Source organism: Phyllostomus discolor, chromosome 14, assembly GCF_004126475.2.
Source record: "Phyllostomus discolor isolate MPI-MPIP mPhyDis1 chromosome 14, mPhyDis1.pri.v3, whole genome shotgun sequence".
NCBI lineage: Eukaryota > Metazoa > Chordata > Mammalia > Chiroptera > Phyllostomidae > Phyllostomus > Phyllostomus discolor.
The window spans coordinates 22,426,104-22,570,282 of NC_040916.2; the positions used below are offsets into that span (position 1 = coordinate 22,426,104).

At 48.3% G+C, this 144,179-nt stretch overlaps 2 protein-coding genes across 11 annotated transcripts; both read right to left on the reverse strand.

Annotated features, from left to right (window-relative positions):
- Window positions 1-21,961: 21,961 nt before the first annotated feature.
- Window positions 21,962-29,464, reverse strand: FASLG (Fas ligand). The gene is made up of 4 exons (XM_028530928.2): window positions 28,773-29,464; window positions 28,149-28,194; window positions 24,222-24,278; window positions 21,962-23,267 (listed from the first exon to the last, which is right to left on the reverse strand). The coding sequence occupies exons 1-4, from the start codon at window positions 29,124-29,126 to the stop codon at window positions 22,873-22,875; spliced, it is 852 nt and encodes a 283-aa protein (XP_028386729.1). The 5' UTR covers window positions 29,127-29,464; the 3' UTR covers window positions 21,962-22,872.
- A 24,522-nt stretch (window positions 29,465-53,986) lies between these two features.
- Window positions 53,987-114,977, reverse strand: SUCO (SUN domain containing ossification factor). Of its 10 annotated transcripts, none has more exons than XM_036015538.1 (24): window positions 114,769-114,977; window positions 98,455-98,563; window positions 96,702-96,812; window positions 94,584-94,738; window positions 92,886-93,023; window positions 92,511-92,661; window positions 91,367-91,490; window positions 90,549-90,685; window positions 89,481-89,548; window positions 84,215-84,322; window positions 82,536-82,641; window positions 80,625-80,645; window positions 80,359-80,414; window positions 79,797-79,888; window positions 78,927-78,992; window positions 74,092-74,160; window positions 73,245-73,335; window positions 69,442-70,602; window positions 66,812-66,899; window positions 63,767-63,871; window positions 62,083-62,237; window positions 61,143-61,234; window positions 56,925-56,977; window positions 53,987-55,956 (listed from the first exon to the last, which is right to left on the reverse strand). In XM_036015538.1, the coding sequence occupies exons 1-24, from the start codon at window positions 114,828-114,830 to the stop codon at window positions 55,513-55,515; spliced, it is 3,762 nt and encodes a 1,253-aa protein (XP_035871431.1). In that variant the 5' UTR covers window positions 114,831-114,977; the 3' UTR covers window positions 53,987-55,512. The 10 variants fall into 10 exon arrangements, with proteins under 10 accessions (XP_035871431.1, XP_035871430.1, XP_035871427.1 ...); XM_036015537.1 differs by having other exon boundaries at window positions 73,245-73,338; window positions 92,511-92,664; XM_036015534.1 differs by having other exon boundaries at window positions 56,925-56,980; window positions 73,245-73,338; window positions 92,511-92,664.
- Window positions 114,978-144,179: the final 29,202 nt, after the last annotated feature.

Genomic DNA, 144,179 nt, shown 5'->3' on the forward strand with positions numbered 1-144,179 from the left:
TTGGAATCGCTCCAAGGTGTGGGTTGCAGAGGTAAAAGGAAAGGAAATCTGGTCTAACCAATTTTATGTATCTCTTGGAGAAAGGCTCACGGGAAGACCAGCTGCTAGAGAACAAGAATATCAAAAATGAATGTGTTTCCCCAATCTCTCACGCATCTTAACACCAGCAGCTACATTTTATCTTTTAATCAGGGCACGAGATAGAGATTAAATAAAGCCATTTTCACTGTTGTCACAGAGTTATTCAATAAATCCTTGAAAGTTAAGAAAGCAAAGAAAATCACATAGAAGACTGAAAAATGTTTTTACAATATAAAATCAACCTTGTCTCTTGGCACCCAAAGCTGGTGGATCTCCCTTCATTCACACGCGCACGCGCGTGCACACACACACACACACACACACACTTCACTGGAGCACTCAGTCGGTCCTGGGTCGGCTTTCACCAAGCCCCTGACAAAGACAAACGACGATGGGTTAGTCTGCCCGTGTTCAGTCCCCTGAGTCACTGGCCATTCACCGGGAGCCCTTAGACTCCCAAGGACCCCAGACAGAGCAGATGGGGGGTCCATGAACTTGGGTGGGAAAAAAGGCATCTTGATTTTCATTAATTTCAAACTGGTATTCAACATATTCTACTTTTATGAGCGTAGAAAACAAACCACAGCAATATGAGCGGTATCTGGGACTGCTAATAGAAATCATAGACACTTTTCCTATCACATTACAGTTGTGCAAATATATTTAAATAGTGTTTACTTGCATTCATCACCATTTTAAACTGTGGCCCGGCAGATATGTATCTTGTTATTTAATGTGTTAATATATGTTAATACATCACAATTTTTCACATACACGTCAATATAATTGATTTCCTTATAATCCTATGTATCTGGTATGCATATAAAATACTATTTTAAAAAGAGGTCTATAACATAAGAAAATTAAGAGCTGCAGCAATAAACACTCGATATTCTAATTCTGTGTCAAGTAATAATCTTTACACAAAATATGTTAACTTAGGTCTCATACGAATGCCATCAATGAACGCAACCTCACACGGTGCCCTTGGATCTTGAATGGGCATGCATGTAAGAGACACGTACCTGCAAGACACCTCTGCAGACACGCCTAGTTCTTTCCTCATGATCTTTTATAAGGAAATTCACATTCAAATTCAAAACCATACCCCAAGTGAATTTTTGTGACTCCCTGTATCAAACGACAAGAACTATGTCTCCTTGTTTTCTAGTTGCTGTTGTTGCTTTGTTACGTGTGCTGGGAAGATCGGAGCTCAATGTAGTATCTGACTTTCCCGACAATATCGTCCCCGTTTGGGTATAAAATTGTCTCCCTCCCTTAAAGTAGGTTGTTATACTGTTGTAGCTGTTCATGCTACAGGTTTTTTTTTATCATAAGTTGACATAAAGCATTTTTTGAAGTAGGAAGGGTGAGACTTTTGAACAAACTACTGACAGTTTGACAAGTACCCTAAGTCCCTCCGTCCTGACATTGCCCACGTTCTCGCCCACCCTAGAGGAAGGAGGATCCCCGGCAGGGTCTTCACTCCCCCCAGCTCACTGCTAGAATGGCGACCAGCCCTAATCAGCTGCTAGAAAAGGAGGGCCACCTGTACCGGATGTCACAAATTGTTAGGGGGGCCCAAGCAGGCCATGCCCACCACAGAAAGATTCCGCCCATCTTCATAGAAATATTCTGCCCTCACAACACTCTGGTGATTCAGTTCTCCCGAGCACCAGTGAGCAGTTATGCAAATATTCACGAACTGCCGAAGGACTTTGCCTTTTAAGGTGTTATGAAACCATCATCCAATTTTTTAAATCAATGTAATTATCACCCACCCACTACACTATTCCTCCCTCCGCTCCCCGCCCCCCAATCAAGGTTCACTTACCCAATGGAACCTCTTAGAGACTTCCAAGGCTTCCAGAAAGTCAAGCAAGGTCCTGAGAGACTACTGTGAGCCTACATGGATTACTTCAAGTCAGGAATGGGACTCCTGAGGCGTGACTCCGAGTAAGGCACCCATGTCTCCACCCACTATATTTTGATTTGGGCCTGACTCACTGCGGGTGAGAGGAAGTAATGAGTTTTCTTAGTGAATTCCTGATAATGAATAAGGAGAACTGAGTGGTCAGTGTAACTTCATTTCTGCCCTTGACCTTCTGAAGACACAGGCATATTCCACCCAACAATGTCCCAACAGGTGCTTAAATGACTGAGCCACTCAGTACAAAGGGCTCTGACATCTTGGGAGGAAAAACCAACCACAACCCAACCAAGGGCTCCACTTATAGTAGCAAAGGGTAGGAATGGCCTTCTGCTTACAGAGAAGTGGTCAGCTGAAGAAGGAGGAGGAGGAAAAAAAAGGCAGAAATAGAATCAAAATTTCCAATCTGAGGCTTGATTTCAAAGTTGACCTTGCATATTGATGGGGAAGCTAGCATGAGGCGAGGCCGGGGGGGAGGCAGGGGTCAAACCATATGGGTTAGGAAGGCCACGGTCAAGAGTTTGGATTTTACCTTTAGAGCAACAGAAAAATAGTAAGAATTTAATCCAGGGAATGGTATGATCTCATTTACGGGTTGTAAAGCTCACTCTGACTGCTGAAGTTAAAGTGAGCTATGTAAGCCAATTTCACTCTTAAAAGCTGTCAGCCTCTTTCAGATGGAATTCAGCTTTTCAGTAGTGTAAAGCAGTATCATATCAAATCCTGAGGACTTTAGTCACAAGGGTTAAAAAAAAAAGGATAGCTCTCTCCTAAATGAAACAGGTTTGTCTTTTTCTGATCATTTCACTTCATTCTTTAACCTAAAGAGAAAATGACTCAAACGCTCTTGATTACCACCCTTGCTGGTGTGGCTCAGTGGACTGAGTGCTGGCCTGTGAACCAGAGGGCGGCCAGTTCAATTCCCAGTCAGGGCGCATGCCTGGGTTGCAGGCCAGGTCCCCAGTGTGGGGCGTGTGAGAGGCAATCACCCATGGATGTTTCTCTCCCTGTCTTTCCCCCTCCCTAAAAACAAGTAAATAATTAAATAAAAACCTAAAACACTCTTGACTACAGCTTGTCTATTAGCAAAAATGCAGCCTCTTCTCAGCAGAGACACACAAAAATCAAGGATAAGGAATTAAGTCGCCCCGATCGGCCAGTGCCAGTCCCATCCGTGGGGCCACGGAGCGCCCGCGTGTACGGGTGTGGGAAAAAAGCCAGGTACAACTTCAAAGCCAGGCTCCTCTCTCAGGCGCTCTTCAGCTCTCTCAGAGACAAGTGCCTAGGTCAGCAGAAAAGGAAAAAGCGATTTTCTCATCTCTCCTCCCCCACACCTCATCCCCCAACCTCGTCAAGACAGCTGGGCCCGCAAAGTGACCGCCCATCAGAGGGGCCCCTCGGAGCCCTCGGAGACGGGGTTACTTCTTGCACCGGGGACTCTGCAGACCTAATGGTGCACCCCTGGGAACAATGAGTAAGATCCCACCCCCGTGGGGTTGCCCGAATAAACAAAAAGTAAAAGCTGACAAACAGAGGTAAGCATGGAGGCTCCGGCACCTCCTATCTGCAGTGGAAATCAACACTCAGCAAACGTGAGGCGGAGAGAGACAGCAGACTGGGCGAGATCAAACGCCTGAACACCAGCTGTGGGGCCGGCTGGGGCCGTCAGCTGGAACAGGTGTCTTCTCCTGCCGCTCAGGAGAGCAGGGATGCCCCCCACGGTGACCTCCGCCCTCGCCTCCCACGCGGAGAGATGCTCTGCTTGAGCACAAACAGATTTCCCCAACGCCTTTGAAGCGCTGGGTTGTTTTTAAGAAACGACAGAAGAAACACAGGTGAAGCAGATCATTCTGCAACCAGGTCATTCCTCCTCCATCTCCTTTCCTGGAGCCTCCTTCCGCCCACCCTCTCAGGCCGGAGGGTCCCCAGACTCGGCCGTCGGTCCTCCGTCCTGCTCTGTCTACACTCACTGGCCCAGTCTCATGACCCTAAGCACCTCCTGCATACCGTGCACCCCCTCACTCCCCTCCAGTCTCCGCCCAAATGTCTCCTTTTCAGGGGGACTTCATCTGATCACCCTATTTCGTAGCACAACCCCCTTCCACCTCACACTCCTACCTGGCTCTGCGTCTCCTTTGGCGTCGGCCCTTATCCCCTCGTGCCGCACGGCAAACCTGCACATTCCACTTGTTACTTCTCTCTCTGTGAGGCTAGGGGTCTTCTTTGTTTGTTCACCAACATATCTCAAGGGCCTAGAATGCTGCTTTCACATATTGAATGAATGAATGAATGAATGAATAAATGAATTCAGAAACCCACTCAATCCCAGAGCGACAGGGAGCAGTCCACCGCATGTGACCCTACGTAAGAAAAACAAATCCAAAGGGACTTGACTGTCGGTCAAAGTAAGATTTCCAGCCGCAGGGTCCCATTCCCCTCCCCTGCCACAGAAGTCACCCATCGCTCTTTCCATGGGGTAACTGTAGAGAAAAGGCTTTGCCCTGTGCAGAAACATGACAAGGTCTGTGGATTCTACTCACGAGAGGACGGAGAAGGAACGAGAGGGCGAGGCTATGGAGTCTCAGCCCCTGTCCCAGGCAAGGACAGAGTCTCTTCCCTCAGTGACGACTCTGCCAGGAGCCGAGGAAATGTTGGTAAGCGAGGCAATGAAGGACCCTGAGCTCCTGGATGCCGAGTCCCTGTGTGACCGCACACCCCCATCCTCGGCCTTTGCCGAGGTCTGTGCCAGGTGGCTGGCTGCTAGAGCTTATTCCCCGCAGGGGGACAGAAGAAAACGCCAGGGGTCCGCATCACATGCACTGCTTAGAACCTCGCTTCTCCGAGCGCAGCCCCCCACAAGCAACATCGGCCCCCCACGGGAGCTTGTTCAAAATGCAGACTCTCAGGCCCTGCCCCTGAATCAGAAACCACATTTTAATAAGACCCCCAGGTAACTCTCTTGTGCACAGGAATATTTGGCACGCGCTGCCCGGAACTCTCCACTGAATGCAAGCCCGTCTGTGTCCGGTGCATTGTGGGCGAGAGAAAATGAGAAGAGTGGAAAAGGGAGAATAAAACTCATTCTTCCTTTTGCTAATGAATAAGGAATACCAGTCGATGCCAGGAGTGATAACAGGAATAATTTTAGTAGAAGATTCTAAAGTGATGTCCATGATCATTTAAAAATTCACAGGACATAAGGCTGATAGGAAATCGATGATAACAATTCGCTAATACTTTACATAATCATACATGTTCCGAAGGCGTGTTTACGAGAAGTAAGCAGATGGGCTTAGGTGTTAGGTTCTTAAGTCAGACTTCCTGATTTCTGAGCTGCCGCTGTATCGTTCATTGTTTCCTGGGCCGTCATGGCCCTGCTTAGGTTTCACTTTCCTATTCTGTAAAACAGGAATAACAGTAGTACTTACCTCTCAAGTTTATTATCAGAACTAAATGAGGAAACATTTATAAAGAAATAAGCATATGACACACAAACTTTCTGTTACAAATAATTTCTATATTCTGTTTCTATCATTTTCTAGTGTTCTCACTACAAAAAAATTAAATTTAAAAATAATTTTAAAAGAAAGAAGCATATTGCCAAGCATAAGACTCAATAAATACTAGCTTTTATTATCATTATTATCTCAATCAACATTTAAGTTATTTATCATCAAGTATTTTTTTTGTGATCCTCATCTGAGGACGTTTTTATTGATTTTAAAGATAGAGATAGGGAGAGAGAAAGAGAGATCAGGAGAGAGAAACATCAATCAGTTGCCCCCCCGTATGCATCCCAGTTCAGGATTAAACCCGCACCTAGGTATGTGCCCTGACCGGGGATCAAACCCACAACCTTTTGCTGCACAGGATGATGCCCCAACCAACTGAGCCGCCTGGCCAGGGAGATCAACCAGTACTTTAATAACAGGAGATAATACTGGGCAAACCCAAGGTGAAGAGCAGGAGTCTATTGAGATAAGCTGCTCGAACGAAACCTATCTGTGGATGGGACCTTTGCCTGGCAACCTGGAGAATGACAGACAGCCAGGGACAGGACAAGAGACAGCCAAGTGCAGGAAGCCAAGGGCAGGTCAAGTCCGCTGCAGATCACGCAGAGTTTCCGAGTGCAGAACAGGAGCTGGACTTTAGTTATCATTTGAAGAAAGGTCCCCAGTCCCTTTAGACCGGGAGCGAGTGAAACCCGAGGGTTCATTGCAGCAGCCCTGGGAATGGTCTGGGAAAGGGCCCCGAGACCCTGGAGATGAGTCAGGGGTGTTGGCCTCTGAAGAAGGGTCCATCTAATGGCCTGACTCTAGACTTAATGCCAACATGGGAATGTTCCCCTCCTCTCCTGCCGCCTCTCCTTCTGCCACACAAGCGCCACCTCCTCACTGACCAGCCCCCAGGGCCCAGGCCCAGGTCTGCTCCCTTGTGGAACTTGTGACGACATCCATCCCCTGCGTTCGTGGCTCCTTCATCTGTGCTGTCAGAGTACCTGGCACACGCCTGTGGCATTGAGCCCCCACCTCATGCCACTGTGATGAGCTGTATTCCTTTCTACGCTTATTTAAGGCTAACAACCCTGCCCTGTCATCTTGGCAACCTTACCACCTCTCACAACACCGGCATGTCGGCATATGGTACGTACTCGGAACATCTTGTTTTGAATGAAAGAGCTAATGTATGTTTGCCATTTCTTTCCTTAAAGCGAAAAAAAAACCCCAAAAGTGCCATATTCATATTCAGTGACATAGTCCTTTGTTTCAATGACAAACTAAAGACCCTGAGACTAGAGGCTTTCTGGAGGAAAATTATCTCCTTTTTTTTTGGTGATAGTCCCTGCCAGAGGAAAAAAAATCACAATTTGAAATGCATCTAATAGGTGGACATGCATTTTACGCACTCTCTACAGTTTTACTTTCCTTTTAAACTGCAGCCCAGGACCGTGACCGTGGAAACACAACAGGAACCGATGCGACACCCGAGCTTGGCACCTTGCTTAGGCCCTCCTCCCCGCATCCCCTGCGGTGCCTGTCATCTCGCAGGAGGGCAGGCTGATGCGCAGGGAGAGAGCCCGGCACACGATGAGTCAGTGATCGAACGAGCGTTTCCCGTGAGCGGCCACTCTGGAGGGACCCCGGGGCAGCCACGCTCACCCGCGAGGCCCCCTCACCCCCAGCTCTTCCCTCAGCCCGTCAGCCTTGGCCCGTGTCCCTGGCCAACCCGGGAGAGCCAGCCGCCCCACCCCAGGCCCCTCACTGGGACAAGACGAGCTACGCTGGTCCCTCCTTATTATTTTTTCCTTGCATTTGAAATCCTGCTCTTTGACACAAATATAGAGCCTCAAGCTGACAATGAACCCAAGGGTCGCCCAATCCTACCCACTAAGGCACCTTCCAAAGTACAGTGAACCCTTAAACAACGTTGGGTTTAGGGGCGCTGAGCCCCTGCTCAGTCAAAAGTCTGCCTGTAACTATTGTCTCCCCCAAACTGACCTACTGCTGACCCAGAAGCCTTACCAACGACATGGACAGGCGATTAGCACCTGTTCTGTATGTTATACATATTATATACTGTATTTATACAATCAATATAGTGAAGCTAGAAAAGAAAAATGGTGTTAAGAAAATTGTAAGGAAAATAAATACATTTACCACACTATGCTGTATTTATGGAGACTGTAAGTTTATGACGTTAGATCCAAAACATTATAAATGTTCTATATATTACTAACACTAGACATCAAAAAGCAAAAAGACAGTGTGAAAAGGAAATCTATATTTATTTATAGGTATAACGATTCATGTATTGACCATGAAAAAGCAGCCCTGGGCTGGTGTGGCTCAGTAGGTTGAATGTTGGCCTGCAAACCAAATGGTCATCGGTTCAATTCCCAGTCTGGGCACATGCCTGGGTTGCAGGCCAGGTCCCTGGTTGGAGGCAACCGGTCAATGTATCTCTCACAAATCTGTCACACACTGATGTTTCTCTCCTTGTCTTTCTCTCTCCCTTCCCATCCCTCTAAAAATGAATAAATAAAATCTTTTAAATAAAATAAAAATAAAAATGGACTTACTAAAAAAAAGAAACAGCAGCAATATGATAGCTTTAACGGACCTTCGTATGATCAATGCGACTGTTTCATGTTATCAAGGAAATCCCCGTGCACAGGAAGGGTTAGATTAGAACTCGTGTCCGCCCAAGCTGCTCTCAGCCCCGACGAGGCCCTTGCTTATGGAGGGGCCTGAAAGTAGGGCCTCACCAGGGAGCATCCAGGTTTGAGGAGCCAGAACCCTACAGCACTGGGGTAGCTTCTTTTAAGGGAAAAAAATTACAAAACTGCAGAAATCAAATTGGCTACGAAAGTGCACATTGCCTTGTAATGAGAAGTCTCAACAAACCACACTTTCAAGGAGCTGGTAAGCATGGCAAAATCCCGGAGCCAGAGATAGGGGAGACCTGAGGTCTGTTTCACCCACACACGGCAACTCTGACTCGAATCCTGCAGCTTTTTCTCCCCTGTTTCCTGCCTGCATCGTTCAAAAGGTTGCCTGTCTTCCCCTCCCCCATTTCCTCGCGGTCCGGAATCTCGGGTGCTCAGTTCCAGCTCAAACCCGTCCTCTGAGACCAACTTCTCAAATGTCCCCAGTGGCTTTGGGTCACCAGATCAGATGGCTTCTTGCTCAGCCTCCGCGCCCCTGGTCTCTCGTCAGCCAGACACTCGAAACCACAACTCCTTCTCAGAACTGCATCCACCCTGGCAGGCGAGAGTCTACCCCCCTGCGAGCGCTCGCCTTTCCCTTTCACTGGTTTTACTTTCTCTTCCATCTGCCAGATTGGGTAGGACCCCCACACTCGACCCTTAGCCCTTGGTCTTGTCCGCTGCTTCCCCAACACGTCCTGAAGTTGCAAACCTCCGAGGCACACCCAGATCTGTGACCCCGGCCCTGACGTGCAGGCCTAAACGGGTTCCCCACACTGATACTGAAATCCACTGTTTCTAACATGCAGTGGGTCACCTCCGCCCAGCACACGTTCGCCACCCGAACCTTCCCCCTGTGGGACCCAGGTGGCTGAGTATCCAATGCTAATTCCAGCAAAGGCAATGACGGCCTCATCTGTCTTTTCTGCAGGAAACAATCTCATGCGGGCTGCTCCTCCCGAGAACAGGAAGTGGCTGTGAAGGGCTGCCTGTGAGAAAGAGCGTCTACAACCCACTTGGGGAGGTTCGGTTTGAAGGCGATTCTGCATCGGCCTCCACCGAGACTCGGAGCAGAGAGGCTCCAGGCGCCACAGAACGAAAGCGTTTCTGTGGTCGGCGGTGGCACTGCGACTCTGGCAGCGCACAGGAACCGGGGCGCTTGCAAGGAAGGCGCATACTGTGTTACCGCCACAACGATAAAATAAACAAGAGAACAACACCTTCGTACTGGGGAGTTAGGACGCAAGGGCACAAACAGGGTGAACCCTCTTCTTCACACCTCAAGGAATTAGATGATGCCCCTGCACAGGGCCCGGGTGGCAGAGCTAGTGGGGGCAGGCTCGAGGGGAAGGGGAGAGAGGAGGGAGTGCGGGAGAGGAGGAGGGGGGAGAACACTGACATAAAACTGGAACCTCTGACCTCGGTGGAATTAAACGGACTTTTCAGGGCCCTAAAGGAGAACAGAAATAAAAATAAAATGCCATCCGCTGAAGATCCAGGAAAGCTGGGTAGAAATGGACTAACCAATCTCTAAGGCTGACATACAGAATGGTCTCTAATGGAACTTGACCCTGAAGTCTGAAAGAGATGTTTTGTTGTAGAGGCAGAACCCGGCCAAGCAAAGAAGCTGGAATGGGGAAAAAAAATCAAGAGAAGAAAAATCCATTTCCTTTCCAAGTCAAAACGCCAAGACCTACCCTGGGAGAGAAAGTGTTACATTCAGAAAGAAAAACACAGATTGGCAATGATCTTGTCCACAGAATCCAGAGTTCATGGGCATGTTACAGCTCTAAGCGAGGACACAGGATTCTTACTGTAACGTGTGACCTCATCTATGCCTTCAAGTGGACACCACCATCTCGGAACAAAGAAATAAATACCTTCACTACGCAGAACAGCACGCACCCAAATGACAAACGGTCAGTACGGTCACATCACCTATGGTCCTGCTCTATGGTGTTCGTTTCCCCTTTGGGGGCCCTCCCCGTTTTGAGACCTGCACACTCAAACCCCTCCTGTGTATTTTCACGCGTGTGTTGCTCACCAGTTTTGTTTCCACACAGATGCCGCACAGCAAACTACCAGACGTCCTGCACTAAAAGGCACTGATGTTCTTGCCCGTGACCCTGCAGGTGGACGGCAGTTCAGCCGACCGACCCTGGGCTCGGCCAGCACCTCTGGTCCCAGCTGTGGGTTGGGCTCGGGCCTGTCCCACGTGCTTTTCCCCAGGCCGAAGGGACTCCGTGTTTCCGTGGCAGGTACTGGAATCCCCTTCCCTGGGCGGAAACACCCAGGCCCGTCACACGACCACATTCACCCCCATGGGTCGGCCGAAGCCAGCACCCAGCCAGCACCGAAGGTGCAGGGAAGCGTGGATTTCTCACAGACACTGAGAAAGGGGAGGCGAGTACATGCTGAATGACAATGTCACTGGTGCCACTTCTCAAACTCGGGACACCCCAGCCTCTCCTCCTCCTCATCGCGTTCATCTATTGAATGACTGGCCGCACCCTCCACCAGCCGGACAACCGGGAGTCACCCTGCCTTCCGCCTCCTCTCGGGAGCCATTGACAACCCAGTCAAGCCTGGAGGTCTTACTCGTACTGGTGCTTCACCCCACACCTGGTGCCCGGTCGAATCTGAATGAAGGAGCGACGGTCACCATCTTGTACGTAACTGAGTCCACATTTCATAACAGAGCGATGACACAAACCCAGACCCAAAACTCAGGAGTGTACAAAACACAGCTGCATTTTACTACCATTCATCTTAACTGTTGCCTTGTGTTCTCATTCCACTGCTGGAGGGAACTTAATTTTAACTCAACTCACGGCTTTCCCAGTCCCTTCAGAAGTTCTTTCCCCTGCCCTCCCCCTGGGTACATCCGGGTGTCTCAGGTGAGAAAGTGTCCCCAAGGCGCAGGGAGGGGGAGGGGAAACACCTGGCCCCAGGCTTCGCTTGGCCCCTTTGGCATCAGCTCAGCCACCATGGGGACCATCAGGTTTACGGTGGCAGAGCTGGACGGGACACATGTTCTTCACCCTGCCCGTAGGTCCCCCAGGTGGGCTCTCCCCTCTCTCAGCCACTTCCATTCGGTTCTTGGGCATCCAGAGCACGTGGAGTCGGTTCCCGTGTCTTATGGGGCAGAAGGAAGTCCTGCGGGGTCTTTCCGCTTCCCCATCACACACATCCCTCCCTCCTCCCCTTGTCCCCCCTGTGCGGGGTAGAGGGAACACCCACAAAACCGTCGCCATCCCTGGCTCTGCTGGGACTGTACGCACAGCCACCTTCTGCCTCCTGATCCCCAAATCCATACAGGGCTCTCAGCCTATGCCCTTCCCACCTCCAGACTGGGCCTGCCCCAGGGCGTGGCAAAGGTCCCTTCTGGGGAGCACGTCTCAGCACTTGGCGTCCCCGTGCACATCACGTTCTCCACCCAGGATGCCTTGCTTCTGCAGAGGTCGGAGGGCTATCTAGTCCTGTGTAAGCAAAACTGCCCCTCACTGACCTGTTCTTCCAGACCTGGCGTATTTGTCTTTACCCTGATGCGAGCCTTTAGGGACTTGGGCGTGGGCTCTTACATCCAGAGCGCAGGTTCTTATAACTCAAAATGAGGTTTTAAAACTCAACAGCTGGTCCTGGCTGGCATAGCTCAGTGGATTGAGCTCGGGCTGCAAACCAAAATGTCGCAGGTTCGATTCCCAGTCAGGGTACATGCCTGGGTTGCAGGCCATGACCCCCAGCAACTGCACATTAATGCCTCTCTCTCTCTCTCTTTCTCCCTCCCTTCCCTCTCTAAAAATGAATAAATAAAATCTTAAAAAAAACCTCAACAGCCAAGAATCTGATTCTTTTCCCCAGTCAACAATTATTTATGGAGCGCTGCTGCGGACCAGCTGCTTCAGGTCCCAGGGACACCCAGGTTCTGGGGAGGATAAGTTCTTCCTTCAAAGAGCTTATGCTGGTGGAATCTTATATTTCTGAGTGTTGCTGAAATTCCCCCTTCCTGAAGCAGTAAACACAGAGATGCCTAGCTTGTGCTATGGCCGGATGGGTCCCAGGTGACAGAAAGGGGCGTGGGCCCATCAGGGAATGTGTAACTAAATGTCACCTTCCCACCGCAGGCAAAACCCTCCATGAGAAGCCCACTCCTGGACCATCTCTTGACTGTCCCCACAAAAAGATTCCATATGGTGAGTCGTGTTCCCTCATCCCTTTGTGCCTTTATTCTTTTTTTCCCAAGCAACTTTTTAATTTGCTCCAAATGGACCTCCCCATCAAGCCTTGTCTGACCAGTAAGACTGAGTGAGGGACCCCTTGTGGCTGTGGCCAGAGCATTTCGTGTCCACGCCTTCCTTCCACAACGCAGGTGCCACGGGATTGGCTGCGCGCCAGGTGTTACCGCCTCATCATTAACCAGTGATCTCCGTGACGACAAGGACAGTCCCCTTTGTCTCTCCATCTCCACGCCTAGCACCCAGTAGATGCCCAAAGACTGTCAGTTGACTGATCATGTGATCATTTTAAATGAACATATTTTCCATATTAAAAATTATTTAGTGTAGGTTAAAATTAGAAAGAGTGTCATTGGCAAGGTTTGAGAAATGTAGGGAGGGAAGGTGTCTATTAAAGCAAGTAAAACTCTGAGAAAATCAGACATGGACTCCTTCGTAGGCCCAAGGAGCCACCTGGATGGCATCAACAGGGAAAGCAAGTAACCCGTAATGACCTCTGCCCTCTGCCCTCCAATCCCACTGGTATAGAGACATCAGTGGGATCGGGCAGGGGAGTGAGTAGCAGGAGAGGCGTTAGATAAGTTGACTATAAAGTCTGCATGACGAGCAAATATACAAAAATGGGCAACACGGTGAAGAAGGAAGTAATGAGAGACACAGTCATTGAAACCGAGTCGCTAGTCCAGCAGGCAGACAGAGGGAAGGAACAGGAGAGAGCTCAGGACCACACCCACGCATGGAGGGAGGTCTAGTCCAAGTGCCTGTCCTTTCGGATGGATGAGAAAGTAGGAGAGCACGTTGCTTGGGTCAGGGGCCATCTATGGTTTAAAACGTTACGTTTCCTGCCTACCTCACACTGTATAAAAGTAGCTTTGAATGTACAGCATGGAGCGGAAGCACAGTGACAATTTGATGTTAGAAGAAAATGGGGAAGAACAGAATTGTAACAGGGTGAGGTAAGTCCAAGTGTGACAAGAAGCTATAGAGGAAACAACAGATTTGCTTTAAAAAAAAAGGAAACACTTCTGGGTGGAACAAGTTAATAAACAGATGACACAATGGGAAGAAAGACTTCAACACACGTAACAGACGGCTACATTCACACCCCATGAAAAGCAGCGATAAACCAGCAATTCAAAGAACGGAGCTTAATTTTTTTTAATTAATTATATTAAGTAATCTAATACAATGAGATTAAGAAGAAATATAAATGCCAATACATAACACTGAAATGAAAGAGTCTCGACTTCAACATTATTTTTAAAATGCAAAACACAACGAGAAGCCACTTTCTGCCTGCCGGTGTTGTAAAATGTTTTACAAACGGTAATATAAGCAGCGCAGCGCTCACAGCACCGAGGAAAGGCACTCTCCGTGTGTGAGGGAGTGTCAGCTGGCACAACTGCTTAGAGAACAGCTGGGCAGAACCCACTGAAAGTCGTAACTGACAGCTAATGCCTCTCCTTTCTAATTCTGCCGTTCCCTCCCAGAGAAATAGTAGCAGAAATGCACATCCAGACATATAGACAGTCATTACAGCTGAACTTGGGCACAGAGTAAATGTCCCTCAGTAGGGGCACGGCTGAGGATGAGCTGCTGGCACGGGCACAGCGCCATTCAAAAGAAAGAGGCAGGTCTGGGTGTGTGGCGTCAGAGCTGCCCCTGTGGTTTTCTGTCCCATTCGTTAGTTATTTCGCACACTTTCCCTAAGTACCAGAACCAAAGCAGCCATGGATCTAAGTGGAAAAACACACACAAAGAAAAAAGAAAAGTCCAGGAAAGAATGGCAGTCGGAGCTGCAAAGGAAACAAAGTAGAAAACAGGCCGAAATCCTTGATGCGTCCCTCTGCCGTGCACCCCACACCCAATCAGCGGACGTGACATTAATTCTACGGGCAAACACAGAGCAGACTTTCCCTCTTCCGCCCAAGTCCCTTTCCGCCGTGTTCTCGGCGGCTCCCCTTTGTGCAGACAGTAAAGTCTCGCCCCTCCCCCCGTTCGGAAAGCCCTACCTGATCGGGCCTCCGTGGACCTCTGCGGCCTCGCGCTGGCCCTCAGCCTCCAGCCACGTGGTGCCTGTCCTGGTTGACCCACAGCAGCGCCCTTGCCTGGTGACTCCGAACACTGAACACCGAGGCAGGCAGGGGTCCCCCCACCCAAAGAGGAAAGTTTTTGGAAAGGTAGGGGGACACACTAAGTCCTCGCTGACTGGCCTCGGCAGGTTCTGCCGCTTGAAACGGTGTCTAAGGAGGCCGACTGTACCGCAGGTTAATAGAGACGAACACGAGGTAAGTTGTCACGGCCCCTCCTCCACGTTATAAGGAAACGACCTTGAACGGGAGGACATAACTCGAGCACCTGCTGCACTTGGCGGCGTGACAGACGGATCTGGAAGGCCACGCGGGAGAGCCTCGCGCAAGCGCCCCCGCGAGCACCGGCCGGAACAGCTGAGACTTAATTTCGCGGAACGGGGAAGAGCGACACTTACCCTCTGGCCAATGAACACCTCGCCAGGAGTCGCTCCCCGTCCTCCAGCCAATGAGCTCCCGGCGGGGGTCTGGCTGGGCTGCCCCTCTTTGCAGCCGGCGCACACAAGTCCAGTCGGCCCTAGATCCCTCCGCTGTCGCCCCGTACGCAAGCGATTCCTCTGCTCCTCCCGAATGCACTCCGTTTCTTGTCCTCTCGAGCTTGCCTCAGTGTACCTCTTTATTTAGGTCGGCCGCTGTCACAGTGACGAGGGCGCCTACTGGTACTTCAGTACTATTGCTCTGTGCATGACAGGCCCACACAATAATGCACTGTTTGATCCAAAATACCATCAGCCAGCCCCTGAAATGCGGTGGCCTCTGTCCGCCGTGCTTCCCAGCCTCACCTTTGCATCCCAGACTCCAGTCATTTGAAATGGCACCTCCTCCAAAAGGCCTTCCCTCTAATGAGTTATGTAGTCTTTATCTGAGCACACTGCTTTAGCACACTGAGCACAAGTCTCTGCACCCAGTGTGTAGCGTTATCTGATAATGTATGTGTTTATTTGCTTGTTTGTTTATTTTCTCCGCCACCAGGACCACCCTCGTCCCCAACGAGGATGTAAGTTTGAAGGGAACAAGGAGATTACCAGTCTTGTTCATTACTCTACCCACCCCACCCCCAACACTGCTGCCACCTTGTAGGTAGTTAATAGATGTTTGTTGAATGAATGATGAATACTGACAGTATGAAGGGCCCCTAGAAGCCTGCTTTGGGTAAAAGTCCTCGAGTCAGGAAAGCCGGGTCTTGAGCCCCAGCTCTGCTTCCCTGTGACCTCAGGAAAGTGATTCAACCTCTCTGAACCTAAATCAGTTTTTTTTTTCACTTACAAAACGGAGTTAGGAACAACTGATTTTTGGAGTTGTGAGAATTAGGGAATGTGGGGTGCTTGGCATAATCATTACAAAAAGGGGGTCGATCAGTTACAACCATTGTTACTGTTCATCGACTTCGGGGCTTGGCTTAAGGCAGTAGGAAGTCCCACGATAAGGGCCCTGTTATTTTTTAATAAAAAGTGGATATTCTTGCCGGCCTTCTGAGCCCTAAATGATGACAATAAAGGCTCAGCTCTAGCACAGAAGCCACACCCCGTATTCACCTTTTTTTCAAAAGCCCACCTGACGCCTGGCCACACACCCCCCCACTGTGCTCCCACTCCCTTCCCGGAACAGAACAGTGTCGTCAGGTCCTTCCGCAAAGTTAGGAAGCGCCAGTTAGCCATTCTAGTCAACACCATCGCCAAACCCAGAGTTGCTACCGGAAGTTTAAACCATCTCGGTCCCTAGCACAGTGTTTTTCCTTCCCTTGGCCCCCCTTCCAGACCCCTGCAGAAGCCTTCAGAGTTTCTTAGAAGCCAGAACACAACCCACCAACGATGCAAAGAGGATGCTGAGGTTTGAGATGCCTTCTCTTGCAGCTCAAAGTTTAGAGTTCTGTTTAACACCTTTGAGTCTCTTTCTCACCCTCTGAGTCAAGGCTGTTTTCTCTTCTCGGTGGGGCAGAGAGATAAAATGAAGTCATGTTACCAGAACCCCCAGTTTCTGTAACCTCTAGTCTTCTACCTCTGTTACAAAGGTCTAGAGTCTCAGTTCATTTATTTAAGGTCAGAGACCTTTGTAGCTTCCTCAATCTTTCACCTACCTTCTCTTGCAATCAGGAGTAGCTTCTAGAACCTTCTCTTTCCAGAAAATGTGTACCAAGTTCCGTCCCACAGACTGCAAGTGGTGTTAGGGTGAAGTGTCTGAGAAAACTGAGACCTAAAGCAGGTAAACTAAAAGATCTTTGCCCGGAGAAAGAGTTGAGACACCAGTCAATGTCCATTCGACTCTCCGGACTCCTCTGCCAAGGTGCCTGTCTTGCATATGGCGTCATACGCGTGTGGACACTTTTGGAGTTCGATACCAGCAAGGGCGTCTCTTACTAACTCACATTGTCTTTGAAGTGGTTCACCCACAGAGAGCCAGGGCCACGACAGAAGAACCAAGTTCTGTCCCTTCTGCGATGAAGCCGGAAAGGGGGAATTCCCTCAGCACGCTCACACTCACGTAAGGAGAGATTGTCCTGAAACAGCCCGGAGTGAAGTGGGGCGTTTTGTCTCCATGTAAGGAGCTAAATTGTGATAGCTCCCCAGCCAAGTGTTTAAACATCACCCTGTCTAATTACATTTCAGGATAAAAAAAAAAAAACAGGCACCAAAATGACATCATACCAGGCTGGGAATATAATGAGCATAGAATATATTCAGTATAGTCCTGTAACATTTGTAGAATATCTGACACATGCCAACTTATTTTATGTGTACTACTTCATGTATTTAAAAAAAAAAAAAAAAAAAAAAAACAATAAAAGAGCCCTGGCTGGGTAGCTCGGTTGGTTAGAGCATCATCCTAATATGCCAAGGTCCTGGGTTTGATCCCCAGTGCGGGCACATGTAAGAAGCAACTGATGAAAGAATAAATAGGTGAAGCAGCAAAATGTTCTTTTCTCTCTCTCTCTCTCTCTCTCTCTCTCTCTAAAGTATATATACATACATATATATAGAGAGAGAGAGAGAGACAATAAGAGGCTTGTGAGAAATGTTTTAAAGGCTATGAAAATGTAATCTTATTCTTTTATTTTTATTCCTCAGGAAGAGATTTACCTGTTGCTCTTAGGACTTTGCACTCACAACTTCCCTACCTGCTGCGCTCTGAGTAGTGTCCCCTCACCGCTGAGCGAACCATCACCCCTCCTCCGCCCTCTCTGCAGCCTCACCTCGCTTAATGGTTCTTCATAGCCCTTTCTACCATGTAACTTACTAGGTGTTTTTGCTCCTTCTTCGTCATCTATTCACCATCTGTCCACTAAAATATAACACCATAGGGGACTTTATTTTCAATATATTCACAGTGCCCGGAGCAGTTTCTGGTCCAAGACAAACACTGTGAATGAATGAATGAATGAATGAATGAGCTTTTGCACCCTCTCAAGCAGCAGGAGTTGAGGTGACACATCGACACAGCTAACGGTGGCAAATATGAATGATAGCCACATCTAATACTCAACTTGAGGTGTAACTGTGTGTCGGAAGGTCATCTCTCTCCGTTCCCTGGAAACCCTCAGCGACAGTTGGCTACCCCCAGCACCTTGCGGCAGTGGTAGCCGAGGGAAAGGGAGGTCTCCCACCCTGGGCGTGGCAGGAGCCCGGGAGAACAGTCGCTGCCGGACGTAGGTGAGAGCCTGAAGCTACAGTGTGCACGTCCCCAGGAATGAGGGGAACTCCCCGAGAACGCGGAGAGAGCACTGGACTGCCCACAGGACGTGAGGCTGCGGTCCCTGTCGTTCTGCTGAGCAGGACACTCGCATAGCTGTCCGCATTTCCAAGGCTGGTTGCTTTCTCGAGGAATCCCAAAGGCCCCCAGCTATCATCAGTAGTTAACGTTATTTCAGAACAAGATTCATTCCTGAGTCTGAAGACCCGAGGAAAGGGATCTCGATTCTATTTCCCCAGGAGCACCTCATTTGGCCTCCGGAGGACCCCAGACCCTGGGAAAGAAAGGAGCAAAAAGCAGAGAGTAAAAATGTATCTCTACAACATCAAAACGTAACCAAGCGCCTGTGAAAAATGTCCTTTAAGATGTGGTGACACGCTTTCTTAGGTAAGGACCACACTTAATCCCCTAAGGGAATCTTTTTTATTATTATTTTTCAAAGTAAGCTATTTTTGTGGTTTTTTAATTTTATTTTCCAACTACAGTTGACACGCAGCGTTCTTTTCCCACCAGTGTCGGCTACACGGCACAGCGGTTAGACCGTAACTGGCTTCGAGGGGTGGGGCTTCTCCAATTCCCCCCTTTTCACCAGCTCTCATCTCTGATGAGTCACCCCCACAGTGACGGTCCCCACAGCAGCTCTTTTCCTGTCAAGCTGTGGTAAGTCAGAATCTACTTCAGAGAGTACAAAGTCACCCATCTGGGGGGCTTTTAAAAAAACCACGGTTTTGCATGGTTTTAGTTGCCTGAAAAAAAAGAAAACCTCAAACTACTAAACCAGAGCTAACTTTTTTTTTTAAGTTGTTCTACTTTGGGTTGAGCATTTTATAAAGGAGCAATGGCGGATTCCACCTTGAACGATCACATTCAGAAGTTCCGGGTTTCTGGCACTCCTTACCTTTCTTGGATCCTGACTCAGGGGGATGCTAAGGAAGTGAATGGCTAATCTCTCTCCCCTAGGACCACGGTGAGCTGCAAACCTGTCTTCGGGAAATTTCAAAGGCAGCTCAGATTTAGAGGGATGAGAGTGGCAAGGGCAGTACCATGAGCTGATGGCTCATAACCCCGGGGGTCATCTCAGCATGTGGTACCACTTCCTCTTTGCTGGGCTACCGTGATCTAAAATGGACAGTAGACAAAAAAAAAAAAAGTCCAGCAAACTTCTTGATGATTGCTGCCAAAAGAGGAAGAGAAGGGTGAGGAGGATTTGACCTTGAGGGCCAGGAAACACACCAGCAGCCCAATAGGATGATGACCTCTCTGGCTTTTCCCACGAGGCACCTGGCCAGGAACTCGACAGAAGAGTTTTAAGGAAGCGGGTGACATAGCCCAACCTGGACCTTTGGCTTTGTTCATCGATTCATTCAACAACACTTATGGAGCCCCCTCTACACAACAGTTTTGGCACCAGGGGCCTGGCAGTTCTTGTCACCAGTCTGCTGACCCACTCCTGGGAGTGCCAGGGACCGAACTGATTTTTCTTGGTTTTCAATGCTATGAATCAGGATGCGTAATTTTTTTCCATCTGTAGCCTCAGACTTCCATTGGAAAATCTAGTCAAAGCTAGACAAACATGCACACACATTCAGGAAGCAACACTATTGTAGATTCATTACTCTCGAAACATACCCACATAGGCACAACTGGAAGACATTTGCCTTATAATTATGGTTATTCCACCCACAAACATTTACTGAGCACCTAGTATACGATGTGGATTTGGGGCAAACAAGGCAGAAAAAGGTCTTGCATGGGGAACTTTCATCCTAGCAGAGAATAAAAAACATACTTTTAAAGTAGTTAAATAAGTAACATAGGCACATTCCCAGCTAAGGAAATGAACGGAGCCTGTGTGTGTGGAGACAACCCTCTGAGATGTTTGTCTCCAACGGGAAAACAAGAAAAGCAGCTCTTACTGGGAGAAGAAGGATGGTACAGAAAGGTTTGAGTTTTTCATGTGTGTTTGACTTGTCTTTTAGGGACAGGGGATGTGTTCCTTGAACATATGCACATCTACCGGAAGTGATTTCACACACAGGGATAGTCTGAGGACCCAGAAGAGAGAAGAAAAGTCTTAAACAGGCCAAGGAAGGGAGACAAGGCAGGTCTAGCTCACAAACAGAGAGGTGGCCCTCTTCCTCCACGGTATCAGATGGAAAAGAGGGCCAGTCAAATGCAGAGGACTGGGTTCTGGGCGTGGGAGGGAGGTTCCATGCTGGGGGCGGGGGTTGGTTTGCAGGAGGAAAAGGTGGGATGTAGTTGTCTCAAACAATGGAAAGCATGCTTACCAGGGAACTGCAGAAAGAGTACCGGGCCGTGTTCAGTGCCCCACTTGAGATCTCTGGCCTCTCATGTAAAGCAGTGGTTCTCAGCCAGGGGTGACTTTGCCTCCTCACCCCAGCCCACGGACATCTGGCAAGGTCTGGAGACAGTGTTGGTTGTCAGCACGGGGGAGGGGAGAATGCCACCAGCATCCGGTAGGTAGAGGGCAGGGATGCTGCTCAGCATCCTGTAACATCCAGACAGAGCAGCGTCACAATGAAGAATTATCCAGCTCAGCACGTGATGGGGTATCTATGGACAGACCCTCCCTGGGAAGCTACCAAGGAGGCAGCGACCCTCTCTCTTTGTGGGTAGAAATGGGGCCACCGGACAGGGTGGTTAAAGGACTTCTCTTCAGCCTTCCTTTGGTGTAGCTTTGGGATTTTGTGCAGCCCACATGTGTTACATGTTCACATCAAACGACCGAAACAAATTAGTGATGGACCAACAGGGGATGGGCTGACGTAAGCAGATGACTGACTGAAAATGAAAGGAAACCAGACAGTCTGTGTGACTTTTCCCGGGCACACCCAGCTGCTAGGATGCCAGTGCAGAGAAAATGGGGTTTTGCAAGAGGAATACAGTGAAGGAAGCAGACGGAGTATTGAGGGTTGAGGGTCTCTCCAAGGTAGTGATGGCAATGACAGATGATGGAACCTAAGGCGGACAGAGAGAGGAGGGAGGCTAAAGAAGGAGCTGACGGACATGTAAGAAAGTGATAGAGTTCATTAATTAGAGATATCATTATGGCTATAAACTGTTGGAGCTACTGAGCTGGAATGACAGGAGAGGATGCTGGGAAAACAAGATGTCCGAAACCAAATTCCAACAGAGGTACGGTAATGTTGAACAACGACCAAGTCGGGGGGAAGGCCGCGGTGATGAGCGGCTGAAGACAGGAAAAGTCCCTGTGAGTGATCGAGGTGAGAATTCCAGAAGCCAGGTGTTTGGATGGATCCGCCGGAGCAGCGGCTTCTATGGACAATGAAGCCCCCTCACAGAGCAGCTCACAAATAAGGGCAGGTGCCACTTTCTGACCTGCACAGCGATTGCCTAGTTAGTAAATGGAGGAGTGGAGATTCAAATTCAGGTTTCTTGGTCCAAAGTCTGTGCCTTCTCCACTGTGCTAGGACCCTGCCCCCAGGAAAAGACAAGTGGGTGGTCTTCAGTCTAGGGAACGCTGGGCGGGCCCATTAGCATGGGCTGTAGTATCGGCGATGGAAACTTCGGATAATGGGGGTGGAGAGGGAGGAGAAGACGAGGGGACCAGAGCCTGGAAAAGCCCTTCTCACCCCAGCGAATTATCCGGAAAGTGGCCTGGAATCGTAGTGAGCAAAGAAGCCAGGGAAGAAAGGAATGATAAGAAAGAAAACCAAAAGCTTTGTGATTTCCAAAAAGCACATCCATAATGTTATCTATGTACTAAAATAGATCTTTATTATATATATATTCTTTTCATTAAAAATACACAAAAAAATGTATGTATATAAATATTGATTATGTTATAGAAAAATAGCATCACTAGCTGACAAAGATTAGAGGACTCTTGGGGTTGGTTGCCAAGAAGCATTCAAAACCTACACCAAAGGTACCCCATATTCTCTTAACACATCCTTCCTGATATCCATGCTCTCTCTACTTAGGTAGCTCTCCCAGTCTCTCTCTCTCTCTCTCTCTCTCTCTCTCTCACACACACACACACACACACACACACGCACACACACACCTGCACACACACACACACACCCCTACAATTGCTCAGGAAATGTACATGCTCTATAGGGAATGGACTGAGACCCCCAGAGATCGCCCTAGCTTCTCTGTCCGCATCACCTGGTGGCCCAGGCTACGGCTTCGGAAGTAAAGGTGCTGCCGTCGGGAAGTGGGCCTTTCGGCGTCTCGAGCTCATCACGCAAGCCGAGGCCCCCTGTGCACCCCTTACCCACTCGTCTCACACCGTGTACCTGGAACACAGCCCAGCCTCCCCTGAGGTAGACAGTAGACCCACCCAAGAGGCGAGTTAAAAGGTGTCCTTGGCAATGTGTGCAAACATTCTCGGCCGCTGAAGCTGAGTGTAGAACGCTCTGGTGGCTGCCCTTCCCTCCTCCGCATCTTGACACGCAGCCCAGAGTGTTACGCTCGTCCATTATCTCCCTCAGCCTGTCTGGCCCATGGACCTGCTGGGCCCTGTGGTCCCAAGGCCCTCTTGGTTTATGTCTTCTCACTTGACCTCAAGTGGCCTTAAGAAGACCTTCCTTCAAGACAACATTCTCAGTGCCTGTAACAAGGAACCGTAACGGAGAGAATCTCAAAGTGCTTTTCTTAGAGCTTATATAAGCCAAAAAATGTCTTAGATTCCTCAAAATTGACCAGAGAGATCTCAGACACATTGACGTACAACTGGTCGGCGCTGGTGAGGTTGAAGACGGCGCCCAGGTAGCTGCTGCGGGCCCACATCTGGCCAGCGGTGCAGTAGTCCATCATCCTCTCCTCCATGAGCACCAGGTCCTGCGGGTACTTCGAGTGCCTCATGCAGACCTTGTGGTTCAGGGGCTGCCTCTTGCAGGACTGGCCCCGGAAGTACACTTTGGAATACACGAAGTACAGGCCGGTGTCATTGATCATGAGGCTGCCCTTCTTGTACTTCAGCCCGGAGACCAGCGCGATCCCGTAGGTGTCTTCCCACTCCAGGGGGACGGATCTCGAGTTGGGCTTGCCTGGAACCAAATCGGAGAGGAGCCTTTAGCCAGGAACATGCATGCATCCCACACACTAAGCTTCCGAGGTGAAACGGTGGGCGCTCCCTCCCTCGAGCGAAAGTTTTTGTTTTGTTTTGTTTTGTTTTGTTTTTCCCAAAATGGCACAGCCCTCCTGGAACTGGCTGAGGGGTCAGACTCACCCATCACTAAATTCCTTCAACACCTTTATCAAATGGCCTGCTTCAATTTTATCATCCACGCCCTTGGGACACACCATGGGGCCATAGTAAATGCCCCTAATCCATTGCCGTGAGACATGGGTGAGGCGAGTTTAGGTCCCTGGAGCAAAGGTTCTGGGATCTTCAGAACCAGCACCCAAACGGTTAGGCATCGGGTCCTCCCATGAGGCGAGAAGCCAAATCCAAGGAAGTCTACGGTTCCAAAGTCGGCAAGGACCTCCGGGATCACCTGGCCCAGCACCTCCCCTGCATCCCTCGCTTGGGGCTGACGTCCCCCTTCCCCGGGCCCCTTAAGCAGAGAACGCTCTCCTGTGCTGAAGTGGTGACTTGGGCACCCCTCTCCCTATTGGCGTGTGAGCTCCTCGGGAACTCAGGAAGGCGGGAACTGCGTGTGATCTATCTCCATGACCCCAGGTATGGCGCACACCCAGGCGTGCTCTATAAATGTCTGTCGGTCCAAACTGGATCGTTCCATAGCCTCCGCCTCAGTGATCCCAGGGACGGCGGCACACTGCTGCCTGGGATGCTTAGTCGCTTCCCAGATGTGCGTGCATGACCCACGGGGAAGGCCCCTCCCACGCCGCTATCGATCACTTCCCTCCACGGCACCGCACGCAGAGAGCCCACTGGTGCCAGACTGGGCCTCCCCTCCCATCACCTGCGCCCCCAGAACACAGCAGTGGAAACCAGCAGTGGCTCTGCTCCCTGCAACCCACACCTTACGGATACAGACCTGTCAAATGGGCCGCTTTCCTCGGCTCCCTTTTCTCAGAGGGCAGACTGGGGTGTCCTGTATCACAGAGAGAGAGAGGAGACAAGTAGACATGAGATACCGACAATTCTTTTGGTGGAACGCTAAACACAATATTTAAATAAAAGAAAAATTTTTAAAGGCATAAATGGCAATAGTCTTAACATATACGAATCATGCAAGTCCACACTGTGGAATTCGCAGCCTCTGTGTTTTAGACACAGAGAGGTTAAAAAAAAAAAAAAAAAGCAAATTCAGATAGACGGGGGCATGCATACATTGTAATGTTACAGTAAAACCACATTCATTAGTAATTGCATTGATTAATCCCGAGCTGTCATATCAGTGACTGCATTTAGAATGTGCCACAGCCCTCTCGGGCAGAGACTACCGTCCCGCCTCATGGGACGGCTTGTCTAGGAAGAGTCAGTGTGGGGTCACTACTCGGGAGCCCTGACTCTTTCCACTCTGGCCTCACTGTCCCCAGGACTCAGCGGGCCACAGGCCAAAGAGGACAGCAGACCCACCTCCTGGCTGCTAGGTCTTCCCCCAGGGACGTTCTCCAACCTGCCCCAAACTAGTTCTACTGCCTTGAAAGAGTCCACTGAACGTGGAATTGTGTCCGTTTCCCCCAGCACGTCCCCAGCTCCCCGGCTTCGGTGCCTCTGCTCATGCTGTTCCTTCTGCCCAGAATGCCCTTCCAGACAGCTCTCTGGGGCCAGTTCCTATCAACCCTATAAACACCCTCAGAAAGACCTGTTTCTTTGGGGAGGGACCTTGATACCCCCCCAAGCCTTTTTAATCAGATGTGACTTCCCTCCTCTGAAACCCAGCGTCTCTCTGCCTTCACCTCTCTGGTCAGCTTGGACTCGCCTTTTCTGCAAAAACTGTGTCACTGGCCTAACTGTCTCAAGTCAGTGGTAAACTCCTTCCTGCCGCTTCAACCCACCAGGGCGTTTAGTTCGGTTTTTAATACAGGGCATGCGACCAGTAAATGTTCTCCAGATTAAACTGAAGGAGTTAAAACGGACAGTGGTTCTCAAGACAGATGCTCCTTTCTCTGACTTCAACTATTGAACCAAATAGACCTACCACTTAGCTAATGAAACGCACGAAGGCTCATTCAAGAAAGATTCTTAGAAAGGTGTGTCGGAATGCCCCGGTCCGCTGAGGACGTTACCTGAGCTACCTGAGCCTGTGTCGCCCCTGTAGCCGCCCAAGATCACACCCCCCCCCCATGAATGCGGCGTTAGCGAACAGGAAAGGCAGGGCTGAGGCTCGCCTGCATTCCTGCGCCACCAGCCGCCCGTGCGGCACCCCTGGCAGCGAGCCACGCTCTGGCAGGAAGCGGTGCACGCCTCTGTGTCCCTCAGAGAGCCTGGGATGGCTCAGTTCTCAGGGAGGGCCCTCGATCAACGTGTCCACTGGGTCAGTACTGGAGTGAAGAGACTACAAGCACACCCTGCCCTTTGGTGATGCCCCGGGATTTTGGCACAGGCCAGTGCAGGGCCGAATTGCTTTTCCTACCTCTCACCCCGCCACAGACACACACACACACACACACACACACACACACACCACCTCCTGGAGGGGACTTCCCAAACCGCTCTGTCTTAGGTGGCACCTAGTGCATGCACTTTGAAATGCTGCGGTCTGTTCGCCTGCTTTCGTTTAGCTTCTCCAGCTTGCTTAAAGCTCAGGGCGGGGAGGCCCCCTGTCTCTCTTGTTCTCAGGGGTCACCCCCAACCCATCCCCCAGCCTGGCACCTAGGAAGCACCCCAAGAACACTTGGGAATGAATGAAAGATCTAATGAGCTAACTGTGGGAAAACGGAAAGGGAAAAAGAAGTACAGGCGAATGCTTAAACAGTATCTCCCAGAGAGAATCACTGGGACCGTGTTAAAGTGTCAATGCTTCTGGGCCTCTGCTGAGAACAGCAAGATAGAAGGATACGCATGTATGTGTAGAGTCAATATTAAACTAACGTGTCTTTTTACCTAACACTACAGAGTGCACAATCTCCATGGCATTAGACGTCCTTCTAATATATGGTTTTTCAGTTGTTGCTTATTATGCTCCACCTGAATACACCATGGTGTATCCAACCAATCTCTTATTAAGAGGCATTTAAGTTTCTTCGGAATTGCTTATTATAGTAGCCTTATAAAGAAGTGGCGAGCATCCTTATACATACATTTTCAAGCACACCTCTGATTATTTTGTGAAGATAAATTCTTTGTGATAAGATTGCAAGGTAAATGAACAGTTTTAACCCCTTGATGTGTTTCCAAACTGCTCTTCAGGAAAAGTATACTAATTTTCAGGCTCCCTGGCTGTCAGCGGGTGTTTAAGCAGGTCCTTTTCGCTCACCTTTTTGCCAATCTGGGTTTTTTTTAATCTTTACTAAACGGATGGATGCAAATGGGTCTCCTTCACTTCAATGTTCACCTCTTATCTTATTAGTAAGGTTGCTGACTTGATTTCCGTGCGATAACTCACCACTTTCGGGTCCCCCTGGGTTGATCTGGAGAAGATCATGGCTTTGCGGGGCTGGTAGACCTGACTCATCTGTTCTTAACTTTTCGTCACCAACATGACTCCAGAGAGTGGGCGAACGATGAGTAATTAGGTCCCTGGCTCACCAGCCCCATTCCACTGATTTTCCAACCTATTTTAGTCTGGAAATCTTCCAGAGGCTTTAGTTTTTGAGCAAATATTTCTACTTGGCTTGTGTACATCTGGACTTTCTGACACTCAGGGACCCAGACCCAGAACCGGGAGCCGGAGCAGCCTCAGGCTGGCGCCAACCTGCAAGGGCAGCAGGGCGACTTGGGCCCCCCGAGTGGGCACAGCCTGAGGAACAGGCTGCCCTCGCTGGGCGGCCAGTGCTACCGCCTGCCTTCTCCCCAGCTTCTAGGGAGACTTGCCCACTGCCTGTGCGGAGCCCTCTCGCCTGTCGTCTCTCTTGCTCACTCCGCAGCCCTCACAGAGAGGGGGCGTTGCCCGACTTCCCCAGGCATCAGTCCCTGCCCTAGGAAGCCCCACGGGGCCACCTCAGTGGTCTTGGGCATGTCACTTCATCTGCCTGGGGTTTCGTCCCTCCTACATAGAGTGCGATGACTGGACCTGATGGGGCCTGAGCTCCCTTCCTGCTCACACCAAATCTCAAGTTCAATGCACCCTAGCTCAACAAGAGCCAGCGTGTCCAAAATCTAGCCGTTTGCAGTTTCCAAAATTCTGTCCTGAAATGTCATGAGGCCAGTGTTCAACGTTCTCCTCTTCCTCCTGCCCTGTGTCTCATGCAAAGGATTTCCCTTCGTGGCTGAAGGTAGCACTGTGGGGCAAGCTGGCCTGCCTTTTGAACGGTGGCTGAAGTCTTCCCGCCGGCTTTCCAATGACTGCCAAAGACCATCCTAGTGTGGACTCTGGAGTTCCCACTTCTGAAAAGCTAAAACATTGCCTAGAAAATATGTTTTAAATGAAGCTTGACTCTTGAGCGACCCCTTAGAGAACTGAGAGAGGAGAAAAGCTTTCCTAGAAACACCTCTCTGTGCCCCCACCTCCCCGCTCTTCCGGGGACTCACAGCCACCTCCCTGTGTAGGGGACCCCGGAGGCCAGCTGCTGCTCAGGGGACAAAGGGCCAGGGTTGTAGAGGTGTGTGCCTCTTCCCAAAGTCAAGTGGAAATTATGCTGAATCGTGCGCAGTACTCAGATACACTGACTTTGAACAATTAAATTTACTTCCTAGCTGAGGCAGCTCAAGAAGGCCCAGAGATGCAGAATCAGCCAGGATCGCTATTGCAGAGAAATATGTCCAAGAACAGACGCCATTCAGGCCATTCCAGCAACACGGTCCAGCTCTGAGGACCATCTTTGGAAACTCAATGTACACACATAAAAGGACTCACCTATTTGCTTCTCCAAAGATGACTCTACATGCCTTTGGCTGGAAGACTGGCAACAAGAAAAAAAAAAGTTGTATAACAAATTTAAAGTTTTCTAAGCAAAGGAGGTAATCTTGTCAAGTGAACCAAGTGCTGGAAAGGAATCTCGATCCCTCGCTAGTTCTCCCATTTCCGACTGTGGCCAAACATCTGAGTCTCCTCACGCCTCGGTTTTGTGATTTGGAATACTTCCGATAGTTTTAAGCCTTCTCTAAAAATAAGTTAGTTTGGCCACTTGCACAGATTCACTTCTCAGCGAGACCCAAGCTCCTTTCTTCCTTGAGTCACAAGGGAAGTGGCTCACCAGGCTGCCTTGCCAGCCTGGGGAGGAAGAATGTAGCTGCCAGCCGGACTCTGGCCCGGAGCCCTTCCACAGTAGGAAATCTCCCTTGAACTAATGTGAGCCTGCAGGTCTCTGTCTATAGACAGAGTGACTAAACCATCCACTTCTAGGACAGGAATAATGGATCGAAAGCCCTGTGCAAGCAAGACCATGGTCCCTGGGGACCGGGGTAGACTGACACCCGCCACCGCACAGAGCTGCCTGACCCCCAGCACTGGGGACACGGCGGCCACAGGGCAGCTTACCTCTCTGAGTTCGACCAGCTCCTTCTGCAGGTGGAACAGCTGAAACATCCCCAGCCCCACGGCTACCAAGGCCACCAGAATCATGAAAAACATCACCAGGAGACACCGGCCCGGGTTGTGGTCCCTTCTCTTCTTCAGAGGTGGCAGCGGCAGGGGAGGCAGCAGTTGTGATGGTGGTGGTGGTGGTGGTGGTGGTGTTGGTGGTGGCGGCGGTGGTGGCGGCCTCCTTTGACCAGGCCTTCCAGGCACTGAGGGGGGACAGGGGAGGACCGTCCCTGGAGGGGCCCAGGGCGAGGGGGCCCCGCTGTCCACCCAGTAGATCTGGGGGTACGGGTAGTTCAGGGTCTGCTGCATGGCAGCCAGAGACTCGGGCCGCCCCCGGCACAGGGGGCTGGCTCCTCAACCCCGTGGAGCCCCAGACGGCACGAGAAGACCCACTGCTCGCGAGGAGGGCAGCTGGCTCCTTCTTTATACCGTTTCCATGGCCGAGGGAAACACCTCGCTTTCGTTCTCTCTTTCTGTTTCTCAGAGAGACGCCCACACGCTGTGCATCTGAAGCTGAGAAGCCTCAAGAAGCTCGGCACAAACCCGGGAAGTTTCCACCCACAATTTTCTGATGAAAGCCTTCGAAGCCTCGGCAGCCGGCGTGCGCCCTGATGGCTGGCAGGGAGGCCCCGTGCTCAGGCCCCGCCTCGCAGGTCGGTTCCGGGGGCAGTCCCGTGGCTTCGGCCACCGCCCAGCTCCTGGGGGGGCAGTGGCCCTGGGGCACACTCCTGCACTTGTGGCTGGAAGCGTCACTTCCACATCGCTTTTTTTCTTTTTCTTTTTCTTTTTTCTTTTTGCATGAAGGAGCTACCCCTGCTATCATCCCCTCCCCCGACAAAGCACTACGTACCCGGACCTGGCAAAACCCCATCACACAGAGGTGCAACACCTGCCCCCCAGCCTCCAGCGATGAGATTGGAGGGTGCACACCGGTGGCCTGTGGGCCGCGTGGAACCAACAGACCTCTTTTCTTTGTACCTCCCATTTGTCCTTTTCATCGGTGGTCCCTTATTAAAACTGGGATATTTCACATTAAAATATACGTGTTGCTCTTCTGTTTTTGAACATTAGAACATTGGACGCGCTCGAGGCCAACTCTGCAAATGCAGGCAGCGGACCTGGGCAGCAGCTGCCCCCACAGACCAGACGGGTGCTCCGGGCTGCCTGTCTGCACGCCCCCCTCCGCCCCCCACCCCCACCCCGGGCATGGCCAAGGCCGGCCTGGTCCCCGGAGACACCTCCGTTTGCGGCCCCAGTTACAGCTGCCAAGTGAAATGCAGGGCGCCCAGTCACACTTGAATTTCAGGTCAACAATAAATAATTTTTAGGATAACCAGGTCCCAAATATTACATCGACTATACTGAAAAAAGTTATTCGTTGTTTATGTGAAGTTCAGATTTGACTGTCATCCTATTTGCTTGCGTGTTTGTTTGCTACTAAAGACGGCAACGCTCCCTGGACCAGCCCCACCCTTCCCTCTGGCCTCGGACACCACGGACGTGCCAGCAGCTTCCTCCTGCTCCGCGCTAGACCCAGCCGTCCGTCCGTCCTTCCCGTAAACCGCGCGAACCTCCCCAAAGCCGTCCTTCCCGTCTGAGCAGGGCGCAGTCCTTTCCCAGCGTCACTGGTTTCCGCATCACGCTTCTGCGTTTCCATGACTACCCTCCTGCTTCTCCGCCCGTACCAGCCCAACCCCAAACCTGTGTCCCCACCACACTGCATCCACCCCGCCCCCTCCCAGCACAACCTGCTTCCCCTGAGTCACTCTTCCTGGTGACAGCTTCGACCCCCCTCTCCTGCTCTCCCCCAACATGTGACGAGTCAGCCGAGACTGCTGGTTTCGCCTGAGACGGGCTTCCCACACCAGGCCCTCCCCACCCCCATCCTTCCTGGCACCCTCGCCTCGGGTCAGACCTGCAGCGCCTCGCTCCGCAAACACCGCAGCGGCCCCCTCACTGGTCTCCCTCAGTGGTCTCTCCGCCACCAGCTGCTCCCAAGCCCACGTGTCCCTGCAGAATGCTGGTGTTTCAGAAACAGACTTAGTGTTCATGCTTCCTCGACCCTGCCCCCCATCTGTTGGGGGGTTGGATCCCAGGAGTCGTCCAGTCCTTTCACGGGAGACACGTGGTTCTTCCCCGTGACAGGCCAACCGCTGGCTGTCCCCTGCTGCCTGCTTCCCTGACCCTTCCGCCCACAGCCCGCCCTCCACTCAGGAAACAGGGACACGGCCGAGACCAGCAAGATCGCACGATGTTCTCGCTCTACTTGAGAGCGGGGCGGAGTTCATGTACTTTTGAATTCACACATGGCTTTATTCGCAGTTAAGAAAAGTGGTAAGTTTAAAGTTACTAAGGAATAGTCAGGAAATGTAATTTTAAGAATTCCACCATAGGTGAAAGACAAATACCATATGATCTCACCTTTAACAGGAACCTAAACAACAAAACAAAGAAACAAGCAGAATATAACCAAAGACACTGAAATAGAGGACAGGCTGACAGTGACCAGAGAGGAGAGGGGAGGGAATTTCAGGGGACATTGGGAAGGGTTCACGGGAACAAACTTAAAGGACACATGGACAAAAACTAGGGGGAGGGTGGTAACGGGAGGGAAGTGGGGAGGGTTGGGTGGATGGGCTGGATTGAGAGTAAAAGGGAGAAAACTGTACTTGAACAATGATTAAAATTTTAAAAAAAAGAATTCCACCATAGGCACAACAACAACAACAAAAAACCCTTCAAGTTTCATCAAACAACTGTAATAAAAATTATGCAGAATCATATTTTTAAAACAATAAAAAAGTTTCCCGTACACAGCAAAGATGCAACTGCATGGGAAACAATCCCATCATCCTGGGTGGAGAGGACACTGCAAGGGCACGGGATGTGATGGCCAGGGGAGAGGTGCGGCCCTGGAGTGAGATGGCCGGGGTTCAAACCCCGGCTCCTCCACTTCTTAGCTACACGACCAGTCGCTTTCCCTCCTAGGATCCCAGTCTTCTCATCCATAAAAATGTGCGTGATTACAACGGTCCCGGTTTCAGGAGGCGTGGTGAGAACTGAACACGAGAGAGCGTTCGAGACCACTCACGATAGCCCTGAACGAAGCAGGCTCTGAGCGAACACAGACATTGTGGTTGTGACCGCACTGAATCTGCCCACCCAGGCTGCGTGGGTCGTCCACTGGCCTCCCTCCAGTCAGGACGAAAGAAGGTGGAGCCGGAGGGGGCGTGCAGAGAAGCGTACGGGTCAGCGCCCGATGTCCAGCGTCCTCAGAGTCCACCGCTGGACTGATGGACTTGACCGGTGGGTGCACCACGTTGTTTCAGGCTAAGACACCCACCCTGGGCTTTTCTGCCCCAAACACCCACAGAAGCTTCCAGAATTCTTCAGTAACAACTATGCTGTATTTTCACCTCTCTGTCGGCCCCGCTGCTTCTTTTCATTCATTCTGTGATTTATCTAGAATCCTAATATCGGCCCCCGACCCAGCCAGGGCCCTCCAATCACAGGGCGACTCAGAACCTAAACTCCGGGGTCCCTCTGTGATATTGCCACCAAACATCTCAGGGCGGCAAAGTTGAGGGAACAGAAACACCCCCGCCAGCGGTAGCAGGGCCCATCACAGTCTGGGGTGCTGTCAGAGCCTTGTTAGTTAGCAGAGACCACCTTTCCAAGTGGACTTCAGCTCTGTGGTTCCTGAAGACAAATAGGTATTTGGCTTCGAGAAAGGCCAGGATCCATAAGTCAAAGAGCCCGAGGGCTGGCAGCTCCCAAGGCGGGAAAGACCCTCTTGGACTGAGGAGCAGCTCCCACGTCCCCCCACACCTCCTGCCTGCATCCCCCCCCCCCCCCCCCCTGCTGGATGCCCAGCAAGGATTCAGAGCCGGCGATTTCCTCCAGGAGAAGGGGTGGGGCTGCCCGTCATAGGAAGTTGCCAGGGTGCGGGGGAACCTGGGGAGCCAGCCTCAGGGGATGACCGCATCAGGGAACTTTCCTCAGGCAAAGCCGTTAGAACTGTGTACGTACCTCCCTCACCGGGTGACGATGCAAATGACCTCTCTCATCCATGGTCCCCCCCCCCCCCCCCCCCCCCCCCCCGGCAGTGCCATTCCCCTCGGAAACTGTCCTGCTCCCCAGCAGCGGGGAGGGAGGGGGACACGAGGAACCAGCCACTGGTGACCTGCAGAGGGGGGTAAGACACTCCCAGCCGGAGTCTGCTTGCTCAGAAGCATTGGCCCACATTTTTAATCCCCCCGGGCGCCTCCAGGCTGCAGTCTGAGCTGCCGAATCTACAGACCCCAACACCAACCCCCCCCCCCCCGCCCCCCCCCCGTCCTATCCCCCGCCTTCCTCTCTGCTGGGCGCTCTCCAGCTCCCTAGCCTTCCCCAAGCAGTCTGCTGAGGACGTCTCATCTTATCTGTCCGCCTCCTTCTCTCGGGCTTCCTGTGCGCTTGCGCATCCCGCCCTGTGCTCGCCGGACACTCACATGCTCCCCTTTGCGTGTGTCTCCCGTCCACGTGCCCCGTCCACGCTTAATAGGGTTTCCTTGGTGCCGGTTCGCGGGATCTCCTTGTGCTTCCTGCGGCAGAGGCCAGCCCGTCGTGACGCGGAGCCACGTCAGCGTCTCCCCCCCCGCCCCCCGCGCTGTCTCCCCGCCCCCCGAGCTGCCTCCCCCCGCGCTGTCTCCCCCCCACGCTGCCGCGGGTTCCACGCGCAGGCTGTAACCCTCTGGGGCTCTCCTCTGTGAAGAAGGGGCCCATCTCGGGCTTTCTCCATGGATGGCCCCGTGTCCCAACACAAGCCATCCACCCCCCAGGGGATGACGGCGGGGTGCTGGCCACGTGTCAACTTTTCAGGTCCAGCAGAGTCCCGGCTAGGCTCTTATTTCCGTCCCATTGACTTAGCTCTGTATTCCGGCGCTGGGGTCACGCCGTGCCCACAACGATGGCTTTGTGGGAGGTCTCGAGAGGGAGCCACGGCGAAGGCCTCCTGCCGCCTTCTCCTTTTCCACAGCTGACTTGGCTGCTTGAGTATGCTTAACCTCCCATGAACGTTTTAGGGGAAAAAATATTATCATATTCCTAAAATGTTGTTCCCTGTAACTGCCCAGTCTGGGGGGAGTGCTACCTTCACAATGTTCTTTTTCCCTGACAACCCTTTTTCACGTCTTCTTCGTGACCCTCAAAAGTTTTCTTCAAGACGGTCTCATACATTCTTTCTTAGGTGAATTACTTGGCACGTTGTGATTTTGTCGTGATTATACAGGACGTCCTGTTTTCTGTGGTGTTTCTAGTTTCTGGGGGGGGGGGGCAGCTTCCCAGATGACTCCAGCGACCCCCCCACCCGCCCACCTCCTGGGATTCAGGCCCTTTTATCATCCCCTCCCCCGAGCCCGCGCTGGGCTCACTTCTGACTACCAGGCGGCAGAAGTGACGGGGGAGCGCTTCTGAGATTGAGTCATAAAAAGACTGCCGCTTCCAGAGCACGCAGGAGGCCGGCTTCTCGCACTGTCCTCACCTGGTGGGGAGAGAGAGAGGAAGCGAGCTCTCTCGTGAGTCTTACAAGGACACGAACCCCACTCATAGGGACTTCACCTTCGTGACTTTATCGAATCCTAATTATTTCCCGAAGGCCCCACCTCCTGATACCATCACACTGGGATATACAGTTTTGATGTGTGAACCTGGGAAGGACACACACATTCAGGCCCTTATAACCAGTGAAGCAAGCCCAGGTCCCTGGCTCACAGAAATGATAAGATAATAAATATATGTTATCTTAAACCATTACATTTTGGACTCATTTGTAAGGCAGGAACAGATAGCTAATACAGAAGACTACTACAGATTGAGATAAATGCTCTTTATTTTGTAATAATCTACAATCTTGCAAACACGTGAAATTCTCTTTTTACTTCAGATAGTGCGTATGTGGATTTCTGTCTTTTTAATATAGACATATATATTATCAATGGGAGAAAACGACAATTTTTTGATCTCCCCTTCCAACCCTCATCCGTCCTTCTCTTTCTGTCCTTAGTGTATTGTCCCAAACCTCAAAAACTGTACATAAGCGTAACTGTCACTGTGGGCACCTGAAGTGTCTCCTGACAAGCGTGATGCTTTTCCTCAGGGTTTGGTCTTTATTCATCCCTTCCGTCACCAGAGGGGTTTCCTCGGGTGTCATCGGGACCTCATCAGCAAACAGGTGCGACACCCGACTCCGGGCAGCTTGAGGAGGGCTGACAGAGAGGAACCGTTTACGAGCATGTAGGTAGGGCGTAGGGGAACTCAGAAGGGCCATCCATGCTCTTGAACTAGAAGGAACAGGGTTGCCGTGCCCTGCAGACAAGGGAATAGATGAGTTACTGGAACCTGAGAAGGAGATTGTGTGGTGAAGGCGCAGACAGGAACTGTGGCTTCTGGCCAAGAATTGCAGCGAGCCCAAGCTGAGCCCAAGGAACCTGGAGAATCGATACCGCGTGTCACGCCACCGTCTTTCCTCTCGTTGGAGCTCCTTGTGGCCCAAGTTCAAGTAGAAGCCAGAGGGCAAGGGGGCCTTGGTAATAACCCTCGCAGGGCAAACTGTCAGGAGGGAGAGTCTAGCTAGCACCTTAATTCTGATTTGTGATGGATTTTTATGTTCCCTTCTGTCCTCTTATCCAAGCGGTAGTTTAGTGGGACATGTTTCCAAATCAGACATTCTTTTTTTCTCCAAAAACTTCTGCAGTGATTCATCTTTGTCTTCTCACATCCAGAAGCATCACAGAGCCATCTGTGGTCCCTCCAGCTCCTACTTCTTTTTAGTCGTTTTGCTTTTTCCTCCCCCGGGTGAGGGGCAGAGCCAGGAGTCACTCACACCTGATTCTGACAGATGCCGGTCACAGGCTCCGCTGTTTCTCTGTTCCCACGTCACAAGATCTGATTGGCTCAGGAGAATCTGCAAGATGTTGAAGGGTTGTTTTTGCTTTTTTATTGTAATCTCACTCGAGCAGGCTGATAGCCACCACCTGCTTTGTGCTTCGATTGGATCTCTTGTCTCCAGGGCAAGGGCGACTCGGATGTCCTTTTGTAGTAGGAAAGGGTGAGTGGGGGGTGAGCTATTTCACACCAGGTGAAATCAGGGAGTGAAGAGGGCGGTGGCAATGGGGTCAAAATGACCCTGCAGCCCACCACCCCACCACAGGATGACCTTTGATCCCAAGAGACTCCCCTTCTCCCCTGTCCCTTGTGTATCTCCCAGAGGCTGGTCAGGAAACAGGAGCCACTCTAAGCACGCAGAGTAAGGAAAGGTGTAATACAGGGACTGGAGGCAGGGAGGCCGCTTCTGGGAAGCCTTGCAATGCAAAGCTCTGCAACAACCCACCCTTTTAGCTTCCCGCAGCACAGAAGTGGGGGACCCTCAGGAGGACACGCCCCTGCCTCTGCTGTCTCCCACGTGACTTTCAGTAGTGGCCGTGGACAGTGGCTTCTGCTCTTCCACCTTCCGACCTCGTGCGATTTCTTCTCTGTTGGCAGAGCCCAGTCGAGGTCCCCCCCCCGCCCCCCGCAAGGGAACACAGGGAGTGTGATGTACAGGCTCCCGGGGAAAGGGATGGGGCCGGGCAGTCACAGACTGTGACATCGGTGGCGTGCTGTATCTGTCGTATTCACCGGGTAAATCCCAACCAACACGTGGCGACTGGATTAATGGCATCAGGAGGGTCCCAGGTCGGGGGCAGGACTCTTTGGTGGGAACGAAGGATTCTGCGGCCACCCCAGTCCGGGATGCAACGGGCCCCGCCCCCTGACTCTGCAGGTGCTCGGGTCTGCTGCTGACCGACGCGGCAGTGTTCTGGAAGCCTGACCACGTTCGGATGCAGACAGAAACCTGACCGTGCTGGTCGGCTGCCCCAGGCAGCCCTGCTGTGGCCCGCCATCGCCCTTGGAATGCACCCTGAGCTCTCTGCCATGACCTCTAACCCCGGGCGTTGTCTGGGCTCTCCCTCGCTCCCCACCTCCTCTCGTGGCCCCCTGTGCAATGTCTCACCACACCGTGGCCGCGCCGGCCATTCAGGCCATCTCGTGTGACAAGTGTGCCCACCTCTCAGGGCCTTTGCCGAAGAGGCCGCCCTTCCAAACCCGGGCTAGTGCCTGGTGTTAGAGACACCCCGTAAATGTGACGAGTGGAGACCACAAGCATCTGCCGTTCAGATGAGAACAGATGGGAAAACCAACGCTCCAGTAAGTTAAATGACTTGCCTAAGGTCACTCAGCCTGTTGGCATTTGAGCCAAAATTCCAGCCCCAGGAGGGCGCAATGTGAGAGTGATTACGAAGCAGGAGTGCTCACGTGTGCCCCATGAGCAGCACCCCCGGGAGCACAGGGCCAGGGCCCATGCTGCAGGGTGGTGAGGAAGTGGGGTGGGGTGTGAGGCACACCCCATCACCATCTATTAAGACTGGAAGTGCCTGGGTCTTGTGGGTTCTTTTATGAGCCCCTTCTTGGCGTTTGAAATGCTTCACTGCAAAAACATGTGTCACGGTGGGTTTGTGGGAACGTCAGATGCACCAAAGGCGGGCTTAAAGGTCAAAGTCGTTGCTTTTTGTCACCCACTGCTTCCTTTGAGTGTCTAGCAGATGCTGGCTAGGGCTGTGCAGCTGGGTACCTCGAGAGCCTCCCATCCTCGGGGTCCCAGGGGAAGCCGGCTTCGAGCATACAGCCTCCCCTCTGGGTCTGGGAGGTCGTGCTGGACCTCATAGCAGCAGGGAGGGAAGAGCGCTCGGCCTGGACCTGTTTGTAACCCCACGAATGAGGCTCTCCCCCTGGGCCTGGTTTGCAAACCAGCTGCAGCTCCGTCTCCCCAACCCAGAACCTTCCCTGGCTCCCGAATGTCAACGCTAGAGTAACGCGATCATCGTATCAGGTCTCTGCCTTCACGGGGCAGGGCCTGAGCCCCACAGAGGTGCCAGGACCCCCTAAGACCACAGCCGGTCTATAGAATAGTTGGGAGCAGAGACCACCTGCCCACAAACGTCTGAAATCTCTGGTCGTCTCCTGACACTCCTGGACACATCCCAGGACAGCGACAGACAGCTGGGCGGATGCCTGACCCAGCAGGGACGCCCTGGCACGGCTCACCTCTCAGCTACGCAGACCACTGCGCTGAAAAGAAAGGGGGAGCTCGCCCTGGGCCTGCTCCGGGGCTCCCGCTGTCCAAGGCGGGGGTTCCAGTGAGGGAGCGGGGACCCTGGGCTTCCTTCCCCTGGGAGCTCTGAGCTAACCCAGCTCACGGCTCTGCACCACTCCAGCCCAGCAAACGCTGCTTTCACACCTGCACCCCGTGTGTGTGTGTGTGTGTGTGTGTGTGTGTGTGTGGCGCCTCCTGCAAAGGCCCTGCTTGCTGTCCCTGGGCTCGGGTTAACCACACAGAGCACAGGAAGGGCCCGGTGGGGGTCCGTGCAAAGACCGACGACACGGATGACGACCCAGTCACCGTGTCACTGAAGCAGTCACTGAAGCAGTCTGGTTCCCAGACACCGACACCCTCTCAGTGGGTTCTGTGTCAGCTCCAACTCCCCAGCGTGAAGGCAGGCTGGGGGGGTGGGGGACGGGCGGGAGGAGGGGAGCAAGTGGGACACTGAGGAAGCGGTCGGAGGACAACAGGAAGCACTTCCTTTTGCAGAAGGCCTTGGGGCAGAAGCTCTGTGACCTGACCTCTTGGCTCAGAAACCTCTTCTCCGTGCTCACACATTTTCTGTGCTGTTTATCTTTTCTCGCCTTCCTGGAGCCAGAGACGCCTGTGTTCACGGCCACAGGAGTGACAACTGAAATTAATCTTAGCAGGCAGTCACCCATTCATTCACTCGTTTGTTCATTCATTCATTCACTCATTCACTCTGCAGGTGCCCTGGGCCCATTAGGCATGGACTCTGCCATGGGTCTCAACCCCAGTGACTGCCCAGCGGAGCTTCCTCATGGTCCGGTCGGAAACCTGAGACGGAAGCCCGTCCCTGGCCCCGCGGAGCCTCGCGGTGGCCAGCAGCTCAGTTCCTCCTTTTCCTTTCACGTGGGAGCCCACTGAGCTGGGCTCTGTCACCTGAAACCAGAAGAGACGTAATAAACCCACCACAAGGACGCCGAGTGGATGCCTCAAGAGAGCATGAGTTTCAGTAAAAGGGCGGTGACCGGCGTCGTCACCTGCCCCAGTCTGGAGCAGAAGAAAGGTCAACCGCGCTGACATGGGGGTGCTGGCTCCAACCGGGGTGCCTGGGTGGCAGAGCCCAGCTCTCAGAGGGAGAGAGAGAGACAGAGAGATGTGCATTCTGGGCTGACACCTCGTCCTCCACCCACCCAACCTTCCAGCGAGATTCGATGAGAATATGAAACTGCTTTTGATGCGGCTTCGCCTCCTCTGACTCCCACGATGCTTTCCAGGTCCCCAGAGGATAATTTTTTTAATAGGAGGCACCCAAAGGTGCCTCAGTTGGGGTTTATCACCACCTGTGTTCCCTCCACTTATAATGGACACCCTGATCTCCAAGTCCTTTCCTCTCCATGGCTGCTGTCCCTCCCTGTGTGGACATCAGTCCTTTAACGAGGGCACGATAGCCCTTCGTGACTTTCTGCCCCTTGAGGTTTCCGGGTAGATGTCCTGATTTCTTGTGGCCTTTCCAGAGTGACTTCCTGCTGGCCTTCAGCCCCCCTCCCTCTGCGGACTTGGACGAGGGGCTAATGAGCCCCACAAAGCCAGGAGCTGATCAGCCCTCCTACCAACCCTCCGGACCCCCACAGCACCAGCCACCGCAGGGACGCGATACACCTCGGAGACACCCCTGCCTCCAGGAACCTCCCCGGCGAGCCATCAGTGGGGATCCTGTCCGTAGCTCTCGGATCGTATAAAGACTGTGAAGTTATGGGCAGTTAGAGCCTTTCTGAAGCTCATGCCGCCAACCTGACCTGACCTATGGGAACTGTTTCACAGGTCTCACCGTCCCCTCCCAGGGTGTGGCCCGTGCAGGCCATCAGTCACCAGGAGTGGGCAAGGGCTGGGGGGGAGTGGAGGGCTCCTACGGGTCTGCCCCTGGTCTCTGAGCTCCTGCGTGCCGGGCCCTGCACTGCCGGCCCCCAGCGGGCAGAGAGTAGCAGGCGAGGCCGGGCTCTCGGGTGGCCCACACAGCACGGGCAGTGGGGAAGCAGAGGGGGCCTCCCGGGACAGTGACTACATTACAAGGGTGACAGATGCTGGGGACACATCCAGATTAGAATGGGGTTGAGAAGGGGGGAGGTCATGTTTGGGCTTCAGGCAGAGTTGGGGGCTGAGGAGACCCGTGTCACGGGGGAGGGCGCAAGCGTCCCAGGCCAGCAGCCCCCTGTCACGTGCGGCTGCTCCTCTCCTCACACGGGGTCAAGCCTGGTCACTTTCGTTGGGGTTGGCTGTGACACAGCTTGAAAGTCAAGGTTTCCGGAGATGAGACAGACGAGAGGCTGCTCTGCCCACAGGCCTCTGCGGTCTGGCCCGGGAGCTCAGGTGTTCCAGAGCACAATGGAACAAGCGCGTGCCCCGCCCTCCCTGCCGCGGCAACTCAGCCCTCGTCTTGTTCCACAGGCCGTCACGCAGAGGCCCCGGGAGCCCAGCTGCGGGCCTTCTAGAAAACGGAGCCAGCCTCCAGGCACCCTGGCTGGGGCTGTCAGAGTGTCGGGACACAGGGGACTCGACCCACCGCAAGCGCAGGCAGCGGGAGGCCGCCTGGACCCTGGCACCCAGGAAGCCAGAGCTGCGGCTGAGGACCAGGGCGGAGCCAGGGGCAGCCCCCAGCCCCTGCCCACAGCTGTGCTCTCCCGAGCTCAGGGGTCTGCTCTAGTCCGGACCTCCGTGCACCAGCCCATCATCCTTCCTCATCTCACCTCCTGCTCCTGCACGAATGAGTTTGCAACCTCTGACTGGGGTTCCGAATGTCCGCTTTAAAAATCCCACTGGGGCCCTGGCTGGCGCAGCTCAGTGGATTGAGCACGGGCTGCGAACCAAGGTGTTGCAGGTTCGATTCCCAGTCAAGGTACATGCCTGGGTTGCAGGCCATGGCCCCCAGCAACCGCACATCGATGGTTCTCTCCCTCTCCCTCCCTCCCTCCCTCCCTCTCTCTCCCCCCTTCCTTCCCTCTCTAAAAATAAATAAATTAAATTAAAAAAAAAATCCCACTGGGATCATGTCGGGGCCCAGGGCAGGCTGCACCACGATAGCCCACAATGGCACGTGGACCATTTCGCACTAAAAATCCCCCAAACAGCAGTGGGGGTGGGAAGGGCTCTGGGACTCCGCTCTGTCCCCCTTAAAGCAGGGAACAAGTCTCCGTGAGAGACGCGCTCCCCACTCCTGAAGGACGGAGGGACAACCTTATCGCAAGAGCTATAAAATCCGGGTTCGGGAAGGCCTAACCCTTGTGTCGCCTTCACTGGCTGACTCCCCCAGCCCAAGCCCGCTGCCTCGGCTCCTTCCACAGAGCAGGGACTTCCTCTGCACTGCCAGGTTCTCACGGAGGGGCTGCTTCTCTGGCTGAGAAGCAGAAAAGGCACCTGCCCCCATCATTTCTCAGATCTGTGATCCGAGCATCGTGCCGTGCTTCTCCCATGTGCACGCATCAAATTAGCTTTTTCCTCCTGCTTCTCTAGGCTCGTGGCAATTTTACTAGTCCCTCCAGAAGAGCTCAGGAAGGGTGGGAGGGAATTCTCCTGCTCCCCAATAACCGAAGTGTCCAAAAGCATCCCCCGGGGAGCCAGGCTTCCGAGGCCTGCAGCCTCTCCCGGCTCCCCGATCACCCTGAGCCGGTCCTGTGCCGCCAACAGAATGCCATGCAAGTGACACTGGGTGACTTTGAAGGCCAGCTCCGGAGAAGCCAGTCATCACAGAAGCCTGGCCGCAGGGAGGCCTCTGTGCTGGGAGGAAGTTCAAGCTCACGGTGGGCGCAGGGACAGCTGGGCAGTTCCCCAAGGGTCCCGCCTGAGATGCCAGATGTGCAAGCTGGCTCGGACACCCAGGCCAGCTGCCACCGTTGGACCACAGCCAGAGGCAATCGCAGGAGAGACCCCAGGAGGGGATCGCCCAGCTGAATCCCTTCCACCCACAGAGCCATGATGAGCGACAATGGTTTGAAGCTGCTGTGTTTCACTGGCTTGTTGCAGAATAGTGGACCATTAAAGCACCTCCAGGCCCGCACAGAAAGAATGTTCTCCTAGGCACGTTATGTGGCACCTTTGAGCCCGAACTTCCACGTCTTGAAAATACCCATAATAATAGCACCGACTTCGGAGTGTTGGGAAATCTGAATTGGGTCGTGAACCGGGTGTACTTGGCCTTGAGGGCAGCACATCGTACGTAACAGGTCAGTACATGTTAATCATGGGTTCTGGTTCTCGTCACGATTGTTAGTGACATCCGTCTGGCAGGCAGCATCCATCACAACCTGCATGCTGCAGAGGGGCTGGGGCAGGGCGGGCACAGGTGGACAGGTCGGGGTCACAACCCATGGACGTGGAAAGACCCGTTCTCGGTGCGGGGTGGGAGCCTTGCTCTCCGAACTCCAGAGTGCCGGGAGATTCTCCTATCAAATCATTAACTTCTCACACATACGGGCAATATTCACCGAGTGCCGACTTCACACGCCAGGCCTCGGTCTGGGCCTGAGGACGCGGCAGTGCATACGGCCGGCGAAGACCGCGGCCCTCGGGGAGAAGACAGAGGCAAGCACACGAGACAAGTCGGTGGTAAGCAGGATGGGAAAAGCTGTCAGGGTGCTGCGTGTGGCTTGCGGGAAATGGGGCTGTCACTGTGAGTATCTGGGTCAAGGAAGCCGTGGTGAGCAGGGCAGGAAGGGACAGAGGTGGCTGCGGCGGGGAGGGCCATTGTATAGAAAGAACCAAACGTAAAAATGAGCTGTTGTTACACCTCCTGATTATCGACCAAACTGATGGACATATCGTATTTTTCGGACCCTAAGACACACCTAGGTTTTAGAGGAAAATAGAAAAAAAAATGTTGAAGCAAAAACTATGGTGAAATATTTAATAACATAAATAACATTTCACCAATGGAAATGTAAACAGAGCTCAACAGCAGCATTAATAACCATTATTCCTCCCAAATTTGGTGGGGGAGGGAATGAGCACCTTATAGTCCGAAAAATACGGTATATATGTTTTTTCCTAATGACTCTGTCAAGTAAGTGTTATCACACGTTATTATGTTATCCTTAATTTCCTCAGTCATTTTTTTTATCCTATTGTGCTCTGCTTCTCTTTAAGTTGCCTTAACTTCTTTCTGGAACTAGGCAAGATGACGTTTTAGGTTAAGTAACAAACCAGGCCAAGATCTCATTGGCTTAACACACCCATGGTGCATTTCTGGTTCACGCAAAGTCCACGGGGGCTGCTTGGCACGGTGTCTTCATCCGGGGACCCTGGCCCGCGGAGGCCCCCCCTGCCACACTGCCAACCACGCAGCAAGAAGGAAGACGGAAAACTGGCCCCCGAGCTGAAACGCTTCTACCGGGAGGGACACACGTCATCGGCTGTCCCCCTACTTCATTGGCCAGAGCAGGTCCTGTGTAGCTGTGTGCGCGTATGGGATCGCCCTCATGCCTCAAAGGAAAAGGAGCTAGATATTTTTTTTTTTTAAGATTTTATTTATTTACTTTTAGAGAGGGAAGGGAGGGAGACAGAGAGAGAGAGAGAGAAACATCAATGTGCGGTTGCTGGGGGTTCTGGCCTGCAACCCAGGAATGTACCCTGGCTGGGAATCGAACCTGGGACACTTTGGTTCCCAGCCCAAGCTCAGTCCACTGAGTACGCCAGCCAGGGGTTAGGAGCTAGATATTTTTTAAAAGATTTTATTTATTTATTTTTTAGAGAGGGAAGGGAGGGAGAAAGAGAGAGGGAGAGAAACATCAATGTGTGGTTGCTGGGGGTCATGGCCTGCAACCCAGGCATGTACCCTGACTAGGAATCAAACCTGCGACACTTTGGTTTGCAGCCCACACTCAATCCACTGAGCTACGCCAGCCAGGGAAGCTAAATATTGATGAACAGTTTCCTATCTACCGTGGACAGAGAGCTGGACATAATAATAGCAAATGATGAGTGACTGATAGAAGATGAAGTAGATTAAAGGAGGGACACCATTGCTTAGAAACGGTCAAGGGCTTGCCCAAGGTGAAACTGTTTGAAGCAGCCAAGATCAAAACCGGTATCGGTCTGGGTCTCAAACCGGCCTCGGGGCCGGGGGACGAGGAGGCCGCAGCGCTGAGCAGGGCTCCCCGACGTCAGGCCGGGCATTCGCGGCTGCAGGCGCCCCTCCAACTGGGTGGGTGTCCAGTGTGTCTCTGGATTTTGTTTTTGTGACGCACGATTTGAGAACCTCTCCTTTCCCAGCAAAGCTAAAAGTTCCATATTCACCTGTCATAACGGGACCTCAGTCGGCTGCGCGGGCGCTGCTGTTCCACGGGAACACAGGTAGAGATCCACCACGGGGAGACCCCCGCTCCAGGGTGTCCCCAGCACCAGCGAGCAGCTCCCCCAGCTCCAGACACCACCCGGTGCTCAACAACTCGGTTCGGTTCTGACGCTCACTTCTCAGAGTTCCTCACAGCTCGAAGGCCCAGACCCACGGGCCGCCCCTGACGTCATTCAGAAGCAAGTTCCAAGCCGGGCCTCCCCCATCTCCCACTGACCGGCTGTGAGTCAGGGGTTCAAGCCCCCTGCCTGGTCTGGCACGTCACCTCCTAGCGCCTTGACCTGTCAACCAACCTGCAAGCTCCCCGCGCTCCATCGTTCAGGGGTTTTATGGAGGCTCCGTGATGCAGACATAATGAAGTGAATCCATGGCCATTTGCTGACTCAGTCTCCAGGGCTGAGAGTTCCAACCCTCCAGTCCTGCCTTGCTCTTTCTGGTGACCAGCCCCCACCCTCAAGCTTTCAGGGGCCCCCCAAGTCCCCAGTCACCTCATCAGCATAGATACTGCCCTCTGTGGCGGTCCCACAGGGTTAGGAGCTGTGTGCCCGGAACCCGGGACAAGACCGAACATTTATTTTCCTTGTATCCCATTCACCAAGCTCAGACTCACTTTGTTCCCGAATATCCCAGACTTACAGCTTTGAACGTGAAGACAATCAGTAACTTCCGAGAAACAGACACTAGAAGGAGCGGGAAACAGCTGAGAGAAACCAATGTTCTCAATAGTTTAAAAGTCGTTTATCGAATCAACTCAGGATAATACTGAGACTGAATACCAGTCCCTGGACAACTTCTACAATGATTTGTAACAGGTGGTGTGTGCATCATTCCTATAAAATATTTTACACGTTGAGTTGCAAAGATCTGAACATACATACGTGGCCCACATCGGTAAGCCCTCCCTCATGAAGGTCTGAACACTGGGAATTTTCCAGAACTCACGTGGCCACGAGCCCTACACAGACCTCATTTGGGGACAAGCTGTGACCCAAAACTGTCGTGAGACCGGAGTCTCTAGAGTGAGCCTGCTTCCCACGAGCGTGGCCGTTCACGTCACCGCCAAAATGTGAATCTCGGTCGGACGTTGGCGTGACCACAGACAGCGGATCCACACTGAGGCCGTGACACCGCAGCCATGGACTATGTTTCCTTTCTAAAATGGAAACAGCTTTACATTTCGAAACACGTCCGGCCCAGGTGCTGCGAATCAGAAAGCGTGGCCCAGATTACCATCTCTCCCGCCGGTAAAACGGTCCAGGTATCTCGGCCCTCTGAACCGGGTTGAGAGACGGAATTCTCCCCTGCGGGGCTGTGTTTAATTGTAATCTCCCCGGGCTCAGACAAGACGTGGCTATCCGGCCGGTCTCTGGCACCAGTGAGCTGCTCCTTGTCCCTGGTGAACCTCCTCTAGAAAAAGAAGAGGTCCTCGGAGTTGGGTGTTGCATTTTCACGAGCTTGGCCTCATGGAAAACTTTCCTCTTTCCTTTGGCCTTTCTTTGATTAGTCCTGCTTGTCGGTGCCGCGCTTCTGCGGTCATGGGTAAAACCGCCCACTTCTGCACGGTCCTGTGGGACCCTGAGCGGGTGTAGAAACACAGGCGTCTGGACATGGTGTCTGCCCAGCTCTTGCTCATTAGTATAATCTGAGATTATTGCCAGAATTCTGAAAGCAGCCCGATGGAAGGGGTTCTGGTGTGATTTTTCCTTTCCCCTCTGCTCCCACTTTGGGTCAGGTGACGCCACGCGGAAAGGAAGATTCACCAGTTCTCCCCTCCCGCCACCTACACCCCTCCCCAACAAGTCAAATAAACAGAGTAAGAACTGAAAATACATTGCATTGCCCTGGCTGGTGTGGCTCAGTGGATGGAGTGTGGGCCTGCAAACCAAAGGGTCAGCAGTTTGATTCCCAGTCAGGGCACACGCCTGGGTTGCAGGCCAGGTCCCCAGCGGGGAACACATGAGAGGCAACCACACACCGATGTTTCATTCTCTCTTTCTCCCTCCCTTCCCTTTTCTCAAAAAATGAATAAATGAAATCTTTAAAAGAAAAAAGACAACACATTGTATCAAACTCGGAATTTTAAACCTATTGGGGTGTAACAGGGCCCTTTGTCAACTTGATGAAAGTCAAAGACCCCTTAGACAAATGGACTCCAAATTTTGCATGTTATTCTGGGTTTCTCAGCCACCCTCCGCTGAGCCCAGATTAAGAATGTCTAGCTTAGCCCTGGCTGATGTGGCTCCGTGGATTGAGTACCGGCCTGTGAACTGAAAGATCACCAGTTCGATTCCCAGTCAGGACACACGCCTGGGTTGCAGGCCAGGTCCCCAGTAAGGGGCGCACAATGGCCATTCATGTCTTTAGTCTCTCCCATGCACATCGCTATATAAAAACGAAGCTTTTCTCTTACACTTCCTCTGGAATTTGTTTTCCGTGTCCTCCACAGAGAAAGACGATGAAGAAAGTGAGGAAGGGACTCACTCCTCCCTCTGAAAGGGAGAGAAGAATTCCTATGGTGCTCGTGGATTTCAGGAACAGCAGTTAATTCAGTTGATCAGCCCGGAGTAGAACCCCTGAGGACCGCAGTCACCGCCAGGCCACTGTTCCACCCTGGCCGGCCGTCGTGAGCTACGGTCACAGCGGGTGTGGAGGCCGCTCACCTGCCCATCAACCTCCACGGGCAGAAAAGCTCACGATGCTGGCTCAGGGATGGCGTCTCCTCAGACGAGACAGCCAAGGGGAGGTAGAAGATGGCCTTGGCCCCAGAAAGAAACCGAACCCCTTGAGTCCGAGCTCCAGCAGAGGCCATGGGGCTCACTGCGCTCCGTGCCTCTGGGCTTTCTAGGGCTGGCTCCGGACCAAGTGCCCTCCGGGTGCCCAGCGCCGGCCCCTCCCCTTCCCCCGGCAACGTCCATCGCTGCCACTTCCACGGCCTGCGCTGCCCCTGCCCGCTCTTCCAGACACGGGCAAACATGGACCCTCACCGCCGGGGGAAGAGGGACGGGGACAGGCACACCAACACATGTTTTCCCTGTAACATCACGATGTTAGACCAGGGACGTGTGTGGAGCGGTAAAGGGGTCAGCACATTTTTTCTAAGTGTGCACTGAGACAGCCTTTGTCCGCAAGGTCAAGGTTTTTTCCCGGAAAGGGCACATCCATGCACAGCCCGCGAGTGATCGTGTCTTCTCAGGCCGCACCCCCAAAGCAAGTGGGGCAAGGCCAGACACAGGCCCAGAGAAAGGGGCGCAAGACCTGGCTGGGCCTGCCGGGCTCCCCCAGGGGGCGCTCCTCCACGTTAGGAGAACGTGCTGTTGCACCAGGAGGACTTGTAAGGCCTGGCTGGGTCGTGCTACCCAGCCGACGTGGTGACACGGGGTGGACAGTAAAAGGTCTTCTGTGGGCCCCTTTTGAACTTGGGGAGACAAATCAGTTGCTAATATTAAAAGTGACTAGATGCCACAGGAAAGGGGGACCTCGAATCTACAATACACAGGACAGAAGTCAGCAGGCGACAGATTTGGGGGAAATGAGTCTGGCTCGTTGCCAGTGGAAGTCCGGGCGTCTGTCGTTCCTCCTACAGGTATGAAATACATTTTATTAGCGAAGAACGACCCTCTGCGCTAATCTGGAGGACAGGAGAGCGTTTCCTTAGTAAACTGCACTTACGGAGTGTCAGTCATGTGACTCCTCTTTCAGAAAAAGGGCAGGGTGGACACTCAAACGCCCGGCCACTGTCCGAAGGTGGACCGACTGACACTTGTCGTCAGTAACAGTCTGAGACAGTCTGGAGTCGCCGTGGGGTTGGCTGCCGGTGAACTTGGCCATACCAGGCCCAGACTCTCACTCCTGATGACCTACCTTGAGGCTTCCTGACCTTCACACTCCAACAGCCAGCGGAGATGGCTCAGAACTGACCGATGCTACAGGGAAAAAACAAACACTCCGAAAGGCCCCGTTTCATTTACTCGATGGAACTCTAACTGGGCAAACAGCCACGGGCCAGCGCGAGCCTGGCCCTGCCGGACAGAGTTCAGGCCTCTCCCAGGGACGGGAGGGGCTCGGGTGCCCCGCCGTGGGCAGAGACACGTGGGCCGGAGCTCAAGAGCCAGCTGGGCGCTCGTGAGCCGTGTGCGGAGTGTTCAGGGATTGCAGGGGGAGAGCACAGACTCTCGGGGCGGGGGGTGGGGGGGGGGGAGAAGAGCCACAGTTTCCGTTCTCTGCTGGGCTGGTTGTTATTTTTAAGCACAGCCGCTTTGATGTGACGCTCCCTTGTGAGCATCGCAGGCTCCCTCAAGTCAATATTCCTTTTCATGTGGGGGTACTGAGTCATACTTGTACTTCGACTTTTAAAGTTCCATGAACCCCCCAAAATAAGAATTCTGATTGCCCGTGCTCTGGGGAGAGCTGGTTTTCCTTTACGGCTGATGCGGACGCCGCCGTGGCTGCCTGGTTCTTGGCGCTGCACCGTGCGGACCCCTGACCCCCGACCCCCGACCCTCTGGGGTAAAGGGCTGGGGCAGTCCCTGCCCAGGCTACTGGGTGCAGGAAATGTTCTTCCCCTCGTTGAACAACACAGCTTTTTGGTGGACTCATGTATTTTTATCTGATAACCACGTGCTACATGTATTCTTTCTGTATCCTTCAGACCCAGCGCCTCCCGGAACACAGCTGGACATGACGCAGCAGAGGGACATAAGGCGGGTGGCCCTGTCTGTTCTGCACTCCGGGAGGTGCGTCCCTACGGCTCACGCAGGGAAGAGCGAAGACAGGGCACCTCTACCAGGCGTGCACAATGGAATCAAAGTCACGGACTCTGTAGGTTCCGAGGAATCGGCGACACAAGGCAACGTGAGAAGGACAGATGAGCTCAGAGGGGAACGCTTGGGGTATAAGGTTATTGGGAAAGAATCCAAGCTCAGCCAAACTGGAACCTTAAACAGAGGACTAGTTCACCATATTAACAGACGAACTGTAGGGCCCAAAGCGACACAAGCAGCCAAACTGTTAAACGTGCTCATTCGGGAAGCATCTCCTCTCTTACACGACGAGTTACGAGGAGCATCTAATACACACTCTGCAGAGACAGGGAAAGAGAAGCGTCGTGCAGAGGCAGACAAAACTCGTCTCGGGAAACTCTGACCGCAGTGATTCGGGAGAGTGGGAAATGGATGTGACGTCTCCACAGAAGTCGCGAGCTGAGGAAGAAAGATGTACAGCAGAAAGAATTTCAAAGAATCTTCGGCAGAGACAATGACATACAGAGGCCAGAAATGAACCCACGCCTTTATGGTCAATTAACATTTGACAAGGAGGTAAGAACATGTAAGGGGGTAAAGATGGTCTCTTAAATAAATGGTGTTGAGAAAATTGGACAGATACATGCAAAAAAAAAAAAGAACCTTACACTATACAGAAAAACAAACTCAAAATGCATTAAAGACTTACATGTAAATTGTAAAACCATAAAAATTCTAGAAGATGACATAGTAAAATCTCTGACATTTCTTATAGCAATAGTTTTACCAATATATCGTCTTGGGCAAGGGAAACAAAGGAAAAATAAACAAATGGGACTACATCAAACTAAAAAGTGCACAGTAAAAGGAACCGTCAACAAAATGAAAAGGCAACCCACTGAATGCAAGAACGTATTTGCCAATGATAGTCAATAAGGGGTTAATATCAACAATACATGAAGAACTTCCACACATCAACACCAAGAAAACAAACAAACCAATTAAAAAGTGGGCAAAGGATCTGAATAGACACTTCTCCAAAGAGGACATAGAGACGGCCAATAGACATATGAAAAGATGCTCAATGTCACTGATCCATCAGAGAGATGCAAATTAAAACCACAATGAGACAGCACCTCACACCTGTCAGAATGGCCATCGTCAGTAAGTCAACAAACAAGTGCTGGTGAGGATGCGGGTAGAGAAGAACCCTCATGCACTGCTGGTGGGAATGCAGCCTGGTGCAGCCACGGTGGAAAGCAGCATGGAGTTAACCTCAAAAAGTTAAATAATAAACTGCCTTTCGATCCAGCAGTTCCACTGCAGAGAATATAATGTACCTGAAGAAACCCACAACACTAATTTGAAGGAATATATGCAGCCCTATGTTCGCTGCAGCGTTATTTACAGCAGGCAAGATGTGACAGCAGCCCAAGTGCAGATCAGATGAGTGGTTAAAAAAGGTGGTGTAACACAACGGAACACTACATGGCTGTGCAAGGGAAGGAAGCCCTACCCTTTGCAACAGATGCATGCACCTGGCAAGCATTACTTATGCTCAGTGAAATACACCAGTCAGAGAAGGTCAAATACCATATGCTCTTACTCATATGTGGAATCTGATGAACAAAACAATTTAGCAAACAAAATAGAAGCAGAGGCATATACAGAGAACAGACCGACAGCTGTCAGATGGGAGGGGAGTTGGGGGGCTGGGTGAAAGAAAGGTGGAGGTATTAAGCAAAAACTATATATTGTGTATATGCAGAAGACACAGTCCCAGACCACTGTGTGGTGACAGCTAGGGGGACCAGGGGTGGGGGAGGTGGAAGGCGGCAAAGGGGGATGCATGGGGACGGGAGGAGACTTTGCTTTGGGCGGTGGGTGCACAACAGTGTGCAGGTGTTTGGTTGAGTTGTGCACTTGAAACCTGTAGCTTTATCAGCCAACGTCACCCCAATAAACCCAATTAAAGAAAGCTTTTTTAAAAAAGATTTTATTTATTTATTTTTAGAGAGGGAAGGGAGGGAGAAAGAGAGAGAGAGAAACATCAATGTGCGGTTGCTGGGGGTCATGGCCTGCAACCCAGGCATGTGCCCTGATTGGGAATCGAACCTGCGACACTTTAGTTCACAGCCCGCGCTCAATCCACTGAGCTACACCAGCCAGGAAAGAAAGCTTTTTAAATCCTGAAATTGAGTTCTAACAAAAACAGGAGCCGTCAGCACAGATATGGGTGACTATGGAGTAGAGGTCTCTGAACTGAGCCCCTGAGCACCCCAAGGTCGTGAGAGGACAGAAGAGCCAGAGACCGAAAGAGATGTCATCTTACTGTACTGAGAAGTGAGGGGGAAAAAAAAGGACCGAAAAGGGGCCCCCCTGTGGAAGCCAAGGGAGGCACTGCACAAGGGGGCGATCGGCTGAGTAAGCCGGGAATTGCTCACAGGTTTCGGGACCTGCAGCCCTGGATGCCGGGACAGGCCCGTCCTGGGAGTGAGGCCAGTCCGACAGCTGGGGGTTCACAAACGGTGGCGGGAAATCGATGATGATGAGGGTCGAGAGCTTTTCTTTCTTGAGTTATCATTTTATTCAGAGAAATAAAGGAATTGAAATGAAGAAATCAAATAATCCCAAATATGTTCTACTGGCATTCAGAATGGACTTCTGAGGTACAGTAACGACACCCGCAGGTCTGCAGTGGGACATTCTGAGCCCCACAGGATGATGGTGCAGAACAAAACTCGATCATTCCGGAAAAGTGACTGTGTTGCCATGGTCCCCTCTGTCGGGAACACTCTATCTAATCTCCTTTTGAAAACTGAATTTATCGGGGTGCCATTGGTTAGCAAAATCGCCAGGTGTCAGGTGTACGGTTCTGTAACACATCATCTGTAGACTGTACTGTGTGTTCACCGCCCCGAGTCAAGTCTCCCCCCGTCCCCCCTTATTTACCCCATTCTACTGCCCCCACTCCCCTTTTCCTCTGGTCACCACCACGCTGTGGCCTGTGTCTACCAGTTGGGGGGTTTTGCTTAGTTCCTTTGCCTTTTTCACCCGGCCCCCAACCCCCGCCCCTCTGACAGCTGTCAGTGAAAGGAGGTCCGCCACGAAACCCAGCCCGCCTGCAGAGCATCAACTTCAAGGAGCAGGAGGAAAGGCGGGTCACATGGACAGAGGAGACAGGCAGGGGGCAGCTTCCAGGAGCCTGACCACGTGTGCACATTCCCAGTGAAATCGGGCCATCAGCTAAGCACAGGGTGGGAGAGCGCGCATCCTGAGAACCCGTCTCAGAGTCGCTCGGGAGCAGCAGGAGTCGCTCGGGAGCAGCAGGAGGCGGACTAAGGGAACGCACCGTGCGTGCCAGCAGCACGGAGGTCTACGGAGGTCAAACAGCTGGAGCCGAAGCGAGAACGGCTCCGACGCCTCTCCGGGCCTGCTGCGGTTGGCGGGTGCCCGTGAGCCGCAGCAGGAAGGCTGGACTTCGCCGGGGGTGCCCTTTTGCCCAGCAGGTACATCAAGGCAAGAGAGGGGCAGGGAAGCTGAAGGCGTGTGTGAAGGAGCAGTCTGAAGGACTGCCCATGGACTTCACACTGAGCGTGACTCTGCTATTGAGGGCAGGTGGGTGGACGTCCTGGAGCTCAGCAAGCCCAGCAAGCTCGTGCTGTGGGATTTAGAGGTGAAAGGTCACAATGTCCCAACTACCAATGGTTCACCCCCAAAAAGTGTGTGGTGTATACACAAGCATATGTACACAAAAACCCCAGAGTGTTAACTGCTGAATGTGGGCAGAGCGAACACGGGTGTTCGGCTTTTCTATGGATTTGAAATTTTTCAAATGAAGAAGTTGGGGAAAAGCATGAGGTTGTAAAAAGAACTTTCGTCTATGAGATGTAGAATTTGAAAAAAAAAAGCAGTATTTAAAAAAAAACTGTTCAACAGATGTGTCCAACTAGGTTAACAAATACAAGCGTGTATCTGTTTCCTATTCACGCCTACAAGTTTACGAACCCAAGCCGGGGGCACAGCTCACTCCGAGAAATCAACGAGTGGCAGAGCGAGCTGGGCAGCGGCGGTCACAGCGCCGAGAAGGGCTGCTGGCGGGGCCGGGGTCTTCGGTAGGAGAGGCGGGCAGAGAAAGGACAACTGTTTCTGAATACGCCTTGAACAACGAATCCCTCCAATGACATGAATGTATAGTTTTTTTTTAAAATTAAAAGAGATCCCTCGGTTTCCTCTTATTCCTCTGTTATTCCTGCCTCTTATTCCATCCTGTTTTAATGCTTTCCTTCACATCAGAAGAAATAACCGAGGCAGACTGTCATGGAACAGCCGCACACAGGGGTGGGGAAAAGCGGGTTCACAGCTGCGAGTACCCATAAGGGTTTACTCTCATTTATTAACCATTAGGTATCGCGTTATTTCCCAGCTGAACGGTAACCCTACCTTTGCCCTGCCCTGCATGTATGCACTTGTGTGTGCGCGTGCACACACACGCACACACACACACACACACAGCTTTGCTTCTCACCAGGCACAGATCTATCAGCAAGCATTTTCACGTTTTTCTCCCTATGTAGGTATACTCTCGGACAGGAAAGATAAAACCCAAATGACAAAGTGTCACGCTGCAGTAAGAGGTGGAAGGAATTAAATCAGTCGTCCTAAAGACGGCACCCAGCAAGAGGAACGCACATGCACGTACTCCACCTACTCGATAAAAACTCAAACCTCCCCGTCAGCATCTGAAGCGACGAAATCACGACCGTGGGAACAAAACATTCACGCGGACGGACGTTCAACCAGCTTGGCGTTGGCTGACACTCGGCCAGCGACGCAATGGGACGCTGCTGCACTCAGTCTCTGACGGGGCCGAAACTCAAATCTTTGGCCAGAGTGACAGAGTCGTAGGTTCTCCTTCAAAGAAGAGTGAGGCAGTAGTTTATTAATAAAGACAAGTATTCAGATTTATTTGGAAATTCACAGTTTCTAACGGCACTACAGCTCCGTCGTCACACACCGAGCGCCTCTCCCCTCGCCAGCGCTCGCCTCCGCCTCCGCCTCCGCCTGGACCGCTCTCCGGGGGGCTCTGTGCAACCAGGCCCTCTTGCTCCGAACGGCCAGCTGTACAGACTGGAACAAATGTCAATCACCTAAAACACACTGTTCATCTAGAGCAGCAACTGGAACAAAAAGGCTTTAAATAAGTCACATTACAAACAATACCCGCAGAAAGGTATCAGACAGGTTTAAACACAGTTACTACTAAAAGTGCTTAATAAGTTATAACTTAAGACCGACAACACAAAGTGGTCAATCCTCCTCCCGTCGAAAGGAAACTTGCCACTTCCACGTGCCACTGTACACACACATGGAAAGGAATCGTTTTACCCAAATACAGCTGCTGCCAATCAAAGAAACAGAAGGACCAGATGAAGACAGACGCACTGGCATCGCACATGCACGTACGCCTCCGCCCCCCTGCAGCCACTGCGACGCGCACACCACGGGCCGGTGAGCCCTGGAGACCCGACCGTCCCAGGAGGCTCGACAAGCTCACCGGCTGGTTCTGGGTGTGTCCCCGGCAGTGACTGCGTCACGTGAGACCTGGAGTCACGTGAGACCTGGACTCGTCTGACAAATCGCCACATTTCCTATTTGTAATAAGTGACAGGCTGGAGGACTGGTGCTTACTGTGAATGTTTAAACCCTTCCAACTGGTTACATGTGTTTAAAAGGTGAATTTATAAAAAACTTATTTGCAAGTACCAGTCATTTGTAAGAAAAGATCTTGTAGTTTTGTCTTCCTCGCTGAGTTGTAACTACAGAAAACTAGTGTGAATAAATTAAATGAAAACACATTTAAGAGCATCACCATCTACCTAAAACAGACATGAATTCCAGCCAGCGTCGGTCTCAGGGGAGTTTGCCAGCAGGGTCCGGCTGGCAGGTCTGCAGCCTCCTTACGCCGTCCGGCCCACGCGACTGCGCTCGAGGGGCAGGCCGCCTCAGAGCCTTGTAGTGTTTGCAGCTTCCGAAACTAACAGAGTTAGAAAAGAAATCAAGTGACAGAAGAAGCCCCTCTCCTCTTCCAGTGGCATTATAAATAGACAAAAGGCACATAAATATGGAAGGTGCGAGAAATAGGACCGAAGCTACAGGAAGAGGTTTGGGCTTCTACTCCTGTCCCACCCGAGGAACGGGGCTCCCAAATGACCAGCAATCGGCCTGTGAAAAAGCATCTTTAGAAAACGTCCGCCATCGTCCTTGTGGGAAGCCAGCGGCCTGGCAGGGCTTTGGCTCCTCAGCCCGCACCGATGGCACCGTCCCACGTACTATAAAAAGGCAGAGACCCTGCCTTCTAAATACTTTCCCCGTTAACGTTGTCTCCCTCCCCCAAACCCTTCAAATACCACAGAGCGCTCCTCCGAGAACAACAACAAGAGTCCCCAGTGTGAAGAGTCCGCGCATCTAGATGTGCCCCGAGACGGCGGTCACCCCAAAGGTGCCCACGGCCAGCTCTTTGTTCCCCCTGATGATGTCCTGCAGGCTGGGCAAGGACCCGGACTTAGTCTGTATCAGGGTTTTTATCAACTTCCCCTGGTCCTGGACTTTCGACCGCCTGCGCTTTAAAGCCCTCTTCTCAGTCTTTGTCTTCTGGGACTGTCCATTGCACAGGCTCGTGCACGCCGAGATGCCGCAGAAGTACGACTCCTCCGACTGGGACGAGGTTTCCGAGCTTCCTTCGGACGGGGGGCCCTTGTAGGAAGAGTGGTACACTTCGCCCACGTTGGAGAAGTCTCTCTGGTTTGTAAAGGGCTTCCTTCCTTTTATGTCTCCATTGGCTATCGGGTGCAACGGGTCTGCCGGCTTTATGGTCTCAATTTTGTCCGTTTTGTACTTGCAGCGCTTCTTCTGCAACACGAGTGAAAGAGGGCAGGAGTTAGATCTCCAGCAGCTACACTCAGCCACCTCATCACGGGTCTAGAGAGCTGAGCTCATGGGGGAGAAGAGCGCCCCCTGGTGGAGGGCGGGACAGTGTTCTGCGCTGTCAGGCCCCACCACTCCCTCCCTCCTCAGTCAGTACAGGCCGCCCAGTGAGAACCCCCACTGCCGCCTCACTCACGTCTGAACCCCCAGGATGCAGCAGACCCTGTGCCAGCTGCTTTCAGGAGCACCCTACTCACCAGCCCTGGGAGGTGAGGGTTTTACCCCTGGTTTCGGGGCCCTGCCCAAGTCATGACACATAAGCGGCCAGGCTGTGGCCGACCCCACCCAGGCTGCGTGCTCTGAAGCCCACGTTCTTTCTCCCACGATCGCCTCCGACCACAAGAGCACGGCTTATACTCCGAGAGGCAAAGCGGAGAAGCCCAGGCTGCGGAAGCGGAAGAGCCCAAGTACGTTCGGAGCTGTGCCACCTGCTGCCCGGGTCGTTCACAGAGGACACGAGCTCTGAGCCCTTCCAGAGGTGAGGTCGCGGCGGGGTGGCGGGCAGTGCACCCACTGCGCCCGACGCGCCGGTGCCCCGCGGGCAGCGGCAAGCGCTCCTCCGCACAGCGACACTTCCAGGTGTTGCAGGCCACGCACTGTGTTTCCGGAGTGTTCTTTTTTATTTTACAGCCCTCTGATAATGGCTCCAGATTCATTCATGCCACAGGCCAAATATGGCTTATGGATCACAGGTTGCTAACCCCCTGCAAACCTTTCTTTGTACCTCTACCATGACTAAAAAGGAGCAGTTTAAGGACCATGTAAAGGGTTACCTTAACCTTCCAACCCACTTCTTCATCTACAGCCACGCACCCCACCAAGACCACCAACTTTACCTAACCCTTACAAGCTCGACCAACCCTTTTAATACGTAAAAACCAACAAAACATTACCTTTTTTTCTGGAGAGAACTTGAGGGGTTCTACAATGTACAAAGCATTCGGGTCTACTATAAATAAGAAAAAATAAAAAGCAGATGTAAAAAAGATTATGCTATGATTAAACACAACAAAAATATTATATTATCCCTTAGGGATTTTTTCTAACAGAAGCAGCAAATTTATATTTCTACCAGGTTAGTGATATACTTATGCATTTCAAGGCAGTCAGCCAAGAGCAACAAGGGGGAGGTGTTCTTATCGGGGCCTTGACCAGGAGGTCACCTCCCAGCACCTCCCCTGCGTTTCCACCCCCAGCTGGCCGCTGGCCGCTGGCCACCGCCGTCAGGACGCTCCGTTGGCCCAGTCCCACCCTCTTTCCTGATGAGAAAGGACATTGGCAGGAAGCCAGAACCAACCCTACGGACCATGTGAATACTTCCCTAAGAGACTAGCGACACTGTGTCGCAAATGTGGACTGACACTGTGCCACCAGTGGCTGTGACCATGGATGAGAGTCAGAGGATCACAGACACAAAACAGATCTAGGAAGTTTTTTCTAATTGTTTATTACAATGGTTTATTAGAATCAAAACTGTGAACCCCAAAACCTAAAAACAGCTTGACCATGCAGTACAAATGGCCAAACAATAATGAATACACACTGCTGGCATGGTGAGTAAGGCAGAAATATTAGTTTTAGTTCTAGGTTTCTAAAATTTCATTACTTTCAGCACATTCAAGACGGCCCTGTGCCAGCCGCACTGACAAGATAATAACACACACACACACAAGGGGCTATGAGACTGCAGTCCCATCGAAACAGCGAAGAGTAAACAGCTCACAGAATGACAGAGAAAGAAGTTTATACGTAGAAAATTCACTGCAAAACATCAGATGCCAGAAATTTATTAATAACATGATTCAACCAATTATATTTTACATTATATCCTAGAAATGTGTTGAGAAAGTCAACAGATACATAAAAATATCTAACCATTCCTCCAAATAGTCATTTCTATTAGATTACAAATCTCAAACTGTTTTTTTTTAAACATTATGTCTACTTTTGGATGGGAGTTAAGAGTTATTCAGATCAGACTCTACAACGACAGCAATTACATATGATGGGTTTTTAAAAAAATCACTATAAAAGCATTCAAAAGCTGCCAAGATAAGTAAGCAATCCCGAGGCTAAAACTGAAGAAAAAGTAGGAATCCAAAAAGTCAAGTGGACCCAAAAGTCACTGTCGCCCTAGGGGCACCTGCCAGTGCAAGAACGTGGGCACGTGAGTTCTGACGGCAGCGTAAGGGACAGGTCGGGAACCAAACCTCAGGGCCCATCCAAGCAGCAGTTTGGGAGACCCCCGCTCCGCCCCTCTCCAACAACAAGCCGAGACTGCAGAAGAGGAGACCCTCGGGGAAAGGAGGAGCCTGTGCAGGGACCAAGGGTCCGAGTTCCTGTCACCTGGGGGTCCAGCAGCGAAGCCCCGAGTGTGAGTTTTCCTGAGTGTGCACCAAGCACACATTCCCCCTGGAGCAAGGGCCTACACTGTACCCTCAAACCATCCACACAAACAATTTTTCGAAGAGAAGGACTAGCACCGAGATAACCACGTACACAAAGCTACAAAGCACCTTGAGCACGAGTCTGAAAAAACAATTAATGAGCAGATTAAAAAATAATTTAAAATACTGAAATTATCAAACAGACTATAAATATAATTATGCTTACTATATTTAAATTAAAAAAACAAGCTTGGAAATATCTTCAAGACATGTAAAACAAAAAAAACCTGTAAGTTTAAAAAAACACTAAAGGAACTCCTAGAAATGGAAAATAACTAATATTTAAAAGTCAGTGAATGAATTTCATTGACGACTACAGACAGCTGCAGAATGCAGGACCTGGAAAAGAGATCAGAAGAAATCACCCAAAATACAGCACAGAAAAGCAAAACAAGACGGAAATAAAGACGGCACTTCTGCCAAATCAGAAAAATACATCCTAAAATTCATACTGAATCACAAGAGATCTAAAACAGACAAAACAATTTTGAAAAATAGGAATAAAGAGGACTCACGCTTCCTGATTTCAAAACACATTACCAACTACAGTAATCCAAACAGCCTGGTTCTGGCATAAAGACAAATAGACAAATGAAATTTAAAAAGAGCCCAGCAATAAACCCTCACAGGTACGGTCAAGTCATCTGCAACAAGGGTGCCAGGACCCCCCGCTCACTGGGGAGAGGACAGCCTCTTCAACACGCGTGGCTGGGCAAACGGGACACCCACATGCGAAGGGGTGAGGCTGGACCCCTACCGCACACCATACTGACTCAAAATGGAGAGAGACGTAAGCATATGACCTAAACCTGTAACATCTCTAGAAGAAAACACAGGGGAAAACTCCATGACACTGGACTCGGCAATGATCTCTTGAGTGTGTGACATCTAAATAAAGTACAGGGAGTAGAACTAAAAACAGACAGGTGAGACGGTCAAACTCAGAAACTTCTTCTATCACGGAAAACAATCAACAGAGTCCCAAGGTGACCTATGAAATGGGAGAATATATTCACAAATCACGTATCTGGTAAGGCGTTAGTACCCAGGATATAGGAAGAACTCCTACAACTGAACACCCAATCCCCCCCACAACAAGTAATCCAATAAAAAAAAGGTCTTGAACATGATTTGCAAATGGCCAACAAACACATGAAAAGATGCTCAACATCTCTCATTACCAGAGGAATGCAAATCTAAATCTCAATGCATCACCTGACACCTATCAGGAAAGTTACTACAAAAAAAAAGCAAAAAACAAGTGACAAGAACACGAAGAAAACCGACACTGCTGCACACTGCTGGCAGGGCCGCACAACGGTGCAACCACGACGGGAAACACTACAGCGGTCCCTGGGACAGCAGAACCGCGCGGTCCTGCAACCCCACCTCGGGGCACACGTCCAGAAGAACCACAGGCGGGGTCCTGAAGAGGTAAGTGCACACTCCCGTTCACAGCACCAACATTCACAACGGCCAAGGAGTGGAAGCAACCCCAAAGCCCATTAACACACAAGTAAACAAAACGTGGTAGGTGTGCAAAATAGAGTATTATTCAGTCTTTAAAAAGGAGCAAACCCTGTCACATGCTACGACAAGAACGATCCTTGAGGACACTGTGCTACATTAAACAACTCAGGCACAGAAAGACAATGCTATACGACTCCACTCACACGAGGGAACTAAAGCAGTCAAGTTCATAGAGACAAAAAATCCAGTGGTGGTTGCCAGGGCCTGGGTGAAGGGGGTGAAGGGGAGCCCTTAGATGTACAGAGAATTTTAGATTTGCGAAATGCAAAGGTTCTGGAGGCCTGTTTCAACGAAAAATTTCACTTGCAAATAGACACAGCCGATGAAAGAGGAAAAGAGAGGCAGGAAGGAGGAAGAGATGTCCTGGCCCTCAGCAAACACACATGTAACGTGTTAGGTCTGCGAAGCTCTGTGGTAACAGCAAACCAGTCAAGCGCAGAAATGATTACTTGAATGGCTTAATCAACTGAAATGCACGGCTTAGTTACTAAACTCTAAAGAAAGAGAAGCCAATAATTAAGAAAGCACTCCTAATTGAAATACATAATTAGTTTGGTTATTTTAATATTGCTATGAGGGTAAGTTTCTTAATAAGCATTAAAGCACTACTTATAAAAGTACTAATATTGAAAAACAGCCACTCAGTACACATCCATTCACTGAAACTGAAGTCTTCATTGAGTGTTAGCCAATGGAAAGTTTTTAGACTCTGGGCTTTAAAAAAGAGAAAGACCAGATTTTTTTGCAAAAATGCCTCACAGTCCTAAACTACAGGCACAAGGAGTCCTACCTGTACAGGAAGAGGAAGCAGAAAAGCACAGGATGCTATGGAAGCACATTCAGGTTTTCCATATCTGGTGAATTGTCTCAAACATCCCTTTCTAAAAAGAAATACTTCTAAACAGAAGCTCGGCAATCACAGCTACAATGGCTCCCTGAACTCAGCCCCTCCCCACCCCCTGGGCTTGCAGGAACAGAGAGAGATGAAGTGTGGAATGATGAGGCGGCTTTGCCTACACCCATGATTCGCTGTAGGTGGCCTCTAACACAACGCTAACATTGTACTTAGGCCACAAGTGAGCCAGACCCGTGTTTACATATACACACACAAAGTACATATCCACAAAAATCTACCTTCTTTTCCAGTTAACTGCAGAGACTTGGATCTGATGAGTGGGAATGAAGTTCTCCTTTTCAAATTCATATCATCATAGGAAGAGAAACACCTAACACATGAAGAAAAATCAACATTGGACACAATGAATAAACTATACAGAATTTACTCTGTAGCTAGTGCCTGATGGAAGCTACTGAGCACTGTACATGACACACAGGAACAATCTCTAAGCTAACACCCCAGGTATTGCTAATATGTCTAAAAGAAATTTAAGGATCGCTGTCTAGAAAGTGCATTAAGCCCAGGCTGGGTAACTCAGTTGGTTAGAGCATCGTTCCAATAAGCCAAGTCAGGGCACATATAAGAATCAGTCAGTGAGCCCTGGCTGGTGTGGCTCAGTGGACTGAGTGCCAGCCTGTGAATAGAACCAAAGGGCCACTGGTTTGATTCCCAGTTGGGGCACATGCCTCAGTTGCAGGTCAGATCCCCAGTAGGGGGTGCTCAAGAGGCAACCACACGTTGATGCCTCTCTCTCCTTCCCTTCCCCTAAGAATAAATAAAAATCTTAAAAAAAAAAAATCAATCAATCAATGAACACAAAGAGAAGTCTCTCTCTCTATATATACATAAATTAGTAAGTAAAAAGTTTTAATTAAAAAATAAAAAGTGCAATATTTAAAATACCTAGTTCCCTCCCCTCTTTGAACTCCACATTCAAAACTTTCACAGGCAAACATTTCAAGGGTTTTATGCACTTACTACACTATTAGTGTTTCCTCTGTCACAGTCCATAGAACCTTCCAGGCGCAGAATCATCTCACACTAGTTCTAATGATGTTTTTAACATTTTGGTTTCAAGATAATAATATAAAAATGATCTCCACATCCCTATATTTGCCTACATTCCTCAAAAACATAAAAAAGATAAAAAATTGTGAAATGCAACGCCGACGTCACCTTTTGGGGCTGGGATACAGACTACTCTGCGGAAGTCTGGAGATGTAGTCTCCGTCGAACTGTGAGGAGTTCCGACAGCGCTGCATGCAGAGCATCAGCCCCAAGACCACGCAGAGGACCAGCGATATGACGAGATAGCTCTGTCGGTCTGAGACCTGGAATAAGACGAGGGAAAAGTGGTAACACTTTAAACATCATCCTAGGGAAAACAAGGGGGATTTAAAATTCCAAGGACAAATCACTTTAAACCTACTTTAATGGGCTTCAAAACCATTAATGTAGGGCATGCGCTCTGAAAGTGTACTACCAAGATAATGTTTGAACATTCCTTCTTTTTGCCCCCAATTTACTGAAATTTTCTAACCTATGAAAAGGCTTTAAAAATAGTACAGCGAGCATACTTGTGCCTCTGGCCAGCGCTCACCGACCGCTAACATCCTGCCACACACGCTCCGCCCTCCCCTTCGCACCATCCCCTCCGTGGGGAGAGGAAAGATGCGCTCTTACCCAGTCTCCCACCCAACAGAACCGAACCACCCATCGCCCCACTACTTAAGCCAAAAACCTGAGGATCTTCCTTAATTCTTCACCGCACACGTCCAATCTCTCAGCAAGCCTTGTCCTCCTCCTCCGAAACACACCCTGCACTCAACAGCCCCACGCTGGCTCCACTTCCGAGACCCTGCTTCACGCCGATACCCCGCCGCCTCGCTCCTGCCGCCTCGCTCCCGCCGCTGCCCCCTGAGTTTCCTCCTCTCTCTGCTCTGGCTGTTCCCCATGAGCCAGTTCTCCAGGGCGACAAACGGGGACTTCCCCGAAGTGCTGTCAACGAGGTGATCCACGCCACTTCCTTACATAACACGCGCCAATGGCTTGGAACGACTGGATAAGATTCAAACCCTACACTGCCTACCAAGGCCTACACGACTGGGCTCTGGCCAACACCCCGCACTCACTTCTTACCCCCACCCCCCTGCTCCACCCTACTCCGGGCACGCCGGCTTGCTCTCTGCACTTAAACCATGACCACAGTCCCCAGTGGAGGGTCCACTGCCCCGGCTCCTCCAGCAGCAGGTGCATTCTGAGCCCCAGCTCTGTGTGGCCGCCGACCCCCTGAAGCACTCAGCTCTACGCCACCTCCTCAGATAAGCCCTCCCAGGTCACTCCAAAGCCGCAGCCCTTATCGCCACCACTGCACACAGCCACACCCCCTTCTGAAGCCACTGTCCTTATCACACTCACCGCTGCACCCCCTCCCCCAGGAGAGCCGGCTCCGAGAGGCCAGGGACTGCGCCCAGCTGCGGGCGCCGCCTGGGGCGGCAGAGCGCAGGTCTCCCATACACTGGTTGCTCGGTAAGTGCTTAGTAGACCTGTGAAATGGTTAAGTAACTTAAGCCTTTGGAGCTGAAATGAAGCATGTGTTGCAACTATCAGTGGTCTGCAAAAGGCCTGAAAAATGGTTTATAACTAACTGTATTTTAGGTATGACCTAAACTATGAAAGCCTTATTTTTCAAAAGATTATAATTATTTCCAAAACCTTAAAATGACACATTCTGGTATTCTGAAAAGTTCCTTATACATGACGATTTCATTAAAAGTTCTTAATTACCATGCTCTTAACAAGCCTGCTTTTATGACAACCTCTAGACACACACTGTCTTGGAACACCAGCAGTAAGTTACCTCCCGCTTCAGCTCCGCGACCGTGGCCGACAGGTTGGAGACCAGCTGGGTCACGTTGGCCAGCTGCGCCTGCAGCAACTGGATGGACTCCGTCTGCCGCTGGTCCTACAGTGCAGGAAGAAACAAACATCGTTTGTCTTTGCTATGATGCAAGTTCAAGTAACGTAAGCTGGAAAAGCTATTCAGTTCCTCAGGGGAGGGGGAGGCATTAATAAGGAAATTCCTAATGACTAAACATTATACAATCTTAACAGAAATTTTTAAAAAAACAAAAACACTTCAAGAATCTGTTCAAACTTCCTCCCCTGCCCCACCCCCAAAACCATTTGGCCACTTGCTACCATGTAGAATACCAACAGAAGTTAATAAATTACTTTTCAAGCTAATATGGGTTCCATAAGTATAAACCACCATATAACTAGCTGTATGCAAAATAGTTATTTTGTCAAATATGTGTTTTTAAACCAAAGCAGCTGGCACAAAGACATGTCAAAAAAATTTTGAAGAATATTTCTGGATATGCAGCAGGCTCATACCCAGGTCTAACAGTTCTATTTTATATCAGGATGGAACTTAGGATGCCACACAGTAAAAAAAAAACACACTACTGGTTATCTAGTTAATGCCAAAATGTCACCAATGCAAAGAAATTCATTAAAACTCTCATCTGTTCAGCTCTGAATTTTAGAAACTTTAATTATCAACAAACATGCCTTTATTCAAAATACGCATGCGTATTTTAGGGCACTATGCATCATATGTATAGTTCTAAATCTATATTAGGTAGACTGTACTGAAAACTTCAGATTAATGGATTTAGGGAGGAGGGAAAGAAGGCAGGAAGATGTTAAGGAAGTCCAACACTCTAATTTGGGACCTTCTACAAGAAAAGCTATGAAACCATTTATTATTTGAGATGTAAGTTGTTCAAGTTTAGACTTAAATGAGTTTTAGGTCTCAGCTGTGTGTGTGTGTGTGTGTGTGTGTGTGTGAGGCTGGGGCAGGTGGGCAGAAAGCGCTGTGAGGAAGGTTTCCCTCACCCCCTCACATGTTCCACTGCGGGACTCTGTCTGCCCCGCTTCACCTTCTAAAATGCTGAATGTGCCCAACCTACTTCTTCTCACTGACATTTCTGACAAACACTGATAACTTCTAGACAGTGATAAACACTGAAAGGACTATTAAGTTTACTATTTAATACTAAAAGCACTATTAAATTTAATAAATCAGTTAATTTAAATTTAAATTAAATTTAATAAATCAGTGTTAACACACAAGACTATTTCAAAGTACTTCACCAAGTCTTTCAGACATAAGGCAAAGATAAAACACAGAGGGCAAATCACTGTATTAACCTCAATGAAAAATGAAACAAATATTGTGTTCATGGGCCAGAAGACTTAATACTGCTAAGACGGCAATTCTCCAAATTAATCTATCAAAATAATCCCCATTAAGATCCAACAGGTTCTTTTTTTTTAAGATAGAAAGTGACAGGCTCACCCTAAAATCTGTATTAGCCAAATCCAGATGTGAGGAAAAAATTCTGGAGAAGGACAGAGCTGGAGGACTCACACTACCTGAGTGCAAGAGTTCCTATAGTAATCACAACAATGAGGTACCAGCATAAAGATAGACAGACAAACAGAAAGAAATGTCCAGGAACAGACCCATAACACATACATACAAACACACACACACACACACACACACACACACAAATGGAGATAAGATAATCTTTAACAAATGATGTTGGAACAAAAGTATATTCATGTTTCTCATTCTACCCCCGCACAAAGAACTATGATCCAAACCTTGCAACACATAAAAATTAAAATGAATCATATACCCAAAGTAAACCTAAAACTATTAAAACTTCTAGAAGAAAACAAAAAAACAAATCTTTGTAATTTGAGGTTAGGCAAAGGTTTTGCAAAGCAAAGAGAAAATGTGAAAAAGGTGCTTCAACAAATTAAAAACTGCTCCTCAGCCCTGGCTGGTGTGGCTCAGTGGACTGAGTGCTGGCTTGCGATTCAAAGGGTCGCTGGTTCGATTCCTAGTTAGGACACATGCCTGGGTTGTGGGCCGGATCCCCATCTGTGGGTGAACAAGAGGCAACCAACTGATGTTCTCTCCCTCTCTTTCTTCCTCCCTCCCCTTCTCTCTAAAAATAAATAAAATCCTTTTTAAAAAACCGCTCTTCAAAAGCTACTTTTAAGAGAATGAGAAACAGGTAACGACTGGAAGAAAACATTTGTGAGCACGTTCCTGTTGAAGGACTTGGATTCAGAATATGGGAGCAACTCTCAGACCTCAACGAGGAAAAGGAAACCGGTAAGGGAGGAACGCGGTGTGGAACCACAATCATAACGTGGCACAAACTGAGCGTGAGATGCAACTAAAACTAAACTCTGCAGCATGAGGCCACCTCACCTCGCCTCACTCGACTCCCCGTCCCCTAGTCCCAGATAAACTGTCAGGAAAGTATACAATGTCTTCACCACGGGAACACACTATGGCAACTTATTAAGCATCACACTTAGTGGAGCCACACTGAAGCTATTCCCTTAAAATCAGTAAGATGGGGTGACCACATCACCAGTCCTATGGCATCAATGTACAGCTCGAGGCAGGAAATTAGAGGGAGAAAGGAAGAAATACAAAGGTATTGGGATTAAAAAGAAACAGACTTATTCTTACTGGAATCAGTAAGTGATCTACATGACCACAAAGGATTTTTGAGTTTAAAAAAGTTGCACAAAAGTCCACTGTACTTTTGCTCTCTCTCTCTCTCTCTCTCTCACACACACACACACACACACAGAGCTTGAAATGTAGTATGAATAATGCTCAAGCAAATTCTCTCTAGAGGAAATACTAATGCTAACAGCTGGATAAGCTCTCTAGACATGGCGTTAGTAAGTTTAATCATAAGCTATCACGGGTACAAGAACGCCAACAGTACTTACCCTTCTTACCAGTGAAAGCGTACAAAAGTCAAAGGAAATTTACGTAAAAAGAACATAAAATGTGGAAATGACCAACCTGCTCCTCTGCTATTCTTGAAGTATTCTGAAGTTTTATTATCGTTTTGTTGAAAGCTTTCTGCATTTCTTCCATTTGTTTTCGGTACCTGTGGAGTAAGAGTTGACTTAAATTAGCTTTAATCCCTAATTTATTAATTCATTACTGGAAGCACACGTCTGATTTCAGTATATGAGACGAATCCATTTTTCTAACCATGACTCCGAGGCCTGTGCAATGCAGGCCCACCGACACAGGTAAGATGAAGAGGTCACTGGCGGTATCTGCTGCCTCAGCATCAAGTCTACGTCTCTCAGGGCTACACAACATGTGTTAGTTTCATATATGCTCAGTTAGTTCACGACAAAGGGCCGAGAATATGGAACGGGAAAGGACAGTCTTGTCTGCAAATGCAGCTGGGAAAATCAGACAGCCGCATGCAAAAGACCAAAACTGGACCACTATCTTACACCACACAGAGAAATTAACTCAACGTGAATTAAAAACCCAAAAGTAAGACCTGAAACCATAGAACACCCAGAAGAAAACACAGGCAGTAATCTCCTTCACGCTGGTCTTCACGATGGTTTTTGATATGACAAAATACTCAGGCAACAAAAGCAAAAGTGAACAAGGGAAATGATATCAAACTAAAAAGCGTCTTCACAGCAAAGGAAACCATCCACAAAATGAAAAGGCAACCTATGGAATGGGAAGAACTGTTTGCAAATCCTATTATCTGATAAGGAGTCAATATCCAAAATATATAAAGAGCACACACAATAGCAAAAAAACCCCAAACAATCTGTTCTTAAAAACGGGGAGAGGACCTGAATAGACATTCTGACAAGGAAGACGCAGAGATGGCCGACAGGTACATGACAAGGTGCTCGGCATCACTAGCCATCAGAGAAATGCAGATCAAAACCACAATGAGGTGCTCACCTCACGCCGTTTAGACTGGCCACTGCCAAAAAGAACCAGCACACGTTGGTGAGGGTGGGAGGGAAAAGGAGCGCCCTGTAGGTGGGAATGTAAACTGGCGCAGTTACCATGAACACCAGTGTGGGTTCTTCAACAAAGTAGAAATAAAACTACAACAGGACCCAGCAATTCCACCTCTGGGTATTTTTCCAAAGAAAACGAGAAGACTAACCCAAAAAGACATATGCACCCCCCCACCCCCAACAGCTTCAGTAACAACAGCCAAGACACAGAAGCAACCTTTGTGTCCACTGATGGATAAATGGATAAAGAAAACGTGATACACACAGACACACACGGGAATAATATTCAGCCATAAAAAGGAGAAAATCTGGCTGAGACAACACATGGACCTTGAGGGCATTATGCTGAGTGAAGTCAGTCAGAGAGAAGGACGAATACTGGACAGTCTCACGTACACACGGAATAAAAATAAACAGACCCCTGGTGCCGGAGGCAGGGGTCCAGGGGCGGGCACATGGGTCACGTGGGACAAAGGGCCGCGTTCCCAGGCACCACACAGGCAGGTCCTGGGGTGTGGAGTGCAGCACGGCGACAGAGTTAATGATGCTGTGCTGAACATTTGACAGCTGTCAGGAGCACAGATCTGACAAGTTCTCACCACAAGGAAAAAACAACTTATAACTGTGTGGTGATGGATGTTAATTAGACTTAATGCGGGGATCATTTTGCAATACACACAAATACTGTATCACTACGTTGTACACCCAAAACTAATACAGTATGTCAATTGTCTCAATTTAAAACAAGATTAGTGACTACAATAGTTTCCTCTGGGGGGCAGGTGGGGGCAGGGCAGGAGCAGGTACACGGCACTAAGTGGGCGTGCACGCACACGCAATGGGCCGATGAACTGTATGCATGGACCAGGAATAACCCCCCGTTAGGATACCATGACCACCCTGGAGACATCTCGTTCGGAGCATTCTGATCTAAGAAGAGCCGGGACAAGCAGTGTGTCAGAAACTCTGGACGCAGAGTGACCCGGCAGTTCCAAAAAGCTGGAGGGAGGAGAGGCCCTAATAACACTGGACACCTCGAGGACAGAAGAGCGGAAAGGTTCACCGACACGGGGAACTGGGCCGCGGCACCAGCGCGCCGCACGGCATCTGGCAGCACGCACACGAACAGGCCCACTGCACGTCAGGACTGCGGCAGCTGCCGACAGTCGGCACGTGCTGCCCAGTCACCCGGTTCAGCCCACTCCGGGCTCCACGGACCTAAACTTTTCAGCGATATCTTGTCCAGTCCCACTAACAGCTTCCGGTCTATAATTTTACCCACGAGTGCTCTGGGAATCACACCGTCAATGTGGCTGAAGTTAAGCAACAGGAGAAAGAAGAAACTGATTACAGATAGTTCAAACTTAACCTAACAGGAAAGGTATTACTTCACTCGGTACTTCCAAGAAAGAAGAGAAATCCTTTACGTCACTGATCAAGATCAAACTCAGTCTCTCCAGCTACGACAGCGCTCACTGCTGTCACAGCACGATACAGGACGTCTGCTCCTCCTCCAGCCACAGAGCACGCATGCTCCGCTGCCTAACCCACCTCCGCTGCCTAACCCACCTCCGCTGCCTAACCCACCTCCGCTGCCTAACCCATCGTGCAAAACGGACTGTGCTGGCCCACAATAAAGCTTACCTTTGGCTAAGCTCCTCCAAATAGCGGCCGCTGAGAGACATGTTAACTTCCAAGGCTTTAATGCGATTATTAAGTCTCATAAACACTGACTCCTTTTGGTTTGATCCGTGTACAAGATTTCCATTAGCGTATCCTAGATCTGTAGAATTTTGCAATTCAGCATAAAAATCCGTAGCTGTCCTCTGCAACCCTCTTAAAAGGGCCTCTTCTGGAGACTGTTCTTCCTCTTTTACTTCAGGGAGTGAAGCGGGGTCCACGGCAGGGGTCAGCGCGGGCTTTGGTGCGTCAGCCCTGGCCGTTCTGGCCTCCCCGTCTTCTCTGTTTGGCACAGCAGCTGTGTTTACAGGTGGCACTACTGTTTCAGAGAGCTTTGCGGTCACTGCCACAGAGTCCGTGCTTTCCTTTACAGCACTCTCCGTCACCTCAGTAAGTTTCGTTTCAGAGATCACAGCTGTCTTCTCCACAGAACCAAAACTCTCAGGCCTCTTCTCTGTTTCGTTACCAACCTCAGCAGAACTCTCCTGCGCAGGCACCTGTGACGGCGTATGTCCTGCCTCATGTTTAACGGGCTCAGACACTTCTGTTTTAGATAATGAGCTGAGCTCAGGAGTAACGTCTAAGGGAAGAGACTGAGAAAGAGTCTGAGGATGGCTTGGTTCAAGTTCGATTACATCTGCAGTGTGATTAATCGAATCCCCTTGGTGCGTGCTACTTAAGTCACCTAGAACAACGGTTCCAGCCTCCTTTTCCTTCCTCTCACTGTCCAGTTCCCCAGCCGGAGGCTGCAACACTGCAACAGCTACTGATTCTGCAGGAGGCGGCAGTGGCGGGCGAGCTGGCGCAAGGGAGTCTGTTCCTTTCTCCACGGCAGTCCTGCTGCGCTGCCGATAAAGAGCAGCTCTAACTGAACACCATTTATATACGTATTCGGAGAAACTGGAAACGCAACAGACTGTGGTCAGTTCACTGCAAAGTATCTGTGTCTCTGACTCAAACCAGGGTGAGGATTCGTCCTCCTGTTCTCCGCTCCCCAGAAGGGTCACTGTGGATGGACTTGCCTCCTCCTCGTCCTCCTGAACTAGCTGGACAATGGGGCTCTCCTTCGGAGTGTCCGGGGGTGATGGCTCTGCGGCGTGCCCCTGCTCTTCGGTGGTTACAAACCTAGAAACACATATCGTCATCACCGATCACTTTCATTACAAGTCTTAAGTTAAAATTATGTTTAAAGAAAATGTGTCATACGCAGGACAAAAGAAAGGCTAGAAATACAGATAAAACTCAAATATTTTTTGGATGACTTTCTTTTCGTGAAACAGTTTCCATTATAAAACCAAGTGTTATTCAGAAATGATAATAGAAAGACCACTCGTCAACTGACCAGACAGAGGACGGGAATCACCACACGACCAAATCAACCTTGCCTTTCTTTAACCTGTTTAAGAGCTGTCTGAATCCAAACACTACGCCCACTGACTGCATGTATTGTGTACCTCTCCTCCCATAAATATTCGCCAAATCTTCACAAGTCTCAATACCCATTATTTTAAAAACTGAGCTACTCAAGGGGCTGTGAAGTCTCGGGGCAGGAACTAGAACCCAGGATTATAAGTTACGACTGCCCTTTGTGCCTGAGTACCCTACTTCCAAAAGGCAGCTAGGGTTCTCAAAGGTAAGTTTTCTGGGGACGGTCTGTGTGACGCTGCACACATGCATGCACACGTTATCTGCCTCAGGGAAAAGAAATACATCCTCTGCTCCCCAAGATAATCGTCATAACATCTGCGCTAAGGTTCTATTCTTTACAACCAAAATCTTAGCCACTTTCATGAAAATCCTGGCTAATAATAAACCGACAGTGCCACTAACTCAATCCCATCTTTGAGCACTGGAGTCCGTGTAGAGGACGGGGCGGATGGGGGATGAAGCCCGTGAAAACAGTGCTGTAAACGACAATGTCTATGGTTCCTTCCAAGATAAAGAAAATAAATACACTTCTGGGCGAGGCCCTCATAGCACAAAAGGTATGAAACCTTCATACACAAATTCTGCTACTCTAAAAACTTACTAAGAATGCCAGGAAATATCTTCCAATAAAGACTTATATCACAATAGCAAAGGCAGGAATAGAACAATATCTAAAAAGCTATACTTTCAGCCGTGGCTGGGTAGCTCAATTGGTTAGAGCATCATCCTGATACTCCAAGGTCACAGGATCGATTCCTGTAAGGGCACACATGAGAACCAACCAGTGAATGCATTAATCAGTGGAACAACAAATCAATTTTTTTTCTCTCTCTCCCCTTTCTTCTCTAAATCAATCTCTCTCCCTTCCTCTCTCTCTAAAATCAATTATAATTTAATTTGGTAAAAATTAACTTACATACCATCTATGAATACCTTAATCAGAACTTTACTTTTAAACACCTCGAACCTGGAAAAGTCATCTTTTCATAACAACTTTAACAGTGACACCCTAACATGAGTTCTTCTATTTATTTTCTCCAGATGATTGCCATCTAATCATCAATAAAATTTAAGACAAACATACATGGACATTAAGTAAAAAAATAATAATTATGCAACAATATGCATTAAAAACCAAACTCTAATATATGTCACAGTAGCCTGATCTTCCAACAAATACTCATATGGGGGTGAGTTTGAGTGTGTGTGTGCGCACATATGCAAAATGAAATTAGGTTCATTTAGTTTTTAAAAATAAGACATAGTATGTGTTGTTAACTGAAGAAACCTAATTACAAAATCAGAACTAGCAATCACAGCAACACATAATTAGAAACACCAAGAATGTGTCTATACCAAATAGATTTCTTAGAACTTCTGGGAATTAATGACACATAATGCTATACTTTCTCTCTAACCACCCAATAAGTATCTTTAGTCACTTTAAGAATTAACACAGGACAATCCAAAATCGGTCACTGTGCCCTTCAGAGCACAAAAACCTCATTTTTGCATTGGTATGGTACTTGGGAATTACAGCTTAAAGCACACCCACTGCATGGGTCATTACACATGTACCTTGAACAGTTTCATGTTCAAGTATCTTCTCCTCTTAAATAGAGTTCTTCTACAGAAAAGGGCCTTTCAAAGTTTTTACAGGGAGTCTATCTGATGAAATATACATAAATTAAATTTATAATAACTATGCCCAATTATCCAAGTCATTATGAGCTCATCTACTGCAGATACGCAGAGGTGTCAAACACCTTAGTCGTCTCTGGGAGAAAAGAGCAGAAGAGAGAGGGAGTGCTTTATATGTTACCTGCACACACACATCCCTGCCCAGGTGCCCTGCAGCCTGGGAAGCCCCACACCGTGAGATCTGAGAAACTGAGCGCTGTGAGGGTCTGCTGGGTGACAAGCGCACATGCAAGAATCACTGCTCTGGGTGTTTCAGTATCCTTTACAGCGTTCTAAGCATAGCACTGACATTTAATCAATGCTTTTAAGTCTGGACTTGATAAAAACAGGACTTTAAACTGAATTCATGCTGAGACCTATACTGTGCAGTTACATCAACGATTGGCCGTAAGGAAAAAGACTCGGTATTGTGCATAATAAAAGTAACACATCACACAAAACAACAGACATGTGGTCTGGAGTGAGGTGCACTCCTGGTGCCCGGGAGCGGCTCGAAGACACCGGTGGCTGTGGAGTGTCTGCCCTGCGACTTGGGGCTCTCAGCGGACAGTCCTCTCACACACAGTCACAAGCGCTTCCCACGGCTGGCACACTCGGACTCCACGTGAACAGAGCTCTAGGCGCGCCGCGTAACTTACTCAGGCGAAGCAGCAGGAGCCGAAACAGGAGCGGACTGAGGCATTTGGGGCGCGGCTGTGGCAGTGGCATTCTCAGATATACTTTTATTTCCTATTGTAAGAAAGATGCCCATGTTGAGTTTAATTTTTAACAGCTATACCATGAAATATTTCACTGTAACAAATAAAGTTTAGTTTCTCAGGGGAGAAGAGGAAAGTCAGACAGGTTTGCACTGCAGACTATTTTCATCAAAGTGCTTCCAGAAAGGAATGATTGTACAAGATCAAAGCTACAAGGAATGCGCATTCCTTCTCGGCTTCTCAGACAATTAAAGCAAATCGGATGACAATGGCTTCTGGGTCATCGGACGCGATTCGAGCGCCTTCTAACACCTGAGCTTCTAAAGAGAACGAGAAGAAATGAATGGGCCATGGTAGTTTGTACTTGGAACTAAGTTTTTTTAAAAGGCAAGATTATTTTTCCTTGTTAATTAATAACTCTTATCTGGCATTCTGTAAGGGAAAAAACTGCCTTCTAAACTGAGCAGCTACCTGCTAAATAAAGCACTCGTGCAGTGCCACTAGAGCACTAAAACCTCAGGAAAGAGGTAAGGGGTAAAATTATTTTACTTCTACAGCAGGAAGAGTCAAAACACAAATTCACTGAATTTTAGGCAGACAAGACCCCGCCATAACAGAGAAGTTGTGCCACTGAACAAACAGTGAACAACGGAGACGGGTGGGTCCCTTCGAATCATTTCATATTTCTAAATGCAGAGTCTAATTGATTGGCTTATTATTCTCTTTCCTAGCCAGGAAGTCCCCTCAAGTAGCAGGTATGTAAAAGACCCATAAAATGATGAGGTACCTTCCGTCAGGTCTTCAGTTTTTGCTCCCAGAATATTAGCGGCAATGTTCACCATGTTTAGAATGGCATCTAAAACAAAAGTCAATCAGAAAAAATACCGATCCACCTAAATGTTCTCACATAACCTAGTATCAGGTCATCAAAGAACTATTTAACAGTCTTTTTGCATTTTTTGGACTAATTACTTTTTTATTCACCTTACTATGTAAGTCCAATATAGGACACAAATTTCAGTCAAAAAGTATAAAGTATAAATTTCAACTTTTATGTTCAGAAGGAATTTAAAACTTTTTTTTTTTTTTAGAAAAAAGGCTTCCTCAAACCTTTTACCAAAACATTGTCTTCAGCCTTACAAAATTCAAGTATAATTCAACATAGGGAAGAAATGTGACAACCAAAATTCGTATTTTACAGAAAAGCTTGTTTTTCTCTAAGAACGTTCTACAGTTTAAAACAAAAACAAAAACGTCTGAAGAAAAACGTTTTTTCTAAACAGATGATTATCATAGAAAAAAAATAAACGAAATGGGAAGATTATTATCCAAAAGCCAGCAGAAAGATTTTGTTACTTTCAACTATAAACATGTACGTAGGATATGTACTGGTAATACCCCAAACTGGTACTGCATGGAATCAGTTTTCTTTGGTAACTCTGAACACTGGTTTATGGATAACGAATCACACAACTCCTCTTGTGAACTGAGGCACAGGCAGATGACTAGGAAGCCAAACTCCGAGTGCTGCAGGCAGAGCAGCCTGCACACGCACTAACGCTGCCCCTCTCCAGAGAGGACACTGGGTGACGGGCAGAGTGTCACGAACCTCCACAATATCTAAGCAGCCGAAGGTACACAGGAGCACAACACAGAACTCCACAAAAAGCTGGTGCTGGGAGCAGCAGGCTTCCTTCCAAGCAGTAAGCCACAACTCCAAGGGAAACGAACTGCCACTGTCCCCCCAGTCTAACCTCTGGAGCCCCACTAGCAGTCGCTCCGGCGGGATCGCGTCTCTCTCCTGCTAAAGCACCAAGCTCCAGCACGGGCCACAGAGTAAGCCTCAGCAGCAACTTCCGTCTCAGCCTCCTTCCCTGAAAGGGGCCCCCAGGGTGCCCACCCCCCTGTCCACAGAAACCACCAGTGTGAGTGGCAGAAGGATCTGTGGAGGGAAGGACAGCCCCTCAGGAAGGCTGGGAACTGTCACCTGGAGTGATCCTGCACATGGGTGCTTTGTGGCGGGAGAAGGCAGTAGGGGACTTCAGGCTGCTTTAAAGTCCTAGCCAGCAGACCGCGCCTAACTCGGACCTTTATGCACACACAAGCCTACCGTCCGAAAGGCAGCGAAGCGGTGGCGCTTCGTTTCTGATTATTACAACAGACCAAGGCTGCACGCGCGCATTTCCAGTGTCTAGGATCACAGGTCGACCTTGCCTGCTGACCTGGCAAACTGCTAAACAGGGAAGTGGCCTTAGGTCTTGGGGTAAGGCCCAGCATGAGATAAAAAAAAAGGAATGGAAACCCAGCATTTCCTCATCACCACAATGAAGGAGCACTGGAAACTGCTATTGCCTCATAAAGCTCCCTGTAGTGTCCACCAGCGATGCAACGGCAGTACCTGATCTTCTACCCGGCATGGTGGCGAGAGCGCAGTCAACGCGGATGCTCCACAGAACCCAAATTTTGGAATCAAATCTATACACTAAGTCCCTTGTGCTTCAAAAAGTGATCGTACCTCAGATTTCAAATTTTTTGCCATTTCTTATTAAAGAATCCCAGGGAAAAACATGTATTAATGTGTGCAAAGAAGTAGCTTTAGAGTATTATATTTTAACCTAAACTTTAACAGTAGCACATACAACAAAGATTTACACTATCCATCATTTTTAAATATTATTTATCATCAAGGGCCACTTAAGTAAGAGAAGTGAAATTTAGCAAATTTCTATTTACTTTCTCAGCCCGTCTAACCTACAGGAAACAGTTTGCTGTGGTCACAGGACACTGCCAAATGCAGTCTTTTTTTTTTTTTGTCTTTTGAGAAAAAGCAGCTTTGTGAATATTCTACTCTGATCATTCTCAATCTGCATCCAAACATGCAACAGTTTATCACGATGACAATCTGGCCATTAAAAAACTCGGCTTCCGGCACACCAACGGCCTGCTGACACGGAACACAAGTGACCTACGCTGTAACAGAACAGGACAAACCAGCCAGCCAACGACTCGACTTCCTCCTGCGTGCATCCGGCCACCTCTGCAGTGTGCCTGCCTCTACTCGCTTTTCCTTCCAGGACCTTACAATATGCACATTCATAAAAAGGTTATTTTAATTACAACAAAAACTATATTTTGTCTTAATATGCATCCAGAAACCTGGTCTTCAGCAGACCTGGCAACTCTAACACAATACACACCACACTTAGGAGTAAACAGAGAGTGGTCTGGAGAATCCATGGGACAAAGCTCATGAAAGCAGTGATATGAAAAACCCCTATGGATGTCAAATCCTCAAATGTTCTGGTTCGAGAATGTAATCAAAAGAATCAGGCGGAAGAGGTGCTAGAACCGTCACACACTCAGGGCCGAGGACGCTGCTCGAAGCAGCGGCTCCCTTTGGGCACTAAGGGGATTTCACAGCACCGAGGATTTCTGCACGTGTGGGTGCGTGCGCTTTGACAGCCAAGTCCCGTCAGAAGCAACATACTCTGTTAGCTACTGCTTAAAAGCAAAGGAAAAAGAAGTTCCTGTTAAGATTAAAGCCATAGAATTGTTTGCAAGATACTATGTAAATATTAAAAATAAGCTCAAAATTGGCCAACTCTGAACCAATTCAGAATGTGGGGATGACTACAGTCAAGCTCGGACGGACACCCTAATGCTGGAGACGAGCTCTGCGCCGGCCTGCACGCCGTTACCCACCCTGCAGAGAGAGTCGCACGGCCTCGGGGGCAGCAGCGAGCCAGGCTCAAACCTGCCCCAGACTCTTCAGAGGAAAGCCCGTTTTCCACACTAGGGCTCGGCCGACACCCTCCCCCCACCTAGTCTCACTGCACAAATTCTGCCAACACCTGGGCCTGGAAGGCAAATGGAGTGTCCCCAAGAGCCATAAAAAGAAAAATGAATGATGTGTTTCCAAGAAACATACCTTCAAAGAGAAAGATCTAAGAAGAAGGTTCTAAAGAAGGTTCTCTACCTAATTAATGAACACAATGCAACAGTCAGAGCGGTGAGCACACCTAGGGAAACACCTCCACTGAAATATGGCTCAGTGGTAGCCAGGCATTAGTCCTGTTATGAGAAGGCAGAAAAAGAAACCAAGAATGTCAACAGGCTCCCCTTGACCTAAAACCACCTAAGGCATGACTTCCCCAAGAGGCCCCTCCTTTCCAGTAAGGTAACCATCAGAAGTCAGAGACCTTTCAGTCTGGGACCGTTTTCTGGCCCCATGAGATAACGAGACTTCCTCACGGCTAATTCAGCATCACTGAACTATGATGAGTATTACATAACACGGAATTTTAAACACAAATTTACAGGCAATAATAATAATAATAATAATAGCACCATCTTTTTCCCTCCTGGAAAACTACAGCAGTGAATGAGGCACCTAGTTTTAATGTCATCATTGACTAGATAGCAAAGCATCCTACTTTTAAAAGTACTCACAAATATTTTTTAAAAATTAGTTGACCAGAATTAGAGTAAAACAAAATACACTGAGCTGATACGTAACAAAGTATTACATAAAAGGATTCTCCCCATGCAGACATTTTTAATACTCTTCTTCCTGTTCCCTAAAAAGTCCACCCAAGTCTAGAGTCTTCTATGGAAAGGAAGAAGAAAATAAAAGGTGAAAAGAAAAGAGAAAGAGAAATGACTCTTAACCCCGCGCACTGTAGCTTAGGCGCACATGCTCAGCAGATGCCCTATGGGTGAGCACCCGAAACAGCCACACAGCCAACGGACAGGGAGACCGGGATTCGAGCGGTTCAACTCACTAGAAGCAACGAAGGAAATGCGCGAGCAGCTAGCCTTCTATTTTACCAAATCTACCTAACACTAAACTCAATTATTAATCTCCAAATAAAAAGGAAACTTCTTCCAGTACGTTTTACATCCTTCAGGAATAACCAAAAATAATGAACACTGAAAGACACCCGCCTACATTCCAACGGTAGAAACGGAGTGCCAGCTGGTGCCACTCTTCCCCAGGAGTCAGTCCCCTTAGCTAGCCTGCCGCGAGGCTCAGACGCTAGGCTGGAATGACTGGAAATGAAACCACTGGTGTCTCAGCCAGTGTTTCTTCAGTTTACAGAGAGTGTACTAATATCACTAGTAGTTAGTGCCTGGGAACCATCACTATGATGGGTAAGAACAGCCTCCGCATTCCGTAACCAAGTAGGAAACTAGTCATACCCACAGACGGAAGAGGCCTCGACGGCGAGGGTTTCACTGAGGGGTGTGACCTCTGCAACCGCTGCTCCAGCTCCTCCCACCCAGAGCTCCCAGTCCTAGGGCCTAGGGCCTCGCTCCTCCTTCTGTCCCCCGTGCACCCAGGCCCCTTCCTCACTCTAAGGAACCTGCACAATGCTACGAGCACTTAGAGCAGAACTGACGTGCTTGCAGCTCTTCCCCTCTCCTCTTTCTTCTCATCCATACCGTCTACAGTATTTTACTTCCGCAGAAATACTTCTCGAAAGCCAGTATCTATGTCAACTCAAAGCTGGGCACCAGAAGGGGCAGCCTCCTAAAGCACACCGCCACAAAATACCCACGCGTGTCAGAGGAGAGAGGTGAGAAGCACTTGAACAGTGACCAGGAAACCCCCAAAGTACTTACTTGTAGCAGAACCAAGGAGATTTTTTGAGGCTTTATCCTCCCCAGTATTATAATCCAGTGGATAATCTGTTTAAAGAGACAATGAAGGCACTTACACTGAGAACTCACTCCAATAATATGTTTAAAAGCTCAGATTATGTCCAAGTCAGCTGACATTTAAGGCAAATTTTATAATAAATATTCATTATATATCTAAAGTATGTTGGGGAAAAAATGAGATTGGGAAGTCATTTATCCAACAGATGTAAACCAAGGAAAGTAATGCTGCTGCTTAACAAAATTTTACTCACATATACAAAACTTTTTTTTATTCAAGTTTTCAACGCACTTTACAAACCCCTTGTAAATGTCTTCATTTCATTTACGGGAAAACTGAGACCGTGCAGATGATGATTTAAGAGATTAAAACCAGGACTTGACAAAGTGGAACGAAGGGTCTCGCAACACCTCCTGCCCCTTCGGCTCACAGGCGTCTGCCAGGGGCTCGGGCTTCAGCGCATTGCTCGGGGCTTCCAAGCACATCAGAGAATTAACGTCCGATGCTACCACTCCAGTTACCTCACGGGTTTAACAGGTCTGGGGCCTGCCGCAGGGGTATAATCATGATTGACAGGGCAGATGTTATCCAAGCAAGTTCCAATTACAAATACTGATTGATAAGCTTGGAAAACAACTCAATTTACAAAGTTGAAAATCAGTTTAGAAAATAGGTTTAGGAAAAAACTAGTTATTAAGGTTAAAAAAAAAAGCTAAAGTATGAAGACAACCATTATATTAATTTTTTAAACTGACCTATACTTACCCATTACTATGCAATTTAAAAAAGAAAAAAATAGATTCGTAATAGCCACCTGTTTTAAAATCACTCACCATAGTCCTCATCAAATAGTTCTTGCCGCTCCGACTGATACTGGGAATCGGCGATCTCCTCGTATTCCTCCACCATGCTGGTGCCGAACACCCTGCGAACGACAGTCTCCTTACAGACGCCCAAAGCAAAACGCAGTCGTGCGGAGTCACCTCCACACGACAGGTGACACGACACGGGACCGCCGGCCGTCTTCTGCGGGCCGTTGGCTTCAGGACTCCAGAGTAAGGACTGCTCCTCACACTGCAGTCAGGCCCTGTTTCCCCCGGAATGTAAAACTGACCTCTTTCAGGCATTTAAAAATGTAATGACTGGGTTTTGGTATGCGTCCGAAATGTCTCCCATGTTATCTTGATAGCAAAATAGCAAGCAAACTAAACCTCACACGTAAAATGATGGTTATGTTTATTTCCCTGGACATTTTCCTAACATGTATTCAGGAGCAAAAAAAAAGGTTTAACAGCTTATATTTGTATGGTATTAACTTCACATAACAGGAAATTACTTCTTTTTTTTGTTGTACCGCTTTTTTGGTATAAACCACCCAGTGAATGTTTTCATTACCTTATAAGGCTCAATGGACAGAAGTGCTCTGATCCGAAGTGGGATAACAGCTCCACCTGAAGAATAAAAGCACAGGAAGTGGGAAACCAGCACCATGCTGTCAGAGTATCCAACAATACACTCAGATTTTCATTCATAACATTTCTAAAATAAAGACCTCATTTCCCCCAAAATCAGTACTTGTAAAGTATTGTTTTATTTTATTTTTCCATGCAGTAATATGCCATGCCCTGTCATCCGATATTTCAAAAGAGAAGGTTGCTAACCTTTATGTACTTGATGAACATCTGAAGCAAGAGAAAGGAAAAGAAAAAGAAATCAGTTCCAAAGTCTGGATAACATGCCACAAGCAACATTTAATATGTGTAAGTTATACTGCACAATTAAGGAAAGCAGTGTACTTTGATGGATAAAATTGTAGTACCCTTAATTCTCTGAAGAAACCAAAGCAATAACTTAAATTTTCTACCATCCAGAAAGTACAATCTAACTGTAATGAAATAGATTAATTTTAAGGCTATTAAGTTAACCCAAAATTCATTGCTGCTGTTTTATTTATCTGTTAGTTAAAGCTTTCTAAAAGTAATACAGTCTTCAGAAACAACCTGTGCCTTATATTACTTAAATATTATTGATATGTATCATATATAGCTACATAGGTATTTATATATTAATAATACATATGTGGATATATATATGTATAGACATCCATACTGAAAAAAGATAAAAACTAGCATAATATGAAATGATATTTATTCTTGTACAATATTGTATACAGGTTGTTTTAGGGAAAGCATTCATATTTGGTATGCTGTGTTATTTCAAGTACAACAGAGCACTAGAAGACATATTATCAACCCACTTTTAAAACACAAGCTACTAACGAGTAGTTTGTAGATTTGGGTTTAGTTCTTTTGGAATAAGAAAAACCCAGGTAAACTTAAGAGAACATTAATGTTTTTTGCTTTTAGACTTAATTCTACTGAGAAGAACTTTTTAGAAAACTAATCATCAAATGCTCTATGGTCTCCCACGACCAAAGGGATGAGGTAGAGAGTTTTCCAGTGATAAAATGTTGTTTCATTTCTAACAAAGCAGATGGTGTAAAGGAGGGTTCTCAGAATTATTTCATAAAATGTGAGTTACATCAATTATAAAATTAAATACAATGGTACCACCTGCCAAATAATTTTTAACATGTTTTTAACACAGTGCTCTATAAAAAGGCCACTAAACAATTATTTCAGTATTCCCTTTAAAAGGAACTGAAAATGTACCTTCATTTTTCTGAACACTGCTGAGTCACTGAGAATACCAACTATTTTAAAAATAGAATTTAGTGTGTTTACACGGAGACTAGGAATACTACGAGTTTATCCACTTGTAGAAGCCAATTTAATTCATGCTTAACAAGACACGGACAGTAAAACCCCAGAAGACAATTAGGTGGCTACAAGTTTTCACATTTAAGGAAGAAGAAAAAGAAATTAAAGCTGCTGTCATTCCAGAAGTTCGTATTATGAACACAGTGGCACCTTAAGGTGTGGCTATCGTTTTAAAGGAAAAAAGAGCAGGAGACGAGCAGGAAATTCCCATGTTTTGTCTAAATCCAATTCAAGAGTGATAATTCTACTTATTGGTGGAGAGAAAGCAGGAGGTATACTGAACAAAAATGTTTAAAAGTTGACTTCATTTGAAATGGGTGTTTGGACATACAGAATATTTTACTTGAACATAAAAGGCAAAATCTGTCATAGTAACAAAAATGGGATAATAAAGTTGAAATGACCTAAAAATTAGATTCCAATAAGAAATCAGGCTTGCAATAAAGACTTCAGTGACTAACACTGATACGCATTTTGAAATAAAGAGAAATATGATACTGTGAAAATGAGATTTTATATAAATACTCAAAAAATTAAAGTTACAATCTGGAATTTCATCACAGCCACAAATATACTCAGAAAAACTGGCCTAAGTTTCCAGTTACACCAAAGGGAATATAGTAGTTTAAGTCTCATTAAATGTTATAATCAAGCCAAACTTCTTTTACGAAGCGGTACACTTCAGTAGGCTCCCTCGGAACCCCGACCTCTGCACAGGCCCGGCGAGGCCCTCAGGCCCGAGCAGCGGGGGCGTCTGCATTCTAGAACGTGGCCCCGCGCGTGCGGTCTCACCTTCACGTATTTTGCATACATCTGCTCGTCTAAGGGGAAGCTCTGCACGTTCCGCTCATCTCTACCGTGGAAAGTCCCCAGCTTCACCCACTTGTTTGTGGGATACCTAGAAAATGTATCGGTGTTCTTTTAAAACGATCATGAAACACACTGAGCGGTCCCATCACGTCTTCAAAACACGTGTATTTTTTCCTCTCCAGGTGAACATACTGATTTAACTTAGTTTAAAAATGAGTTAACTAGTGAGACTAGTGAGTGGAATACACACATACTCTTTTCTAGCTAAAACTCTTTAACAGGTTCCTTTTATGAAGAAAGAATATTTTGAAAAATTACACCATTATCAAATAGAAGGGGAAGACAAGATAAAAATGGGACCAGGACTGATTCTTAAGAGGGCTTTCAAGTACACTGGAGGTTTTAAAAAACAGAAAGTCGCCGACAGACTCCATGGGAAGGAGGTACTACCCCTCCCGTCCTGACACGTGCACAGTGACACGGACCGTGACCACAAGCACTGGTGGACAGGGAAATAGAAGGAACCCTTTCAAACCGTGTTTGGATTTCAGATCTGATATACCTGTACCCCCTTGAAAAGGAAATCTGATATAAAAACATAAAATTACTTTTTATTTACTATAGCATGTGTCCTTATCACAAACACAAACACAAACAACACATACACTTGTCAGAGCTGATGTGGCCATTTGGCATTACGACAAAAATTAGCGCTTAGAGAAAAGGAAGTGATCTGAACAAATCTAGGAGGAGAAAAATGGCTGAAATTCTCACAAGGTCCTGAGGACGTATTTGAAAAACTGTATGTACAGATGCAATGCTGAGTATTGGGGGTGGGGGGGGGGGGGGTTGGGGGGAGAAACACCGTGGAAAACCTTTCACTATCAACGACAGAAGAATGGTTAAATAAGGAGCCACATCCTACATGGGACATCGTTGGCACTCAGAAAGTATGTAGAAAATGAATAAACTCCTACACTGGGAAGGAAACATTAAATGCTCATTTAAAATAGTGTGTTCAAAAGACAAAAGGATATTCTCAGAACATAAGCAGTAAAAACTGACTTTATTTTGTAGGATTCATAAATAAATACATAGAAACAATGAAAGAATACACTAAAATGCTATTAATAGTTATCTTTGATTGATAGGACTATGGTTCTTTACCAAATTCCCTGCAAAGTATGTTTAGTATTTCTCTTATAATCACACAAACCAACAAAAAAACTTTCAAAATATACTTTAACAAAAATATGCTTCACAATATAAAATGAAGTACTCATTTTTTAAATAACATTTATAAAGAAATGTTTGGCAGTAAACAGAACACAAAAATTACAAGTAAGGACTTTAAAGCCACACAGATGTAGCTTTGAATCTTGGTTCTCCAACTCCCAAGTCACATGACCTGGGCAAGCTACTTAACCTCTCCTTATCTGGTTCCTCACCTTGGGAGGAAATTAGTATTTTATGGCTGTTATTAGTACTATGAACTAGTGAAAGTAAACTACTTAATAAGTACCTATACTAAGTAGTATTATTACTGTTCTTACAAATTGATATACTAATACCAAAAATAAAGGTTTGAAAAGTGACCCATTTAAAAGTTTTTTTCCTAGAGATCCACCATAAGTTCTATAGACACCAGCTTTAGAATTTACCTGTCACTGATAGAAACCAGGAAGTCTTTAGGAGTAGAAGAAAATAACTCATAATTTGCAATATCAAGCTGCTTTACTTGAATTGGTTCACAAAGTTCAATAACAAACCTTCAAACAAAAAAAACAAGGCAGTTTAGATAAACGAATTAGAACAGTTCGCATCCAACATTACATCAACAGTCTGCATAAACTAACGCCCACTAAGTGACTCACTGAGAGAGGGAGGAGGGGCAACTTGCAGCCTCGTTTACCCACAAGGGAACACCTGGTTTTCCCCGGCATATCATTAGTTGGGGTGCGGGGAGAACTACAAATAAAACAAGATCTTGATTTTACAGCATAATGGTTTTTAAAAGATTTTCTTTAGTAACAAAGGTCATTCTTGGAGAAGAAGCGACTTCACTAAGAACAGCTAGCGATAGTATAAACTGACTAGTCCAGAGGGCAGTTTGGCAAACAGACTGTCTCGAAGGTACCACAGCCTTTGACCTAGCAATACACTCTTAGAAATCCATCCTAAGGATACCTGGCTCTGAGTGTTCACCCTGTACACACATTTTAGTACACCAAAGCACAATTTGGGGGGTTGGGGGGACAGGTGGTAGTCAACCTACATGATTAGCATAGGGGATTAACAAAGAATTGATTTCACTGCCCACTTAGACAATAAAATACCAGACAGCTGTTAAAAATGGCAGGAGAAACTATATATTCCACTGTATAGAAATCTAGAAAATATAACTTATAGTGATAGAAACCAGATTTGTAGTTATTGTAGTGGAGGGGTAGGAGGAAAAAATTACAAAGGAGCATGAGAAAACATTTTGGGGAAATGGGTATAGTCCTGATCTTTACTATATGATAATTTCATGTATAAAGTGTCAAAGTTAACAAATTGTACACTTTGACATGTTTCAGTTTATCTTATGTGCAGTTCATTGTATGTCAATGATGCCACATTAGAGCTGTTTTTAAAAATCATGCCAGACACCTATATTTATGGACATGGAAGATGCCACATATTGTTGCTTAAAAACAATTAAAAGTATGGTGCCACAAGTGTACACTAAAACTGTAGTTGGCATGGCATTTGGAGGAAAAATACCCGTGACATCTAGCACTCTAATCAACACTCAGTAGACTATTATATCAAATGAGACACTATGTTGACAATTAAGTGTTAAATAAACCAAAAGCATTAAAATGAACATATAGTGTTCACTCTTGGGAAACGACAGAACCAAGCCCAGGAGACGGTACCAGCCGCCAGGTGTCAGAGAGAGACGCTCACGAGGAAGGCAGGCTGCCGCTGCTGATGCTCACTCTGACACCACGTCCGACGGTTCAATCCTTCCTTGAACTGCAAAGGATTTTATCTCCACTTTACAGACTCATTTAATAAACACTAACTGGTTACTTCACATTCTTACCCTCCGTCTTTGTATTTCCTGAGTACAAAGAACGCCCCAAGCAAGACGCAGCTGAGCATACGACCACCCGTCAGAGACTACTTCCCAGTCTGGGCCACGCTCCTTAGTTCGGGCCATGGCAAGTGAGCAGAAGTGTCAAGGGCGACTTCCAGGTCACGCCTCTACAAGGAAGCCGGTGCCGCCCCACTTGCGTTCTCCCACCTCGCCCTGACAGGCTGGAATGAGGATGTGGTCAGAACCGACCACCGAGCGATGCAGGCAAGGACCGCACCCGAGGGGAGGCAGAGCCCCGGGATGAAGGTGCCGGGGCCGCCAGCTGTTCTGTGTTATCCCCTGCACCACCGATCAGCCTGCGGCTTTACGCCAGAGAACGTTCAATGTCTACCTTATTAAAACCAGTTATTCGGCACCTGCTAAGCAGCAGAATCGAAGGCCCTAATCAGTCATTTAGCAAACAAATAGTGAAGTTCAAGTCAGAACACAAATCAATCTGGCTCCAACGCCTCAACGCTTTTCACACCACCACTACGCCCTGAGAAGAGGACACTAAAGGAACCCAGGCTCAGGCTTTGGCTTTTATTTACAATGCAGAAAACAAATCTGGAAGAATATTAAGAAAATAAAAAGCTAATCTTCCCGCACCCCCTTCTTCTGCACACAATGTTCTTTCTTTCTAAGACATGAGCTATATTAACACCAGATAAAATAGGCTTTCAGACAGATGTATCACCAGGTGCAAAGAGTCCAGTCTCAGGAGATTTAACAATTCTAAAACTCGCATACACTGAATAGCCTCAGAATATGTAAAATATTACTATGCATGTAATTATTCCTCATTAAAGTTGATTTTAAGTGTTCTTTCATTATATTTTCCTGCCTCATCTTTCATGTTTCTTAGCAGAGGATATTACATGCAAAGTAACACTACATGTAAAAGTTGCAAAACCAATTTCAATATACTTCTACTACTTATAGGTAGTCACTTTAAAAAAATCAGTGAAGTAATAAATCTAAACACAAATAGTTTGCTAAAACAGCATGTATCAAAACTTAGATGACACAATTAAGAATGAAATTGGTAACTTTCAACATGTGTATGAGAAAAATTGCTTATTAGAAAACAAATAGACAAAACCTAAAGAAAGTACAAAATAACACAGATTCAAACAGAAATACAAGAAAAAGTAAACAATGACACGATAGAGGGAAACAATAAAGCCAAAATAGACAAATTTCTGCGGAGATTAAAGGAGAGGCATAAGTAAAAGTATCATAAATTTTAAAAATCTGTAAAACAGAAAAGATCTTTAAGTAATAAGGGAACAGCCCTGGCTAGTGTAGCTCAGTGGATTGAGGACAGGCTGTGAACCAAAGGGTTGCTGGTTCAATTCCCGGTCAGGGCACATGCCTGGGTTGCAGGCCAGGACCCCAGTGGGGGCCACATGAGAGGCAACCACACATAGATGTTTCTTTGCCTCTCTTCCCCTCTCTCTGAAAATAAATAAATAAAATCCTTAATAATAATAGTAATAATGGAACATAAACGACTTCACTAGAAAAACTCTGAAAATGGATGAAAGACAAATCCCTAAAAAAATAAAATTTTCCAAAAATTACCTCAGTAAGAAACAGAAAATCTAAATCTAAATAGTCTATTTGGGGACACAATGTTATTTCAGCAACAGCGCATCACAGAACAGGTGCTCATTAAACATCGAATGGACAGACAAATAAATGGAGAAATGGACAAACTAATGAAAGACTGGGAAACTCAATACCCTAAAATGTAAATAGTCCTGAAATTCATCTCAAGATTTGATACAATTCCAATAAAAATGCCAGCATAATTTTTTATGGAACCTGACCAGATGATTCTAACAATTGAAAGAAAAAGCAAAGGGACAGGAGCAGTGATGACACTGCCGATGAAGACCAGGTGTATGTGAACTGACCCCACCAGAGAGTGAGACTTATTAAAGCCACAGTGAAACTGGGTGGTCTGAACACACCTTGGAGGGGCCAGCCCACCTCAGTCAGAGGGAGTCAGTAAAAAGGTATTCTGAGGTTTTCACTATCTGTGAGAAGCCACACAAATGACCAAAAAGTAAAATACACGATAAACACACATAAGTGCACACTGCCTGGCAAACACATTTAAATACAAAATGGGTAGCTAGGATCACTTTCTATGCAAATCAGAATAAAGTCAATCACTGCTTCACATGACTTCATCCTACCATGTGTTGTTTGCTTGAAATATAAAATTTTGAAGGAAAAAAACTTGAGTTGTTAATGACCATAGAGGCTTCTACAAAGAAAAAGAGCCCAAAATTATATTTTATGATCTCAGACAATCATTGCTTCAAATTCAATTTACGGGCCAAATGACACAGTGAAAAACTGCTTTTGAAATGATCCCACAACACCCTTTAATAATTTACTGTTCATTTTCAAACTGAACCTAAATGTGCATGTTACCAAATGGGGCGAAGGCCAATAATAAGAATAAGCATTATCTTCAAAGTTTAAAGTTTCTCCTTAAAATAATAATCTTATTATTATGTAAATCAATACAATGGTGGTGATTTACCTCAATTCTATTTTAAACAGCTGCTTTTGAGTAATAAATCAAGTAATCTAATAAATCTTAGTATATCACATTATTTCCTCCCACAAATCTATTTCTTTGCCTATATTCTTACTTAATGGCAGAACCATACAGCCAGGCAGTGAAGCCAAACTCCTGGGAGACTGCCTACATGCCTTTTTCTTTGCATCCAATTGCTAATCAAGAACTGTCAGTTTCACCCGCTATAAATATCGCTCAAATACATCTCCCCCCTCTGCTGTATCCAAACTGCCGGTGCCTCAGTCAAAGCCTCGTTTCTCACCTGAGCTTTGACAGCAGGTTCCTAACTGGTTTTCCTGCTTCCAATGGCGTCCTGCCACAGGCCATCCTTTGAGGGCAAGCCTTCTTAGAATGCCAGCGAGATAATGTCACTTATTTACTAAAATAAACACCATCTCCTTCATGTTCTTTTAAGATAAAAACTTGAGCCCTGGCTGGTGTGGCTCAGTGGACTGAGTGCCAGCCTGTGAACCAAATGGTCACGGGTTCAATTCCCAATCAGGGCACATGCCTGGGTTGCAAGCCAGGTCCCCAGTAGGAGGTATGCGAAAGGCAACCACACACTGATGTTTCCCTCTTTCTCCTGCCCCCTCTCTCCAAAAATAAATAAAATCCTTAAAGAAACACCAACTTGAAAAACATTAAGCTGAGTATCTGTATTAGATGGCCTGGTTATTGCTAAACGAACTCTCCTGTCTCGTCTTGCGCCATTCTGTCACCTTCGGGCTTGTTCTGACTGCAGTGACTCCTTCGGGCTGCTTCTACTGTACTCATGGTTGTGGCCTTTAGCACGGCCCCCTCCTCCTACAGCTCCCGAACAACTCTCCCCCCTCAGCTGCTCCCACCTCTGAGTCCCCCGAGACTCAGCTCAGGGAGTCCTCAAGGGCTTCCTCTTCCAAGAAGCTCTCCTTCACCCTCTTGCAATTACATGTCATCTCTGCTCCTGTAATAATTTTTCAGTAGTCTTTTTTATAGTCATCACCGTTTGATTACATCTGTCATTGTTTCTTTTTCTTTTTTGACCTCCTTAATAGGAAAAGCATCTTGTCTTCAGTTTTGAACCCCAGGACCTGAGGGAAGTACAGTACCAGCACGGATCGGTCACAAAAGCTCACTAAGTGACTACATGAACAAAGCAGTCTAATCCTAACACAAAAGTGAATACACATACATATACAGTGTGCTTTTTATATTTTATTTTACTTACCAAATCTTAGTGCTGCACGGATTCAACATATACAGATCCATATTCTCGATGAGAATAGCAGACGTGCTCTAGTTTTAAAGGGGGGAAGAAAGAAGTTACTTAAGTAAAAATATTTATTTCAACTCTAAAGCTTCCTAGGATTTCTGTATTATTAGATCTTAAAACACACCTAAGACTCTGAAATACTCATTTGGGGAAAAAACATTCATTTGGCTAAAATTTACCAGTTATGGCTATAATACTGTTAGCCTTGCAACAAAACATTTGAAATTAAATGTCTGTAACTATTTTTAAGAATGATTTTTCTACTGGCTGTTTCCTTTTTAAAATTTCACACAGGTTCAAAAAGTTAAAAACAATGTGCACGCCCTTATGCAGATAAATGGATGAACTGCGACACACATCCAGACAATATTATTATTCAGCACCACAAAGAAATGAGTATCAAGGCATGAAAAGACATGGACAAAAGTTAAACACATGTTACTCAGTAAAAGCAGCCAATGTGAAAAGCCTACGTGTTGTATAACTCCAGCCACTTGACATTCTGAAGAAAAAACTATTCAGGTAGTAAAAGATCAGTGGTGGCCAGGGGATGGGGGGCAGGAGGGGTGAACAGGCAGAGCCTGTATGATACCATCACGATGGATACACGTCATTATATCGCTGTCCACATCCACTGAATGTATGATTGAACTCTTAAATGTAAGCTGTGGCCTCAGTGTGATAGTAATGTGTCAGTGCAAGTTCATCAGCTGCGATGAGTGAGTCATCTGGTGGGGGGATATACTGATAATGGGGGAGGACAGGGCGTATATGGGAAATTTCCTTCCTCTCCATTTGCTATGCACTGAAAACTACTAAAAATAATCTTCAAAAGAACTAAAAGTGTAACGTATCAACCAATATAACTAAGAATTCATATAAGGTCTTTAAAAGCATAATCCTACATTTATTAACATATTAGGAACATAATCATGTTAATATATAGTTCCCAGAAAATCACAGCCTATATTTATTACAGTCACTAGCTTCCTACATACGCAGAAGAATGTTATACTTAAGTACCTTGGCTTCCGGATTAGCTGCCAGAATTTTGGCACCGCATTCTACTGAGGCATAATTGTTTCGATTTTTCTGGACCTTTTTTGTGGCATGTAGACCTCCGTTAGAAGATGCATGCATGGACTGACCTGCAGACAAACCTTATTATAAACATACATATGATGATTATGATTGAAGATATCCCAGCAACACCATCATCTCCAAAGTTTTAATGCTTCAGAGAATATTTTAAAACTCATTAAGAAATTCAAAATGCTTCACCTCAACAGCTTCAAATACTCTCAAATTAGCTATAAAAATCCACATTACTTGATTTATGTCTAAGAAACATAACTCACAAAATGAAGCTCATCCATCAGAATCAAAGCTTTTAAAAATATGAAATACGTATTTAATATTATTAAGGACAAATGCTATCCTTCTATCTCTTACCCCAATATTAAGAATTCTTAATTCTGAGAACTGGTCTACAAAAGTGAAACAAAGCATTAATAACTTTAGCCCAGTTGTGTTTTCAGTTTAAAGCTTTATGACTCAGACCTTTCCAGACTTCAATTTTCCTCTTATAAATTGAGATAAAAATCACTGCTTTACTACTATCTTTACCTTAATTTTTTCCCTCAATGAGTAATTTATAAGAAAGAATTTTTATTAGGATTAAAATTGTATATAATTGTACACAGGTAAATTTAATAGCATCTTGGTAAATTTTACCTTTAAAAAAGTTTTCAAAGTTTTGTTTTTACTAACTAAGAGAAAAGCATATTTAAACCAGTTCCTTTATAAATACAGCAAAAAAAGGATTCCCAGTACTATCTTACTTTTTTCTTTTTCTACTTCCATAACTTTCTTCTTCCATTCATCAAATGTTGGTATGTCCTCTGGGTCTTTGGGACTTGTCACAGATGTAGGGTCAATTTCTTCTGGCTTTGTATAATCAGAACTCTGAAAGAAACAAAGATTTCAACTTACGGAATACAAAGATATTCTCTGCAATTTAAATCATTCCAAAGAAGACTTTTCTGTAATGTGTTCTAACTTTATTTCTGGCTTTGGTATGTGACAACTCAACTGTCATGTGTCTTGATTTGGTTTCACTGGGAAAACTCGTTCCTTCAGCACTGGGAAATGCTGGGTCCTGGCTTCCGAGGGGCAGCCCAGAGAGAGCAGGGGTCTCCAGGGTGGAGCACCGTGCGCGGTGAGTGCAGATTCACCGAAGGCACGTGAAAGAACAGGTGGAGAGCAGGAGACCCAAAATAAAAAGACCCACAGGGATATGGCACCAGTACTTCGAGCTCCTCTTCGAGTCCACCTATTTTGTTTCCCTTAAGTTCACGGAGGGGCCTTCACCTCTTCTATTTCGTTACTTCTTACCTGAAGGAAGCCTAGATGTTCCTGCCAACACTGCAGGAAGGTCTGTACTGGCCTGTATCAGAAGCCAATGCAGAACTCGGGAGGAAGGAGTAAAACTGCCACACTGGGACACGCCCCGTCTTTGCGTCAAGAATCATGCTCTTCAACATGAGCAGGTCTAGTATCTTGCACACAACTAACAAAAGGTAAAATGTCCCTCTAATTCTGGTTGAAAAGTCTAAATTTAACCTTTTATTACTGAGTTAAACCTATATTCAAAAAAAATTAAATTTACTAATCATAGCTACTTCTATGTAGCTCTCTAGAACCTGCTTAAATAAGGACTTCATTCATCTGGTATCAAAGAGGTGAGAGTGCCAGAAAGCCCTTTAATTACATACAACCAAAGACAGGTCATAACGAGCAACAACTTGACACATAAACAGTATGCTGGCAACAGTGCTAGGAAGTAACCACCTGCTCTCAGGGAGCACAGCTCACTACGTAAACTCTTGTTTTTATGGCAAATAATGTTGGCAAATTACATGGTCAGCCAATCACAAAAATGCACTGTACAATGAAGTAGGAGACAGTGCAAGGCATAGCACCTACCTCGCTTTTTAAATTCTCTGACGCATTCAATGCAGATTTTGGATCACCACCTTCCTGATCACCTGCTGAAACTTTTGGTGCAAATTCTGATTTTGTTATTTTTCCTTTGCCATGTGAAGATGACACATTTTCTATATGCTGGCCAACGAGGCTGTTTGAAACCAAAAGACATATTTAAACCAATTTTAGCTGAGTAACAAATTTATACCATCTAAATTGTTATAATTATCATGTACAAAGTAAACCAAGAAAGGAGCACAAAGGAGATCAGCTTTCTCTCCATCGGAGAGTGAGGTCCAGCATCCACACCTGCACTCACACCTGACACTGCTGTCACTATGGAGCCCCACGACAGCAACTGCTGCTCACACCCACCTTTCGTGCGGATGGACGAAGGCAGGCTGGTGGGCAGGGGCACGAGCATCGAGGGCCTCGCCAACGTCACAGTCAGTTTCAGGTGGCTCAGTGTCACGGGGCTTGGCTACAGGAATAGTACCAGATTTTTCTATTTCACTATAAATAGGGGAGAAAAAAAACCAAGCTGGTTAATTTAACTGACATATGTAGAATAAGCTGAAAAACGATTATCAGTGATCTCCAAAACAATCTAAGCCAGAGAAGAATGCTTTACATTTCTGCAGGCTGTTTTCAAGAATTCAATTCTTCTAAATCATATAAAGTCAACTGTTGACTCATTTTTTTTAAACTGGTTTTAGAGAGAGAAAGGGAAGGAGGGAAGAAGGAGGGAGAAGGAGAAACATTGACCCATCGCTCCACCCATTCAGGCATTCACTGGTTGATCCTTGTATGCGCCCTGACCAGGGATCGAATCCCCAACCGTGGCGTATCCGGACGACGCTCTAACCAAGCACCTGCCGACTCCTGATCTGTCAGTGCCCTTAAATTCTAAATAGCTGATTAAGGAATTTTAAAACAAACTATTAAAGGTTAATATCTGGTCTTACCAAAAATAGAATTTTTAAATTATTTATTCTAAATGCACCTTTTCTATTTCCCTTGGTATAGTATTCTACCAGTGTTAGACTTGCTGCCTGCAGTATCCAAAAAATCATCTATTATCAAAACACTGCACTAAAGTTCTTAAGATGCCTTTACAATTTCACTTTAAAGTATATGCCCTAATAGTTTTCCCTACCTCACTTCCATTTCACTAAAGAGTCGTGTTCAATACAATGAGAAAGTAAGGTGCTGTTCAGATATACGGCACCTGGCCTTAAGTTCTTTCTGGAATAAGCATTTACTATTTAAAATTTCAAACAGGAAGCATGTCTCCTGTTCGCTGTCACTCACTGGGACAAACTCCTAAATGGTAACCAGAACATCTGTGTACAGTTCCTTCAACCCAGCCCTCACATTCTTAGGAGCAGGCGTTTAAAAAGTGCTTGTGGTAAAAAAAAAAAAAAAGTAGAGATAATAAAAATGATGTTAACTGACACACATTCTCACTATGTGCCAGAGTTTGTCCTAAGCACTGTACATATATCAACCCATTTGATAAAGAAATGCTTAATGTACTGTGTATTAAGACAGTTTTCTTTTGTTCTTTGCAGTGCTGCTGAAAGGAGACAGGAGGAGCACATAGTAGGTTTTCTAGATTAAGGAAAACTTACACCTCAGTGTTCTAAATGCTTATCACCCAATTTGAAAAAGGTGGCTATTCACACAGAGACATAACCAGCGGTATATACGGAATGCTGCAGTGATACTTAATGCAAATAAATAATCTGACATTTGAATTTTTAATAATTATCAAAAAGATTATTCAAATAAGTATTACATTTCTTAAAATGACTACAACCTCACTTTACCTACACAATATGAAGACTTTTCCATTGCTACCTAATCCTAACGGAGTTTAAGGCAGCAAAGTAAGTACTCATTATGAGACCATTACATTAAAAAATAATAAAAACACGAAACACAGGCATTATAACTCAGGTCTGCTATATAGCCTAAACTTAAAATTTGACTACCAAGATGCCTGATTCTATAAAGAAATTTTTCTATCATTATCTAATGAGATTCTTTTTCTTTTTCTCTGTAATGACTTACTCAGGTTTTGAGATTGGAATGATCTCTGAGGTAGATGAGCTGGAAATATTTTCATTGTTTTCACTGCCCACAGCTACACGGGAAGAATCTTCATGTAGGTCGACTGAAGAGAGTGTCTCAATCACAGGTGGACTTAACTTTTTTGACCCCGTATTCTGTTTCAAAGAAAGTTATATTAAATGTTGAGATTAATAAATGATCTCTTTAGATGAACAGGACTGTACAAAAAGTATGCCTCAAAAGTGACAACATAAAGAATGTTGACTAAAAAAGTGAAAATCCTTTCTCCCAATATTACCAGTCAATGGGATATATTTCATATTAAAATGTGGGCTCTACACATTTTCATAAACTTGGACAAAGGACCTTGTCTTTTGTCTTTCCTACTTCCTGTTTCAGACCTATAAATATTTCCCTCTTACTGTCATTAATCCTAGTAGCAACACAGAAATCCTATGTAAATACACAAAATAATACAGCACACAGTTCTTGCCCCTGAGCAGTCCGGAATATAATGAGCATCAATAAACAACAACGCAACACACAGCAATTCAGGAATCTTGCCGCTCCCTCACCCTGGGTGCTCCGGGCCGTTTGTCCCTCCCAAACACAACCTGAAATCCACCTAATACCTACTCTTGTTCGAAAACCCGTGTCACAAACCTCCTCCCCCACAGCCAACCCTGAAGAGAATTAACCATTCCCCTTCCTCTAGGCTCCACTGTTCCCTGCACACTTGTATCACAGCACCCAGAAGACCTCTCATTTACAGCTCGTCTTCCTCGGCCCTACTATGAACACCCTGAGTAAGGACTAGATGCTCTCGATCTGCATGTTCCCAGTGTCTGGCACAGCACCTAGCACACAGCACCGCTGAATGCTTCCTACAGGAGTACCGAGTGGGAGGTACTCATGCCTCGCTCAGGGAAGAGACGACTGACTAGAAGGGCTAGGACTCTGAAGAGCAGGAGGGCCAGTACGCGAGCAAAAAGCAAACACAAGGCCTAGAGTCAGAAGAGTACAGAATGTGATCATTTGGGGAATTATTTACACTGAAATTCACAAAGGGATGCAAATAGTTTACATTTTATGGTGGAGGCCTTGAGAAAAATGACTTACTTTGTTAACTAAATTATATTATCATTTTAACATGTGTGCAATGTAGAAAAATTGAGGCATTTTGTGCCCTTTTATTTTCTTTTACAAAGTCTCCAAAATCTGATGTGTATTTTCTAACTACAGCAAACCTCAGTTTGGACCTGCTGTGTTCCCAGGGCCCAACAGCCACAGGGAGCTGGCGGCCACTGTACTGAACAGCACAGGTCTCTCAGATGCAGTAAATGTTCAGAAGTGTGTGTGCAAGAGTGTACCATGATGAAAAATTCTAGAAAATGCACAGCGGTAGGATTTTCCAGATAGCCATGATCTTTAGAAGGGCCATGTAGATCAATTTTTTCCTACTCTTAGGTACAAATCTTTGACAAATGTCTTCTAGTACTCCAAAAACAAAACTCACTCTTTCTTAGATAAACCTAATTTAATTCATAAAATAGCTCTAGCTGAATTTAAAAAAGAGAGTTCTCCCTCATTGTGAGCTGAAATTTGTTTTTGTTAATGTCAGATAGTTTTTCCTTAGTCATTCCTCTTCCCCAAATATCTACCTCAAATATCCCCAAAGCGGAATATAATAATATTCAGGATGTAATATAAGAGAAAAAGGAAAAACATTTTAACCTACTATTAATTCATATTCCGTAAAAGTGATAAGATTTTGTTATTAAAATACTGTGTTCTACATACAAATTATTTTTTTGTGAGTTAGAAAAAAATTTCTGACACCTGAAAATCTGAAGCAACAAGATACATAATAGAGAGACAAAATACAACCAAGGAGAAATGAGGACTTACCCCCAAACTTTTACTACAGAGAAAATGGCCTCATTTATTAGTGATCGGTAATTGCTTTTCAAAAGCAGCACTCCTAGAAGGTGAACGGCACTGACACCAGTTACTGCAAAGAGAAGCGCCACACCCAACACGGTGACCAAACCGAGGCCTTCTACCTTATGGTTTAGTTAGAAAAGGCACAGCATTAAAAATCAAAGCAGCAAGGCTTACTCGAGCATCCGCAACGTCGTCATCTTTTAACGTGTGTTCTTCTGGAGGAACAGGTAAGTCTGAACTCACTTTTCCAGGTAATTCGGCACTGGCAGGTCCCTCTCCTTCATCCTGTATTGCAACAAACAGAAAGGCTAGCTGGTGAGCGTTTTTTCACAGAGCAGTCCTGAAGCAATGCTGGAGACCACCTCTCTCCACACTTTACACACCGTCTCGTGTGCATCTGACTCCAGTTACGTCTGTTTACACGTTCACTGCCCACCTTCCTGCCTCCCCTCCTTGCCACCACACCTAACAGGCACACTAAACGAGGTCCCGAGCCACATGTGACCTCTCATTAGGCACTTTAACCCTACCACCGCCAAGTGTTAGGCACACAGAGGACACCTGGTAAGTGAACCTACTTGCAATTCTGTGTCGTCTCTCTTTTCAACACTCATTTTCAAGGCAGCATTTCAGATGCCTGTGTGTCCTTAAATGTATGCTCCAGAACACAAGTTTCACAAAAGCAAAGCTCACACTCACCTTTGTTTTGTATAGCCCATAGCAGGTACCTAAATGTTTGCTGAAAAAATGTTTTCTCTCTTAATGCTTTACTTAAATTCATTCTTATGACATTTAGTTTTCAAATTTCTCCTCAAAGAGAGTACATCTAAATCTTATAGATAATGGGTGAAAGTGTAAAATTACACTTTTCTTGAGAAATATTTAGTAACAGTCTTCAAACTTTTAATTCCATCCCAGAAATAGTCTACATAACTCAAAAATTTAAGTAATCCACTCTAAATATCATGCCAAAAAATAAAACCAACCATAGAATTAGTGTTTGCACATAACATGCAAATGCACACATGTACACACAACCATGCATGCACACACCACCGCTGAGACACAAGGCAAGCCTGTCAATAAAGAAATGTGTAATAAATTATGATATATCTGTATATAAAATTAAAATGCAGTCCTCTGAAGAATACAGCAATATGAAAAGGTGTCCATGGGATATTGTGAGGGAGAAGGGGAAGTCTATAGAATATTAGTAACATCTTAGTTAAAACAAAAATATCAATTTGAAGAACATATTAATTTTTTGCTACATAATGGTATATTTACAGCTAAGAGAGTGCAACATTTTCACAAGAAACAGTAAACTGTGGTTCCTCTGGGAGGGGAACAGGACAGAAACATAAGTATGTTATAGTCAATATAAATTCCTTCAGTATTTTAAAATAAGTACATTAATTCTGGGAGCAGGCCAGGGGAGAAGCCAAATCTAGTCAATACTCACCTCTATTCATTTAAAATAAAATAATAAATTATTAAGGTTGCTTGGGCTCCGTTTATTCATCTTACCCAATCATACAGCCACTGATTTAAGACTACCTATGATCCTCATTTCTAAGTTTGTAATATATAAGATTGGAGTTTCTTTAGAAACCCTTTAACTACTTAGTGCATTAAAAAGCAAGCCACTAGTATTCAGTTCCCTGAATAGGTAACATCTTTCTCCCTCCTGTAGCACTAAAGAAGTTCCGACATCCCAAACATAAGCAATAAGAATAAATACATAAATATCTCAGAGGTAGCTTAATTTCAGAATTGCCCAGGTAACTCCTCAGATTATACCAGGGAAGAACTACAAATCTCCACCAGAAATTATGTCATAGGATTTCTGAAATTACTTTCATTCTGAATGTTTTGAGGAAGTCTTAGAAAGCTGACATATAGAATATGTCAACTTTATTCAAAGTACCTTTTTCTGGAATTGTACATCTTCATTTTCTAGTGTGCAACTGTCATCTTGAGAGTAATACGATGAAGCTGAAGAACTCTCTTTACAGCACACACGCCAGCTGGGAAGCCTGTAAAACATCCACCATCACCACCACCAAAAAAAAAGAGAGGAGGAAAAGGTGTTAAACCAACGAATGTCCTGCTACGGACCAGAATTTGAGTCAATGAACACGAGGATGGTTGTTAACTAATGCCCTTAAGAACTTAATTTAATGATGAAGTGATGAAGACAAATATACATAAAAGACAAGGGTCTGTTTTTTCTTATGTAATGCGCTAAGAGAACCAATAGACGACTGTTACCTGCATTCCAAGTAAGGAACTGTGAATTTCCTGAAGGTAAGACAGGAAAGACTTCACAAAAGGAGCCTCTGCTGATTATCAGAGAGAGCAGAGAGCGCTGTCAACGAGCGAGCGAGCTAACCGCAGCACCAGATGCCAATAATGTCATACATTCTACCAAGGAGTGAGAAGAACTCCAAAGCTACCTGAGCTATTTCAAAGCACAGAAACGTCCAAATTATACTTATATGGGGAACATAATAGTAACATCAAAAATTACTGGGATGGGGGTAAAACACAGAAAACTGCACTTGAACAACAATTAAAATAAAAAATAAAAGATAAATGAACAGAAACAGCACACAAAAATGAACACCTGTTACTACTACTTATGAAATCAGACACAGAACTTCTAAAGAAAACAATACAAAAAAAGTCTCCTGGAACACAGCAAAAAAAAATATATCAATATTATGGTCAAGAAGATATTCAAAAGTCGTTCAATAAAATCTATTTTGGCATGCAAAAATGTCAAGGAAAAATATGATTATCTCCATAGGCACTGAAAAACATCTGATAAACTTACACATCCTACAAGTCAATAATAGAATGAGATATTTAACATGGGAAAGGGAGACAGTAAAATTATGAATTATTGTAGATAATGAGTTTACACAGGTGGAAAGCTAAAAAGAATCACCTACTAAAGGAAGTCTTGGGTACGGAAAGTATATACCTAGGCATAAAGTTAAGAAATTAATCAATAAACTCTACTCAAACCATCCACCACCAGTTCTAAGATCTAACAAAAGAAAAGTCCCCACTGAAAACAGAAGCAACAAAATACTAAATATAAACTTAGCAAGGAGCATACTACTGAGTAGAGCTGTTTGAAATTGCCAACATCTGACAATTCTTTCACTAGAAAAAACTCAATTTTACACAGTCCAAGCTAATTTAAATGGAAGACTTGAAATCCACATTTTTTTAAATTAGGCTGACTCTAAAATTTACATGAACAGCAAGAACAGTCAGGAGGACTTTAATGTAGCACAACATGGTGCGGAGATGACGGTGGGAACGGGAATCCCCAGGGGACGGAAAGAGAAATCCCAGGGAGACAGCTGCGCAGGAAGAGCAGATGCAGCCCGTCTGAACTGGAGGTTCTCAGAAGGTCTTGGGGAGCATTTAGGAGGATGAAATGGACAGCACACCTGGCAAGTCTTTGAAAATTTCCAGTACAGATTTTCTTAAGTAGTAAACAGTTTGTAATTAAACACAAAAATAAGGAAACAAATCAAAAATTAGTTCCACAAAAAAGAAACAGCCTTTTTTTGCGAGGAAAAGTAGTCATGTTTTAGCACATGGCTCACCTGTGAATAGCATTTACAGTCACAGTAATACAAACAACAAATGCTGATCTACCACAAACCATGACAGAAATGGATCATCAGCATGTGCTCAAGAGACTCTGATCGTGTGCAGTAGAGTAACACCTGGAACTGGCATGAAAGTACTTATTTCAGAGACAAGGAAGGAAATATAGAAATCTATCAGCTGAGAGATGAAACTGGTTTCCTTGAAAAGGGAACATGAGGAGAGGAGGGTGGGAATGGCCCTTTGGCAAAAACAAAACACTTTTCAGAGCTAACTGACTTTTTCACATGAGCATTTTTTTTATAAAAATTAAAACTAAGAAAAAGAGAAGAGCAAGGTATATAATAATATACACACACAGCATGCTACCACGCATGTACATGTGAATGAAAGTTACTTATATGTGCATAAATGTCTCTGAAAGATTTAACAAGGAAAGAAAAGCATCACCTTGGTGGCAGGGAAGGGGGGCGGGTAAGGGGCTGACGAGAGCAACAGAAAGATATTTTTCACTCTGGAATACTCTGTCTTTCGAATTTTGAAAAACAAGACTACACTGCCTATTCAAAACATCATAAAGATACTGGTTTGGCCAAAAAGTCTGTTTAGTTTTTCCATAAAATAAAAGATAGGTTTTTCATTTTCACGAGTAATTTTGTTGATTTGGATATTTTGAGTATGTCGGCTATCTCCTGCTACTGGCTTCTAGTGGGCAGAGGCCAGGGGTGCTGCTAAACATCTTCCAGTGCGTGAGACAGCCCCATAGTAAAGAATTATTTGGCCAAAATGTCAACAGTACCAAGAAACTTCACAAACGACTGTTGACACACTGGATCAGTCATAACATCTTTCTCCATATACTGCACAAATTTTTTTTGCATTTCTATTGTGTTTTGCCTTTCTTGAAATGATAAAACATGGTATGACAAAAATGTTACACATTTTCTTCCATCTTCAATACTAAAATGGCTACACAAAAATTCACCAATTTTGACTGTTTTTTTTAAACACACACTGGTATGACAGCTGTCACAATACAATCTAACAAAATTGTTTCAAGTAAAGTTAAAGACAACTAAGCACTACTAGGGCCATCATAGGGGAAAAATTAACTTTTTGGCCAATCCAACATACCATTATTCATTAAATATTTCTTTATGGACATACTTTTGCACTGTTTCTCAGCTGTACATGTGTGCATGCGCATGTGTGTTTGGAGGTGCAGTGTGTGTGTGTGTGTGTGTGTCTGGGGCAGAAGTTTCCAATATCCAAAACTGTGTGTATTGGAATTTTGGTGGTTATTTCTCTTACTTTCTAGACTTTCTAAATTTCTATCACCACCAAGAACTCTGTGTGTTTGTGTGTCTGTATAAGTTTTAATATGCAGTTAGTGTGAATACAGCCAAAAACCAGTAAATCTCCTTGTTTTACTATTCTATAATCAAATGCCATTACCCTAAATCCTGAGTTTGGAAGTGAGACGGGCACCTGAATCAGTGGGCCAGGAGACCGCCCGGCATGGGCCCGGTCCAATCCTCTGAGGCTCACCACAGAACAAAAGGCAGAAGGAGGAACATTTATCTGTCCTTTTGGTTTTCCTGCCTCATTGTTTGAACTAGACATTTCAATGTACCTCAATCAAAACATACTCTATGGCTAGAAACTGCTAGCCATCATCTGAGCCTTTAGTGAGCTGTGATCTCTTTGGGGGCGGAGGGATCTGGCCTTCATGTCGATGGCTGCTGGTCAGGGTGCTGGGGGCCCACGGCCGCAGGGGCTGCAGCAGTTTCTTAAGATGAGACAACCCTGAAGTTTCCCACATCAACTGGCTGGTCCTTTCGTGAACAATTTCTCGGAAGCAGGTGACGCTGTTCGCTACAACACTCCCCACAGAAGTTCTTTCAAAACTGAAGTCCATCCTTTCGAAGCCTGCCACTGCTTTATCAACCACATTTATGTAGTAATTCTAAAACCTCTGTGGTCATTTCAACCATTCCCATCGCATCTTAAGTCTTTTCTTCCGTCTTAAGAAAAACTTTCATTGTTCATCTGTAAGAAGTAACTCTGTACGTTCAAGTTTTGTCGACGAGACTGCAGCAGCACTTCAGTCACACCTTCAAGCTCCACTTCTAATTGGAGTTCTCCTGCTACTTCCTCCACCGACACCGTCAATTCCTCCAAGTCATCCAGGAGGGCTGGAATCAACAGCTTCCAATTTTGACCTCTTAATGACTTTCTTAGTAACATCCAGAAAAGTGAATCCTTGCAGAAGGTTTTTAACTTACTTTGCCCAGATCCATCAAAGGCTTAACTACCTATGGCAGCTATACCCTTATGTGTTTCTTTAAATAGTAAGACTTCAAAGTCAAAACTACTTCTTGATTTGTGGGATACAGAAATAAATGTTGTATTAGCAAGCATGAAAACATTATTAACCTCATTGTGTATCTCCATCAAAGCTCTTAAGTGACCAGGCACACTGTCCAATATTTTGCAAGGAAGCTCTTTTTCTGAGCAGGAGGTCCCGACGGATTCAAACACTCAGCACACCGTGCCGTGAACGGATGAGCTGCCATCCCGGCTGTGCCCATCAGCGGAGACTGCCACACACTTCCTCCAGGCCTTTAACCACCAAGAAATCCAAAGGTTCTGGTCTATAGCAAGTAATTATTAGGACTGATGAGAGGTAGAAATAAAAACAAAATTTAAGATGGAGTAGCATTTCAAGCAAGAGCATGCCTTGTATGGGCATGGCTATCTTTCACTGATCTTCTTTTATTCAAATGTTTCCTGAAGAACTGCCTCAAAACGAATATAAGCAAATGAATTACCACTCCATCGGCTACATCATGATGTGAAATTACTATTATCACTGCAATTTACAGCCAAGAGGCTTCCAGTGATGACCAGCGATGTTGAATGTGGAGCTCTAAATCACTACTAATGGAAGATGAAAGATAAAACTTCATGAAAGAGATACAGTAATGAGAAACTTTCCATTCGTTTAGGCGGTCACATAACACCAGTGTATGGCAACGATTTGCAGAGTTTCATGTTGTAACAAGAAGACACATTCAACGTGACAATTTGCTAACTGGACTACAGCAATGTTTAAATTAATAAGAACTAGAGTTATATAGTCAGTATGATCTTTGGCAAGTTCATTAAACAAATATTTATTTCTCTGTACCTATTTCTTCAAAATAACATTGTCTGTTTTATGGGACTGTTTTGAGGATTTGATGAGAAAACAGAGTAAGCACAGTGTTAAACAAAAACGATTTTAGATTCTAAGAGAAGGAATAAAAATAGGTGTTTTTGCCTGGGAACATGGTTCGGTGAGAAAAACAAACTGATGCAGACTGCTTCAAGTTAATTTTTATTTTTGAACTGCCCTTAATGTGTCTTTCATCCTCTTACGCCCTGCTGATCACATACAGAAATATTACAAAATGTCTTTGACACTCAAGTGTCATAACTCCCTATTCTGTAATTTCTAGAACATTGAACAGTTAATTTAAAAAACTTATTTTGGAGATTTCTAATTACATGTGATTTCTAGGGCAATTTACTTGATTATGTACTTCAATGTTGTATTCTGGCCTTGACATGAACAGAAGTATACTTAAAATTTTAAATCAGCAGGTAGTTAGTTAGATTGGCACCTCGTACATGGAAATACCTTCGCAGACTTGCCTTTAAAAATGTGTTCACTTTTACGGAAAAGTGAAACTCCAGAATGTCTTACTTTAAAAATATTCCTTCTCCAAGAAATATGTTTAACATATATTAAGACACTACATATGTATTCACCTATTTTAATGAGAAAAACTTGTTATTTACCTGCAATTTCCACAAAACCTCTCTGAGGTTTCGTCTTCATGGTTTCTAGATTAAGATAATAACAGAGGCAGAGAAGGAATGAATGCGTGCATTCATACGACATGGAATGAAATAAATGCCTAGGTGCAAAAGGCATGCTTTAGGGACTTCAACCTTTCCTTAAACCTGATTGCTTTCATTTTAGAAATTACATTTCTTTATAATTTTTTTCTTGCAAAAAAGTTTTCAACTTGAATGTCCAATGACTGAAGTTTTTCTTGTAGTGGCAACCTAGAATCTAATATTGCCATACATTCTGATGTTTTAAAGGGTTTGTTACAACTAAGTATTTCTAAAAATAATGGTTAAGGTTTAAGTGTTAGGATAGAAGCAGTATCGACAGTTCTTACCAAACGGAACAGAGGGACTCAGGATATTTTTTCTAGAGGGTATAGCAACTGAATTAAGCCTTGAAGTGACAAGTAAGACTTGACTAAGAGAGAAAGCATTCTTTAATGTGAAAGTTGAGTGAGGTAAACACCATTTTTTCATTATATCAATGCCTCAGAATGATAGCATTTTATATCTGCCTAACAAAGAAATAGTAAACTAGCTGTCTTTAACAACTGCTTTTTATAATCTTATCAAAGAAATCTAGCAAAATAATCCAATGATATGTTTCAGGACACCTTAATGTGCAATAAAGAATATGCTAATATGCAAATGAGCTAAGCTTAAGAATTGTGGGGTGGGGGATAAAACTAAACTGGCGTCTGTAAAACTTTCAAATGAGTTAATATTGCTTCCCTGAGTTATATAAATTACATAAGCAGTTAAAACTACCTAATAGGTAACAGATACTGTGTTACATAGAGAGGGCCTTGTTAGAGAATGTTAGGCACAATTTTCAATTTATTAAAAATTTCAGTAAAGTTATACTGACAAAACATTAAAAAGTAGCAACTGTAATAAAGTGGACAAAAGTGAACTTAACTGAAAAACATTATGTCTCTAACTGTATTACCTATTGGTAAAAAGATATAATGATTATAGACATATAGGCCCCTAACAAAATCACTTCAAAATATGTGAAACTACTGACAAAGCCAAAGGTGGAAAGAAAACAAAATATTTTGGTTGCATATTTAAAATTATGTCTTACAAAATAACAGACAGGCAAAACCTAACAAAACAGGAGATTGATATTATATGTAAGAAACAAGATACAATATACATATTATAGGTATGAAGTATGAAAATATATTTCACATTTTATGAAATATACAGAACTTTACAACAAATACACATCAGCATTCTTTTCAAACATACGTGGGATACTACCCAAATACTGACCATATATATATATATACTAAAGCCTCAAAAGAAGACTCGAACTTCAAGGACACAAGATCTAATAAACTATCCTCTCCAACCACATTGCAACAAAATGTGAAATAAAAGGACAGCCCAACAGTCTAAGCCTAGCAGCAAAAACTACTCAGTCAGAGGAAACAGGAAGGGACATTATGAAATGTTACAAAAGAAGACTACAGGTCAAAATCAGTGGGATGCAGGTAAAAGAGCAAAAAAACTATGCTTTTGAAGACAATCAAAGACAAACACCGAGAACAAAAGAGCTAATCTTTCAACTCAGAAAGTTAAAAGACACACTATAAATCCAAGGATGGCTGAAGAACAGAAACCGCAGACATAGGGAACAACAACAAAAAAAGGCGAGGAGGATTAGGAAAACCAAAAGTTGGTCCTTTAAAGAAAATATCAGAGAGATAAACTCCAGGAAAATTACTTAAGGAGAGTTGCTGGTGCAAATTAAACAATGGTATAAAAACATGAAATAACTATAAAACAAAACAGATTTTTTAAATTATAAAATATCACAAATTATATAAACCAATATATCTTAAACTTAGGAAAAAATAGGTGTTTCTAAGAAAGTTGCCAAATTGGCAGAAAAACTGGAATAAACTAATGATAACTAAAGAAATTTGAGTGGCTTAATCAACACGTCAGAAAGCAATGGGAAAAATCCCAAACGAGGCTCTTTCCCCCCACTTTTTCTATTTGGAAACAATTTCAAACTTTCCAAAGAACTGCCAGTATAGTACAAAGACATCCACAAACCCTTTATCCATATCAACGTATTGTTTACATGATGCTCACTCCCCTTCCCTCTCTCCCTTTCTCCATGTAATATATTTCTAAATCTCTTCGTATGTATGGATTTCCACAGAACAAGGACATTCTCTGGCCTGACCGGGGTCCAGTTACCAATTTCAGTAAATGTTACAAGGACACGGTGCTGTATTGTCTGTATGCAAGTTTGTCACTTGGTACAATATTGTCCTCATAGCATCCTCACCCTCCACGCCAACTACGAACTGAGTCGAAGGTCTTGTTTAGCATTTGTCATCAGCCTCCTTCAGCCTAAACTAGTTTTAGATCGCCAGAGGCAGCCAATGGACGTGTCTCTCCCTCTGGTGTTCCCTCCCTGCCCCTCCACACTCCCAAACGCATTGCCCGGCAAAAGGTCTGTGTTTAGAAGCAGCCTGCACACCAAGCACTCAGTAAACCCCCGTGGAGTGTATGAATGACACGAGGCCCTCCCGACGGCATCTGCAGCTTGGTTAACGGTGACAATTCACTTTAACAATGGTTCTAGTTAACTAAAGCAAGTAAAAAAGTGTTAAGTGGAAAAAGTAGGAAAAAAGAATTAGATCAATAGCATCGTACCATCTGTGTAAAATTAAAGCCCATGAATAATATTATTTTGGAAGGAAACGCATATCTAAATGAATACACAAAGTTGACTGAAACGCAGCAAACGTCCTCTATGGCAAATGCCCGGAACGGGGACAAACAGGAGTGAAACCAATGACAGAAGAGAAGAGGGCACCTGTGTGAAATGTGGCACAGACCAAGGACACCAACCCAATCCTGAGGATCTGACGTCTCCAGAAGAAAAAAACAGTCCTGTTTTTTAATCTGCCAAGACTTTCACATGGAGGTATTAACCCAGTTTTTACAAGTAAAGAAAACAAAAGCTCAGAGTTAACTTGCTTGAAGTCACTAGGCTTGTGGCTGAAACCCAGAGCTCTCCCTCCACAGCCTACGGTCTTTCTCTACTGCTGTTGTTTCATATTTAATATTCTCGAGGCAACAGATGGACAGACAGAAAGGTGAGAAAATAACACAGGTCCGTTCCCTCCAGAGTGAAGGACGTTAGTCAAGGCTAGTGACAGCACGGTGTGGACTATCACAGCCTATCACGAAGGAGGGGCAGCAGCGTTCACTGCGTGACGCTGAGGGCCGCCGGCAGCAAGTGCTGAATGTGACACTCGGTGGTGTCCTGGCTGGGGCACAGACTGCAGGGTCAGGAGACCGAGTGTTAGTTCCAGGCCCCTTGTTTATAAATTGTATGTTCCTAGAGAAATTACAAAACACGTGTGCCTCAATATCAATACTGGGAAGTGGGATTATTATGAGGAAAATAAAATAATGCATGTATTGGGTTGGCCAAAAAAATTCATTTTCCCCCCCTACAATGACTCTAGTAGAGCTTAGCTGTCTTTAACTTCATTTGAAACATTTTGTTAGATTGTATTGTGACAGCTGTCATATCAGTGTGCATTTAAAAAAAACAAAATTGGTGAATTTTTGTGCAGCCATTTTAATATTGAAGAGGGAAGAAAATAAGCAACATTTTTGGCATATTATGCTTTATTATTTCAAGAAAGGTAAAGACGCAACTGAAACACAGAAAAAGGTTTGTACAGTGTATGAAGCAGGTGCTGTTACTGATTATACACGTCAAAAGTGGCTTGTGAAGTTTCGTGCTGGCGAGTTCTGGCTGGATGGCGCTCCACAGTCGGGTAGACCGGGTGAAGTTGACAGCGATCAAATTGAGACACTAACTGACAACAATCAACACTGAGAACAATCTCCTGAAGGCAGGAGATAGCCGTCATACTCAAAATGTCAAAGTCAATCAAGTTACCAGTGAAAATGAAAAATGTCTTTTACTTTATGGAAAAAAACCATATGAACTTTTTGGCCAACCCAATCTATTCTTAGTGTGGCACAGACTATGCACTCAAATGTCAGCTGTCATCAACTATTGTCCTTTCTACCTCCTCCCACTTATCAAATTCCAGAGTACTGTCTGCTTGTCGTCTCAATTTCTTCCCCTTCCACCTAGTCCTCAACCCACTGAACTCTGACTTCTGCCCCCATTACACCACTGAAATCAGTATGGCTGTGGCGGAATTTACCCTTTTTTATTTCTTTGCTGCATGCAGCACCTTTGACTGCTTCCACTTGAATCCCTCTCCTTGGCTTGGGAAACGACACACCCCTCCTGCTCATCTTTGATTCTGCCGAGTCTCCTCTGATAAGGTGCTTCTGCCCCCCGCGGAAATCCCAGTGCTGCCACGGCCTGTTCTCGGTCTTCCTTTACCCTCTGTATGGACTTCTCGAGAAATTTCAGCTACTTGCATGATTTTCAGCTGATGGCTACCAAAACTTCTATCTTCATCTTCTAGCACCTTCTCCTAATAACTAGTCCATTCCTTAAAACCCTTCCATGAAACCCTGTATTAATGCTGAGAATAAATTAAGCATATTTAAAAGTTGAACCTTTCTTTCCTCATTGACCAAGAAATCTAAAACAAAACTAAATCTGAACTTGAATACAGTATCTTCCTTTTCCAAACCTTGTCTTCCTACATCCTTGCTCCTACCATGTGGTACCACTATCCACGGAGCCCACAAATTAGAAATCTGTGGACTTCTTTTTCACCATCTCCAGCTTACTTTACCCCAAATCTCCGTAATCCATTTCTCCATCCCGTTATGACTGCTCCAGCTCACGCCCTTATCTCTTAACACAGAGCAACTCTCAACAGAGCTCCCTAATTCTCACCTCGTTACCTCTGCAACTCAATCCTTCACACCACTGCCAAAACCTACCCCTGAATTATCTCAGATACCATTCCCCTGCTTAAGACCTTTTACAGACTCTACATGACAAAATTCAAGCTTCCCTGAATGTTTAAAAATTTCTAATGTCCTCCACAGCCTAAGTCTCCAGCTCCCCAGTGCCTGCCACTCCTGCGCCCCGCCCCCACACCTGTTAGGCTTCAGTGACACCGGATCACTCGTGTGCCCCTTGAACACACACCAAGTCTCGGGTTCACGCTGTTCCCTCTTCCAACAATGTCCTGCCCCCGCTCTCGAAAATCCAAAACCTGACTGAACTCTTACCGTTCTCCTTGTTTCTGGGGCAGAACCGTTCTCCTTGTTCCTAGGTGGTTAGGAGCTAGGAGACTGTCCTAATGTCCACAAGGTGGGGTTGTTGACTGCCAGGGGCAGAGGAGTAAAGGGGGACAAACAGTAAAGGAAAAAATACGTGATAGTGATATATTTTAAGAAATTACATTAGGTATATTTAGCCTATAAAATCAAGTCACAATACCTTTGCTACCTTAATTTTCAATTTGAAACCACAGAGATAATCCCCAAAGAAATAGCTACCAAGCTAACAAGTTAAGCATGCAACAACAGAAAGTCTAAGAAATTATGGAGAATAAAGCCACAGATGCAGATTTGGGACAGACTTCAGGTCTTTAACATGAGGGTTTAACTTTTTACCCTCCGGGCAAAAAGGGAGCCTCTGAAAGGTGTTTTAGCTAGGGACTGCTGCGATGAAGTTGCGTGTCCGTGAGACAGACCCAGCGGCGCGACGCAGGACGGGCCCAAGGACACAACCACAAGGCTGTTCTGGCCCCCTCTCTCGTCTGGCTGCCACATCAATGTGTGCGAACTCACGCCGACCGGCCCCCCAAATATCTTCTATTTTCCACTCCCAAAAGCTCATCAGTCACCTCTCTCTTTTGGAAACAAGGCCCTTCTGCCAGTTCTCAAGCTTTGGAGCCTCCTCCCGTCTCTCACTTCAAACCAGTTTCCCCCTTGCCTCCAGAGCTTCACCTGGCCGCAAGCCTTCCTTTATCTGAACTGGATGCAGAAGCTCCCGTGGAGTCAAACATTCTGTTTCAAAACCGATCCCCGGGACCAGGACAGCTGCAGCCCGAACCTCACCTGCAGCGAGACCGGCATTTTTGAGAGCCTGTATTATGTCTCCACTTGGATACTCCACTTGCCTGAACAGGTCCTTCTCCTTTCACATCTCTGCAACTCTTCCATTTCTTTTTGAACACTTCTAATTCTTCTAGTTGCCCCAGTTTTTTTTTAAATTAACTTTTCTTCTCTCTTTACACTCTATTTCACGGAGTCATAACTTTAGACCCTGGCATACACTCTCTCAACCACAACTGGCTGCACGAAAGGAGCGACTTTGTTTTAGCCACCAAAACCCAGCCCGAGCGGGTGGGAGAACGCAGGGCTGAGACTCCGAACCAGTACGAGCAGTTCTGCACCCACCGTGCACCATAAAACCACCTCTGCAGTCAATCACATCTGTCACCGAAAACTACTTTTTAAATGAGAGCAGAAAGGTACCATTAACAGAGGCTTGCTACTTTGCTCTCTCATCTAATACATAACTTACTATGAATACTAATGTATTAGCACCCTACTATGCTAAGATCATACTGGCACATGTATAGGTCACTTACAAACAAGTGCACACCACAGGTGCACGCACACGGTTCTACCGAATGGGAGACATGCTCGGAAACAGTGACCACCCATTGCTCGAGGCACAGAGCAAGCCTTTTTCCCCTTTCAGGCGATGATGGATTTTCCCAGTAATGCGGGGGTATATTAGGCTGCATAATGGCCCCAGAGATGTCCAAGTCATAATCCCTAAATGTGTTACTTTACATGGTAAAAGACTGCTGCTGTGACTAAGTTAAGAGTTTTGAGATGGGGAGAAGACCCTGGATCGTCTGGTTAGGCCCAAGGGTCCTAATCACAAGGGTCCCGGTGAGCGGAGGCAGGAGGATTAGAGGCAGCAGACCTGAGGACTGGAGGGTGGAAGGATGTGCAGAAAGAGCCACAGAAGCTGACCAAGTCCAAACAACAGCTTCTTCGTCTCAGAGCCTCAAGGAGGAGCCGGCCCTGCTGACACCGTGACGTCACCCAGTGAAGACTTACTTTGAACCTCTGACCCTCGAACTGTGAGGTAATGACTGTGTGCTGTTTCAGGCCACTGCATTTTTGGTGACTTGTCACAGCAGCTACAGGAAACCAATTCAGGGGATTCTTGGGACGTGGGGCTTTTACTACTCACACTAGAAAAGGTGGGTCACCCTATTTCAAGGCTTTCCATGCCCAAAACAACATCTGGGACATAATAAGCACGCGAATAACCTTTGTTGAATAATTTTATGAGGAAATGTGAAGATGATATACCCACACGGTTTTACAAAGCTGTCATCTGTCATCTCATTTCATCCTCCTAATAACTCTGTGAGGTGTGAATGGTCACTTCCCCAGTTTCAGGGTACAAGAGTTGAGATTCAGGGAAATTACACAACACGCCCAGGGACATGCATCCGGAAAGTGACGGGAGCTGGACTCAGGCCTTCTGACCCCCCGTCGAAGGACCCCACAGTCATCGTCCTTGGCTATGGGTCAGGCTGCCCAAGTTCAAACCCAAGCTTCAAAACTTATTAGCTGCTTAACCTTAGCCAAGTTACTTCTCTACTGATCTCACTATAAAATGCAAAATGAGGTTAAAATGATACTTGTGTCATGAAGATTAAAGGCGCCCAAGTGTATACAGTGCACACTACAGGCCCGACAGAGAGCTGACAATCCGTATCAGCTGTCACATCGCTGTGGGCTGCAGCTGTGGCGCGTGTGTGCCCAAGACACGCTGTACTGGTTGCTGAAGAGTCACAGGAAGTGCGCGGAAATAAAACAGGGTGACTAGAATGAATAAGATGGACAGGGTGGGTTCTCTGTGAAAATAATCTGAAGTCAGGACTCCAGGCTGGAAAGACAAAGGACAGGGAAGACATGATGAAAATTTCTGAAAGGGAGACAAATAAGGTGCTAACAAAATTCAGTACCATTGGCAGGAGGGGGAGAGAACCTTAGAAAATAGAGTACTGCAACATAGACATCGAGCATTCACAAATTTACAAAATAGTACACCTTATCACATATTTTGTTATCAACTTACAAATGACAAAGATGGCAAAACTGGCTACTAAGAGGCGCTCACCAAGCCTTCGGCAAAGCCCCTGTCTAACCCAACAATGGCTTCAGGTACCTAAATGGGAATGGAGATGTCAGGAAGTAACACACCGGCCAGACGGTAGCAAAAGTTAGACCTTCAGCTGGACCAGTGCTGTAACTTCAATATTTTACTTTTCCAGAAAAGTCTCAAAAGGCACAATATACGCTTTTCCAATCACCACCACACACCAATCCTCTTCCCCAATCTCATTATCACCTTTCAAAAAAAATGTCAAGCCTAAATATTCTGCTTTAATGGCTTCGGTAAAAAATAATCCAAATGTCTCTACATTTGGCAGTCCAAACAAATCTCAAAATATAGTAACCCATATGTTTCTTAAGCTAAAGTTTCTTAAACTTTTCACTCTTTTTTTTTTATCCTCACCCAAGGATATGTTTCTTGAATTGAGAGAGAGGGAGGGGAGAGAGAGAGAGAGAACATCGGTTGGTTGCGTCCCACACGTGGCCTGGTGGGGATCGAACCCGCACCCCAGGGTAAGTGCCCTGACTGGGGACGGAACCCACAGGCTTTCGGTGCACAGGGTGACGACGCTCCAGCCAACTGAGCGTCCACAGCAAACTTTCCCTCTTTACTTACACCCTCAACGCCCATTCTTCACAGTGGGAGTCCACACGCTTCACAGAACTCGAGGACCACTATTTTCAGTACTAGGCTGACTGATTCCCCCCAGTAGGTCATGATATCCTCATTACTGCTAATGAGGAAAGTTGAGAAATCATGCTGAGGCTAGCTTAAGCAAAACATAACAAAAAATTACACAAAGTAATAGAGGTGTCGCTGATTTAAATCCACAAATGATTTTAAGAACTACACTGTACTACCTGCTTTAATCTCCACCACTCAATCACATGTTTTTTAAAAACCACGTTTAAGGGTACAAACCGCCAACCAGTAGATATAAGCCCTGGAGGTCTAACTCGCGGTACAGTGAGCACAGACAGCGATGCAGGGTGACGGCCAACAAACTTGCTAAGTGACTACATTTCCATTCCACCCGCACACACAGAGAAAAGATAATCGTGACATGACAGAGGTGCTATCGCTACAATGGCGATCATATCACCATATATGCAATGTATCAAACCTACACGTTCTACACCTTAAGTGTACACAATGTTATGTGTCCGATATATTCCAATTAAAAAATCAGAGGCACTGGTGCATCTAAAACTTGAGTGAAAAGTGTAACCTCCTGTCCCGTTCCTGAAAGTGCTGGTGAAGAGTAACAAGGTGTAGAGATGGGCAAGGCCAGGGAGAAAGAGGAAAGATGTAACCCACAGACAACTCGGCGGCCCCCTGAAAGGGGCAGGTATGGATACAAGGTTTTGGTATCTCATCTACTAATCTGTATTTAAAATGGGTAAGTGGACTCATCTCCTACCTGCACGTCTTGACACCCGTTGTGATACTAAAAAGGTGGGGACAGAGTGGGTGACACTGGTCTTATTAAGAGGGTCTGGCATGAAAGACAAAAGGCCAAATTTCTTTTTCTCTACAACGTCTATCACCCTTCCAAACAAAATTCCTCAGCCAGGCAAGTGTTTTCTTTTCCTCTTATTTGCTACTGTCTTCCGAGAGCAAGAGCTCTTCCACTTCATTGTCTTTGGAATTCATTGGCCACCCATAAAAATTAAAACACTGTTGGTGGTTTGCAGACATAAGCTAAACCAGGAACTTAGTCTATCTGCATTTTAATGAACAGCAAATCACTTTGAATAAAAAAGCACCTTCTAAGTCAGCAAATGGCACACATCTCTGAAGAAATTCCCTAAGAGGGAAGAAAAACTTTCCCAAGTACACTGACAGCACAATCCTTTGATCTACAAGCTCTCTTTGCTCAAAACAAACAAACAAACCAAAAATCCCAAAGGTGGCAGGAATTAACAGAAACTCCGTAAACTTTAGCGATAAAGCAGTCCTCCCACTACTAAGGAACATCACCCAAGCCACGCCACGGAAAGCACCGTACACACCACACCTAAGTCACCCTCTTCTAAACCGGGGTTCCTCATCACCCAAGGCCTCTGGGGAAAAGCGCTTCCTCCGTCCCCCCGAGCAGCAGCCCCCAGTGCGCTGGGGGCCAAAGACAGGGCGAAACGTCCCGGACTCCGGCGAGCACCGCACCACCCGCCCCGGGACCACGCGCGTCTGTAGTGTCACACGTAGCAAGCGGGTCGCCGCCGACACGCGTTCTGCCCTCACCGCCCCGCCAGAGACGGCGCTGCCCGGGAACCCGCGGGGCTCACCCGGCACCTCTCTCCACGCTGCCCGCCCGACACCCGCCGCCCCCTAGGCGCGGGGTCGCTGCACACAAAGGCGCTCAGGCGGTCCCCTCGACCCAGGCACCCTTCTCTCCCATGAGGGTCCGTAAATCCCAAAATACACCGTGAACATCTCCGCACAGACCCTGCCAGGCTGGTCGGCCGGAGAGGCGCTCTCTAGGGACCCTAGAGAGCCGTACCCTGAAGTGGAGACGACGTGGGGGTGTGACCCAGGCTGCTCCCCCTCCCCCCGCCCCGGGGAAAATCCAGGGCGGCCGAGGGTACTCACCACACCAGGGAGCACAGAGAGAGGCAGGAGACCAGGGCCAAGGCCCGCTGGTACTTCTTCATCTTCTCCTCCTTCTTCCCCCGGCCAGAAGGCGGCACATCCTCCCGGCAGCCGCCACTGCCGAGGCCAAGATGGAGGAGCCGGAGCAGGAGCGCGAGGATGGGCTTCAGAGTCCGAAGGGCTGCGGCGCCCGGGGAGCGGCTGCTAGGCGGCTCGCGTGCGGGCCGCCCTCTCCGCGGGGCACACGGCGACGCCGGCGGGGGCGCTTCACGGGAGGGCTCCGGGGACTGCCGCTGCTGCCGCGGCCGCCGGCTCGTCCGCGCCCGCCTCCTGCAGCCACTGCCGCCGCCGCCGCCACCGCTGCCCCTTATCCCCCACCCCACCCGCCCGCCCCGGCTCTCCCTCCGTGCCGCGGGCGACCAACTGCCGCTGCGTACTCGCTCGCTCACAGCCAATCACCGGCGGGGCCGCGACACCTCACACACCGCTGAGCTGGAAGCAGCCGCGTCACCCACGTCCCGCGGCGCTCGCACCCCCACCAGCCCCCGCGCGGGCCACGCCCCCTCGCGAAGTCGGAAAGGGTGGAGGACACAGAGCTGGAGAAACTGTGAGGCCGCTGCCACGCCCACTTCCATTCCCGCTCAGTCACTGGCTCGCATTCGGGAAATCGGAGAGTAACCCTGTGACGCTCAGCCTTTTCCCTTACAATGACCCGCCCCCATTCGCCCGGGGGGGGCGGAGTCCGCGCAAGGCCTCTTGGGAGTTGTAGTTTACCCCTGGAACCCTCTTTTTCCCTTTCTCCGTCCCTCCTGGAATCAAGGAGTCGATGGAGAGAGGTCTATAGTTTCTCTTTTTACTGCCAGATTGACCAGCTATGGAATTGCTACACTCAGTTTTCTTCTTTAGGCACAGTCTGAGGGATGGCCTAGATTGACGATGGAGGAAAAATCTATACTAATAAAATTTAAAAGGTGTCTTTCCCTTGTGAATGGACCCGGCCCACCGAGCTAGGTGCTGATTGGTAGGTAGAAAGGGGGTGTGTCAGGATTTCCTCTCAGCTGATTGGTTAGAAAGGAAGGTCTTTCGCTGCCTCTCCGCCTCCGGGAGAATCTCACCGCCCGCTGGATTCCAGTGTTGGGGTGGGCTCTGCTGGTCTCCGTTCCGCGGGATTCCTGCGGTGGGGGGGCCGCGGAGGGTCTGGAAGGGGAGAACTGCGGCTTCTGCTGGGAAGCTCAAGTCCTGGGGTTCTTCGAAGCAGAGAAAGCTACCGTTTGGGGCAAAAAAATAAAAAGTGACCGCTCCCCACTTTAGTAAGGAGCTGTGATCACGCCAGATTTTTATGCCGGAGGCCCCCTAAAGATCTCCCAGAAGCCAGTTTAGGGACAGTCCCCGAAACTCCAAGATGCTTTACTGCCTTTCTTCCCTAAGCGCTTTTAAATGTCTCTCTCTTAGATGGTAGATAGCATAGAGGAAGAGGCACAGGCGCATTGCAAATCTGCCTCTTGCATCTCGGGTACTCACGCCAACCGCACAGCTTTTCCGCCACGTCCCTGTAATGATCTTTTGGAGCATACAGCTAGCAGATAAATATTTTTTCTTTTCTTTATTTTTTTCTTGTTTCTTCCTTTTTTGTACAGTTGAGGTTTTGCTGACACCCCTGTGGTAGCGTTGCCATTCACCTAATTATTATTCAATCATTAACTTGTATTATTTCAATAAATATCCTTTTCTCTTTTTGCCAGCTTCATTTCCAAAGTTTCAGGTTAAGCTTTAATCTTCAGTCCTCTGAGCTTTTTTAGCTTTTCTTCACAATTTCAGTTTTCAGCTCTACTGTAGACTGTGTATCCCAGACCTGTATATCCCAACCTCTTCCCAAGTAATGTCTGGACATAACGCTTAGATGCTCTACCACTACTTCAAACTTTGTGTGCATAAAATAGAACTCATCTTCCCTATACGTTAGGCTTCTTCACTTGAGTTTCTATTTGCGTTAATGCTTCCTTGTTTTAAGACTTCAAATAGTTTCTGTGATATATGTATGCGTGGTGATTCTCGTGTGCACATATAAATCTGAATTTTTAAAAATGTAAGATGTTTTCTCATGATGTTAGTGATTCAGTGCAAAATATGTTCAAATTGTTAACATTTTAATATTTTTCACATTCCCATAAATACCGACTATATGGGGCAAAGAATCTGCTGTGATGTATAGATTTTGCAATTGTTTCATTCAGTTGCTGGACTTGAACACCTGTAGGATACAGAGACAATAAAAAGGGGAGATGTGGGGCCAGCAAACATTTTCCTAGACACTGCTTTTCTCTTTCAGAATACAAAAACGATACTAGAACTCTCCTTGCTATTCGTGCTTTCAGGATCACCTGGTTAGTGTTTCAGGTGGAATTTTTTCCGTTTCCTAAAACCCTCTCCTTGCCTGTTATTTGGGTCTTTTAAAAAAATCTTTCTAATGGTTTTATAACGCAAAGCAATTACCTGAGTAGTTGAGGAAAACTTGCTTTGCCCCAGTTACTCAGTCATTATCCTGGTTTGGGCCTGAATTGTGATCATTATAAGGATTGAGTGATTGCTCCTCTTCATGTCGCACAGGAGAGACTGTGATGTTACAGTGTGCCAGTCCGCACCTCTTTACAGGGTCTGCGTGAAACACTGTTCAAAGTGAGCCTTGTGTGGTGTCCGTCCACTACGTACAACTCCCCGTTCCTTACACTGCCGTGACTTGGACATGTGGTTGAACTCCGTGGGAAAGTCTGATCCATAGGAAAGCATTAAGCACTAATCATTCCACATCCCTCAATAATTGATGAAGAGTAACAGCAATGCTTCCAGGGGGGGATGAGAAACTAACTGGTGAGAAGATAGCATTTTTATAGAGCCCTCTTGCACGCCAGCTCAGCAGCCACTTTCTCCATAAGATCTTTTCCTCTTGCCGAACACTCATTTTCAGTCTCCCCACTTCTGGGACTTCCAGAAGGCAGATTGTCATTACCTTCTAACTTGCACTGTGGTTAGCATGTCATTGCTGGGCAGGGGGGAGGGTGTCTTATTCCATCCCTGTTTCCCCACATCACTCAGCATTATCCTTGGCACAGAGGAGCCATTCAAGCAAGCCTAACTGTGCAGGATGCTAATGGTGATGATGGCTGCAGCTCATGACACTGGGTATTCAAATTTCTTGAGCATCTTCTATGCATAGAGTTAGACCTTTTTGCGCATACTTTCATTTAAAATGAAATCAAACAAAAATAAATACAAGTACAAGTAAGCAATATAACCGCATTATATAACCTGTGAGATGAAACATTAAAATTTGACTTTTTGGAAACATTTTGCCCTTATTGGCCTTTATGAGGACTCTCAGGAGGTACAGTCCCATCTTCCAAAATACCACGGAAGAGAAAAATTAAACTCGAAGAAGTTTCAAATTAAAACAAGTGCTATTGTTGAAGAACAGAGATGAAGAAGAAGGGGATTTTTATTACTATAAATGTTGAACCCTAGATGACATGTAAAATAATTTTGCTTCACTTTAAACATTGCATGTTTTTTATTTTACCTTTCCTCAGAACCTATTTAAAGGCTAAAAATGTTAATGCGATGCATGTACCTCTACAATTGCAATGAACTGTATCTGCTATTAATTTTACCTGTGCTCCTCACAGGCCTCAAATAGGCACATAATAGGGGTAAAATGTGTGTTTTCTAGTTGAAAGAAATCAAATCGTGTATTATTGACAAAGCAGAAAGCGGATGATAATTACGTTGGCACAGATTTTCCATTCAGTCATTGCTTGGAGAGCGTTCTGCTTGCTTCTTGCCTACCCAGGTCCAGCTGCTATCAACCAAGACTGCCCCCCCACCTTGGCAAAGATAAATGGAAGAACTTAGCAAAGCTCCTTCCTCCCGTCCGCTCCCCATTCCTCGCATGCCTTTTTCCCTGCCCTTTTTCCAGGATTTCACTGTTGACTCTTACGTCCTTCCACACCCAAGCAATGGTGCTATATCTGCGTTTATAAACATAACCTAGAAAGTAAACTTCAACAAGACAGGGGTCTCTCAGCAGAACTCCTGGTCTTGGTCAGAAAGTTAATAAAACAGCAGCTCCCAGGCTATCCACTGAACCTCTTCCATGATGAAGGTGGGACCTTCCTTTCTCTAGTGTGAAAGCAACTTGCAGCCAGCCCTTGCTGTCACTGCACCAAGGGGTCTCCGCCATCCGACAGAGCTCTGGGTCTGGAACCCTGTGCTCGCATCTGGCCTATCCCCTACAGCACGAGGCGGGGGCAACAGACTCACCTGCGGAAGGAAGTGTGACAAGGACTGTGGTAGATTGTCTTTTTCCCAAAATGGTCACAGAAATGAGTCCAGTCCCACCTGCTCTCCTGGAACCTTTTATTCCCCCATCAGAAGGCAAAGTCCATTGCTCTTCCCCTTGAAACGGGACGAGCAGGGTGACTAACTGCCTTGCCCAACAGACTGCAGCAAAGGGAGGCTGCGTGAGCTCCCGAAGCTGAGTCCTACAAGGAGAAAGGCGGGGAGGAACCCAGCCGGCTGCTCCAGGGAGGAAACGGGAGGGACGGGCTAGCACTGGGCCTTATAGCTTCACGGCATTTTCCCTGGTGGGGGGAGCCTGAACCACGGAGCATGGCTGGGCTGTGTCCGGGGGCAGGTGGCGCTTTCCAGGCAGTAGGGAGGGCATGAAGCTAAGCTTTGGAGGTTTGCCTCCTACGTACACAGAGGGAAAAGGAACAAGTCCAGTTCACCTTGAGAGAAGGCTGCAGACACGTCAGGGGGTTGTCGGAGACAAGGCTGAAAAGGTAGTGTGGGCAGATGACAGAATGCCGTGAACATCCTGCTTAGTGGGCGTGTTGCCCCGCCCCCACCCGCTGGTCCTGGTCCAGAGACAGCACCTCTGAGCAGAGCTACTTCTCTTTCTTCTTTTTAAAAAGATTTTATTTATTTATTTTTAGAGAGGGAAGGGAGAGAGAAAGAGAGAGAGAGAAACATCAATGTGCAGTTGCTGGGGGTCATGGCCTGCGACCCAGGCATGTGCCCTGACTGGGAATCGAACCTGCGACGCTTTGGTTCACAGCCCGCACTCAATTCACTGAGCTATGCCAGCCAGGGTAGTTACTTCTCTTTCTTTCCCGAGAGGAACCAGCGCAGATTCTGGGCTTTAATTCTGAAAAAGGCGCCCAGGCACGGTCTAACCCGTCGCAGGCCCAGCGGTAGTTCCTGGGCTGGGGAAGAGCCCCTCTGCCTGCGGGGGCAGAGTGCACCCCCGGAGAAGGAACGAGTCATCAGACGACTAGGAAATCCAGAGAACCTTCCTCTGATGCCGTCAGGACACGCAGCCGGTATTTCTTTAATCCTAGAATCAGAAACCTGTGCAGATGGGAGAGTGTTGGGAGAGAGGGGAGGAGGGACGAGGTGGCCGAGGGGTGGGGAGAGAGAAGAAAAGAGAGACGTGGGAGCTGGAGTGGGGGCAGGAGTGACTAAGGAATGAACTTGGCAAGTCCTGCAGCTTTGTGGTCACCATGGCGACCCTCATGAAGCCACGTCTCCGTCCTCTTGCGTGTTCCAAAAAATTTGGGGATTGACCTATGATCTAAGGAAGCCAAACAAATAGCAGAAGAGATCCTATACCTTCATCCTTTTTCATTGCTGTCACTGAGCAATCATTGTGAAGTTTGGGGTTTCCCTTTTATTTATTTTTTTTTAAGGAAAGAGGGATTTACGAAAAATGTAAAAGGTAGAAGCTGAACAGCGGCAGCGCAGTGGGCTGACAGCAAAGACGCACCATAGGAAGTAAGGCCCCATCCCATGCTTCCCTGCTGCGGTTGCCCAAGAAACCGAAAACGCGCAATGAGGAAGAGGCCCCCGGGTTCTTGCTTTCGTACCTGAAACGTCCAGGGAGAGCCAGAGCTGGAGAGAAAAGGCTCTTCTTTAGCACACTTGCTTTGTTCGTGGTGTGCTTACTGGAGCACCCCACACCCCTGGGGTGGGGCGCAGGAAAGGATAAACTCACTGGGCGCCCTCACGCCACTGAGGGGAAATACAGTCTGGCAAAATTAAGACCCGAGACCAGGAGTTCCAAATCTTGCAAGTTGTCCTTTACCCAGAGAGACCACAGGGCCTCACGTCCCCGAAAAGAGAATACACAAAAGTGAAATCAGCTTAATTGTGAGTGATACATTTAGGGAAAATTGATTTGTGTTCCTTTAAAACTCCACTTGATAACTCTATTTTAATTTGAGGTAAAAACACCAGCACGTATCCACCCTGAGTTTCCCTAAGAGAACCTTCACAGTGGCCGAAAGGACGTTTCCCGTGGAGTGGGCAAATGGCGTTGCTTGGGACGGTGAACACGCTGCAGGAACACTTATCTGTGGGCCCCACATGGCTGCACGGCCCTCTCTGATACCACCAGTGTGACGTGGCTTCTTCCCAGACACAGCTGTCTTAGAACACACACAACGTAGGGCTTCCAATGCATAAATAAAACCTCAGGAGCCGAGGGATAGCCCGCACCGAGGCACACCCTGTTCAGGGTGTTCAGGACACCCTGAAATTCGATCTTGCTGTGTTTCACCGTCCACACGCTTCTGCAACACGGTGTACATGTCTACAAAGACCACACGTGTGCGTGCACACACACATGGGAAAAACCAAAGGATTTTCTTTTCTTTTTTTTAAAGATTTTGTTTATTATTTATTTTTAGAGAGGGAAGGGAGGGAGATAGAGAGAGAGAGAGAAACATCAATGTGCAGTTGCCAGGGGTTATGGCCTGCAACCCAGGCATGTACCCTGGCTGGGAATCGAACCTGTGACACTTTGGTTCGCAGCCCACTCAGCCCAAGCTCAATCCACTGAGCTACGCCAGCCAGGGCTTTGGATTTTCTACTGTGCCTCACCACTACGCAAAGTATGCGTTGCTCTATTCTCCATTGCTTCTATGCAAAGTGCTTAATTTTTTGTTCAGAAAATTGAAATTAGCAAAGAAAGAATCTTTCTCTCTTCAACCCCACCCTCCTTGCTATTTTATGTCTGGATGTGGCTACAAGTCGTTGACTTGGGTAAGAGGGAGACAAGGGCCAGGAGACGGAGCACAGGAGAATCCCAGCCCCTCACTCAGTACCTGTGGGGCCTTAGGGAACGCTCTTACTTTCTCCAGGTCTGTGAAACGAGACTCCTCTAGGGCTGAGAAGAGAATCAAATCAGGTAACAGGAACATTTAGCAGCGTGTCCAGCTCAGGGCCATCCCTCGTGTGCATTAGCTGAATCTGAACCAGTGGGTGGAAGAGAACACAAATACTTGAAAAACATCCATCAGGACTATTTTTAGTCCTAAAAGCAGTTCTGCTAGTTCAGGAACATATTTTGTACGTTGGATTTACTGATCCGGAGGTTAATACTTACAGTTCCTTCTGTTTCCTCAACGATGAAACAGTGAATCGCTGCGTTTTTCTTAATGAATCTTTTCAGCATTTGGGGCTTAGTAAGATCTTCACAGAATAAATGAGGCCTCAGTAGCATTCTTTACATTATCGTCCTTCCATGCTTCTGAGAGCTCTCTGCCTTTAGGACAGTCCTGATAACCCTCATGTTCCACTTTATTTTGAAGCACTCAATAATCACTTTGGCAAACCCCTTTCATTAATGAACAGAAAAATAGCCGTGAGCTGTGTGAAATGTGCCAATCCCTTTGAAAAGCAGGTGAGAGATGGAGATTGGGTGTATAGACACTCCGTGTTCGAGAGCGTGCAAATGTCTGGATTCTCCGGGCCGGGGGCAAGCAAGTCCTGATTCACAGGAACCGTGAAAGATGAAGCGGCAGCTCAGAGGCTGTGTCAGCAGAGCAGGTGGGGCCGAAGTCCCCTCCCCCTTAACCCACTCATTATGACTCCTCAGGTGGGGCGCTCTCTGAGATCACCATGAATAACCCAGGTGAAGACAGGCCTGAAGCAAGCAGCGTCTTGCTGGCCCCAGGTAGATTTGTCAGGAGCATGTGTCTGCTATTTTACGTGGAAGAGAGCTGACTCCTGAGGGTAGACCCAGAAAAACACACTCACATACGGCTGTTCACTTACAAAGAATAAAACTGGAGATCTTCGTTTGATTCTGACCAGCACCCCTTCTTTCTTCTGGAAAGAGCATTTCCTTGTTCTAGGGCAACTGAACTCCCCCACCTTGTACCTGGCCCCAAGAGGTCTAGATGGGCTCTGCCCTCACCCTCCTGGCCAGTGACTGGCCCTATGTGTGGGCAAGTGACCCAGGTGAGGGCATTCCGAGCCTTTCCCTGGGATTTTCAAACTGGAGTTTGGGGGAAGTGTCTCTTTTTATGTTGTGGCAGGCAAGGGGTAAAGGTGGGCCCCCTGGACTGCTGGTAGGCTAGAGTAGGAGCAAATGAAGTCACTGGCACAGAGAAGCAGATATATCTTTATGCAGGAGTCTGCTGATATTCAAGCCCAGACTCCAGTTTTCGCAGGACATTGCTGTCCTTCTTGGAGTCTGGCTGTGCCAGGCAAAGCAACCCCTGTTGCCTATGCTAGTTCAAGTTGGGTTTCTGGTCCTTGCGATCCAAAGGATTCCAGCTGACCTGCCCTCCTCACCCAGAGTCAACCCAAAGAGTGTATTTCCTCCCAGGAGAAAGGAGCAGCGTGATTACTTCACATGCCAGAGCACTGATAGATGAATTGCTTTTCATCTCGACAAGCCATTTCTAGAAAATAATTAGAAATGACAAGTAACGCTGCCGTTGACGCCACTTGACAGATGCGTACCTCGTAAGAGAAAGAACGGAATATTTGCTAATAACTGACTTCCTCTGTGACATCCGTGCTCACCGAGATATTTCAAACAAAATTGTTTCCTAATCATCAAAGCCAGTGGCTATTCTCTTCCTTCTCTGACGTCTCAAGTTCACTTGTCCAGCTGTGTGTGTCATCGGAGCCCTTTCTGTTCCTCGGGAAATTGTATCTCATCCGCTGCAAGTTTCCATGAACCGAGCTCCTCCCTGTCAGCGTCCTGCTCCACCGTGCCTTGCCCGCCGGCTCACCTGTATCCCCACGTCCCCCTGTCCTGACAGCAGTTTTAGGTGAACTTCCTTTATTAAAATAAGTGCCTCTGTTTCCAAACTCCACAGCAGCAATTTGGTTCTCCGGGCAGGCTGGATGTGCTCTGATTCCAAATGAAACCAACTGACTTTTTTTTTTCAATTGACATAGAGTCGGCATGGAACAACGTGCAAGTTTAAGACGTACAACGTGTTGGCCTGACACATTTATGTGTTGCAATAGCACTGCCACCTGAGCTGGATGATGCCTCTGTCATGTCACGTTTCTTTTTCGGGGTGGGAACAATGAAAAGGTTGTCTCTTAGCAACTCCGAAGTTTCTAATACCGTATTGTTGTCTATAATCACTACACTGTGCATTACATCTGCAGGACTCATTTATCTACTGGTTTCAAGTCTATGCCCTTAAATAACACATCCTCAGTTCCCCCCGCCGCCCCCCCACCCCCCGTCAAAGCCCCTGGTAACCACAATTGACTTTGAGAGTAGGAATTCCACTAAGGTCTCCAGTAAACTATAACCCCCTTCAGGGTGGAGAAGTATCTTATTTATCTATATCCTTAGGACTCAGCTTGGCATATACTACATAGTCAATAAATGTTGAATGAATGAATGAATGAATGATTTTAGTCATCTTCTAGAGAGGACCATTCTCAAATGCACCAGGTAACTGAGCAACATCCAAGCTTGGGGCTGTGTGAAGGCCTGCCATCCAGGGTCCCAAAGGCGAGATTATTACAATTTGATTAGAAAAATCTGAGAGACACGGTGATAAACTCAAGCAGCTGTAGATGAGGAGCACCGAAAAGGTTTACTCTCTATCAAAGACCGTGGTCTCCCGCGGACTTAGACCCAGCTTTGCCTAGAAGGTGGTAATGTATCGAAAGCCCCAGAGCGCCCGGGAAAGCGGCCTACCTGCAGAGAAGGGGAGGGAGCGCAGACAGCCCTATGGCAGCGGGCACGCTCTGAGATAGCTACATAGTAGCTGCTTGAGCAGAATTAAGCAGTTTTAGCAGGTATATTACCTCTTTTGTTCAAGCAGGGAAATTGCATTTTCTGAGTTGTGTTAGGACCTATTTTGTGCTTGATTTTGATGGAGGTTCCTGCTAAAAAAAGAAAAAGGCTTGGGACCCATCCAGGATGGGAATTTCAAATTCCATGAAAAAAAATCAACAACAGTATTTTCTTTATTATAGGAGGCATGTCCCCAAGGAACGAGAAGAAACAACCTCTGATTTGACTGCTGGACAAGGAAGCTTATAGCAGATGCCAGTTTCTTGAGGTTTGACCTCCACAGAGAAGAAACATTCCTTGAGAAGCAAGGAGAAGTCTGAGGAGCTGGCAGTGCGGTTCCACCACCCGTCGGCCGGTGGCCGGTGGCCGGGGATGACAGAGCGATGCAGGGGGGTGAAATCAGACACGGAGATAGATGGACCTGGGCTCCAACCCTGCCCCTGCCTCCTTATCAACTGTGGAGTACACAAAGCCTTTTTAAACGACTTCTCCTCGGGTTTATTGTTTCCACCAAAAGTGGCCTCTTCCTTCCTCCTCCTGCAACAGAGAAATTGCTTCAACCTAGTTCTGAGCTCAGACCTGTTTCCCAAGCAGTCTGCCTGGCTGAGGATGCTAAGTTTTACCGGGAACCCCTTTGTCCTGCAAACAAGCATGTGCTCTTTCTCCAAGGCCCTGGCTCTGCAGATTGTTAAACTCTATTAACCCTTTGTGGGAGTTCCTGGGAATGAATACAACGTATCTGTATCCATTTCATCATTGGGTGCCTGACCTGTTTTATAGAGCCATCTCTCCCAGTCAGTAACTCAGCCCAGTGCAGTCAGCCCAGTCCCGTCCTGTCTAATACATTCCTAGCCGAGATACGAGATAGTCTCTTGCTGCTCTCCTTGGAGGATCTTCTTACTCCTGGCTTAACTGATCCTCCCAAATGGGGAGCCCGGGCCAGAGAATGCACACTGGGATTATCAGGACAAGGCTAAGGCCGACCGCCGTAACAAGTCACCGAGGTTCACTCACTCGCGGATTGATGGAACGCATTACTGAGCTCCTATGGCTTCATCCGAGGCGCCGTGCTAGACGCTGAGGACACAGAGACCGACGGAAGGCGGGGCCCCGCCCTCCAGCTGCGTGCCGCCCAGCCGGCGGCTGCTGGAAGCACTGGTGGAAAGCAGACCCGTGCTCTAATTCTGACGCTGCGTTTTACTCACTGTGGCAATGCAGGCAAAGGCTCCCCAAGTTTCATCTTCCTCATCTGCACAGTGGGAACAACAGCCCCACCTCACAAGGTCGATGTGGTCTTTAAGGAGATGAATTACAGTCCCTGACACAGAGGAGAAAGCACTCAGTAGACGCCATCTATGATGTCACTGTCACCATCCTCCCGGGAACAGCCATGTACATGAACAACTACAATATCACCTGCCAACGGCTGAGGATAGGGCAAGACACCACCAGAGCGTCACCCGGGATGGCGATGAGGAAGGAGAGTTGCAAGAGCAGGAGAACTGACCCCAAGCTGAGCCCAGAAGGACAGGGAGAGCAGGGAGTCAGGCCTGGGAGTGTCGTTCTGGGAAGACAGGACACCGGCACATGCAAAAGCCTGGAGGCAATGAGAAGAGGCCCTTTCAGGAAACGGCAAGTGGCTCAGTACGTCTGGGTCTAGGGAGGGGGTCAGAGAGGTCGTGAGCAGGGGAGTGGCCAGGCTGTCACCCCGCAGTTGCTGCAGGGTCACGCAGGGCTGCTGTTACACCACTGTCCCCACATCAATACCAGGTGGTCCCGTGTCCCTTAGCAACCTTCTCGCTTGCCCTTGGGCTTCAGAGATTCTGGTGTTTCTTTCAATGTGCCATTTCTTCCTACGCCAGGCACTGGAGGCGTCAGAGGGAGGAGCAGGGTTCTGAGGTCACATTTAGGAGTTGCCCTGTGGCGGGGACCTGCTCCAGTGCTGGACCAGCCTGGAAGTCCCTCCGACTTGGGACAGGTCGGAGGAAGCCCTTATGCCCAGGAGAGGAAAGGAAGCACCGCCCAGTGATCCGCAGCTGCCGCAGGAGCCATGCCTGTGCTCGGTGTCTCTTCTTCCCACTGATGGCTCTGACCAACTACGGCTTAGGAGGAAGAGGAGCTTCCAATCTGCCACAATGTCCTACCGGGATGTTCAGACAAAACAAGTCAACCGGCATTAACTGAGCATGCACTGTGTGGCTAGGGCTGTGCTAGGCTCTGTAGAGAAAGATCCAGGCAGTGTACTGAGACCTGGGGGGTGATCTAAAGGCCAAGTCCACGGTTACAAGCCTGCAGGCACGGCAGAACCAGAAGCCCGGAGTCCGTGTTCTCTCTGATACATGATGCTGCCTTTCTGGCACTCAGCATGGCCAGTGTAGCGCAGGAATAAAGTCCAAGCGTGGCCCGTTGCAACACTGCTCGTGTTGTTGACTTAATCTAGCAATCCTGACACAATAGAGGATTGCGTTCAGCCAATGGGAGGCATAGCGGTTGGCCCTGCAAAGCAGAAAGAGGTACTATACGACCGGCAAACTCCTGGCCAGTCCGGTGGCTCCAAAGAGGTCAAAGCGTGGGCTGCCAGTCAGCTGAGCTCTGGGCGAACCAGGAGAAAGCCTGCCTGGCTCTTGCATCAGCCTTGGGGTGGGGGAGGGGGAGGGGGAGGGGGAGTCAGTGGGTTGCTAAGGAGACACACTCTGTTACCTGGGCCATGAAGAACAAAAGGCAATGCCTGGAAGTCGAGAAGGTGTGTGGACCATTTGGTGGCCGTCTCGGGATTTGTTCATCAGTGTTCCCACGTCTGGGGTTCCGTCTCACATCGTAGTGGCGGGGGGGAGCAGCACAGAGAGAGAGACAGGGGTGGAATTGGAAGGCAGACAACTAGACAACTCCAGGAGACGATACAGCGATTTTCAAACCTGTTCCTCTCACGGCACACGTAAACTAATTACTAAAATTCTGCAGCACCAAAAAAATATATATATTTTGCTGATCTGACAAAAAGTACAATTTTCATTCATTCACATCAGATAGCTATTGCTGTTATTTTTTTATTTTTATTTTTTATAATCTAAGGGAAAAGAAGTAAACACCCCCCACTAAATAGCCAGGTACTGCACGCTTTAAAAATTCTTGCGGTGCACGGGTTGAAAATTGCTGGACTAATAGAGTAAACTTACATTAGCCTGGAAATTCACTTTAAGACTCATGTGTCATCTGGTTCTGTTATCTTTAACAGATTTTTTAAAAAAGACTTTACGTATTCTTAGAGAGAGGGGAAGGGAAGAAGAAAGAGAGGGAGAGAAACATCCATATGTGGTTGCTTCTCCAGCACCCCCTACTGGGGGACCTGGCCTGCAACCCAGGCATGTGCCCTGACTGGGAATCGAACTGGAGACCCTGTGGTTTGCAGGCTCACGCTCAATCCACCGAGCCACACCAGCCAGGGCTGGCTCTCGTTACCTTTAGACACAGAGATTTCATTTCAGGCACAGTGAGGACTGTCTGTGTAACGCTAAAAGAGAAGATATAACGAGACCACCTCTCAGAGGGACAAAGTGGAGAAGTAGCTTTAAGTCCAGTTAGTTGCCTGGGAAAGACCAGCACCCACAGACTTCCACAGAGTGGGAATGGGATCCACATAAACACATTAACGGCGGGGATCGGGCCCAGAAGCGGTCGCGGAATTGCAGCCGCTGCTGGCTCACTCTAGGAACGTGGGGTCCAGACACTCTCTCGGCCTCCATCTGGGTTTCCCTGCCTGTGGAAGAGAGATGACTGGTAGCTTCCCTGTACCTGCCTCACAGAAGCATCGGGAAGATGAATCAGGCGGCATATTCACGTGCTCCGAGACCTTGGAAAGACGCCTGGGGTAAGTAAGGGCTGGGCGTGATTCTGCCATTACCGTGATTGCCTCTCACATTATCATCGCAGAAGACCATGCTTGCAGAAGCAGGCTGGCTGTCTTGGCACCAATTTCTGGCCAAGTCGTCTTCCTCCCTTATCTATCTCCACCCCGATGGACGTGAAGCCAATGGAACTGGTCTGCTCCGGCTGCCTCCTAGATCATGAGCATCCTGACCTTGGATTCCCCGCTTACATCGGCCCCCTGCACGTTCTTCCTCGTCTTCTCCATCTTTCTAAAGCCGGTCCTTCTTGCAAGGTCTAACTCAGCTTTCCCCTCCCCCGTGAGGTGACTCCCTTCCTCACCCAGCACTGTGGGAGGGCTCTCCAGGAAACAGAGCCAGTGCGGAAGGAGGTGTTACGACGGACTGGCACATGCAATTATGGATACCGAGGAGTCCCACCATCTGTCGTCTGCAAGCTGGAGGCTGAGAAAGCCGATGGTGGAGTTCTAGTCCAAACCCCAAAGCCTGGAACCAGGGGAGGCAATGGTGTAAGTCCAAGGTCACGGGCCTGAGAACCAGAAGCCCAGATGTCTGAAGGCAGGACAAAAATGAGTATCTCCAGGTCAAAGACGCCTTTCCCCGGGTCCTGGTCCTAGGGACAGGAGCTCCTTCTATCCTTGCCAGGTTTTTTTTTAGACTGCTTAATAGGGGAAAACATGATTTTTTAAACCATATTTTTAAGTTTAAATTGGCCTCACACAAGGAAACAAAACATACGCTGTTCAGAGGCCGGGAGTGAGAAGTCTGAGCATTCCCTGCCCAGCGCTGGAGTTGGCCCACGGTCGGCATTCCCTCTGCAGAGGGCATCGTGGGTCCTGCCGCCGCCTCCAGCGTGAGCGGAGTCGGACAGCGAGTGGGCTCCTCTGTGAAGGGCTGGTCCCGCTCTCCTCCTCAGCAAAGTGGGTGTGCAAGTCCCGACTTGCTCTCCACATCCCGCATCTCTGGAGGGAGATCTGTTGCCACCCACGACACCCTGTGCAGTCCTTAAAAAGAGTCAATGTCCCTTTCGTCAGTGGCCCTGCTGGTTGACCGTCGATTGGCCACTTGTCAGGAGAAGACATGTGTCAGGCAGGGTGAGCTGACAATTTCCCGGGCAGCCTGGCATCATCTGGAACCTCCCCAGGGAGGCCTGTGGTTTTTAAATTTCCTTCCTCCAGGAGAAAAAAAAAGAAGAAGAAGAAGGCAGTCTTCCCTCCGTCTGAGAAAGTGCAGGAGAAACGACTCACACAACTTCAGACCTGGCTGCTAGGAAAGGGTGGGCAGGTGGGGGAGAACCTGGTTACACCTGCCAGCCCAGCCCCCTTGGCTGAAACTCCCCGGGAAGGCAGGCCCTGCCCTCAGGCTGAGAGGTCCTGCTCACCAGCAGCCCTGCTGGGGGCCTGCCCGAGCTCTCGCCTCCACTGGGTCAGGGGAACACAGCGCTGGCTGGCAGGCTGGACTCTGATACCCGTCCCAGAGTGCTCCTGACAAAGCACAGTGTGTGTCACTGCCACCTGACTCTGATGAATGGGCCGAGGGTGTCAAACTCCAGGGCGGAGGATGATGTGGCAGAGTGTGGCTGAGGCGGCGTGGGGCCGTGGATCTGGTCCAGCATCTGCTGAGGTCCTTGTGACCGCGGTCCCGCCCCACCGTCCCTCTTTCCCTCTCCTTTGCTGCTGCCACCAACTCGGCCCAGGAGTCAGAATAGCCTGTGGGGGACTGCTCTGCTCCCACCTGCGCAGGTTCTAGCCCCAGCTCCTCCACTGGGTAGCAGTTTGTCCTTAGGCAAATAATTTCGTTTCTCTGTGCTTTAATATCCTTAAATCCACCTATAAAACGAAGGTGAAACAATGATGCTCACTCCAAGACCCAGGAAAATTAAGAGTTAATGTGACCTAAATGCACAGGGCCTACCTCAGGGTGCTGCTCCGCACATGGCAGTATTAAGTGATTACAATACAGACCCCACAGCCCTCTGTCTGTGCCTCGCCCAGAGGCAGGAAAAGGGCATTAAAGCATACTAAGTTGCTAAAGAATGTAGCCAGTGCCCCACCCCTACCCGTGGGCCAACTGTCCCAGGTCCTTGGGGAACCTGTGTTACTTCTGTAACTGCCTTTAGGAAGCCTCAGGATTGACCTTGACTTTGTAGCATTCCTACCCGACTCAGTTTTTAAAGCGGCAGTGGCCTCATTCCGACCTCTGCCCTGCCTCCCCCACACTCCGCAGGTGTGCGCTCCAAGGGACAGAGTAATTCATTTAGACTTTTTTAGCTTTCCTGGCCCTTGAACTCTACTTTTAGTGAATTGGGGGACGGGGGAATCACTTATCCCCACCAAAACCCAGGCCCCAAATCTGTTCTCTGCCTGGGACCTGGTGTTGCAGGAAGCTGAGGCCTCCACCAGCTGTGGCCGTGAGACCAACCCAGGTCACGTTTGTAGGCGTCTGCTTCTCTGGAGGACTGTTCCCTAAACTACTGAAGGGACCATCGGAGAAGGCGAGACCCCAGAAAGCCCCACTGCTGTCTGCTCCCGGGCCAAAGCTGGAGGGTGTCTGGAGCCCGGCTGTGGCCAGCCCTCTAATGAGCCCTCTCCAAACCTCCATCCCCAAGCTGGGTGGGGGACGGCTGAGGAGCATGATGTGGTGGGGACGACAAGGAGCACGGCAGGGGTGAGATTACAGCAGCGCGACCGGGATTTCAGGGGACGCCTCCGGACCACCTGGAAGGCTCATGATGACAGGACACGGGGTTTCACCCCAGAGATTCGGATCCAGCAGAGCCAGGACAGGGCCTGAGAATCTGCATGCTTTGAGAACCACGGGTTTACCCAAACCAAAGGGATTCTCCAGCTTCTCTCTAGCAACCCAAAGCCACTGGCTCCCTGCCGCTCCTTCCTTCTTCCAGGGAGCAGAGCAGCTGGGCGCATGATCCTCTTGTTAGGAAGACGGGCTCTGGGGTCAGCCGGCCTGGCTCTGAGTCTTGGCCTCGTTTTCCCAGCTGTGCGGTCCCGGCCACAGGACTTAACCTCCGTGCCCCAGAGCCCTCGCAGCGATAAACACTAGCATTTTCTGAGAGCTTCCACCGTGCCGGGTGCCGCTCGGCTGTCCTCAGTTCTCCGTTAGACCCTCACAAGGCTATGAGGGGAGCGGCATCAGTGCCCCCGACTCACAGATGAGGACATTGGGGGACAACAGTTGTAACGACCACATAAGGTCCACGTCAATCATTTGCATATCTCAGACTGTTGCTTACTTTTACTATGGAAACGAGGATCCGAAGGCCCTTTCCCCCCTCTTTTGAGAACTTTAAGGACTCGCCTGAGAGCATGAGCCGCCTGGCTTCCTTCCGAGTCCTATGGAAAAGACCCGTGAATCACGTTCCACATTTTGTCCCACGTGTACGTCCTCCCACAGGAGATCAGGCTCCCCAGTGGCAGACTTTCTGTCCCCAGAGACCTGTCACAGTCCTCGGGGCCTGGGGCACGTGAGGGCGGAGCAGAGGGACCGGGAGGGTGGGGCCAGGGGACGACTGCAGGGGCAAAGCTGGGTGGGCCCGCGCCTGGGTGAGCTGCTGGCGCCTGGCGCCCGGGTGAGCGGGTGAGCGGGGAGCTCCGATGAGACCTGACAGGGCGGCTCCCCGCCCAGCCCCGGGGAACAGGGAACCAACGCGGAGGTCTGCCTGCTCGCCAGACCGGAGAGGACAGAATGGGAGAGGGGTGGTGTGGGGGGTGGTGCGCCTGAGCCCTAAGGCAGAGCCAGCACATTCCACCCGGGAGGGCAGGGGGTGGGGACTGGGCCCGCGTCCCCGGCCTCCACACACTCTGAGCTTTCTTTTCACAGGGCGGGGCAGGGGGCTTTGGGCAAACCCAAGCTCACGGTGCATGCACGTTCGCACTCATCACCATCACCCAGCTGGGCGAGAAGCTGGTGATCAAACCTTCAGAAGTTCGCAGCTTTAAGTACAATATTCCCAGATGCGAGGACTCAGCAGACAGCCCCCACGGTGCCCTCTGTCACCTCCCGGCAGCGACCCTGGCGCCCGAACCTCCCCGCTGCCCCTGCACCCTGCTCTGTCTCTGGGTCAGCCAACACCTGCTCCACCCTGAGGCTGTCAGCTCCCTAGACTGACCCCCATTCCCGGTCCCAGCCCCGCTCCTCACCCCGGGCTGGACTGGGTGCCCCCCCCCCACACGGTGCGCTCACAGCCCCCATTCTCAGCCCACCGGGGCCCGAGGGCTCGCTGGCTTGCCCGCTTTCTCCCCTCAGCGCTGGACGCGTCATCCTGTCCCCTTCGGTTTCCCAGTGCCGGGCACAGCCCCCGGCTGACTGCAGTCGATCGGGAAGTATTCACAGACGGGCGTGTTTGGCACGGCCCCACGCCCTGCCCTGCGGTGCAGCAGCGGCAGCGGGGGGACAGTGCCCCCCAGTGAGGGCCTGGCTCCTGCACTCGCTGAGGACAATGACGAGCAGGAAGCGTCCGGCTTGGTCGGCGGTCACCGCTGGGGTGAAACCTGTTAGCCGTGTTCCCGCTAAAACCCGGGCACGTGGACGGAGCTGAGGGCGAACGAGAGGTGCCTGCCCGCATGTGAGCTGATCCGGGGGGGGGGGGGGGGGCAGACGAATGGGGGCGTGCCTGGGCCGGGACAAGAGAACGCAGGCGGATACAGGAGACCCCACTGTCCAGGCCGAGGCCTTTCTAGATACCCAGTTCCTCCTGGGGTTGCAAGTCTGATGAGGTGCACGGGTGCTCGGGAAGGCCAGCTTTCAGGGGAGCCTTCACCAAGTTGGGGGGTCGGGGTGGGGGTGGGGGTGCCACAGGCTGGCTACGCAAGGCACCGTGGGATTTGCTGTGTCATAGTGGCCGCGGGCATCATTCTGGCCCTTGAAGACCTCCCCCTGGCAGACAGATGGCTCTGTGCCCACCCCCCAATCCGGTAACTGCCAGCTTCAGCAAGAAGTAAGGAACAGCTCCTTCTCTTCCACAGAAACTACAGTTCGTTTCCTTTTCCTCCAGGCCTAGCTGAGAGAGGCGACACGGCCAAGGGGGTGGCCGTTCTGGTGTTCAAGAGAACATGGCAGAGGGAGCAGCGAAGGAGGGTCTCCCCGTATTTGGGGATGATGTGGGTGCCGGGGGGGGGGGGGCGGGCGGGCTCTGCAGCACCGTCGTGCACCACGGGAGGACGTTTCGGTCAACGGTAGAGTGAGCACACATGCAGCCGTGGTCCCGTGAGATTATGACGGAGGAGAAAACGTCCCTGTCACCCGGCGACGCCGGAACCCTGACAGCGTCATAGAACGACGCGTCACCGCCAGGTTTCCGGTGTGGCTGGTGCGAACAGACCTACTGTGCTGCCGGGCACAGGAGAGGACAGCACCCACAGTTATGTCCCACACACGACACGTGGTCACAACACACGACACGTGATCACAACGCACGGCTGGTGGGTGTGACCGGTCTCCGAGTCCGTGCCCTGTGCTGTGCTTGTGGGTGTGGTGTGCGCCCTCTCTGCTCAGGAACAAGAGCCGGCTTATGGTCGACGATGCCCCCACGCCTCCTCCCACACGGATCCCAACAGCAAAAGGTACTTCTCTCTGTAAGCACCACCTTTCTGATCCAACCAATGGACCGAGGAGCTAGTGGCGGCTCCTGAGGCCTCCTGCCTTTGCCTAAGCTACCGCCGCAACCGAGGATGATGCGTGACATGATTCCGGAAGGACTACAACACCCGTGGCCGCATCGGGAACCTTGCTGGGGCTTAGGTGACGTCACCAAGGAGTGTACGGACGGCTTCTGGAAGAAGGCACTCGAGAGGCTCACGCATGGCTCCCGAGGACTTGCCAAGGACGAGGAGGCTGCAGACGTCAGTGAGGCTGCGGCTGAGCTGGCAAAGCTGTCCTCCTGCCTGTGCACGGGGATGGCCCTGAGCAGCGCCGAGGGGCGGTTCCCCGGGAACCGCCTGATGCGCAGTTGGAACGCAAACAGGAGCGCGACGGTGAGGAAGAGGCAAGAGAAAGGAAACGCCAGGAGAAGAACAAGAAAAGACGCACCCCAAGAAGATGCACGGTGAAGAGTGTAGCAGGAGCTTTTGCAGTTCTCCACTAGCTCCTTGAAAACTTGGAAGACATGGCCCGACACTGAAAGGTTTCCGTTCATAGAGAGGCAGGTTCATGGTGCCCTGTCTGCTCATACGCAAATCTGTGATAAAAGAGAGGGAGGGAGGGGGAGAGAGAGAGAGAGAGAGAGAGAGAGAGGGAGTGAGAGAAGCCAAGCAAACACCCAGGGACACAGTGCTGGGAGAGTGACATCTGCCCGAGGAGAGCCTCAGGCAGGTCCGCCCGCAGGTGCCCCAGAACAAGACGTGGCCATCCCAGGACAGGACGCTCCAGGGGTGTCACCGCCCCCAAGGCCTTCCAGGGGGATGGGATGTCACCCACAGTCCTGACCCCCGTAGGCCTAGGGTGATGTGTGCCTTTGTATCGTAGTGTTTAACAAAGATATCTGACAAGTAAAAAATAATCTTGAACTAGAACAAACTTACAGAATAAGGATGTGAAGATCAACACATTTGGGACAGCTGTACAATGTGCTTGTGTTTTAAGCTAAGCGTTATCACGGAGGAGCTGATAAGTCACAAAATGTGAAAGTTTACAATGGAACAAAGTGACAGTGAGCTAAGGTTAACTAATTGTCAAAGGAAGAAATTATTTATTTAATCCGTGTAGTGTGGCCTGAGTGCACGGGGTTTACAGAATCTACAGTAGTTCACGGTGACGCCCTTGGCCTTCCCACTCACCCACCGCTCACCCCCTGACTCAACCGGCGCCGTTCCTGTTCCCAGTCCTGCGAGCTCTATCCGTGGTCAGAGCGCTGCACAGGTGCCCCACTGTGGGTGTTTCCCACCGCATTTCCCCGTGTCTGTTCTTTGTTTAGATATGGCCAGACACACAGAGACGTGCCACCATGCAACGACTTCCTACCGAGTTCAGTTCTGCGGCCCAGGAGCCACGGGCTGTGCCCTGCAGCCCGGCCGTGCAGCCGGCTCCACGGTGGAGGCCGTGAACGTGCCGCCGTGACGAGGGCAGGATGACGAAATCGCCTGCGGACGCACTTCTCCGAATGTCCTCCCGTCGTCGGGAAGCGACTGTCCTCACCGAGGGGAACGGGGTGAGGAACAGAAACCGCACACAGGCTGCGCTCAGCTCGGCAGCGGAAACAACTTTCTGCGACTTCGGCTTCCTGAAACCCCAAGGCCCGCTTCTCCGGGGGCCAGGCGTCTCTTCCCCCTGCAGGCATTTTCAAAATACTGACTTTGACCTTTTTGAGTGGGCAACACACGCAGCAGGGTGAGCTTCGAGAGGAGCGCAAATGCACATTCGGAAAAGGTCGTGTCCTTCCCACCCGTGCTCTTCCCAGACACCCCTTTTCCTCTGCAGACGCAGCCTCCGCGGCCTGGCGTTGAGCCGCCGTCCCGGGAGGACCCCGGTACCTGGGCTGCGTGCGGCACGATGCCCTCTGAGGACCGGTCAGAATGCCGAAGCTCCGCCCCGACACAGAATTTGACTCCGTGCAGCGTAAACGAGCCGCCGGAGCACTGGGCTGCGGAGGATGACTGACAGCGGGCGTCCCAGGCCAGCCCCGCCCCGGGCAGCCCTTTCCGTGGCGGCAGGGAGGCCCCGGCATGGGGCAGAGGGACCGTCTGAGGGGAGCGGAGGAGAGACCCTGGCACAAAGCCTGTGGGAACCCTCTGGCCACCTGTCGCCCTGCTCATCTGTGAAACAGAACCCGGGGACAGAGCCGCAGGAAGATGGGAGGGGGAACGGGGGTCCCAGGCAGGGGCTGGGGAGGAGGGAGGAGGCCGGCTGGGGGTGGACGCCGTGGGATGCGGTGGCAGTGGAGCCACCGGGGACTGCTGGCACACTTCACACTGGTGACCCTGGGCGGTGGCCTTTCTAAGTGGTCCCCTGGGTATACAGTCCTGGCTGTCCCCTGCCTTCTCTAGACTTCCCAGAGGCCTGTGAACTGTGTGGTTCGGGGACTTAAAAGTGCGGTTTCACCCCTGGCATGCAAGGCTGCACCTGCCCACACACATGGGATCTCTCATCCTGCATCTCAGAGAACTCAAAGGTGTCGTCGTTGACCTTCACGGCCAGCTCAGACCTCTGCCCCTGACAGGTGAGCTTGGCTGCAGCAGCTTTCACAAGCAGCCCGACCTGACACACCCCGGCAGCATCTGTCCTATTTCAGCGTCTGTCCCGGCTCTGTCCCCAGAACGAATGGAGGGATGTGAGAAAAGGCAGGGTTTTCGAGCAGGACCCCAGACTGACCTTGAGTTACAAGAAGCACTGGAGGCCACCTGGCCTCGCTCGGGTTCAGCTGCTGAGAGAAGACACAAACGATAAAAACATTCCGTTGCTGTCACTGTTACAACGCCCACCATTCGCGTTAAGGGCCAGGAAGTCAGGGTCGATCAAACGTAAGTCGAGGAGGAGACGCATGTTTTCTAGACACCTTTGAGTGGGCAATCACACAGCACAGGGCGAGCACAACCGGCAGGTCACTGAGGGCTGCCCCGTCCGGGACGAGCTGGCAGCGCACCCCAAGGGCAGATGATTACCCAGCCCGGCGCCTGCTGGTGGGTCTGGCATCTGTTCCCCAAGCATTTCTCCCCATTAGGCACTGAAGGCTCTGCTCAGGGCCCCGGGCCAAGGGAATCTTCAGAGGCAGAGCCAGTCTGGGGCTGGAGCGTGGGCGTCGCCCCAGGCGAGGCTACGTGCCATGGGAAGGCCCCTTCTACTGACGACGGCGACAACGATCACACCAGGGAGAGAAGTGACGTTAAAACAGCTAGCATGTATGTGTGTGTCGGAGATACTGGCTAGGAGTTTAGCGCGTACGTCCTCATTTGCACCTCGTGACGCTCAGAAGAGAGGGACCCATAGTGACCCTGTCTTGGCAGCTGAGGCAGCTGGGGCTCGGAGAGGCCGAGGCACATTCCCAAGGTCACACAGCCAGCAAGGGAAGAGACCCACGCACAAACTCAGAGCACCTGCTGTTGCAGGTCCTGCTGCTATTGCTTATGCTAAACTGAGAGGAACCCACCCGAACCAGGCAGAGCACTTGCAAAGAACGACCTTAGGAAAGAAGGAAGTGAGCAATTAGTAAAGGGAAAGCTGGGAAAACCACATGTTTCCAAGGAGACCTGCAAAACGTAGATAGAGGTGAGTGAGCTGGAACTAAATGTGTAAGCAGAAGTGGTGGAGAGCTGTCTTCTGCCACGCCTGCTGGGTGGCAGAGTTGGTGTGTCCCTAACAAGGGCTCCACTGGCCTGACTCTCACCTTCCCCCCACCTAAGTCTCCGCCTCCCAGACGGGACAGAAGTGGGGAGGAAGCACCTGTGCCTCACCTGGCACCTGGCACCTGGGCCCCGGTACGGTCCTGCGACCCCTAGCCAGAACCCCGAGCAAGCTCCAGATGTGTCCGGAGTGCAGAGTGGGAGGCCACGTGGGCCCACAGGAGCCACGCTCGGCTGAGCATGTGCGTTTCCAAGAACTGCACGTCACAGGACAGCCGTCCTGCGTGCTCCTGAGCAGGGCCCCTGTAAACTCAGCAGCATGAGACATGGAGACACTTCTAAGGAAAACTGTGTGAATGACGTAAGCTATGGGAGAATGGGAGTGATGATCTAGTTGTTTTGATGAAGAATGCTTATTTGCCAAACACACAAAAAGGATCCCTAATAGGGAGGCAAGTGGGTGGGTGATTAGAAATAAACTTCCTTGGGACGTGGAGAAAAGGGCGCTCGTGTCCGCTGTCGGGGGGACTGTGAATTGGTGCGGCCACTCTGGAAAAAGGAGGAGGGGTCTGCATGCCCTTGTGCGACGTGTCCTACTGGGTGGGAGACGGAAAACCCATCTGGCCCTCGGATGTGTCCCGTTCCCACAGGGCACAGTTGGGACGGGGTTCCCTACGCAGGGGCGCACCGCACCACTGGATTTCTGCTCCCGCGCCACTGCCGGCTCCGTCCGAGGCCCCTTCTCCCGCTGACGGCCAAACACGTCGAAAACACTCAGTCTATTGGAAACGCTGCCTTTGAATACAGAGAATGTACGGAACACTGGGCCCCAGCACCAGTGAGCCCACGCTCACTCCTGCCGGCCGCGAGAGCCGGCCGACGGGTAAACTTTCAGAATTGTTGCGAGCTTGTTGTGAAGCCACTGGCGGCTTGAGCATGGCCTGGCTGGGGGCATTTGCACCACCGAAATTGTCGAGTGCTACAAATCACATTTTTGCTTTTTTTTTTTTTTTTTTTTGAGAACAAAAAAATAAAGCGTCCCGATTCCTTCACCAGACACGTATCACATTCACAGAACTCTCAGAGAAATTACTGAGCATCTGCTGAAGGCCAGCCAGCCCCCACTGTAGGCAGAAGAGCTTCAGGGATGAGTGATCTATGATCTCTGGACCAGAGAGGCCTCCTTAGCGTTGAGAGGCTCTCTGACCGTCCTTCTGCCTACTGCCGAGACCGGGGATGGGGTGGCGGGAAGCTTTGGGTCTATTTGCACTTGAGATTGACATATTCTGACATCTGTTCCATTTGCCATCATTTAGCGTCTTCAGGAAGGTCTTTCAGCAGCTTGTAACTGATTCATCTCGAAACAAAGTAATACTAAATGGCAGTAAAATCAAGCCCCTGAGTCTACAGAAATGTTTGCTTCCTCTTCCTTTTCTCCTAACCCTTCCTCTGGGCCCTTGGCAGGCGGTGGAGGGTGGGGTGGGGTGGAGGCTTTTCATGCCAAATTAAGAACTATAATAGGGTAATTCCCCTGGGGAATTTGGGGGATTGGCTTTCGCTGCGCCTTCCAGGCGGCTGGCCACAGGTTCACAGGGATTTCATAAATGCGCTTCACCATTTACTTTTCACTTTTGTTCAAATACATGATTTTCTCATCAGCCTGCCACCCCCACCCCTGCCCCCACCTCCGCTCCGGTTTTAATCCCATAGCTCTGTATCCAGGATGAGAAGGGACAAAGGGAAGAGGAGAGGCTGATGCGTTATATGACCCTAGTCTCACTGCCAGCTGGAGCTGGAGTCTGACCTCCTGGTTCTGCCACTGAGGCTGAGTGACCTTGAACTATCACTTTGGGCACCCTGTGCAAGGGGGCGGGGGGCCGGGGGAGGGGTTCCGCCCACAAGGGCATTTATGTACAGGCCCTGCAGGATTCTTAGAAAAGGTGAAGGCAGTTGCTCGTCACTCAGTCCAGACAGGCTCTGCATTGTCCAGACTGTGGGAAGTCTTAGATCCAAGGCCCCAGGAAGTGTAATCAGCTTGAAAGGACCTGGCCCCAGGCCTGCTCAGCGTTTCCTGCTGAGGATCAAAGCCCCAGCCGTGGGTGCTCACAGGAAACGCAGCAAGATCAGGTAACAGCCTCAGAGTCCCGGGGCCTGGAGAACATGACTCCACCATGCCCTTAGGGGGGCTGAGCATGGAAAATAATTAGGGCACGAAGCCAGGCCCCCAAGTCTGGAGGGGGCAGGCGTGGGTGGGGAGGTGAGGGAGTCCCCAATTATTCTCCATTTATGGATCTTTCCGGTGGGCTTCAGTTCTTTATCTTTGCTGAAACAAAATTGCATGGTTAAGCTTCCTCTAAGATTCCGAGCATTTCCGGGGACACCTGCTCTATGACACGTGCTGGGGCCACCCTGGAGGACAGGATGCCATTTCTTCCCCCAAAGGACCACGTGGTCCAGGGGGAGAGAGAAAAGACCGTCCGCTGAGTGTGTTAAAGAGCGGGATGCACCTGAGAGCCTGTGGGAGGGTCCCGCCAGAGGGCGCCTCCTGGAAGGTGTGACGTTACCAGACAAAGAGGTTCTCTGCAGGAAGGGGGGTGGGGAAGGGGGGTTTCCAGCAGCAGAAAGGGGATGTGGACAGAGATGTCAGAGAACGAGGTGCTTCAAACGCTCTAAGGAAAGCTGGAGCGTGGGGTGGGTCCCGGAGGAGAGGCAGGAGACGGGTGAGTGGACGCCAGCCTTGGAATGCTCTGGAAGCCAGGCTTAAAAACTTGCAGTTTAGGGGGTGAGACAAGCAGCCACTGAATATTTTAAGCAGGAGAAAGGCCTTCGTAGAATGTGATTAAGGAAGCATTTGAGAACAATAATAGTAAGATTCGTTGGTATTTATTGAGCAGGTATTATGTGCCGTGCGTATCAGAGCACGTGTCTTGATGGGATGCACTTCAGTCTCAGACGGTCTGGCCCAGAGCCACGTGGCAGCGGTGAGGGGGAGGGTCAGGGTGTGACCCCCGCAGGCCGTGTCCAGCGGCTGTGCCCGGGGTCAGGCGTGCTGTGAACTCACCTGAGTTGTCATTTCTCAGTAACATTCCCATTGCGTATCTGCCCCTCGTTTTTCAGCATGAAGCCGCTTTACCCCAGCAATTCTCGCGCACGAACCAGAGGGCTGGCTTTGCGGACAGGCCCAGGTTCCGACTCTTCACGGATCAGAAAGGAGGCGCAGGGACCTCCCCCTGTGGCCCGGCTGCCTGGCTTCCCCGGGAAGATCCCTCCGCGTTTCCCTTCTTCCTCCCAGGCCCGGGGACCGCAGAAATCCCTGCCGCAGCCTCAGTTTCTGGGTCCCAGATGTAGCTCCTTTTCTCTGTTTCACTCGAAACCCTCTTTCTCTCCCTTTCACTTGGAGCCAGTATTTTGGAATCCGATTCCTAGTTAACGAGGAGCACAATTCAGAAAAATCAAACCAGGGCCCTGGCCAGCGTGTCTCAGTTAGCTGGAGCGTCGTCCTGTAAACCGTAAGGCCGTGGGTTCGATCCCCAGTCAGGGCACATTCCCAGGTTGCGGGTTGGGCCCCTGGTCGGGCACGTGAGAGAGGCGACCGATGGGTATTTCTCTCTCACATCCATGTTTCTCTCCCTCTCTCTCTTTCCCTTCCCCTCTTCCTAAAATCAATAAGCATGTCTTCTGGTGATAATAAAAAATAATAATGATAGAATTTAAAGGTAAATAAAATTTAAAAATCCAACCTGGGTTACGTTGAAAAATGACAAGGAGCTCTTCCATTCTCTTCCACTCCTCGAGGGCACATCTCCTGCCGTTAGGAGCCCCAGCGTGTGCGTGACTCTGGAGACACGGACACGCCTGCAGCCGTCACACGCTCCTTTCACTCAGCCGTCCACACGAACCCCCGAGCTGCGGTGTGCCAGGACCCGCGCTGGCCGGATGCGGAGGCGGCAGGTCTCAGTCCCGGGTGCTTCCTTCCCGCCTCGCGGAGCAGCTAAGGCCCAGCCGTGACGGTCTCCCCATGTGGCTCCTGGCCCGCCTCGTCTCCCCGAACACCTCCATCCGCCTCCTCTGCGGTTCCCGTCAGTGTGTCTCTTGACTTTCGGGAGATCGCGTGACGCTCCTTCCCCCAACGGGCTCGGGGTCTGCACAGCCTCTCCAGTCCAGCGCGAGGGTGACGCGGGCCCTCTGCCTGGGCCAGGGGTCTCCCCCACTCGTCACTTCCTCCTCCTCTGCCCAGCAAACGGCGGGCGCGCCCCAGCCTGTGTTGTCACGCACCCGTTCGGGGGTGAAGGGGCTCGGACCAGGTGCGCCCAGGACGGGATCCTGGGTGGGTGGGCGGGCTGTTCTGAGCTGCAGGCACTGGGGGCCTTGGGGTCTCCGAAGAAGGTCCTGCCTTGGCTACTTGGGGGAATTTCAGGTGAGGACTTCCCCACAGTAAGAGTTACTACCGGGGATACCTTTCGACCCCCTCTCTGTCCCGCAGGGCAAGCGCACGATTACGAACGTCCTCTCTTCTTACCATCCTGCAGGCCGCCTTGCACCCTCGGAAGCCGGACCTCATCCTTGGCTCGCAACGTCCTGCGTACCCACCTCCCCTTCCCTTGCCTCTCACCTGGGGTCTCGGGGGGGTGTGGGGTCTCTCACTCTCCCATGTGTACCTCTGGACTTGCATTTGGCTATTGTGTCTTATTACCCTGTCTCATGACTATTTAATTATTAGACCAGTGGGAAAAAAACCTAGAAGGGTGGAGAAAAATTCTTTCTTCTCTAAGGGAATTACTAAGCTGTGGCCCTTTTCTTTTTCTTTCTTTCTTTCTCTTTCTTTTCTTTTCTTTTCTTTCTTTCTTTCTTTCTTTCTTTCTCTCTTTCTTTCTTTCATCTTTACTGGAAGAGGGTATATTTATTGATTTGAGGGGGGGGGGAGAGAGAGACATCAGTGTGAGAGTGATACATCAACGGGTTGCCTCCCATATGTGCCCCGACTGGGGATTGAACCCGCAGCCCTGTGGTGCACGGGACAACGTTCCAGCCAACTGAACCGCTGAACCAGGATGGCCTGTGGCCATTTTCTAAAAGGAAAATTGAAGAATTTTCATTTCAAGTCATCTATGAAAAAAATCGCTATCACGATAAGCACGGACAGCAGGTCTAGCTCTAAAAGAAATGTCAGCCCTTAGGAGAGCCCTGCTCTGTGACCACAAGCCGGCTCCATCCCTACCCCAAACACACAAATGCAGGCTCTGAAGGTGTAAATGATAAGGATCAGTCGTCATGGGGACAAAGCTGGGCATGAATGGCTCATTCAGTCTCCTACCCCCTCTCGCTGCTCTGGGAAAATGCTGAACAGGCAGCCACGGAGCAAAAGGGGCAGTTTGGGGCCCCTGAGCCCCAGATCAGACAGCTTTACCATGTTTGGTATTTTTCAGGAGAGACTGTCTCTCATTCCTGGATGATCCGAGCAAGTGAGGTTTGGAGTTAATTTTTTTTAAAGATTTTACTTATTTATTTTTTTAGAGAGGAAAGGGAGGGAGAAAGAGAGAGAGAGAAACATCAATGTGCGGTTGCTGGGTGTCATGGCCTGCAACCCAGGCATGTGCCCTGACTGGGAATCGAACCTGTGACACTTTGGTTCACAGCCCGTGCTCAATCCACTGAGCTACGCCAGCCAGGGCTTGGAGTTAATGTTGCGTTACCTCCTGCGATGCCACTCTTCTCCCGTCTCCCCTCCTTTCTTTCTCTCCATCGGCTCTGCTCACTTCCCACTTCATCCTGCTCAGCCACCATGGTGTCACACTGACCTCTTTTCCACACTCCCGAGAGTCGACGAACCGGTTTCCCAGCTATCACCTTCACCTCTGCAGCCATCATGACTCCCCGGGACCGGCCAGCCTCCCGAACTGGACAGACGGGATGTGCCTGTGATGGCGAAAGCAGGCGCAGCCTCGCCGAAGAGCCGTGCCAAGCTCGGCGGCTCCCAGAGGCAGTGGCGCCTCATTCGGACTTTCTGAGGACACCGCCTGCGTGACAGCATTTTTGTGAAGGCCACAGTGGATGACACCTTGGTTTCACAGGTAGAAGGGCATCATCATCTTTGCCCAACCGAGTGCCTGGCCAGTACGGTACGGTGTT

Coding starts and splice junctions, on each gene's coding strand:
- FASLG (XM_028530928.2), bottom strand. CDS start 29,126: ATGCAGCAGACCCTGAACTACCCGTACCCCCAGATCTACTGGGTGGAC. Junction 28,195..28,772: donor AGCTGGTCGAACTCAGAGAG/GTAAGCTGCCCT, acceptor TCTTGTTGCCAG/TCTTCCAGCCAAAGGCATGT. Junction 23,268..24,221: donor GAAAGCGGCCCATTTGACAG/GTCTGTATCCGT, acceptor ATTTGGTTCCAG/GCAAGCCCAACTCGAGATCC.
- SUCO (XM_036015534.1), bottom strand. CDS start 114,830: ATGAAGAAGTACCAGCGGGCCTTGGCCCTGGTCTCCTGCCTCTCTCTG. Junction 94,739..96,701: donor ACGACGTTGCGGATGCTCGA/GTAAGCCTTGCT, acceptor TCTTTGAAACAG/AATACGGGGTCAAAAAAGTT. Junction 66,900..69,441: donor TTGGAGGAGCTTAGCCAAAG/GTAAGCTTTATT, acceptor CTTACTCCACAG/GTACCGAAAACAAATGGAAG.